Below are 105,000 nucleotides of genomic sequence, written 5' to 3'. Positions count from 1 at the left end.
ATGGTAGTCGTAGTAGTTCATGTCATATCAGGGCACTGCAGGGCATTACAGGATGTAGCATGGCCCAGCAGAGCATGGATGGACGTAGCAGGAAGCAGCGGGGTTCAGCAGGAAGCAGCAGGGTTCAGCAGGAAGCAGCAGGGTTCAGCAGGAAGCAGCAGGAAGCAGCAGGAAGCAGCAGGGTTCAGCAGGAAGCAGCAGGGTTCAGCAGGAAGCAGCAGGAAACAGCAGGAAGCAGCAGGAAGCAGCAGGGTTCAGCAGGGTTCAGCAGGAAGCAACAAGGTTCAGCAGGAAGCAGCAGGGTTCAGCAGGAAGCAGCAGGGTTCAGCAGGAAGCAGCAGGAAGCAGCAGGGTTCAGCAGGAAGCAGCAGGAAGCAGCAGGGTTCAGCAGGAAGCAGCAGGAAGCAGCAGGGTTCAGCAGGAAGCAGCAGGGTTCAGCAGGAAGCAGCAGGAAGCAGCAGGGTTCAGCAGGAAGCAGCAGGGTTCAGCAGGAAGCAGCAGGGTTCAGCAGGAAGGTAGCAGGGTTCAGCAGGAAGCAGCAGGGTTCAGCAGGAAGCAGCAGGGTTCAGCAGGAAGCTGCAGGGTTCAGCAGGAAGCAGCAGGGTTCAGCAGGAAGCAGCAGGGTTCAGCAGGAAGCAGCAGGGTTCAGCAGGAAGCAGGAAGCAGGGGTTCAGCAGGAAGCAGCAGGGTTCAGCAGGAAGCAGCAGGAAGCAGCAGTAAGCAGCAGGGTTCAGCAGGAAGCTGCAGGGTTCAGCAGGACGTAACAGGAAGCAGCAGGATTCAGCAGGAAGCAGCAGGGTTCAGCAGGAAGCTGCAGGGTTCAGCAGGAAGCAGCAGGTTTCAGCAGGAAGCAGCAGGAAGCAGCAGGAAGCAGCAGGGTTCAGCAGGAAGCAGCAGGAAGCAGTAGGGTTCAGCAGGACGTAACAGGAAGCAGCAGGGTTCAGCAGGAAGCAGCAGGATTCAGCAGGACGTAACAGGAAGCAGCAGGGTTCAGCAGGAAGCAGCAGGGTTCAGCAGGAAGCTGCAAGGTTCAGCAGGAAGCTGCAGGGTTCAGCAGGAAGCAGCAGGGTTCAGCAGGAAGCAGCAGGGTTCAGCAGGAAGCAGCAGGGTTCAGCAGGAAGCTGCAGGGTTCAGCAGGAAGCAGCAGGGTTCAGCAGGGTTCAGCAGGAAGCTGCAGGGTTCAGCAGGAAGCTGCAGGGTTCAGCAGGAAGCAGCAGGGTTCAGCAGGAAGCAGCAGGGTTCAGCAGGGAGCTGCAGGGTTCAGCAGGAAGCAGCAGGGTTCAGCAGGAAGCAGCAGGGTTCAGCAGGAAGCTGCAGGGTTCAGCAGGAAGCAGCAGGGTTCAGCAGGGTTCAGCAGGAAGCTGCAGGGTTCAGCAGGAAGCTGCAGGGTTCAGCAGGAAGCTGCAGGGTTCAGCAGGAAGCAGCATGACATTGCAGGGCACCGCTGAGCTCAGCAGGGAGTGCAGCAGGACCACGGCGACCGCTGGAACCAGGATCTTGGTGCCAACGTTCTCCAAGGAAATACGCTGGGTGAAAAACATAAGGACTCCGGGGAGTAAACTCCCCAGAAGTATACATCGCATTTTATAAGAAAACGCGCCGCATAATCAAGGATTTTTGCCCCGCATGTTGTATAATCATATTGTGATTATACAACAAAATAAGTGACCAATCTGTATTCATATTGTGGAGCAATTCGCTCTTGAAATACAAAAAACAGACTATTTATAATCCCTCCCTGTTTAGTAAACCAGCCAATTTACTGTGGGATTTATCAAACTGAATAAATCCCGCCTGCACATAAAGACAAAACTGCTTTGCTTGCTCCATTGTGTTGTAAGTAAGACATCTGCTGAAAAAGTTATTGTATTCATTAGCATGATTGCCGTACTGTTTAGTTCAAAAACATCCAAACACCAAAGGAAGACGAGCCGACCAAACGCGAGCTTTTATTTTGAAAAGTCGAAGCTCGAGCACGGCACCAGCCTCCCGGCTGAGACGGGAGCAGAGACTGTATATTACTAATATATTATATTATGTTATTAATAAGGGCATGAGACAGGAGTTCTCTTTTTACTATGCAGCCATATCCGACTCTAATAAAAAGGCAGAAAAGGTGTCATAAATCCAGCTGATCAGCTGTTCCCTCTAAAGGTCTGGAGAACTTCCGTTGTGGAATCTGGATGCAGCGTTTTTTTGTTGCATTTGTTTTCAGGGTTTGTGTGCTTTTCTTTTTGCATCGTTTTTTATTTGCATCACGTTTATGTATTTGGTTGTGTTGTGTGTATTTGCATCGCGTTTGCTGAATGCTGCGCATGTGTTGTCAAATTAATGAAGTTGTTTTTCTTTTTGCATTGCTTCTTTTTTCAGGGTTTGCTTTTCTTTTTGCATCGTTTTTTAATTGCAGCGCGTTTGAATATTTGGTTGTGTTGTGTATATGCAGCGCGTTTGCTGTTGTCAAATTAATTTAACTTAAAGTTGTTTTCTTAATTTGCTTGTGTTTTGTCTATTTGCATGTGTTTTCTTGAAGTTGCAGGGCGTTTGCCCCTGTCGGCCACCGTAGTAACTTACACAATCATGCAGCAAATACATTGTATACTAATATATTACATCAACATTTCACCTATACCCTAACCATAACCTTGGCGGCCATATAAAAACAGCCATGCATCCACAGACAATACATTACTACAACACAAACAGACTCAGTGGTTAGGCTACATGTTTGGTTATCTCTCAGCCCGTATTTCACCATTCTGTTAAATGTTTTCAGTTCAGTTTGTGTTTTTATTTCAGTTGGTAAATCATTCCAAAAATGGGTCCCTATCACTGAAAAACTTGACTGGCCGAAAGTGGTATTGGACCCCTCTGCTGTGCAGTTGAAATGAGGCACCACACGCCTGCCACAACAACGGGATGGGCCGCCACTCGCGGGACGCGATCTCCGGGCGCAGGGACACACAAAGCAATGGTGGAAATGAAACACCACAACAACGGGACGGTTGTGGTTAGGAAGAGAATAACGAGGAAAGGAACTGCAAAACGCGGGACCAGATCCCCTGTCTCCGTGGTGAAAGTCCCGTGCTGTTTGACCCATCCACCCCCCTGAACCAGCCTCCCTGCACGGACTTTCGCCTTATCAATACTACTCGCTAGTGATGGTCAAATGAAGCTTCGTGAACCAGTGTCTTTACTCTCTGAGCTCACTAGATGGCGCTCTCTGTTCAACAAAGGGTTTGAAAACACACTGAATTGCCATTCCTTTCACCTTTTTCTTTGAACAGAGAGCGCCATCTAGTGAGCTCAGAGTAAAGACAGTGGTTCGCCAAGCTTCATTTGACCATCACTACTACTCGCTACCATCTTTGTTCTGTGATCACGGTGGCTCAGTGGTTAGCACTTCTGCCTCACAGCAAGAAGGTTCTAGGTTCGAGTCCAGGTTGTTCCGGGCCTTTCTGTGTGGAGTTTGCATGTTCTCACCATGTTTGCGTGTGTGCTCTGGTTTCTTCCCACCATAAAGACGTGTACTAGGACTACACTTGAAAATTAGCTGACTGGCTAACACTGGTGCATTTACAGAAATGTTGATTAATGTGCATTGTCCTAATCAAATAGACTTACTTACAATATGCTTCCCATTGAAATACATTAGTTTAAAAGTCGTAATCACCACATGAAAAAAACGACATTTACGCGTCCTGACTCAATAGATTCAATAACACGAACTGCCATGAGACCGGGCTGGCATGGACTGCTTTAATGCCTTTGTCATCATCTGTGCTTGGTTGTTTGTGTGCCACTTCTTTGTATGTCTCATCCCTTGTGTTGTCTAAACTAGAGTCTGGATCGGGCCGAATTTTTCTGTCCGAGCCTGGCCCGTGTCCGACAGAGACGTGTCCGAACCCGGCAGTTAAAATCTAATTTGTTTTCCCTCATACTAATGACACATGTAGGCTACGTTTGTGGAAAGCTTTTATTAAGCAACTGTAGGAAGGCATTCGGAAACGTCAACAGATGAGCGCGTCAGCGCACACAAGGCAACAAGGGCACGTTAATCAGCTGTTAAAATGTTCAACGGGTTAACCTCTCCTGATCGCTTCGTTTCCGACCGTGATCAGAAAACCAGGGGAGACTCGTTACCTCCAGGGCCGACGTTATAACACAAATAACCACCAACTCTGCTCCGGTTGCATGATCTACAACACGCATGCTTCCTCTTTCTCTATCTCTCTCTTCTGCCCACTTACCACACACACACACACACACACACACACACACACACACACACACACACACACACACGCACTGAGCTCTCTTAAAGGAGCTGCAGCACCATTTTACAACAGATGCCTTATCACGCTGATGTGTCCGAGCCCAACCCGACCCCGACCATAATTTCTAAATATCTGTCCGAACCTGGCCCGTCGGGTACCTCCGGGACCCGTCGGCCTCGGGTCAGGTATCCATGCCTTAGTCTAAACGTCAAACTCACCTGATACACCACTAAAATGAACTTATTGCCTCTAGTTTTACACTTTTTTGGGGGAGAATTCATGGTCAATGAACCTCATTTATATGAAATGAAAGCCTACCTCATTTTATTTTGTTGAAAAAAGCTGAAATTATCAGTTATTATGTGCCACTTCTTTGTATGTCTTATTCCTTGTGTTGTCTGCACGTTGAACATGCAACTTGTTATTCTCCTGAGCAAATGTACTCTTATTTAGACCCTTTTCAAAATTATTTTTTTTTAGGTTTTTTTACACTTTTTTTCACTACCACCTGATACAACACTAAAATGAACTTATTGCCTCTAGTTTTACACTTTTTTGGGGGAGAATTCATCGTCAATAAAGTTCATTTATATGAAATGAAAGCCTACCTCATTTTATTTTGTTGAAAAAAGCTTTAGTCAGGATACTGTTTTTTTTTTCAAATGCTATCAAATTTAAGAAAACATCAAAAATTCAATGAAAGTAGAGATCTGAGCCTTAATTTTACTAAATTAACTAAATTCTGACTTTCAAAACGGGTCACATTTGACCCGAGGACAACAGGAGTATTGTTTAGGCCTGCTGTCATTATTTTTGTAATGTAACTGATTTTAATATGTTAACTATTGTATTTTAGGATGCCTATTGTCAGCTGGCCGGGGACTACAGCTGGAAATTAACTGTTGATGCTAAAGCTGCTCCTTTTACTGTACTGTGTGTGTGTGTGTGTGTGTGGTGATATAATGTATGTATGTACAGTTATGTATGAAAAAGCAGCAAAAATGTTGAAAGGAAAGTCCAAGCGTCAAAAAATCCTGTCTCTTTCAGTTGTTTTAGCCACGTCTACTTTATGAACCTGTCACAGGGCATTAAAAACAGACCCAAGTGTAAACTGTTAGATGAGTTTTATTCAACAGGAGACACAAGTTACACTGATTCATCTTCTTTACAGTAACCAGGGTTACGATCTTCATCACATCAGGTTACAGTCCTCCTGTTTCTCACATTACAGTTAACATTTTTAAACTTGCTAGGCTGAAAATAATGCAAAAATGTCGACAAAAGTGACAAAAACCTCAATAGAAATGTACAGTATGAAGTGTCAAAAAAGTGGCTTCAGCATCAAATCATACTGTTTGTTGTTATAACATCTACTTTATCAATGATTGCACACAGACAGTTATTACAAACTAAGCAGAAGAAATCTTCAGAGAATTTTTACTTTGAAATTCCTACAAAGTGAACAGGATCACCGCCTTCACATGTGATTATAATCTTTTTAGTGTGAGATTCACCTCGGTACCTGCAGTTGTTAGCCACGCCACCAGGGTATGTCTGTATGCATTCAACTACATCAAAGGGTGCAATGCTGTACCGATTTGGACCAGTGGGTTTTCCTCCAGTCCCACAGACTTCTCTGACGGCTTCCCAAGTGGCTCGGATGAAGGTATTGGACGCCTTGCAGGGAGTGCCTTTTGTATTAATTTTTCTCTTTTTTATCTGGCCGTTACAACCATCAGTTTTCATCGTCAGGAAGACATGCTGAGTTTTAAACTTCTCTACTCTTGGATCTTCGTCCACAGAGAGCACGGCAGCAGAGAGCAGCAGAACACCGGCAAAGATAGATACCTTCATGTTGATCTGGAGAAGACAGAGTTATAAAAGCTGTTAGAGACTTTACTCTGACATATCTAACGTCTCTTTATATTATCATATAAAAGCTGTTAGAGACTTTACTCTGACATATCTAACGTCTCTTTATATTATCATATAAAAGCTATTAGAGACACTCAATCACTAACACACAGTTAACAGTAAATCAGGGATCAGAGAGTATGACACCACGTTCAGCCCCAACAACACGTTTATTTAAACTGAAATGGGGGTCTGCCTTTTTAGAACCATGGGTTTACAGACACGTCTCTGCTGATTGGCTGTCAGCTGTGATACAGCAAATAAACCAGAGACAACCAAATTCAAAGCTGTTTTACACCATTCAGAGGAAACATGTCCATGAGCCAGCAGAGCAGCAGAAAGCAGCAGCACACCCAGCAAAAGATAGAAATCTCTTTTTATTTATAAGCGGAAACTTAATTTTACTGTTAAACAATGACATGATTTATAATTGATTATCGAAAACAGAACAAGTCTTAAGAAAAAGCATTGAAAAGAGTCTGAAAGGCATCCCAAAAGAGTTCAAATACCGCCCCGAAAACACTTCATTAATAAAGCCGAAAAAAGAATAAATATTTAAAATCTCTTTTATTAGCAATTTAAAATAACCATCATTAATAAATGATAAACCGATAGTTCATTAAGTTTGTGTGTGTCTGTGTGTGAGTGTTTGTGTGAGTGTGTGTGTGTAAACTTAATGAAATAATGACTTAAGCGCCGAAAGTGGAAAAAAACATCAAAACTTCAGGGAAAAAGCAACAAAAATGCCAAAAGCAAAGTTACAAAAACGCTTTTGAGAAAATAACACAAAACATAAAATAAATGCCAAAAATGTAAACAAACAAATTGACAAAAACGCTGTAAACAGGGTCTACAAGTGCAAAATACTAGTCCTGAATAAAAGAGAGTCAGAAGGGTAAAAAAATAATCTAAAAAAAAACTTCAGCATCAAAAACTTCTTAAAATTCAAATGCTTTTAAACTTCTTTCTGAATGTTCAATGTGCAGAATTATCATAAAGTTTCTTTTCATTTAAAATAAAAAATCTATGGACTTCTTATGTAAAATATGTTTTTAGTTTGATAAATGTCTCATTTCTTTGAGTTCTGCAGAGCTCATAAACTCCCCAAAACATTATATTACCAATATAGTGTGTACAGCATACAATACCGGCACACAGGATTAAATACATTTCATATACAGGTTCAGCAGATTTCTTTCTTTAGAAGAAATCCATAAAGTCCTGATGCAGCGAGATGAAGTTAGACAGACAAACTAAACAATAAAGTGAAAATATAAACAAACTTTTGCTTGAGTTTTCATCCTCGCAGCTGAAACCAATCAGAGAAGATTAAATGTGTTAAAGACAAAATAATAATATAAAGTATATTTACCTGAATGACAGGAGAGAGATGAGTTCTTGAGTCAGCAGCAGGAGAGATACCTGGAATATCACATGACAACAAACACACTACATTACACCACAGTTAACTAAAAAAGTAGTGAAAAAACTGTCAAAAAGCAGCGAGACAAAGTGTCAAAAACGTCAAAAAGTGCCAAAACAAATGGGTAAAAATACCCACGAAAAAGTGTCAAGAAGGTCAAAAAAGTGGTGAAATATGGGTAAAAATAGCCCTGAAAAAAGTATAAAAAGGGTCAAGAATAGAATATAATTCTATGTGATATGAATATTTACATCACATTTAACTTCAAGGTTCTTTAGAAAGGGGCAACAAATTGTCAAAAATGCAACAAACTGTCCAAGAAAAACGTCGTCAAACCTTGAAAAATCCGTCAGAAAATGTCGCAAAAATGTCGACAATTGTTTTTCAAATAAGTCACTGAAGAGTCAACAAAAAAGTTGACAAAAACATTGAAAACTAAATGTGACAAAAACTAATGTCAGGAGCCAGAGTCTTTAGTTTTCTCTTACCGTAGAGTTGGTGGAGAAAGCTCAGGTGTGAAGGTGCTGCTGTCCTTTGGTCGAATTGTTTTCAGTAAAAAGGATTGAATGTTAAAAGCTAAACTGCACAAAGTCTGAAGAAGATTAAGACGAAAAAGAGCAGAACTCTGACACGATGCAAATCTGAAGAATGTTCAGACAGAGAAATGAAATAATCTGCAGTCTTATATCCTCCCACAGAGAGGGGTTGTCTCTGAAACAAACAGCTGAATATCATCTCCATATACGGTAAACATTCGGCTACAGGTTCAGACATCCCACCCACTGGTCCTAATTTAAATACACACGTTACTGATGGTCAAAGACGAACGCGGAACACCAAAAAGAGGAAGTTAAGATGTTGTTTTCACACTTTGCTCTGATGCAGCTTACTGTAAATGATGACCTACAAAAATAGAGAAACATTAACTTTGAAAAATACTTTTTTAAATAAAAAAAATACTAATTCTATAGCAGATATAGCGTTAGCTTTCACTAGCAGCTAGCACAGACTTTTACATCAGGATTTATTTTGCTTAAAGTGCTTTACATTAGAAACAGCAAACACATTAAAACAAAGCAGAACTAGAAATAGGAATACACAACAAGAACAAACAAGACATGCAAGTGCAACTATACACACACAAACACACACACACACACACACACACACACACACACACACACTCACACACACACACACTCACTCACTCACTCACACACACACACACACACACACACACACACACACTCACACACACACACACACACAAACACACACACACACACACACACACACACACACACACACACACACACACACACACACACACACACACACACTCACACACACACACACTCACACACACACACACACACACACACACACACACACATACACTCCCTCACACACACACACATACAAACAAACACACACACACACACACACACATGCACACACTCACTAACTCACACACACACACATGCACACACTCACTAACTCACACACACACACACACACTCCCACCCACACACACACACACACACACAGACACACACATACACACACATACAGATACTCACACACACACACACACTACCCACACAAAAACACAGATACTCACACACACACACACACTACCCACACAAAACACACACACACACACACGCGCACACACACACACACACACACACACACACACACACACACACACACACACACACTCACACACGCACACACACACACAAGTTAAGTTGTTGTTTTCACACTTTAAGATGTTTTCACACTTTGTTTGTTCCGATGCAGCTTACTGTAAGTAATGATCTACACAAATATTTTTTTATTATTTATATCAAACACAATACTGAGGCAGTTTCTATAGCAGATATAGCGTTAGCTTTCACTAGCAGATAGCACAGACTTTTACATAAGGATTTATTTTGCTTAAAGTGCTTTACATTAAAAACAGCAAACACATTAAAACAAAGCAGAACTAGAAATAGGAATACACAACAAGAACAAACAAGACATGCAAGTACAACTATACACACACACACGCATACACACGCACACACACACTAACATATGTACTGTTTTTATTACATCGTGAGGACCAGTGACAGGAAGCAGCATGATTGGATCCACCCTTTCTAAAGGGTCTATAGACATGATTTTCACTGCTAAAATTATTACAAGTTTATGTGAACACAAAAATGACTTTAAACATCAAAACTTATTAAACTTCATCGCACGTTCACGCCTCGCCAACGTCCATTACAGTTTTTTCCAACTGCTTACACACGTTTTCAAAACTATGTCTCCTTTTTTCAAAACTCTACACACAATTCCTAAAACTGCACACAAAATGCAAAATGCCTCACATCTCCTTCAAAATGAAACACTGCATTCAAAATACCATAAACACATCTCAAAATGAAGCTTTTGCATCAAATGGCAAACACTGTTTTCATAATAGCAAATTTTTGGATATACCGTGTACACACTGTTGTTCTAAATCTAAAGGTCTTCTGTCTTTCATAGGCTTATAGCTACATTTACAATGTTCTAGAGAGAAAGTCATCTGCTGAGAGTGGTTGAAAAGTGCACTGTTAAAAAACAATCTAATGTTACAGTAAATAAGAAAATATTTATTGGGCAAAACATCACGTTAGTAAGAATAGCTCAGTGTTGTTTACAGTACAATGAAACAAGAAAATACAAGTACAAACATATGTAAACCAAAGGTATCATTTTTAGAATAAAGAATATGTGTATGTGTATGTGTGTGTGTGTGTGTGTGTGTGTGTTGTGTGTGTGTGTGTGTGTGTGTGTGTGTTGTGAGTGTTTGTCCATGCTTGTGTGTCGGGGCGGGGGTGTGTGTGTGTGTGTGTGTGAGGGGTGATTGTATGCACTTTGTGCAAAACAAAGTCTGATTGATTAGTAATGTTGAAATAGTCATTAGATAGTTGCTGCAGTATGGACACCACTATAAAGCTACTCAGGATGGGCTTCTCTCCCTGATCTCATCAGAGATGACTCTCCTTCTTCCTCTTCTTGCCTCCTTCTCTTCCTCATTGTTATCCCCTGTCTCTTCCTCCTCCTCCGCTTACTCTCTGTCTATTGTTGGCATCCATTGTTCCAAACAGGTAATCTGACCTTTGACCTTTGTATAGGCCTATACTAAAGCAATGATTGGTTAGTGTTCAGTTATGACATAATGTGTTTGCAAATGTGAGGAGTGTGTGTGCCCTGGTAAATAAGTTTAGCATTTTGATTGGTTGTGTTTAGAAATGGATAGCAAGTCACTTCCTGTTAGATTTTTGTGTCTTAGGTAGAGAATTGTGTGTAATGTTTTGAAAAAAGTGTTTTATGCAATTGAAAACTGAGTGAAAGGCTGAGAAATGGCTTATGGTTTTGGAGATTTGCTGGGTAGTTTATCACTTTGAGTGAGAGATTTCAAAAATCGTGTGACATGAAAAGATTTTGTGTGTAAGCAGTTGGAAAGAACTGTAATACCTGAGAATGGACTCCTCGTCTGGAATTAACCCTTACATACATACAACAGTTCATGTTTTCATCACTCAGACACTCAGCTTCGTACTGAAATGTCTGAAAGTTCATTATTATCATGATGTTGAAATGTCTTGTGTAACATCTTCAGAACAAGATTTATTATATACTTTAGTTCCAGTGTGACGCTTAGTTTCTGTTCATCTATTACATCTTTCGCCTCGTTAGATCTTTGGGGATTGTTTCAGTATGTTTGTTCTTTCGACACTTTTATATATTGCGGCTGAACTAAAAACTGATGTAAGATTTGATCGTGCTGCTGCTTTAAAACCATCAGAGATGATCAGAGACTGAAGTCACACGGGACGTTCAACCTGAGCTTACACAGTGTTACTGGACGTTTAAGAGTCTGTCCCCCCTATAAAACTCCCCCATCAGTGGTTTGTTCCAGCATCATTCTGACCTATATTTAGGTTTCTAGTGGTGGTGCCCCCTAGTGGCCATAGTAGGGAACAACAGAGCAGGGGGAATGAGAGGGGGAAACCCCAAAGCAAGGGGAATGATAGGGGGAAATTTAACCTGAGCGTACACAGCGACAAGCTGTCGTCAGACTGAGTGAAACATCCGTGTTTGTTTGTGAATGAACTTGTTTCTCCTGTCAGCTGATGTGTTGAAAGCTCCGGTGGCTAGTGATGGTCAAATGAAGCTTCGTGAACCACTGTCTTTACTCTCTGAGCTCGCTAGATGGCGCTCTCTGTTCAACAAAGGGTTTGAAAACACACTGAATTGCCATTCCTTTAACCTTTTCTTTCAACAGAGAGCGCCATCTAGTGAGCTCAGAGAGTAAAGACACTGGTTCGCAAAGCTTCATTTGACCATCACTACCGGTGGCCTCTGACCCCCCAGGGAGGAGAGGAGTGTTAGATCTTCTCCACGTAATATCCGGGGAATATCCCCTCTCTGTCCCCCAACCGCCCGGACCACCAACCAGACGGATCTGCAGAAACAACAGCTGTGATTGGAGCAATTCATGGTTTTGTTAGCCTATATTTAATAGTTAAATAACGATTTATTTTGAAGCAGTTTTTTTTTTATTATACAGCTGAATACATTTCATAAGAGCATCAGTATCTTTATTAGTATCGGTAAGTGCTTTTATTTTGAAGGAACAGTGCAGCCTGAGCCTCCAGTTTACATATCTGTGTGAGCAGGGAGACAGCCGGGAAGCTTATGGTTTTTACCAAACTAACTGAACTTATCTACGTTCATAATAAACCAAACTTTTATGAAAATCGCTTCAGAATTAATTACGATAGTTACAGTCAATATTGTAGACCAGCGGACATTTTCGCGTATTGTATCGCGTCGGTCAGTAACTATATGGTCTAAGTTCTGTAAGATTGGATCATATATATATATATATATATATATATATATATATATATACATACATATATAGTACTAGAAGTAGTTATAACTGTAGTAGTTTTAGCAATACCTTCAGTGAGAATGTGAATGATATCGTCGGCATTGAAGCTGAGTTCGTTGGTGTCCTGGGCGTCGTAGGCGTACAGCGCTCTGCACTGAGCTGGTTTGGCTCGGCCGGCTCTAGGAGGAGGCTTTCCCTCCTTCGACAGCCGCCGCCGACACCTGAAGGATCATAGAGAGACTAATGAGAACAACAATCTTTAGAATCTGGTCCAGTATTAATCAGTCAGAGTCCACTAAAAGTTCTGTTTTTGCTGCTGACAGACTCAGATTATTATTCTAAGTGTCTGACAACATTATGGGATGGATCCCTACAGAGATAGACCTTTTAGTTAAAGAGTAAGATCCTTTTAGTTTTACATGAAACAGCCCCAAAATCACCATCACCAAACTCCACCAGACTCCATGTAAATAACTTTGTGGAGAGAACCATCTGGAAGAGCTTTGAAACTTAACATTCAAAATATACTTATTTCTTTCTACATTTCTGTTTCTGCTAGCCATCCACAACGTTACTGCTGAGCACCCATAGGCCCAAATAACAGAACACGTGTTGTTAATCGCACGTCAAAAGATTTAGTGCTGTAATGGGAATTTGCATTGACTTGTTATTATCACATTCATTTTGACAGCCATACTTTATATTTTAAAGCAATTGCACTGGGTTACAGATGCACAAAGTTTCAGTGCAAAGGATAATAAATATAGTCTGGCTAGCATTAGTCCGGGGAGTCTGCTCTGTATTTTCTACTGCAGAAGAACTAACAGGCATAGTTAAAATGACTCTGTACGCAATTGGATAGTCCTTCAACCAATCAGATGATGTAGCAGCGACAGCGGCATCAATGGGTTGCTACGCTTCGGTGGGCGCTTTGTTGAATGTACACAAAAAGCTGCTTGGTCACTTCTCTATCGTCATTGTGTTAAACCCACCATTAGCGGACCAGGTGGATAAGCCAGTTTGTGATTGGTCCCCGCAAAATTGTAACGGAAGCAGGATAGATACACATACAGGTTTCCAGCCTGAGCAGCAGGGAGACATCAACTCGCCGGCAGATCGGGCTGGTTTTACCCAGTCTATAATAAATATGGAATGATTAACATAAACTTAGCTGTATAAAGAAGACAAAGAGACACAATTTATTAAACTACCTTTTGATAATGCAGACGACCAGAATAACAGCGAAGAGAACCAGCAGGACCCCGACCACCAGACCAATGATCAGAAGCAGATTTCCCCCTCCTCCTGCAGAACACATCAGACATTATCAGGAGACAATGGTGTAACTACAGTCAGAGGGAACCACTTTAACCTTGATGCATCGAACGTCATGTGTCTCTGTAACAATCTGACATGTTAGCTTCAGCTGCTTTATAAGAGGAGAATATGTCAGATGTTCACAGACTGTTCTGCTGCAAAACAAGCCGACAAATAGACCAATCTCTGCAGGTCTAAAGCTTAAGTGCGTATCTTTGTGATATTAATGAACGTCTCTTACATTCAAGCCAAATGAGTTGCTACAAAGCTAATTAAGACTATCAACTCCAAACATAAATCTCTGTATTTCTCAGTATGTTCAGAAGATTGTGGCGTCCGGTGACTTTCCCGCACAGAAACTAGAGTGAAGGTAATGACCTCTTCTGAAGCGTCCATCATGATTTTTAATCCTACGTGTTCTCCTTGGTTACCAGTAACTGTGTAGAGAGGGGGGGTGCGTGATCACAGAAGGTTTGTATCATATGGACATGCTGACAGTTTTGTTGTCATTACTTAGAATTCCTCATGGGGGCGACAGAAACTACGTACTACAGCTTTAAGGTGGTTTAGATTCTGTTTGTAGTTTCTATAGACAGACTTGTTGAGTTTGGATCTGGTCTGAAAATGTTTTCAGATAAAAACTGATCAAACTAACCTTCCTCGTCAGCCTCCACATGCAGGCTGTACGGCTCTGAGAGGGTGAGGTTCTTCTTCAAACCACAGGTGTAGTTCCCAGAATCCTTTGCAGTCAGATCGCTGAGATGGAGAGCGGGGCCAGTCTCTGAGAGGGCGGAGCCATCTCTGAACCAGCTGACCTCCAGTTGGTGGAAAGTGCAGCTTGCAGTAGAACAGTTCAGTGTGACTTCTTCTCCTCTTTTAAACTCTCGGTTATCTCTGGAGCTTCTTATCTCCATCTGAGCACCATCTGAAATACATTTACAGTGTTAGTTTTTAATACATGATATTAGATTATGACTTGTTGGAACTGATGATCCCCGTTCCTCATGTTGTTACAGACCAAGATAACTATACAACTAAAGGTAAAGACAGCCCTAAATCTTTTAGGCCGACTTTACTGTCTTTTAGAGGCTGTAACAGGTTCTGTTCCAAAGGTAGAACAATACATTGGTATCAAAGTAAAGTAGACAACCTAAGGAACCCATGCTGTGCTAGCTTGTTGGGAAGGAAGCTAAACATTGCTCCAAACTTAAGCTAAAGTTTGGAGAGGGAAAAACTGGCACAGCCTTTTTCAAAGGTGTCCGTTAACCTCTGACCTCCAGATATCTGAATGAAAATGGGTTCTGTACATACCCACGAGTCTCCCCTTTACAGACATGCACACTTTATTATAATCTCATGCAGTATACGTGTGTTATTGTTGCCTATTTTAAAATGGTGTGTGTGAATGTTTCTGCAGACTGGGGTCCCTAAATAGTCTCAGAGTTGCATAAATTCTCTGCCTGTAAAGAATCTTGGGGATTCAATAAATTGAATTGGGATATAAATCTCACCGGTGGAGCATGCCCCCTAGACCCCCCAGTCTCACAGGTTTGGGCAGAGACCCCCCGCCCCTGTTGTTTGATACATTTATTCAGCAGTAATATTGTAAAATCAGATAAAAACCAGATGAGATTTAAGACAAAGATACTCAATGGGAGATTACAGATGTGTTTAGTGACATTTTCTGAAAAGAACTCCAAACAATGTCCCAGAAACCAGTTCCCTTTCTACATATAGACCACCACAGGAGATTGTCCAGATTACATTACTGTCTTTTAGCTGTTTCCTAATTTGGTTATAAACAACTGAGTCTCTTCCTGTTCCTTGAGATGCTCTTACCTTCGACTCTGACTCTCACTCCTGATTGGCCAGCAAAATGTGCTCTGCTGTCATTAGCTTCCATTCTGAAGCGAAAAGTTGCGTTGTCTTCCTCCTGTAGATCTGAGATCTGTAAAGTGCAGTCTTCCTTCTTGTCCCCCAGGTATCTGTAACGAGGGTCGTTGTTGTTTGAGCTGCTGTCATACACAGACGACGGAGTCGATCCCTTACAGAATAAATGGTTATTGCACCAGACGACTCTGATGATGTAGACAGACTTCACTGGTGTGAAGGAGCAGGGGAGGGTGACAGTCGATCCTTTTATACCACAAACAGGATCTGGATAGTTCACATCTTGACCCAGAGCTCCTGACAAACACAAGAAGAAGAAGAAGAAGAAGAAGAAGAAGAAGAAGAAGAACATAATTGTAATAAATGAATATCAGAATTCAGTGTCTCTGATTCTCTTCTTCTTTATAAACTAATGTCTGATCGTAAAAACAAACATTTCTCACCTGTGATGTCATCTCCTATTAGACGGTATTTATATTTGAGGGATTTTGAGAAACAACCCTGAAAATATCACAATGCAAACGGCAACTCTCACGTGTTCTTGTACCAAATAAATAATCCTAATACCTAAATTATAATCCAATAACATAAAAATAACAAGACTCTGAGCCCATTGTGCCAAAAAAGTACATTAATGTTTTGTGTTTAGAGTTATAATCAGCTTCAGTCTGCATGTTTATGCATCACAGAAAGTACACAGAAATATCTTCCAGCTTCTTTATTCTGAACCAAACTAGCAGAACAGAGCCGAGAAACACGTCTCTGACTGTACTCCAGTACTGTACTTCAATCCAAATGTTGAGGTACTTGTACATTACTGGAGTCGTTTCTTTTCATGCCACTTTCTACTTCTACTCCACTACATTTCAGACTGTGTGTGTGTGTGTTCATCCAAATTGAAGCCAGACGTTTAGCATCATCTTAAAAAAATCTACAATTATATCATTATATTCTAAATCTTTCAAACATTCTGGGTATTATTATTATTACTATTAATTAAATCCATTCCCACTTTTCCAACTCTTCTCACTACTTCACCTTCTTCTTCCACAATCCAAGCGTCAGCCTTTCACCACAGAGTAAAGGATCTGAAAACTCGTCCCCCCACTGACTGGGTCCATGTTGGGACTCTGATCTTACCTGTCAGGACCACCATGACGGCCCAGAGAATCTTTTTGTCCCAAACTGCCATCCTTACTTCAGTCTCTTCAGGTTGGGACTCCTGACAGAAGAGTGAGCCGAGCACTAACTGACTGACGGACACACAAGTTGTCACATATGTCAAGAAACATGTTTTGCCACTAGTGTGGTCTAGACCTACTCTATCTGTAAATGTAATCTGTTAAACGTAGTCTGTTGTTATGATTTGATCCTATAAATAAAATTGTCACATACATCATATTTAACTACATTACATCACATTTAACCCTTGTGTTGTCTTCCCGTCAACCTTGTTTTTGCTTTTTCCAACATTTAAAATTTTTCTTCTACACAATTTCAGCGCTTATTTCTACGTCCCATATTTTATGATATAAAACAAAAATTGAAAACGGGTCAATTTGACGCAAAGTCAACACAAGGGTTAAATTCAAGGTCAACAAAAATGCAATAAAAATGTCGAAGAGTGACAAACATCACAATAAATGAAAAACCTTGAAAAATACATCAGAAAAAGTGGCAAAAATGTTGATATTTTTTTACAAAAAAGTGACTGAAAAGTCAACAAACAAGTTCACAAAAACATGGAAGTGACAGAGACTAACGTTAGGAGCCAGAGTCTTGAGTTTTCTCTTACCGTAGAGTTGGTGGAGAAAGCTCAGGTGTGAAGGAGCTGCTGTCCTTTGGTCGACTTGTTTTCAGTAAAAATGAAATTTTTTTTCATTTTAAAATGAATGTTAAAAGCTAAACTGCACAAAGTCTGAAGAAGATGAAGACGAAAAAGAGCAGAACTCTGACACGATGCAAATCTGAAGAATGTTCAGACAGAGAAATGAAATAATCTGCAGTCTTATATCCTCCCACAGAGAGGGGTTGTCTCTGGAACAAACAGCTGAATATCATCTCCATATACGGTAAACATTCAGCTACCGGTTCAGACATCCCACCCACTGGTCCTAATTTAAAGACATGCGTTACTGTTGAACGCGGAAAAAACAAAAACAGGAAGTTAAGATGTTAATGTTTTAACACTTTCAGATGTTAACACTTTCAGATGTTTTCACACGTTTTTTGCTGCTTACTGTAAATGATGATCTACACAAAAAGAGAAACATTAACTTTGCGAAATACTTTTTTAAATTAAAAAAATATACTTTTCTTTATTATGAAACACAATACTGAGGTAGTTTCTATAGCACATATAGCGTTAGCTTTCACTAACAGCTAGCAGAGACTTTTACATCAGGATTTATTTTGCTTAATGTCGAAGTCAAAAAAGCATACACATTAAAACAAAGTAGAAATAGAAATAGGAATACACAACAAGATAATCAACAAGAAGAAACAAGACAGACAAGTGCAACTATACACACAAACATTTACACACTCTCTCTCTCTCACTCACACACACACACATTCACACTCACTCACACACACATATACACACACATACACACACTCACACATACGCACCCACACACACTCATACACATACAAACACACACACTCATAAACACATAGACAGAAATACACATACATACACACACTCATACATACACACACACACACTCACACACACAGACACACACACACGCACACACACACAAACACTCAAGTTTAGATGTTGTTTTCACACTTTAAGATGTTTTCACACTTTCTTCCAATGCAGCTAACTGTTAATGATGATCTACAAAAAAGAGAAACATTAACTTTGAGAAATACTATTTTAAATTAAAAATATACTTTTTTAAATTATGAAACACAATACTGAGGCAGTTTCTATAGCAGTTATAGTGTTAGCTTTCACTAACTGCTAGCACAGACTTTTACATCAGGATTTATTTTGCTTGATGTCAAAGTCAATGTTTTTGTGCTTATAGTGCTTTACCTTAAAAACAGCATACACAATAAAACAAAACAGAACTAGAAATAGGTATACACAGCAAGAAAAAAAACAAGATATAGAAGTGCAACTATACACACAAATGTTCACACACACACACACACACACACACACACACACACACATTACATTACATTACATGTCATTTTAGCTGACCCTTTTATCCAAAGTGACTTACAATTGCTATATATGTCAGAGGTCGCACGCCTCTAGAGCAGCCATGGGTTAAGTGTCTTGCTCAGGGACACATTGGTTGATGTAGGTGTTAACCCTTTAGCCGTCAGGTTTTATTTTTAAAAATACTAGATTTTGACACCTACATTTCAGAAGGCTCTGGCTTGAAAGTGGTTTGAGATAGAGACAAAGTGTAAATGAAACAAATATTGAGTATGACCTAACGTTTATCTAGGGAGTACATTTTCCCATCTAATTTGCATATTATGACGTCATATGGCGGCGGCCATATTGGATTATGTAATTTCCATTGTATTTATTATTATTTCATCAGATTTACCCCCCTCCATCCATTTGTTATGTTGTCCACATATCACATGAACAGGGAAAAAGTAAATTGTAAGCCAACAGTCAAAAACTAGAATTATTATTACACCAAAAAACTCATGTAAACAGTAGGCGGGTTTTTTTTTTTTTTTGTGAGGGCTTTTGGACGGGGGAGGGGCTCACGGCAGCACCCGCTGCTTGTTGAGCACAGTAATTGTAGAGTGTCCCAGTAAGATATTTCAGTGAGCCAGCATTCACAATACCAGGGCCTCTTCTAATTGGAATGCAGCCATCATTAATGGTTTAATACCAGGACCTCTCCTAAGTGGAATGCAGCCATCATTAATGGTTTAATACCAGGGTCTCTCCTAAGTGGAATGCAGCCATCATTAATGGTTTAATACCAGGGTCTCTCCTAAGTGGAATGCAGCCATCATTAATGGTTTAATACCAGGGTCTCTCCTAAGTGGAATGCAGACACACACACACACACACACACACACACACACACACACACACACACACACTAACACAGACAACACACACACAGACACACACAGACAGACACACACAACACACACACACACACACAGACAACACACACACACACACACACACACACACACACACACACTAACACAGACAACAACACACACACACACACACACTAACACAGAAAACACACACACACACACAACACACACACAGACACAAACACACACCACACACACAAACACACAATACAAACACACACACACACACACACACACACACACACACACACACACAGAGTCTGATAACTTTAGACAACATTGGGACAACATTCCACTTAGGAGAGACCCTGGTATTGTCATTGCTGACTCACTAAAATAGCTTACTGGGACACTTGATGGAATTGAACCATCGTTAAGGTTATCAATTTCAGCTGTGCTTTTCCTACCATGAAAAGTCAAAAATGTCTGCTGTGAAAAAGATCCATTGGTCTGTGTATTTCTACACCCCTCTGTTCCTTTGTCTCTTGTTGGTTCGTCTCTCTCTGTTTGTTCCTGTGAGAGTCCTGTTCGGTTGTAGGTTTGTAGTTGTGAGTTTGTAAGTTGTAGAGTCGAAATAAAGTATGTTTGTTCTGCCTGAAAGAGTCTTGCATTTGGGTCTTCCTGCTGAAACCGTGACAGTGAATGCCAGTGAAAGTGTGTAACGTAACGTAGAGTGTAAGCAGCTCCTCCCTCACTCCTCCCTCTCATCTAAAATCGTCACATCTGCAACCAGGATGGCTGCGCCTGTAATGGCAAACTTGACGACTCATAGCAGATCTCCACAAACCAATGGGCGACGTCACACATGCTCTTTCCACTAATTTACAGTCTATGGTCTAGACCACACTTTGATTTACAAAGACCAAACAATTCCTCTCCCAAGAGCACACAGGACACAGAAAAACAGAAATGCAGATATACACTCACCTAAAGGATTATAAGAAACACCTGTTAAATTTCACGTTGACATTATCTAATCAACCAATCACATGGAAGCTGCATCAATTCATTTAGGGGTGTGGTCCAGGTCTAGACTATCTCCTGAACTCCAAACTGAATGTCAGAATGGGAAAGAAAGGTGATCTAAGCCACTTTGAGCGTGGCATGGTTGTTGGTGCCAGACGGGCTGGTCTGAGTATTTCACGATCTGCTCAGTTACTGGGATTTTCACGTACAACCATTTACAAAGAATGGTCTGAAAAAGAAAAAAACATCCAGTATGCTGCAGTCCTGGGGGGGCGAAAATGCCTTGTTGATGCTAGAGGTCAGAGGAGAATGGGCCGACTGATTCCAGCTGATAGAAGATCAGCTTTGACTCAAATAACCACTCGTTACTACCAAGGTATGCAGCAAAGCATTTGTGAAGCCACAACACAAACAACCTTAAGGCGGATGGGCTACACCAGCAGAAGACCACACCGGGTACCACTCATCTCCACTAACAATAGGAACATGAGGCTACAATTTGCATGAGCTCACCAAAATTGGACAGTTGAAGACTGTAAAAATGTTGCCTGGTCTGATGAGTCTCGATTTCTGTTGAGACATTCAGATGGTAAAGTCAGAATTTTAGCATAAACAGAATGAGAACATGGATCGGTCATGCCTTGTTACCACTGGGCAGGCTGGTGGTGGTGGTGTAATGGTGGGTGGGTGGGGGGGGGGGGGTATCCCTTCCTCCTTAAGAACTGCTTTAATTCTTTGTGTCATTGATTCAACAAGGTGCTGGAAGCATTCTTTAGAAATGTTGGCCCATATTGATAGGATAGGGTCTAACACGGTATTAGTACGGTGTTCCTAATAATCCTTTAGGTGAGTACTTGTGTTACATTTGGAACCAATGATGGAATTTCCAATTTTCCAAAATCACATCCGATTACAATTCTCCTGTTGCCACTAGAGCCACGGCAGCCACAGTTGGGAAACCTGAGGTTGACATTGCATTCGCAATTAACAACTCTGAACTTGTCATGGCTGATTCTCAGATTACCACCAGTACCGTAGGGACTTCCTCTGTCCCTACAGACGGGTTTGACGGCAGCATACGTAGCACTGATGAAGGTGTTTACGTCCTTACACTTATTGCTGTTGGTTTGACTGATTTTTTTTCTGGGTTATTACGGCGTCACAGCGGTTAGGAGCCATGTTCTGGTTGATATGCTGATTTATAAACTTCTGAACTCTTGGATCTAGTCCATCCACAGAGAGCATGGCAACAGAGAGCAGCAGAACACCAGCAAAGATAGAGATCTTCATGTTTATCTGGAGAACACAGAGTTATACAAGCTGTTAGAGACTTTACTCTGACATATCTAACATCTCTTTATATTATCATATAAAACATGTTAGAGACACTCAATCACTGACACACAGTCAACAGCCTATCAGTGATCAGAGAACACTCCGACTATCATACCACGTTCAGCCCGACAACACATAGCAAAACATTTATTTAAACTGAAACGGGGGGTTGTTGAACACCCTGCTGTGAGCCCTCTGCCTTCTTATTACCATGAGTTTACAGACACGTCTCTGCCGATTGGCTGTCAGCTTGGACACAGACAATAAACCAGAGAAAACCAAATTCAAAGCTGTTTCACACCGTTCAGAGGAAACATGTCAATGAGCCAACAATATGTTAGTTGTGCAATATCTCATTATGTAAGGGCTGTGTTACACTTAATGCGGAGAATGCAGCTGACAGGGTTGTTCAATTAAAAAATGCCAATGAAAGGAGGAGTTAATGTGCTTACTATAAATGTACGACAGTTACATGTATATATGAATATGAGAGCATTACTATATAGGGACATGTCTAATGTATATGAGAGTATTACTATATAGGGACCTGTCTAATGTATATGAGAGTATTACTATATAGGGACATGTCTAATGTATATGAGAGTATTACTATATAGGGACCTGTCTAATGTATATGAGAGTATTACTATATAGGGACCTGTCTAATGTATTTTAGAGCATTACTATATAGGTAGCTGTCTAATGTATATGAGAGTATTTCTATATAGGGACCTGTCTAATGTATATGAGAGCATTACTATATAGGGACCTGTCTAATGTATATGAGAGTATTACTATATAGGGACCTGTCTAATGTATTTTAGAGCATTACTATATAGGTAGCTGTCTAATGTATATGAGAGTATTACTATATAGGGACCTGCCTGTGTGACATTTAAGGCGCACGTTAGGGAGCGCTATGGAGCCCAGAGTTTTCCAGCATGCTAAGCCCCTCAAAAATGCAAGCGATGTGGCGGAATAATAATAATCTGAGCAAAAATAATAGGTCCCTTGCAGTTTCACTGCTCGGGCTCTAATAATTATCGATTTTCAAATATTGCACCTGTCAATACAGAACGAAATATTCTGGATCCTATTTTGCCGTCTATACTGCCGATGTTGTCTTTGCTGTAATCAGATCAGTATATATTTATGTTTATGTTTATGGGAAACATACATGTGTACAGACAACGCTAGCAGCAGCAGCAGCACCGCGTCAGACATGTTTTTGGTGTGTAAAGACAGAAAACGCCACGCAGCTGCCATGCAACAGAAACACCACGCTGACACCACGCAGCCAGTGTGCAGGAGCTGTTAGAGACAGAAAAAGCATTTCTTTCTGTGATGCATGTCGTCCCCCCATTCAGATTTCCTGTCTAAAGATGTCACAATAAAAAATAATCTTTAAAAACATGTGTCTAAAAACATTAAAAATTGTTTTTCCAAATGCTTTTAAACTTCTTTTAGTTTGATAAATGTCTTGTTTCTTTGGACATCGGCAGAGCTCATAAACTCCCAAAAAGATTATATTTATTACCAATATAGTGTGCACACAATACAATACCTGCATACAGGATTAAATACATTTCATATACAGGTTCAGCAGATTTCTTTCTGCAGAAGAAATCCATGAAGTCCTATTGCAGCGAGATGAAGTTAGACAGACAAAGCAAACTTTTGAGTTCTTGTCATCGGGGCTGAAACAGAATCAGAGAAGTTTAAATGTGTTAAAGACAGAATAATAATATAAAGTCTATCTTCCTGAATGACAGGAGAGAGATGAGTTCTAGAGTCAAATGCAGGAGGAATACCTTGAATATCACATGATAACAAACACACATTATATCACATTTAACCACATTATATCATATTTAACTTCAAGGTTATTTAGAAAACAATCAAAAAAAGGACCAAAAAAGGGACAAAATGTCAGAAAATGACTTTAAATTGTATTTTTGTTCATGTTTGTAATCCTAACGACAAAAAATTGTCCAAAAAACGAAAAAAAAACAACAACAAAGAAGTTGAAAAAAAGTGCCCAAAACATTAAAAAAGTGAAAAAAAATTTAAGGGGAAAAAATCATCAAAAACAATTGTCCAAAAACCAACAAGAAAAGTTGAAAAAAATTTTTTAGAATGCAACCAAAACGTTAAATAAGTGACAAAAATGTTGGAAAAAAGACCAACAATCATCAAAAAACATCAGAAAAACGTTGAAGAAGGTGATAAAAAAAATTAAAGTTGGACTCTGGAAGAGTCAGAGTCCGTCTTACCGAAGACTTGGTGGAGAAAGTTTCAGGTACAAAGGTCCAAAAATGTAGAAATGTAAAATCTAAAAGTCTGAAGATGTAGAAGAAGAGCAGAACTCTGACACGATGCAAATCTGAAGAATGTTCAGACACAGAAATGTAATAATCTGCAGTCTTATATCCTCCCACAGAGAGGGGTTGTCTCTGAAACAAACAGCTGAATATCATCTCCATATACGGTAAACATTCAGCAACAGGTTCAGACATCCCACCCACTGATCCTAATTTAAAGACACACGTTACTGACGGTCAAAGACAAACGTGGAAAACCAAAAAGAGGAAGTTAAGATGTTGTTTTCACACTTTGTTCTGCTGCAGCTTACTGTAAATGATGATCTACAAAAATAGAGAAACATTAACTTAGAAAAATACTTTTTTAATTTAAAAATATACTTTCTTATATGATGAAACACAATACTGTAACACACACACACACACACACACACATGCACATGTACACACACACACACACATGCACATGTACACACACAGACACACACACACACACACATGCACATGTACACACACACACACACACATACACACACACACACATGCACACACACAATAATACACACATCGTGTACTAGGTGGTTAAATTGTTGTTCTTGTCAAAGGAGTCTTGTGTAAGCTTTCAATAAATTTGGGTAAAACCAGTGTTGAAACTAAGAAGCTGTTAAAACATACGTACGTAGAAAGTCTGAAAATGTTTTTCATAGAAATGTCTCATATTGAGGAACTGCTTCTTTGAGTTCCTGTTTCTCAGAATAAGGCTGGTTCCCTTTTCTGAAAACAATCATGTTTGATCGTTTAGTTTGTTAATCACACATTTTTAACTATTATAAATGTCTCTTCATTTCTTTTCATTTGATTATTTTTTCTAATGCCTGAACCGAAATATATATATATATAAAAGGAGCACCTTGTTCAATTGTATTTGTCTGTTCTGTATGTTCAAAAATATAAAACAATAAAAAGTTGATCTAAAAAAAAACCTTTAGGCCACCACTTTTAAAGAAGAGGGCTTACAACAAAGGGAGTCCTGAGGCAGGCAGGCTAAAGGAGTCCCACAAATACAAAACAGAAATCTGAATACTAGGGAATCAAAACACAAGGAGCAGAGAGACGTAGGGAGCAACAGACAAAGATCTGACACCAGACAAAGGATGCACAGAAACTAAATAAAAAACCATGGGACAGGTGACATGAGGGCTGGTGAATCTGATGAATGAACAAGCAGGAAATATTAAAAACAGCAGCATCATAAACATCAAACATTTAGAGATCAGAGGTGAAGGTGAACAAATTATTTCAGTTAGTGCTCCACTTGTGTTCAGTGTGTTCTTGTTTCTGACAGAATCTAAACTGTGGAAGAGAGTCAGGGCTCCATCTGGTGGAACAATCCTCAACTCATCCTCACACACACATTTATCTCTCTTCATTGTTCCCTTTTTTCAACAAGAAGTGTGTGTGTGTGTGTGTGTGTGTGTGTGTGTGTGTGTGTGTGTGTGTGTGTGTGTGTGTGTGTGTGTGTGTGTGTGTGTGTGTGTGTGTGTGTGTGTGTGTGTGTGTGTGTGTGTGTGTGTGTGTGTGTGTGTGTGTGTCTGCATGCATACATATACACACACACTCATACTCATACACTCTTTAACTGCATTTGGGTCCAAGCTTCGCATACATATGCCTCCCCCGTGACAGAATAATCTGACCAGTATGGACCCAGCAGTTTTTGAGCCTTACTGTCACTCATTGGACTCTGATGGGAAATTCATGATAACATTTTTTCGCGGTCGGTATGAGGAGGACCCTGCCCTTGCTAGGCACCTTATGGAAGTGCGCTGGCAGGCTACTCAACAGGAATTTTGCCTCCCCGTCTCCAAGCCTGTACTGTCCAGCGATCCAGAGCCCGTGCTGATGTGCAGCAGTCCAGAAAAGTGGTCAAGAACCCCAGCTGACATGCAGCCTTCCAGAGTCTCATCAGATGACCAATTCACCCACAGCCTCAGCTGGTTGTCCGGCACTTCAGAGACTTTGCCGTTCCCCGGCATACTGACTTTTTTGTGACTTTTGTCAACATACTATATTATGACTTTTTTGTGACTTTTGTCAACATACTATATTATGACTTCATATGACATTTTTTGACATACTATACTATGACTGTTTTTCAACAACTATAATATGACTTTTTTATCACTTTTTCAACATACTATACTATGACCTTTTGTGACTTATTTCGACATACAATACTATGAATTTTTATGACTTTTTTCGAAATATACTATAAAATTACTTTTTCATATTTTTTCGACATAGTATACTATGACTTTTTTATCACTTTTTTGAACATGCTATACTATGACTTTTTGTGATTTTTTTCAACATACTATACAAGACTTTTCATGATTTTTTTTGACATACTATACTGCGCCTTTTTTCGTCATTGTTCGACATACTATAACATGACTTTTTTGACTTTTTTGGGCATACTATATTATGAGTTGTTTTTGACGTGCCATACTATGACTTTTTATCACTTTTTTCAACATACTATACTATGACTTTTTATGACATTTTTTGTGACTTTTTTCGACATACTACACTATTACTGTGTTGAGACTTTTTTAGTATACTATGACTTTTTTCGAGATACTATACTATAATATGACTATGCTATGACTTTTTATGACTCTTTTCGACATAGTATACTATGACTTTTTATCACTTTTTTTCGACATACTATACTATGACTTTTTATGACTTATTTCCACATACTACATTATGATTCTTTATGACATTTTTTGTGACTTTTTTCCACATACTATAATAACTTTTTTGTGACTTTTATCAACATAAAATACTATGACTTTTTTATGACTTATTTCGACATACTATACTACGACTTTTTTTCCACATACTATACTATGACTTTTTTGTGACTTTTATCGACATACTATACTGTTTCTTTTTCAAAGAAGAAACACTTAAAAAAGCTTTATTTCAGACCTCACCTACTATCCATTAGAATTTCTACCACAAACTTGGTGTCAGAAGTACAATGGCGTGAGGGATTTGGGTCTGGAGGCCGGTTCAACTGTGACTGATGATCCTGGGGGAGAACGTCCCCAGCCTGTACCTTGTGGATGTTTCAGAGATGAGAGGACTGACTGACCATCATCATCTCAAGAGATTCGGAGCACATTGTCTTAAGCAGTGTGAAATCTGAAATAATTCAACTTGGACTGATTTAACTATGACCACTCTGTAAGGTTTGGGGTTTTGCTCTGTTCTCCCACTGCCTTTTGTGGTCCTGGCATTAAGGGCCAAGTATTACATCTGTCGTAGAAACACTAGAACTAAGTAATTACTATGTTCAGGACAACGCAACATTCTGGGAACGCAGGTGGAAAGGAATTAGTGGAATTACTGTAGTGTACCCCCAGTTTTGATACCTTTGGCCATGTGTGTTTAAAGTCTCCCAAACTTAGTTGCTGGTTTGCCACCAGCCTAGTTATCAATAGTTATTATTCACATATTCATCATAAATGTTGATTTTTGCCCTCACATTTCACATAAATTTCTTTAAAGTTCAAGAAATATGTCACTGTTTATCAACTGTTCAATGTCTTTATTAAAGTTGGCATATGAAGGTAATTATGAGTAAAATATTCAAACCAAACTTCATGTTTTTATTGCTAAGCCATTCCATCAAAAGATATTCTTGATGAGTTCTCCATCATTTTAGACACACGTCCCCCAAAAGTATGTTTGCACCAAAATTCAAATAAGTATAAGATCATACCAGTAGAAAATGTAACTACAGATGTGACTGTCCATCAAAATTAAACTGATATGATGCATGACTTACATCTAAGACAGCTATGTTGCTGCTTTCTCTCAAGATGTAGGAATTTTTTTAAACATCTACAGTATAGGCCTCTTAGCTATATGATGTTGTTTCTCTCTGTATGCTTAGCTTGCATTGCCCAAAAATGATACTCATTTGAAAAGACAGCCAAGCAAGTCTGGACAATCAGACAATGAGGAAAAAAACAAACACGCACAGATTAGCTTTAAAAGTAATGTTTATTTTGCAAGTATATTTAAGTACAGTAGATAGAAACAAGCCCAAGAAAAATTACAACAAACACAATGCAGTCAGTGCACAGTATATTATTTCTAACCCGTTGCTTTGATTTTCCCACAGATCAGTTTAATAATGCACAGTGTTGGGAAGGATACTTTCAAAACGTATTTGGTTACAGAATACAGAATACATGCCCACAAATGTAATTTGTAACATATTCCGTTACATTACTCAATCTGAGTAACGTATTCTGAATACTTGGATTACTTCAAGATTACTTCCACATTGAATTGCGTTTTATAAGTGTAGGAATGCGACCATCACATCCAGCTTACTAAACAGGCCTATAATGGTGTGTTCTTTTTATTCCAACTAGCTGAATGTGTAACTGAACAAGCAGATAGATTATTGTATTGGTAGTCCCGAACTGCATACTACAAAAATCTAACCGCGGTCTAAGCTACCACAAGCTAATTTTAGCTAACGTTAGTTAGCATGTCAAACGGGTCTAGTCAGTCTTTAAACAGCTCTGGAGCTAGTAAATCAGAACGTATACGTATAGGAGAATGTAAAGTCCCACGTCAATGTTAAAATAGCAAGGTGACCAGTAAAACTACAGCAGACGACTACCCTCGGCTAATTAAAAAAATAACTTACTTTAAGATGCTTCTTCAGGTTGGATTGGAGTAATTTGGAGCTGAAAGGAGGCTGGTTGTTGGCAAGCAGAGGCTGCACGGCACAGTTAGCTGTATTTCATTCTCCCTGTTCGTTCTTTAATGTGAAATGCTGTTTGAATTTCCAAGATAGAAACTTATTGCTGCCCTGGCTCTGTCGTGCCGGTTCCGACTCCATTGTGACTGATCACGCAAATAGCTATTTTTTTCTATTTCATATCGGGGCATCTGGAAAATGCATTAAGTTGCCTTAATTTATTCAGAGTGAATAAACTCGTGAAACAGAGAAGTATCGTCATGTAATCCACTGGTTTCAACAATGTAACTGTATTCTAAATACCAACAATTTAAATTGTAACTGTAACGGAATACAGTTACTCATAATTTGTATTCTGAATACGTAACGCCGTTACATGTATTCCGTTACTCCACAACACTGATAATGCATCCCTCAACACATTCATGGCACAGAATAGTAGGTATAATCAGTTACTAGAGCTGGATCTCTTTTGTTCACTATTTAAGTATTTTAATTCAAATCTGCTCTGTGTGTGAATCAAAAACACACCAAATACACAAACCTGCATAGATTAGCGATAGAATTAAGTGAACATAAAGAAATTATTTTAGAATCAGTTTCCTATGATACTGTCCCAGTGACTTCCACTTCGCACAGTGTCAGGTATTCTCGTCTTCCCGGAATCACGATGTTGATATAACGACCTTCCATTCCATTACACACAAAGGTTTGGGAGGACCCAGCTGCCATAGACGAGATAACAGCACATCTGAAGAAAAATAAACTATGAGTAAAACTGGCTTACCACACAGACTATGAATAAATCTTACCACTAGTTGTACTTAAATTCTGATCATGCTATTTCTGTGAAAAATATGGCTTTCTATTAGGGAAGTATGTAGATCTCCAGTGCACTAATCTGCTGTAATTTACACAACCAATTTGTAAATATTCAAGCATCCCCATGGCAAGTCGCCCTGATGCGGAAGCGAAACCCAAAGTGTGAGTGTGTAAATTACAATTGCAAATGTCCCATTCACATTTATTGAATTATAGGCCTAAACGGGTTTAGCCTGATCATAGCCTAAGGGCCGATCTTCACCTAATTTGGTACAGAGCCTCAGAGTGGAATGTCAAACATGAATGACTTAACGTTTGTGTTGGTAGCATTTACTTTGAGCTATGCTAACGTTCCATGTTTGATAGCTAGCTACAAAATAGTGTTAATTCGTAGTTTACGCATATTTTAACGTAGTACAATTTTTTTTATAACTTTTGGTCAGGTCTGTCTGGAGAAACTTTTCCAAGTTTTGTACAGATTAGACCCACGACCTAGGAGGAGTTTGAAAAAGTAGCTTTTGGATTTTTTTGCAATTTCCCGATGGGTGTGGTCTATATCATCTGATTCAGCTGAATTCAAGGAACGTGTGCATATGAATGTTTTGAATGTACGATGCATGGTTTGGGAGTTATGGGGCAAAACCCATTCTTATTTTATAGCACCCTCTGCTGGTGGATATGTGTAATTTTTCCTTTTCAAGATATGAGTCACACTCTGCACCATCCCAGAAAGTTTAGATTGCATAACTTGTAAGGTTTAGGCTGCAGAACCCCTTTTAATGCCGAAAAAACAAAAAAATCCTTAGAGATACAATAGAGTTCCCAGCTCCGCTGGTCCTGGGAACTGTGTTGCATGCATATGGGTTCCCAGCCCCCTCGGGCTTGGACCCCTAATAAGACAGAAAGTGCAGTTACCTGGGGTTATCGTTGCCATTGTCATAGACGGAATTTCCAATGCGGATCTCAGCACCATTGATTCTCTCGGGGCAACAATCTCCTCTGTTGGTGATGGTGACAGTGTTGATCTGATATGTCTTCAGGAGGTCCAGTCTCTACCATGGTTTTAAATCTGGTAGTGTGACGCTACAGGATCCCTGTACCAGGTTGCTAGCACGATTTCCATCAATGGCCCTTTCAGGGACCTCTTTCTCATAAAAGGAAGTCTGTATCACGTTTCCAACTCTAGCAATATTAGGATCTAGACAAGGTTACAAAATGTTTCATTAATGACAGGTACAAACAGACAGTCAGTATATTTGATTAAATTAAGAATGTGACTGTCTGCTCTATATCCGACGCCCACATTGAAAAACAACGCAAAAGGTACACCTCTTTCGTTGGAACTTGACGCCAGGGGTCCTTGACGATGCGTCAGACATTTGATGAGTAGGGAGTGAGACTGTGTTGAATCTTTTGGTGTTTGTTTACATCTATTTATTGTACCCACCTTATGTCTTTTCTAAGTGATGCCCTGAACATTGTAGGAATTTGGTCCAAGTTCTTTGAAGCCTAAGGATGAGGGCAGAACCTCAAAGCAGTCACCCTGAAACAGTTGTCCTCTCTCCGGACAGCTTTTTCTCAGAAAGTCCTGGTTGAGGTATTTGGCCACCTGAGAGTTGGATACTATCTTCTGCGATTTCTCTCAGCTGGGCTGAAGTTTAGCTGCAATGCCGGATATTCTAAAAGATTAAGACTTTCTGTCTTTTTACGACTGTCTCATGTGTGCGTGTGTGTGTGTGTGTGTGTGTGTTTAGACAGGCTCTGTGCCGTATGTGCAGCTCCACTGTCTTCACACCCTTTATTGTTCATGCCAAACTTGATCTGGCTCACCTGTCTCATTACTCTGCCTCAGGCTTTGATTGATGGCCCACGATTGGCCAAGATGTTGCCCAAATGGATGGATGCAGTAGCAGAGATAGCGTGGGTGCGGCCGCCCCAGGGCCCCGTGCCAATTAGGGGCCCCTCAAACGCCGCAGATCTTGCGTCGCTTGACAAGAACGGGGCTCTCGACTGGCAAACTGTTTTCTTTGTTCGTCAATACAAACTTGTCAAAACTTGTGTTTTATTTGACATTTAGGCTTACTTGGCTCAACAAGTGACACATTATAACATGCAGTCATCATTTAATTTACCTTTTTCAATTTTAAAATGACTTGGTAGCAGAGGGCCCCGTGATGAAACTCTGCCCCCACTGTACTGAGAGTCTAGCTCCGCCCCCAGATGGATGTGAAACGTGTGCTGGTCCACAAAAGATTAGATTGGTGGAATGAAATCCCAATTATATTTATACCTCATTTGGTCCATCCAATTTCATTACTGCAATAATCTCTCCCCACCAATCATAAACAGTGAAAACTAATTTATCTCTGACTATTTTAACCATATGTGTCTGATCTGTGCAAGGTTTTATAAATTATCGTCTGACAGTCCAGAGGCCATAGTTTGTTAGTTTTCTTATTTTCTTTCATTTCACAGAAGTTTTGCAACAGCTAAAAGAGCCAAAAACATCACATAATAAGACAGAATTGTTCCAGCTGCACACAAAAAAGATTAAAAGAAATTAATAATACATGTGACTGATACATGTCCTCATGTATATGTTCAGCAAATATGATTCAAATTTACAAACAAATTTTAGCCATTTTCAAGCATTTGGAACTTATGGAGTGCATGTGAACTGTCATTGGGTTTACTTAGTTTGTAAAAAATAGATTTTTTTTTTGTGAATTCAATAAATGTATTGTTAATCCTCCAGCAGGTATCACAAAAGGGCCCTGGCTTGTCTTGTCTCCAGATTCAGTAGATCGCCAGGCACAGCCACTGTAAGAGGAAACAAAATTATACAGCAAGCTGTCTAAACTAGAAGTGCTGACAAATCAGCAGCTTATGTTATCGTCTTACACACCTGTTGCATATCCAGCTCAATCTTCCCTGTGTCAGCTCTCTCCAGAGCCTTAAACATTTCTGGTAGAGAGACAGAAAAAAAGGTTCTGGTAATGTAAACATGCCACCGCTCTCAGAGTCTACAAATTAATATTAGATATACTGAATGGATAGAGCTCGTGGATTGGTTATATTTTGTGAACACTTACTGAAGAGCATTTCCAGTTTAATGAGACAACCCACAAAACTGTCAAAGTCTATGGCATACTGAGCGTCGGAATAATGGCTGACAATGGCCTGCAGCACAGCATTGTTGACCTGGAAACCTGTTGAAGAAAAATAGCCATCAGTTAGCATGATGTTCTAAAAGATGTCAGATAATAACAGGTGCCTGTGGGGCTCAGTGGTAAAATACACTACAAAAATAATCATCATAGGTAAAGTACTGTATTTCCAAAGCTGTATTTTTACATTTTCATGTCATATTTTGAATATGTCTCATAACTTGGTATATATGTGTGTAAACTATAGTGGCATACTCTGTTCAAAAATAACTAAAGTATGCAGGTAACATATCTAAATAGCTAATTTGGATTCTTGTCAGGAAAGCAAATATTATCCCTGAATTTCAAGCGATAAAATGTAAACTTGCAGAAATTTTTTTGCAGCAAAGCAGTAAGGTTATGATAAATATTGTAAAACAAGAAGCTTTCAAACTATATAATATTAGTGTATGAGATTCCTCAGGTGATAATGTTTGTTACCTGCTTCAGTGGCGGCGCCTCTCATCTCGTGGGAGTTCATCGTGCCAGAGCTGTCTGTGTCATATTTCTTGAAGATCGCCTATATGACCCAGGCACCCATGTGTTGTGTTAACAGATACAACCAGGTATAACAACCAAAACTCATTTCACTCATTACACTTACTTATTTCAAATTGCATAAATGACAACTTACCAGGTATTTCTGGATTTTGCTCCAAAGCAAGTGGAATTCCATCAGCCCCAATTTGCCACTTTCATCTTTCTGAGGAATGTTAAGGTTCATAAAAAGCTCATCCTGAATGATGAATTTAATTGATTGTTCACATATCTTAATTCCACACAGTATTTACAATGCACCCAAATGTCAACAGTAAAGTTTCAAAACATCAACTTTGGGAGGACAACTTATTTCTTAAAGAGGATACATCTAGCAGACTGACAATAAGGCGACCTGTCTCAATGCTGAAACCATCTGTCTTGATATCAGACCCTGCAAGAAAGTGACACAACAAAGCTAGCTCTAACTCTTACAGTAAGTCAATGAAAATAAAAAGACTACTTGTTCATGTGTGTAAGAGTTTAAATTTACTCACGGTGAGAGACAACTTTGTTCAAAATTTCAACCAGTTTAAAGGCCGAAACCTCCATGTCCTGTTTGAAAAATGCACATTGTAAGTTGTTTTACTGCTGGATTTGTAATCCAGATTTAGAGCTGTTGATGCATTTCTTATCCAATAGTTCTCATGTTGACATACATTGCCAGCACTCTGCTTGAAGAGCTCCTTGAAATGAGGATCCACATCACTCTCAGATAGCTCCTCCTCCTGTGAGACGGAGACAGTATGTTACTCATGTCAAATAGGAGAAGCACTGGCTCTTCAAATTTGATTCATTTTTTGAATATTGTTAAATTTAACACAACATATGTTAAACATTAAGCAATAATCATTTCAAATGGAATGTGACATGCTATTTCATTTAATCTCAATACTAAGGTGGAAAGAAAAGAATGCCTAACTAATGCAAGAGCAGCTAAATCATTCTGTGGATGTTCTTACCTCCTCTATTTGAATGTCAATGTGCGGCTCCAGTGGACTGAAAAAAAATAGACATCGATAGCTTGAACACACTCTGTTGGTGTGTAAATTTTGACTGTGAATGTAAGATTTTTCTGTGACCAAAGAAGGAGCTGGCCTCTGAGCTTTGTCCACTAGATGGCTGTATTACAGCAAAGCTCTGAGGTCTACATTAGCCTGCAGACATCAATCAGTCTCTATGTTACTGTAACACAATACCTGGCTGCAGCCGGTTTCTCAGAGAACACCCTGAGAAGGAAGCTGCCATTCTTGTTCGGCTGGAAGGTCGAGGGAACAATGACATATTCTCCTGGAGGAAGTTTAAAGCGGTTGCACACTTCCCGTGTGGGGACGAAGCAGCTGCTCGTGGCCACAGGTCTCTGTCTCAGCAGGACATCTGGACCCAGGTGAACATTGCGTTGGCCTTTGTACTGAAGAGTAACAGGAGAAAAGGTCTTTTGTAAATGAAACGTCAAGAAGCCACCCAGAAAATCACAATGCAATCAAGCAATACTTGTGACACTTGTGATGTCTATTTTGCATTTCAAATTTCAGAGAAATTTATATATAACAGTTTAACTACAGACCTGATCTGGGACCTGTAAAAAGGAAAGAAACGGAAGAAGTAATTTAAAAAGAAATCAGTCAAATACAGAGCTCTGATTTCATGATAATGAAACATCAAATTATTCTGAGGCACCTTATAAATGGCAAAGCCAATGCACTCAAGGTTGCGGCCGAGTCTCTTCTGCTGTCGCCCATCCTTTTGCATGAGCCCAACCAGAAAGGTACATCCATGCTTCCCATCCAGGGGATCATCATCCACATCCTCCAGGCGCACCACAAACTGAGGGTTGGACGAGAATGTGTCTGGAAGAGACAAAGGGTAATTCTTTATATGAAGTGTAACAGAACTTCTTGCTCAGAGATACATATGGTTTCTCTGTTACCTGAGAAATTGCGGCAGCCACCTGCAGTAGAGCCCACCCTCCACATCCCTTCATACTGGTAATGCTTCCAGCGGGCCACTTTATTACTCAGCAGCGTGTCTGGGGTCAAGTTACAGATCTCCAGCCTGGAGAACTGCTTGATGAAGTCTGAATAGGACATCCTGACGAGAGAAACACATTTCTCAACAAAGAACATTGTGTCCATCACTTTTTGTAGTCTGAGCCTAAATAGTTCATTTGGTGATGGTGAAAATATGTAAAATATTACATTTATAATCCTGTAAATGAAAGGTTAAAGCCAATAGATTTACCAGAATTCTCCATCATCAGCCGCATGGTTCAACTTTGATTTCTCATCTTTGCTGACATTGTTCCATTCACTGGACCTAATTGTGATTTAAAAAAAATTAAATCGTGCTTTTAGGATAATCCTGGAAATAACTAACGGTAGCTGATACTTAAAGGATCTAGAACGTAATTATTTACTTATCACTCCAAGGCCCAGTCCACTCCACCTGACCCCATGGGTTCCTGATGCGAAGCAGCTGAACCGGCTTACCTTGGAAATGAACCTGGGAGAGAGCAACAGCAGGCAATGTAATTTGCATGCAGTTGAAAAAAACAGCATAATATCTACAGTATAGATAATCATATACCTCCTCTGCACCAGTGACTGAGTATGCATGTCCCTTGACAAGTTTGAGATCTGTAACTGCCTCTGTCTCGGCATTGGTCTTCTGAAAACACCAAGAACAACACTTCACTGTTGGTGTGTTGGCTTGCAGGTAAGCATGTGAATCTGTATGAAAATAAGCAAATTTGTATGAAAATAAGACCTACTTTATTAATAGAGCAACCAAGCAGTGAACCCAGGCTCAGGGCCTTCTGCATGATTTGGAAGAGCGTCGGTGGAGCTTTGTCTAAGGTGTAAACTTCTGCAATCCCTCCTGTGAAATCCTCAAACCCCTCAGTAGTGTTTCCTCCTTTCAGGGCCTCATAGCTGCCATACAACCTGTCAGACACAGAGGGATGTGATCAGATTTACCAACTATATATTATAAATTTTCACTGGATTAACATTTCGATTAAGCAAAAAAATAACGATCCATACTTGGCGTAGGCCTTCTCCAGCAGTGCGCTCCAAAACTCTAAGCCCTCCGCTGAGTGAACAAACAGCAGCTTTCCATTTCTTGTTGGTAAACGGTCATCGATTACCACATCCACCCACTCACCAAACTGCCAGATCTGAGAAGAAAATATTACCATCAGTAAACTCAACGTCAAATACTTTTATTACTCATGAGCAAGACAATTGTGTGATCCTTGCATAATATGTTCTATACTCTGCATGTCACAGCATGGCAATATAGGTCAACTTATATAACTTAGTACCAAACACAAAGTACACTATTTCATTGCTTTTGAGCCATCATTTTATGGTCAGTTAGAAGTCAGATAAGAAGGGCATTTGTCTGACCTGGAAGTGAAATATCCCGGCGTAGCCTTCAGTAAAACTCTGTTCCTGGGGCACCACGCGAGGTAGGATGTCCTGGTCTAGAGTCAGACTGGCTATTGCAGCCAGAAGCCAACAGTCACCTACACAGTAAAATCAAAGACATGCTCTGAGATTGAGGAATATGCGGCATTCACCGCACTGTAGCAGATGCTTTAAACAGCATGTGACCACAAACCACCACAAGCTTAATGGCAGAATGGGTGGAGGGGTATGGACCAGGGATGTTTGTGGTTCCCTTTGAAAATCCAACAGACCCCATCATCCATCCATCCATCCATTCTTTCCCTCACTTACCCAGAGCTCCTTGGCAAATGTCCATTCTTGTGGCTCCATCAACAATGAACTTTGGGTTTGAGCACAGCTCCTATATAGAGAACCAAACAATCAAACAGTTGAACATTTGAGAGCAGTCTTGAGAAATCATTCATGGATTGTCCGGTATCACACTACTGAGACAATAGGAGGAAATACAGTTCAATGATTTAGATCTGATGACTACGTTGAAAGTAAAGAAAACCCATATGAAAATAATTCACAAACACATGATTCAACACATTTAGGTAAATTACTATTACTATGGCGAATAGTAATACAGTATGAGGCTTAGGTTTAAACTTCTGTGGCTTTCAAGTGTTCTGATCGCGATGCAGAAAGTAACGAGGTACAGCTTCTCTTTTTTTATATACTGTATATTGTTTTTTACTTCTGCTTTTTAAAGTCTTAGTTTAAAAGATTAAATATTCATAATTCAGTAAATGAAAGAAATACAATACTTAATGTCAAGTCAGTGACAAGCTCACCAACCATAGGATCATTTAAAAAACAGTGTTCTTTTTTTGTTTGGTTAGTTGTCATTGCTTTGTGTGTTTTCTTGGAGGCTTTCTACCTTTGGCCTTTTCCAAACAACCCCCTTGGTTTTGGATGAGTCTGGTCCCAGCTCATTGTAACCCAGTGATGTGGGCTCAGCTGGAAAGCAGTTGTCCTCAAACAGGCGTCCACTCTTCAAACACTGCTTGCGCAGAGTCTCATAATCCTGCTGGGAGAACTTCACTGTTTTCTCGTTTGTGCCAATGCCTTGTTCCCTGTCCTGCTGACGGGCCAGTCGATCTGCCGTGGATGTCATCCTCACCTTGTAAGTGTATATAGCCCTCCTCTCTGTGAGCTGAGTTGGGTTGATGTCTGCTGCCTTTGTCCCAGCCTCCTATATAGCTGTCAAGGGAAATTAAGCGTTAAATTGTCTGCCAGGTCCAGTCGGTTTTGGAGCATATGCATTATGCTCTTGTATCATCTTATATCTTTATTGTGTAAATGCTGATTCAGCAGCATTCCAACTATTGTTATCCTGTTCTTTATTATTTTCCCCTCTTCCGTACATATTTTGGTCGACAGTTAACTTCGGCATACGTTCAGGTATAAAAACTAGCCTAGCCCTGACGAACTTCCGGCAAATTTGAGATTTGCTCTGCAAGTCCGTCTGTCCAAGAGCCCATTCAAACCCATTTCCAATGTCCCCAAAATCGAGGCACCAATCACTACCGTTGAGGCGGGCTTTACACCAATCACAACCGTTGAGGAGGGCTTTACGCGACGACGATAGCGCAGCGACAGCGAGCAGCTTTTTGTTTACATTCAACACAACGACTACCGAAGCGCAGCGTCACCCGGATCGTTGGTCTGATTGGTTGAAGAACTATCCAATGAGCCCAGAGGCATTTGAGCGGCGTCCGTTGGTGACGCCCCCTTTGGAAATGAACTGTCAATGAACCTTTCCCAGACCCCCTCTCAGTTACAACTGAGAAGGGTCGGGTGTCAGCCAGGCTTTATAAAAACCATTCAACTATTAAAATGTCCAGCTCTTTCAGCACATGATGGGACTTCTTCAACTTTTGTTCTACTATTTATAAACATTTTATTTTAACATTAAAGTCAATGTCAATCCTTCAAATCCTTTTCTGCTTTAAAATGTATCTCCTCCTACATTCGTTCACCTACAGACCTGATTCAAACTTTAAACTATTCACAAAATATTCAGCTATCAGGCTATATCTCATCAGTTTTTTTGAAAAAGCTCTTTGTTTATTGTAAATTTCAGGAAATTTCATTGATTATAATGGGTGTGTATTGCGTCAGCTAGAGTGAGTGATGACGTCACTACAGTGGGAAGCTTCGAAAACACCATCTTAGTTCCTTCTCTATAACTCATAGAGTTATATAACTCAACTATAGCTCCCACGCCAACAGTTTTTACTTGTCATACATGATTTATTATGTAAGTATTCTTATTTTAGATTCATCCAATGTGCTCATTTATCTGGTATGAGTATATATTTTTTCCACATCTTTTATACATTCGTAATGTTATTCAACTTCAATGAAATTCAAGTTAATTAAAACCATTCATACTTTTCCAACTATGCTCAGTACTTAAACTTCTTACAGATTTAACCTATTCATCCAGTTTAGATTTAGCAATTTAGCTTTTCAGTATTCACACCCATTTTCTGCTGGAAATGCATTTTCTAGTATCATATAAAAGCTGTTAGAGACTTTACTCTGACATATCTAACATGTCTTTATATTATCATATAAAAGCTGTTAGAGACTTTACTCGGACATATCTAACATCTCTTTATATTATCATATTAAAGCTGTTAGAGACTTTACTCTGACATATCTAACATCTCTTTATATTATCATATAAAAGCTGTTAGAGACTTTACTCTGACATATCTACCATCTCTTTATATTATCATATAAAAGCTGTTAGAGACTTTAATCTGACATATCTAACATCTCTTTATATTATCATATAAAAGCTGTTAGAGACTTTACTCTGACATATCTAACATCTCTTTATATTATCATATAAAACCTGTTAGAGACTTTACTCTGACATATCTAACATCTCTTTATATTATCATATAAAAGCTGTTAGAGACTTTACTCTGACATATCTAACATCTCTTCCCTTCCTAACGTAGCGTGTCTTTTAGTTTTATAAATGTCTCCTGTCTGATGATGTAAGAACTTGTTAAGCAAACACAAAAAATGAAACAGAAACATTATTAAAGTGTCAAAAACATTAAAAAACGTCTAAAGCTTCTTAAAGTTTCTTTCTCACAGCTGAAACTGAATCTAAACCAATCAGAGAAGTTTTAATGTCTCAAAGACAGAAAATAAAGTAGTTATGTCATAAAATGTATATTTACCTGAATGACAGGAGAGAGAGATAGAAAATTCTGAGAACTCCTTGATCTTTATACTGTAAAATATTATAATATCTCATTATACACACCTTTAATACACGCCCACTTTATCTTTCATAGGGTCAGCAGCAGATAACATATTATAATATATTATAATATAGTGACTCATCATCCCTACAGGAGGAGATTAGAGGTTTAATTTCTCTTAGCTTTTATTAAAGTTTAGACATTCATTTAATGTTTACTTTCAGTCATTTAGTGTCTACTTTCAGACATTTAGTGTTTACTTTCAAACATTTGGTGTCTACTTTCAAACATTTAGTTTCTACTTTCAGACATTTAGTGTCTACTTTCAGACATTTAGTGTCTACTTTCAGACATTTTGTGTCTACTTTCAGTCATTTAGTTTCTACTTTCAGTCATTTAGTGTCTACTTTCAGACATTTAGTGTCTACTTTCAGACATTTAGTGTCTACTTTCAAACATTTAGTTTCTACTTTCAGACATTTAGTGTCTACTTTCAGACATTTAGTGTCTACTTTCAAACATTTAGTTTCTACTTTCAGACATTTAGTGTTTACTTTCAGACATGTTGTGTCTACTTTCAATCATTTAGCGTCTTCTTTCAGTCCCATTAAAAGTGCTGCTGTAAATGTTGAAAGCAGTCTCAGACGTGATGTTAAAATGTGTTTGAACCTGTTGGACCTGGTTCTGAGTCTGGCTGCGGCGTTTTTTAATCAGCTGAAGTTTGTTGTTGTGAGGCATGAGAAGAGAGCTCTGCAGCAATCTAAACGCCATGAAATTAACCGATGAATTACTCTTTCTAAGGCCGTTCTGATATCATCTCTTCCCTCACAAACTCTCTCTGTTGTTCTTCATTAGTTATTCAAACTGGAAGCTAAACCATGAGAGCTTGGTTTGCATGGATGACTTTGGTGATAAAGCACAAAACCGGTTTTGTGTAAGGCGAGAGATAACGTGTGAGGGCACGTGTCAGACAGCGTCTCCCTCTGAGCCTTTAACTCTCCTAAGCTTACAGATATGGCTTTTACAACACATCTAAAGTCCTGACAAGCTGCAAAGATTCCAACCACAATGGGTGCTCTATAAAGCCCTAAAAACGCTCCTTAGCCATGGTAGAACTTAACAAAAAAGAAAAACTGACTGACAGCAACTCTGTCACAGCCTAAATATGAAACTTTTCTTCTGGGGGAATTCCTGAGTCTCAAAGTTGGTGAAAATTAACTTTTGGTTTCTTGTTGCTCTGTAGTCAGGGTGGGGGTCTCTAATATCTCTGTGCTGACGTTTGGGATGCTTTTTTTCGCAGTTTATTTGTTGTTTGTTTTTCTTCAAATGACCACAAAATGTTACAAAACAACCAAACCAATGCAAACTGCATCGACTGAAAGAGTTTTGGTGTGTTGTTGGACAGTGTGGGGGATTCTCTGACTTTGAGACTTAACCTTCACTGCCATCCGTACTTGGATTACTTCAGGATTACTTCCACATTGAATTGCGTTTTATAAGTGTAGGAATGCGGCCATCACATCCAGCTTACTAAACAGGCATATTATGGTGTGTTCTTTTTATTCCAACTAGCTGAATGTGTACCTGAACAAGCAGATAGATTATTGTATTGGTATTCCCGAACTGCATACTACAAAAATCTAACTGCAGTCTAAGCTACCACAAGCTAATTTTAGCTAACGTTAGTTATCATGTCAAACAGGGCTGTCAGTCTTTAAACGGCTCTGGAGCTAGTAAATCAGCACCTAGGAGAATGTAAAGTCCCACGTTAATGTTAAAATAGCAAGGTGACCAGTAAAACTACAGCAGACGACTACCCTTGGCTAATTAAAAAAATAACTTACTTTAAGATGCTTCTTCAGGTTGGAGGTGGAGTAATTTGGAGCTGAAAGGAGGTTGGTTGCTGGCAAGCAGAGGCTGCACGGCACAGTTAGCTGTATTTCATTCTCCCTGTTCGTTCTTTAATGTGAAATGCTGTTTGAATTTCCAAGATAGAAACTTATTGCTGCCCTGGCTCTGTTGTGCCGGTTCCGAATCCATTGTGACTGATCACGGAGCTAACTTTTTCGATTTCATATCGGGGCTTCTGGGAAATGTATAGAGTTGCCTTAATTTATTCAGAGAGTGAATAAACTCGTGAAACAGAGAAGTATCGTCATGTAATCCATTGGTTTCAACAATGTAACTGTATTCTAAATGCCAACTATAGTGTGTATAGTTAGTGTTTTTGTGTATTTTGTATTTGCATGTACTGTATGTGTGGTTGTACTGCTGCCTGCCTTGGCCAGGACACTCTTGAAAAAGTGATTTTTAATCTCAACGAGTTTCTTCCTGGTTAAATAAAGGTTAAATAAATAAAAATAAATAAATAAATAATTTGTATTCTGAATATGTAACGCCGTTACATGTATTACGTTACTTCCCAACACTGACTGCGAGTAGTACAATCATATGGATATGGTTCAGAATTCCTTTAAGACTATCTAACCCTACCACCAACAAAGTCTCTCCAGATCTGATCCAGACATCTCTTTTCCCTACTCTTTTATTGTCCCCCTCTCTTGACCCAAAGATTTGTCTGTTACTTTAAGATATTTCATTAAGTGCATTATGACCCAAATGTTTATCAGGAGAATTTTTGCTCCAGTAAATTTGAACACGTCTTATCTTACACATGCCAGACAAGAGGAGGGAGCGAGGCCAACCCAGGCTACAGGACATTGTTATTCCTACACAATATATTATTCTACGGTACTATACTACAGATTTTTATGATTTATTTCGACATACTATTGTGGAACAATGTGACAGTTATCGAGGCATAGTATCGCTTTTTCTTTTAAAGCCAACCCCCCTTCTTCCCCCCGATAACCCTCGCCCTCTAAGCCCTCTTCAGCCGTACAGCCGTTACAGATACTGTCAGCGGGGCGGATGGTTAAGCCTATATTAGAGGAGTTGTTTCAGATACTTCCCTATGGTTAATACCGTAGGTATTGAAACATTATAGGTTAAAATACTATAAATAGTGTATTATAAATATTAATAGGTTCAAAGGAATTAGCTGAAATACTTCCCTATGGTTTAGATTATTTTTAGAGAGACACACACACCCCCGCATTCACGGGTTCTCGCTACAGTGGAAACCCGATGACGAGACAAGAGGCTTTTGATTGACAACCTAGATGTCCCCCGTATGTGAAATACACAGCACACAGAAGATTTTTATAACCACACAATTACAATTGATTACTCACACTCGGAGAGCTGTCTCTGCCGTGGTCACAGAGGTTTCCTCTCAGCTGGAGAATCAAAGGTCTGCTGGTCAGGTCGGTCCCCGGGGTGGCTGCAAACCACATGGTTAAAGAGGAGGCCCCCACTTCCACTTTAGGGTGTCCCCGCTCACATGGGTAAGGTGGAGAAAAAGAAGAAAGAGGAAAAAAAGGAAAAAAGTCTTCTAAAAGAGCAAAAAAAGACTCAAAAGGTTTTTTGGGTCACCTTGCTCAAGACGAGCACAGGTGGTTTTATTAAAAAGTTAACAAGAAAACAAAATAAATGATAAAATGAACAAAGTTCAATTACTCAAAAATGCTCTAAGACATAGGAGGTCCCTACAGCAAGGGTATTGGTCAAGTGAGCAGAAAACGAGCCCAAGGGGACCGCTTTTTGGCAAAGCACCCATTTTTATATGTACATTTCTTGGGGTTCAACCCCCCATCACAGCGAGGTGTGTTTTATCACATTTGTTTCACCTTACATGGTAATACAGTCTTAAAGCAAGCATCAGGTTGGATATACGTAGAAATATCTCATATGCAGAGGTGTCAAGTAACGAAGTACAAATACTTTGTTACCTTACTTAAGTATAAATTTTGGGTATCTATACTTTACTGGAGTAATTATTTTACAGCATACTTTTTACTTCTACTCCTTACATTTTCACGCAATTATCTGTACTTTCTACTCCCTACATTTTAAAAATAGCCTCGTTACTCATATTTCAGTTTGGCTTGTTTTCATTCCAGCTCGTCCGTCATCGTTCAAAAAAACACACACACATAAAAAACCCATCCAAATCGCTCCATCCGGAGAGAGTGAATGTGATTGTGGTTGGATGAGAAGTATAAACATAGCTATTCCGACACCCTATTGGTTTGTACGCGATCCATAACACCTGTACAGACCCGGTGCTAATACGCCACCGGTGCCTTAACGACCGTTATCTACCGGACCGAATAGCAACACGGATTTCGGTGCCTTAGGTGCCTGCGCGATGCTCCGAAAACGGACGTTAGAGGGAACTGAACATCGCCGCCGCGGGGACGCTAGTCAACACTACAGTTGGAAGCAGGTTAGCCTAGCGTTAGCTAGAAGATGGAGTAAACATGATAAAATGCTGAGAGCTAAACGGTGTAAAAGTGTGTCTATATTTCACTGGAGAGGAGTCTGACACCAGACTGTAGCTGCCGTTGTCTGAAAAACACAGAAGAGATGTAGCCTACGTGTCACCTTTTTCAGCCCTTCTGAGTTTGCAGGTATGATTTTAATATAACATTATTATAGTCATATGATTTTGTCCCCGCGTTTTAGAGTTAAGCTGTTGTCTTTAATGGCATTTCCCCCCCCTTACATCAGGGGTCTTGAACGTTTTTTAAGCCAAGGACCCCTTAACTTAAAGTGAGATGTAGCAGGGACCCCCTACATATTGTATGAAATTAAGTTGCATATTAAACTGGGCCTACAATAACTGCTAGGGTAACCTAAAGCCTTCTTACGTACGTTTTTTCATAAGCTATTAAAATATTAATTGTTGGCATGATTTTATAAATCATATTTTAATGTTACATATGTGGCACAGTAAATCTAGGATTAACTGTATCTGTGGGCTGATATCTCAGTGACTACCTTACCTATAGGCCAGTAAGCCTATCATCAGTGGGAATTTATATTTGCTAATAATATGTTGGAATTATGTTAAGGCATTTTATTTTTATTTTTTTTAAAGACTCAAAAATGTACAATAATTTGGAGGCCCCCCTGCAATGACTCTGAGGACCCCCTGTTGAAGATCTCTGCCTTACATTACTTTTACTTTTATTCTTTAAGTAGTTTTGAAACCAGTACTTTTACACTTTTACTTAAGTAAAAAGCTTGAGTTGATACTTCAACTTCTACAAAAGTCTTTTCAAACCCTAGTATCTATACTTCTACTTGAGTAATGAATGTGAATACTTTTGACACCTCTGCTCATATGACGATATTTCCTATATGCATATGCATTTTGCTATCTAACATAGAATCTAATGGCTTAGTTCATCACTAGGTCAATGCAGTAACCTTTTTCTCCCCTATGTGCACAGAGGGCCTAACCCGCAAGTGCATGTATACAGAGCCCCAACAGGACTTCCTCTTTTTAACTGTGCAGGTTCAGACAGACAGTTACACAAAGCAATTAATGCGTCTGAAGCCTCTTGCAGACACTTCCTCTACACGACTGCAGGGTCAGACAGGCAGCTTTACACAGTAACTCACACTAAAATGTCTCTAAGCATGTTTATAGTAATATCAGTAACACAAAGGCTTAGCATGATTATATTTCTAAGCAATCATATAATTCTAAAGGCACATCAGCACTCACAAACCAAAATCAAACGCAGTATTATAGTTTCAAGAGCAGAAATATATTTTAGCTGTTTTTGGGTTAACTCATGTCAAAAGCAGAAGCACAGTCTCCACTGTTCTTGAGCTGATACATTTCAAAAGCAGTATAGTTTTAGCTGTTTTTTGGATTAATACAAATACATTTCAAAAAGCAAATATATTTTCAAAAGAGGAGTATAGTTTTAGTTGTTTTTTTGGAATTTCACATTTTCTCGTTCAATACTATACTATTATTTGTATGTATGGTACTTTCACTTTCAATTGATTGTTTGAAAACTTTTTATGGGATGTTCTGAACTAAAATTGCACAATATACCTTTCTAAGGGTCTTAAATGTAATGTGTGACATGTTTAATGTTGTTATTACAGGTTTATACATTTGCATAGATTTTTCTTCAATTAAAAACAAAATAGCTTTGCGTGTATGACCCCTTGTCCTTTTTTCACTATTTTGGAAACAGTTTTTTTAATGTAACTACGTAACTTTTACTTAAAGTACATTTTAAATGAACTACTAATTATTTTTTCAGATAGGTATTTTTACTTGTATTTGAGTAATATTTCATCAAAGTATTGGTACTTTTACTTGAGTACAATATTTTAATACTTTTCTCACCTCTGCTTTTTTTAACATACTATAATATGACTTTTATGACTTTTTAACACTTTTTTTTTACATTTGAATTAAATTAAATTAAATGTTATTCATAGTATCAAATCATACAAAACAAGAGTTATCTCGAGACACATTACATATAGAGTAGGTCTAGACCACACTCTATAATTTATAAAGTCCCAACAATTCCAGTAAAAAACTGGGGCTGCCATTGTCAACCCCCAGTTTTAATATCTTAGGTCATGTGTGTTTAAAGTATGTCTGCTAAACTTAGTTGCTGGTTTGCCTCGTTATCAATAGTTATTATTCACATTTTCATCATAAGCCCTGATTTTACCCTCACATTTCACCTATGTCATTGTTCATCAACTGTTCAAGCTCTTTATTAAAGTTGGCATATGAAGGTAATTATGAGTAAAATATTAAAATCAAATTTCATGTGCTACACCATTCCATCAAAAGGAAATATTCTTGATGAGTTCTCCATCATTTTAGACACATGTCCCCCAAAAGTATGTTCGCCTCACCAAATTTCAAATAAGTATAAGATCATACCAGTAGAAAATGTAACTGATATGATGCGTGACTTTTGCGTGGAAAAAATGCTGTTGTTTCTGTATGCTTTGCTTGCATTACCCAAAAATGATACTCATTTGAAAAGACAGCCAAGCAAGTCTGGACAAACAGACAATGAGGAAAAACACAAACACACACAGCGTTAAAAGTAATGTTTATTTTGCAAGTATATAAGTACAGTAGATAGAATCAAGCCCCAGAATAATTACAACAAATACAATGCAGTCAGTGCACTCTATCATTTCTCACCTGTTGCTTTCATTTTCCCACAGTTCTTTTTAATAATGCATCTCTCGCCGCTTTCATGGCAGAGAATAGTAAGTATAATCAGTTACTAGAGCTGTATCTCTTTTTTTCGCTATTTAAATTTGAACAATCGCCTTTATTTTATGTTAGCTAATGTATAAAACAACCATCTGTATCAGTTTTACATAAAACTTCAGCATACAATTGTCCTGACCTTATGATATGTAATACCAAGTGTCTTACTTAAAATATCTGTGTGCGAAGCAAAAACACACTAAATTGGCAAACTTGCATAGACTAGCGTTAGAATAAGTGAACATAAACTAAGAAATTAGGGTTTTAGGGTTAGAATCAATTTCAAATTATACTGTCCCAGTGACTTCCACCTCGCACAGTGTCAGGTATTCTTGTCTTAAAATACAGTTTATGGAATGCACAGACATATTACATGTGTTGATCTGACCAAACTTTCCACCAAAGAACAGGCAGTCAGTATATTTGATTGAACTTTGAATGTGACTGTCTGGTCAACGTCATCTATTGGTCACATTAAATAAGTATAAATCACCAGTTGGAGCAGTGTTTCCTGAAGCCAGACCAGTGACTTCCACCTCGCACAGTGTCAGGTATTCTTGTCTTCCAGGAATCACAATGTTGACATAACGACCTTCCATTCCATTACACACAAAGGTTTGGGAGGACCCAGCTGCGATAGATAAAATAACAGCACATCTGAAGAAAAAAACAAAAAAACAGAAATATGAGTAAAACTGGGTTACCACACAGACTGTGAATAAATCTTACTATGGTATGGTATCATGCTATGGCTGTGAAAACTATGGCTTTCAATTAGGGAAGTATTTAGATATCCAGTGCACTAATCTCCTGTAATTTACACTAGAGCTGTAATCGGGCCTTAAAATTTAGGCCCGACAAGGCCCGAGCCCGACAAGTACATTTTGATTGACAGCTTTTTAAAAGCCCGAACCCATTTAAAGCCCGATATTATTTAAATGTTTACATTATATATATATATATATATATTCTCAGATTGAAGAGAAACAACGTGGATTCCGTCCTGGTCGTGGAACAACGGACCAGCTCTTTACTCCCGCAAGGATCCTGGAGGGAGCCTGGGAGTATGCCCAACCGGTCTACATGTGTTTTGTGGATCTGGAAAAGGTGTATGACCGGGTCCCCCGGGAGATACTGTGGGAGGTGCTGCAGGAGTATGGGGTGAGGGGGTCTCTACTCAGGGCCATCCAATCTCTGTACGACCAAAGTGAGAGCTGTGTCCGGGTTCTCGGCAGTAAGTCAGATGTATCGGCTACTTAACCCTTGTGTTGTCCTCCCAGGTCAAAAATGAAAATAAAATTTTTTGAAAACATTTTTCGATGCTTTTTTCAACATTTTTGTCACTGTTTAAAACGTTGTTAGTGCCTTTAGTCATTTTTTTGTCAATGGTTTTGGCGCTTTTGTCACTTTTGTCATTTTGGTCGACATTCTTTGACGGTTTTCTAAACATTTTAAATGCGAAGAACGCTGCATTGAACCATCCGTGTTATTTTAGACTACTTTATGAATGAGTGAACATGACAATATTAAAACAGACCCAGAGTTAAACTGTCAGATGTGTTTTATTCAACAGGAGACACAAGTTACTCTGATTCATCAGGTAGTAATAGATTACTCTGATTCATCAGGTAGTACACATTACTCTAATAAATCAGGTAGTAACAGATTACTCTGATTCATCAGGTAGTAACAGATTACTCGTATTCATCAGGTGATAATTACTAAGGAATAACTCCTACAAAGTGATTAGGATTGCCGCGGTTGTCACAACTGACTTGAATTCTCCCGTAGCGAGTCGCACCAGTATAAGTACACGGAGGGCTGGTTTGTCTAGTGGAGCAGTCAACAACATTGAAAGGGCCTCTGGTTGTTCCTCCAGTCTTACAGGCGGCTCTGATGACATTGTAATCACCTCTGATGAAGCTATTGAAGGGCTTACAGTCGTATCTTTTACTGTTAATTCTGCGATTCATCACATCGGTACATTGGTTCAGTCATCTTTGAGTTGATGTGCTGAGTACGAAACGTGAGAGCTGCATCTGCAGGTTCTGGTCCCAGGACCATGAGAGCAGCAGAGATCAGCAGAACACCAGCAAAGATAGACATTTTCATGTTGATCTGGAGAACACAGAGTTATAAAAGCTGTTAGAGACTTTACTCTGACATATCTACCATCTCTTTATATTATCATATAAAAGATGTTAGAGACTTTACTCTGACATATCTACCATCTCTTTATATTATCATATAAAAGCTGTTAGAGACTTTACTCTGACATATCTACCATCTATTTATATGATCATATAAAAGCTGTTAGAGACTTTACTCTGACATATCTACCATCTCTTTATATTATCATATAAAAGCTGTTAGAGACTTTACTCTGACATATCTAACATCTCTTTATATTATCATATAAAAGCTGTTAGAGACTTTACTCTGACATATCTAACATCTCTTTATATTATCATATAAAAGCTGTTAGAGACTTTACTATGACATATCTACCATCTCTTTATATTATCATATAAAAGCTGTTAGAGACTTTACTCTGACATATCTACCATCTATTTATATGATCATATAAAAGCTGTTAGAGACTTTACTCTGACATATCTACCATCTCTTTATATTATCATATAAAAGCTGTTAGAGACTTTACTCTGACATATCTAACATCTCTTTATATTATCATATAAAAGCTGTTAGAGACTTTACTCTGACATATCTACCATCTCTTTATATTATCATATAAAACATGTTAGAGACACTCAATCACTGACACACAGTCAACAGCCAATCAGTGATCAGAGAACACGGCGACTATCATACCACGTTCAGCCCCGACAACACAAAGCAAAACATTCATTCAAACTGAAACGGGGGTGTGTTGAACACTGCTGTGAGCCCTCTGCCTTTTTATTACCATGAATTTACAGACACGTCTCTGCTGATTGGCTGTCAGCTTGGACACGCCCACCAAACCAGAGACAACCGAATTCAAAGCTGTTTCACACCGTTCAGAGGAAACATGTCCATGAGCCAACAATATGTTAGTTGTGCAATACGTAGGCTATTGGGGTTGTGCAATATGTTAGTTGTGCAATATGTCATTGTGCAAGGGCTGTGCTACACTTATTGTGGAGAATGCAGCCGACAGGGTTGTTCAATTAAAGAATGCCAATGAAAGGAGGAGTTAATGTGCTTACTGTATACGTACCTGCCTAAAGAATATGAAAGTATTACTATATAGGTACCTGTCTAATATATATATGAGAGGATGTTTTGTGTTGCATGAGAGTATGTGTATGAGAGATGCTTATTTTCTGTATTTTGTGTTTTCTTTGTAAAGCTGTGGAACGGACAGAGTCCAAAACTAATTACCCTTCGGAGACAACTAAGTATATCTTATCTTATCTAATCAGCAGAGCGGCAGAAAGCAGCAGCACATCCGGCAAAAGATATTTTATAAGCGAGCGCCGGAAGCGAGAAAAGAAAACGTCAAAACTTCAGGGGAAAAAGCAGCAAGAACGGCGAAAACAGAGTTACAAAAACAGTTTGGAAAAATGACAGAAAACATAACATAACGTCTAAAGGGACGCAAAAGGGTAAAAAAAAAAGTCTTGAAAAAAGTTGAGAGAAAGCATCAAAAAGTTCTCAAAAGCATCAACAATTTCTAAAAAGCATCGTCCTCAAAGCTGAAACAGAATCTAAATCAAGCAGAGAAGTTTGAATGTCTTAGAGACAGAACACACACACACACACACACACACACACACAAACACAGAAACACACAGATACACACACACACACACACACAGACACACACACATACACACACACACACACACACACACACAGATACACACACACACACACAAAGATACACACACAAAAACACACAGACAGACACACACAGATACACACACACAGACACTCACACAGACATAAACACACACACACAGATACACACACACACACACACACACACACACACACACACACAAAAGATACACACACAAATACACACACAAAAACACACAGACACACAAACACACACACACACACACAGACAGACACACACACACAACGGGACGGTTAAAGAGGAAAGCGAATTCAAGAAAGGTGAAAGCCCTGTGTTTGACCCATCCACCCCCCCGACCAACCTCCCTACGTGGATTTTCAGCATTACATACTTCTCTCTAAACCCCGTGGAGCTGCTGCTGTCCCCGCTACGTTCTACAAACACGCTGAAGGGCGCTTTTTGCTGTACTTCAGCGGCTGATAGCCACTGTCCAAACGTCCGTATGTTACCGGGGAGTGGTCCAGAAACTTGACAACATTAAATTATATTATTCTACTGTATATCTAAGAACTAAAATTCAAACGCATGAATACAAACAAGTCATTCGAATCATCAGGCATCAAGTAAAGTCATGTCTCGAGCCTCCGAGTCGCCAAAAAATTAATGTTAAAAAAAAATTAAAAGTATAGGAGAGCTGAGGGGAAGAGAGGTTTCAACAGATTTGGGTAAACAGAGACGATCCTGTTTGGAACTAAGAAGAAACTGTCGAGAACAAAATCGAAAAATTTAAAGTCTGTTTTTCAGGAAAGTGTATTAATAAATATTGATTAACTGTTACTTCCAGTTCCGGTTTCTCAGAACAAGACGTTTGACTTTTGTGTTTTTCTGTCGTGTCAGCAGCACTGGTACCGTTTAATTTAGACTCAGCATGTTCAGCTCAGAGACTTTAATCTATCAGCTTTATCTTTTCTTTAGGCAAGGCAAGGCAAGGCAGCTTTATTTGTATAGCACATTTCAGCAACAGGGCAATTCAAAGTGCTTTACATAAAACATTAAAGAGCAGTTAGAAAACAATTAAAAAACAATAATAAACAAATTAAAAACATTAAAAGACAAGAATAAAATTGATAGTGCAGTATAAGAATAAAAGTTACAGTGCAGTATAAGAAATTAAAGTTAATAAAATACATTATTTAAAGAAAAGCAACATCAAAAAGATAGGTCTTTAGCTTAGATTTAAAAGAACTGAGAGTTGCAGCGGACCTACAGGTTTCTGGGAGTTTGTTCCAGATATGTGGAGCATAAAAACTGAACGCTGCTTCCCCCTGTTTAGTTCTGACTCTGGGGACAACAAGTAGACCTGTCCCAGACCACCTGAGAGGTCTGGGTGGGTCATTATGTAGTAGACCTGTCCCAGACCACCTGAGAGGTCTGGGTGGATCATAATGGAGTAACAGATCAGAAATGTATTTTGGCCCTAAACCGTTTAGTGATTTATAAGTCAGTAAAAGTATTTTGAAATCAATTCTTTGAGGCACTGGAAGCCAGTGTAGAGACTTCAGTACTGGAGTGATGTGTTCCACTTTCTTGGTTTTAGTGAGGACGCGAGCAGCAGCGTTTTGAATCAGCTGCAGCTGTCTGATTGATTTTTTAGGGAGACCTGTAAAGACACCGTTACAGTAGTCAAGTCTACTGAAGATAAAAGCATTGACAAGTTTTTCCAGATCCTGCTGAGACATAAGTCCTTTAACCGTTGATATATTTTTAAGGTGACAATAGGCTGATTTTTTAATTATGTTAATGTGGCTTTTAAAATTTAGGTCTGAGTCCATGACTACACCAAGATTTCTGGCTTTGTCTGTTGTTTTTAATATTGTCGTTTGAAGCTGAGCGCTGACTTTCAATCGTTCCTCTTTTGCTCCAAAAACAACCACCTCCGTTTTTTCTTCATTTAATTTAAGAAAGTTCTGGCACATCCAATCATTAATCTGTTCAATGCACAAATTTAATTGTTGTATTGGGCTATAGTTCCCTGGCGATAAGGTTATGTCAATTTGTGTGTCATCCGCATAACTATGGTAACTTATTTTGTTGTTTTCCATAATCTGAGCCAGTGGAAGCATGTAGATGTTGAACAGAAGAGGCCCCAGAACTGAGCCTTGGGGAACTCCGCACGTCATATTTGTATGCTCAGATGTATAATTACCTATAGACACAAAGTAGTCCCTATTCTTTAAATAGGATTCAAACCAGTTTAGTACTGAGCCAGAAAGACCAACCCAGTTTTCCAATCGGTCAAGCAATATGTCAAGAGCTGTCTCAGTGCTGTGGTGTGGTCGAAAACCTGACTGGAAGGCATCAAAACTGTTGTTTAGCGATAAGAAAAGGTTGAGTTGTTGAAAAAACACTTTTTCTATGATTTTACTTAAAAATGGAAGGTCTGATATTGGCCTATAGTTGCTCATTAGTGTCATGTCTAGATTGTTCTTTTTTAGGAGTGGCTTGATGACTGCAGTTTTCAGGGCCTGTGGGAAGATACCTGAGAGCAGAGATGTGTTTACAATCTGTAGAAGATCAGAAGCCAAACAATTCGAAACATTTTTGAAAACACCCGTTGGTAGAATATCAAGGCAACAGGAGGAGGTTTTCAGATGTTGTATTATGTCCTCCAGGTTTTTAAGGTTGATCGTATGAAATTGTGTCATGTTGGAATTTGTTTTGCGTGCACACTGTGACAACACATGTCCTGTACTTGATATGGAAGCACTAACTGTTTGTCTAATTTTCAGAATTTTGTCTGTGAAGAAGGAGGCAAAGTCATTGCAAGCCTTGGTAGACAACAGTTCAGATGCTATTGGTACTGGAGGATTTGTTAATCTATCAACAGTAGCAAACAAAGCACGTGAATTATTATTGTTTCTGGCAATAATGTCAGAAAAAAAGGACCGCCTTGCATTCCTTAGTTCCAGATTATAAATGCGAAGTCTCTCTTTATAAGTGTTATAATGGACCTGGAGATTAGATTTTCGCCAACTGCATTCAGCTTTTCGACACTCTTTTTTCTGTTCTCACAACTATAAAATTTCTCCATGGAGATCTTTCCTTACCAGAGACAGCTTTGACTTTAGTGGGAGCAATAGCATCAATAACATTCGTAATTTTACAGTTGAAATTATCTACAAGCTCAGTGACCCCAGAGGCCCCAGTGAGGGCGGGTGTAGAGGAGAAAAGCTGAATGAATGATTCACTGGTGTTTTCAGTGATATACCGTTTTCTGATTAACTTTGTTTGAACACTTTTGGGCAGAGAGATAGTGCCGTTAAAGAAAACACAGGAATGATCAGAGAGAGCAACATCAGTCACCACAACCTTGGAAATGTTCAGACCCTTGGAGATAATCAAGTCCAGAGTGTGCCCCTTATTGTGCGTGGGCTGTGTCACATGCTGAGTCAGTCCATAGCTCTCAAAAACACAACACAGTTCTTTGGTCCCTCGGTCCTGGGGGTTGTCAACATGAATGTTGAAATCACCAGCAATAATTACACGGTCAAAGTTAATACAGATTATAGACAACAGTTCAGTAAAGTCGTCAAAGAAGGATGCACAGTATTTAGGTGGCCTGTAGATATTTAGAAGTAGAGCTTGAGGGGAGGATCTTAGCTGAAGAGCCACATATTCAAAAGAAGCAAAATTTCCGTAAGATATTCGCGTACATTGGAATGAGACATTAAACAAAATGGCGACTCCACCTCCTTTCTTATTCACTCTATTCTCACTCATAAAACTGAAGTTAGGGGGGGCTGACTCAATGAGAACAGCAGCACTGTTATTATGGTCCAACCAGGTTTCAGTTAAAAACATAAAATCAAGATTGTGGTTGATAATAAAATCATTGATTAAAAATGATTTTCCCGCCAAAGACCTAACGTTTAGTAGTGCTAGTGTTAGTGTGTTTTCATTTTTTGGGACAGACTGTGGCTTACGAGGAATGGATGCTAAATTTGCAAAGTTTGCAGTTCCGTGCTTATTCACCATTCTTTTTCTATTACCTATCACAACATAAATTGTGGAAGAATCTAATACGCAGGGCCCAGGCTTGTCTTGGAAAAAGTCATGAGTGCTACAAGGCATGCAGCCTGGACCCGGCCCATATCAGTTAATGCTTACTGCATTTTGCACACAAGCATCCTTATCAGTTTGGGGAGAAGGAATTAACTGCCGTCCTTGAGGGGGCGGAGGTGCCTGGCGTTTTTACGATGGGAGAAGGAAGGGGGGGGGCATACTTGGTTCCAGCATTTACCAGCTGCTTCATCTGGTCAGTGAACTCCAACATGGGGATGGGGGAAAGAGGGGAGAGCGACGTATCCTTAAATAGGTCCTCAAAGCTTTTGTGGTTGTCAAAGGGGTTTGAGGAGTGTTGGACGGGTGAGAAGGGGGGTTGAGATTTCTCATCTCCGCTCTTTGGTCTCCCATGGTCAAATCTTTGCTCAGGTGGGGGCTGTGGTGGCTCACTGCCGCACTTTGTTGTGTCTTCCTCTTGTTTTGGTTCATCTTGTCTCGTGTCCTTGGCAAAGGGAGCAGATGTGTGGTGCAGAAAGTAAAGTAGGCTAGAGGTGAACAGCTTTACTCCTGGCTTGTTAAGGAATAGTCCATCTGCTTTAAAAAGATGTCTGCAGCCACAGAAAATGTTAAAATTGTCAATGAACTGCATAGAATGGTTGTTGGTACATGCAGTTGATAGCCATCTGTTCAGTGCCAACAGTCTGCCGAAACTCTCAGCTCCTCCTCTGACTGGCGGTATAGGGCCACTGACAAACACCTTTGCGTTTAGGGAGCTAACTGTGTTCAGCAGATTCATAAAGTCACGATTCAGCACTTCAGACTGTTGCTTTACAACATCATTTGACCCTATATGCAGTATAATGTTCTTCACAGTTGGGTGTGCTGCTACGATGTCTGGGATTCTTTGGGCCAAGTCAGACACCATGTCTTTGGGAAAACAGAGTATTTTGGTGTTTTTACTGCTTTTTATATCTTTCACAGCAGAGTCACCCACAATCAGAGTTTGGGGCCCAGTCATTAGCTTTCCCTGTAGCTTTTTACTTTTAGAATTGCTCTCAGTCCTTACCCTGCTGTGTGACGATGAGACGTAATCCGGGTCATGTCCAGGGTCCTGCAGCAAAGGAGCAAATCTGTTCTTCACCTGCACACTCAGTTGTTGGGGAGGCATTTTGTTGGTGGTTTTCCCTTTTGCAGCTGTCCAAGGCTGTGTCCTACTAAGTACAGGGGTTGAAGAGGCGCTCTGCCTGGATGATAATGCAGGCCAGCCGGTCGTATCACAAATCTCAGGGCGCTGTGTCCTGCCCGTTAGTCGTCCTCCCATTTCCCAGGAAAATTATTTACTCTTAGGCTTTGCACCAAAAGAGTTCCAGGGAGGACTACCACTTGTTGATTTATTATCCGTTCCACAGCTCTCCTGTTTCTTTGTGGTCTTGCTGGTGCTAGTTAGCCGTGTGTTAGCATGCTTTTGTCCATTGTTTTGGGTCACTGGTAAAGTGGTGTCATTTCCACATGATCCGTTCACTTCCATATTTACTTCTAACTGGTAAATTTTGGTTTCCAGAACTGCAATCTTCTGAAGGAGTTTGTAGTAGTCCTCTATGGAGAAGGGTGGCATCTTGCTGCTAATTAGCTTTAGCTACAGTCACTTTAGGACAGGCTAGAGCTATTGGTAGGCCACGCTCACGCAGAAAAATGTTCAAATATGACAATAGCCTACTATGTCTACAAAAAATGTATAGTCCAGTGATTTATAAGTATCCAAGAGCCGCTGCTCATAGTTTCTCTCAGAGGAAAAGCAAGATTATCAGCAGAAATATGCAAGCAGAAGCAGGAGCAAGCAATAGAGCGTCTGCACTGTAAGAGCGTCTAGAGAAACTTTACTTTAGACTTTTAGATTTCATTTCACTTTACTTTGAGTCAGTTTTCAGAGTGTTTGTTAGTTTAGTTTCAGTTTTCTTCAGCCTGCGAATTACTGAAGCACGCGTGCAACATACGTGTGTGTGGGTGTGTGTGTCTGTGTGTGTGTTTCTGTGTGTGTATTTCTGTGTGTCTGTGTGTGTATTTGTGTGTATGTCTGTGTGTGTATTTGTGTGTGTGTGTGTGTCTGTGTCTGTGTGTTTTCAGACAGTTTTCATTTTGAGATGGATGAAACACATCAAACTGAGACCATTGAGTAAAATAAATCTAAATATTGCCTCTCATTGATGATATGAAGAATTTACAAAGCCATTCTTACAATTAATATCCTACACAAACTGCTGTTTGATCGATCAACATTAATCAAGATACTATCCTAAATTCTAATCATGGAATGACATCATGGAATGTCACAGAGACAACATGCCATCACACAATGGTGACATCATAGAACCCTATGATGTCACTAGACATAGAACCCTATGACGTCACTGTTGACTGAACCAAGGTTTTTCTTGCAAAGGATTTGTGACATCATCAGTGACATCACAGAACGTTGTCTTGAGAGTTTATGAATAGGACCCGTTACTCCCATCAGGTTGTTTGTTGACAATGCCACGCAGACGCAGACACGCCGCTCGCCCCGTTCGTAGACGTAGGAGGACTCGCAGGTCCTCCCGCGTCCACAGACGGAGGAGAGTTGTCCCACGCAGACGCTAGGCAACGCTAATAAACATGCATCTTTATGGTCCTATCAAGTGTAATGATCTCATTCTTTTTTAAAGGTGTATGAGACCAAAACCACTCTGTGTTCAATTATTAAACACTAATTATCATCATCATTATGAGTCATCATAGGAAGTGGTGACATTGATAGTGGGAAATGGTGTGTGTGTGTGTGTGTCTGTGTGTGTCAGGGTGCCATCTGGTGGCAGAATCCTCAACTGCTCCTCAAAGAAACACATTCTTCTTTGACTCTTCATTAAGAGAGAAAACACAAGACTTTCACCCAGGAAACCGGTGTTCATGTCCTGAAGGAGTTAACATCTCTCTTTAATCCCTCATTTTCTGCTCCATCAGCTAGCTCATTCCCTTCTACCCTCACATGGGCCCCCACAGGAACCCCATTAACTCTCCCGTCTGCTCCAACCTTTCCCTCCCCCAGTGTCATCAGACCTTATGTAGAGTGTGAGTACATCATTGCTCTCCCTGTTTCACCTCCTCTACCACTGCAGCCCAGTTGTATGTACTGAACCCCTGTTCAGTCTCTTGTGAACATGCAAACCCTGACTTCCCAGTTTTCAGGTCTTGATCCCCTTTTCGATAAATTTGGAGTTATTGGCAGACAGTAGTCCATGCATACTGTACATACATTAGATATAAAACAATAATGTCTAAACCAGGGGGGTCAAACTCAACTTCACTGAGGGCCAACACTGGGAACTGAGAATCACATCCAGAGACAGACATGTAGACTTTAACATGCTTTTATTTTTAAAAAGTCAAATATATTTGACTGTACTTCATGTCTGGTATAGTCTTTTCACTTAGTTTGGTCGACATTAGCAAACAAAGGACTTTTTCAAAGTAACCTGTTTCACCGCCTGAGTATCAAACTCTGTTTCTCAAAGTCAGCAAATCTGCTCTGTGTCGTGTAGTTGCAGTTTGAAAAACAGTTTGTAGTCTTTTTGTTTGGTTGCACAACTAGACTGGCCAAAACTGATTCTGCCGGGATCGGACCACAGTCCTCGAGTTTAACACATGTGGTCTAAACTAGGGGTCTTCAACATTCTGCACTGACTCTGGGGACCCTCTAAGGGGCCCCAGACCCCCTTCAGTGACTCTGTGGACTTTTTGTGAAACACAAGTCACAAATGAATGCAGAGCGATTTGTATCCGCAAATACGTATCTGTGTGCTATTGGGGGACAACTCAGAAATGTTGGGAGACTTCAAAGAGGACGACCAGTCCGATGAATTCAAATCAAATGCAGCTTTATTTACACAGTGGACAAACACTCATGACAATGAGACAACCATGAGCATACAGACGTGTCTGCTCAAGTGTGACCAACCTGTATATCAAAATGGATCCCTTTTAAGCCGTTTGTGCTCACACAGCCCAAGATATGTTTCAGTGAAACAGTTTACTCTTAACATACACCTTTAATGGCCAATGCTCCTAATAGATTCCAACAGTCCAGGCTCCAGTTCCTGTGACAATTGTACCTAAACTCAGTTTTACACACATTCTAAACTAGGTTTTACTGTTAGACCATGTCACCTTAAAACTTGTCCCTAGAAACTCCTTAGAATAGATAAGATACATTCAAACATCTGCATGAAAAAAAATACCAAACCTCTCATTGTGTTCATAATTCATTTCATCATTTGTAAATTATCGTAGTATTTTTCTGCAGAAAACATCTCAAAAGTACCCACTCAAGTAGGAGATGTATACATGCATTTACTTTGAGAAATACCAAGTTAATTTACAAATGAAATAAGGGTTACAAATTAGACAGATAAGCATATGCGGATACATATGGCTCAGCTTTCATTTGTGAAATGAGTTGCAAATACCAGTCTTAAAAAAAAAAAAAAAAAAAAAGATAGTCTCAGTTGTCACTTTATTTTCATCTTATCTTTATAAATCAGTTAACATGACAGCATCAAAAACAGACCCAGAGTTAAACGGTCACATTTTTAGAAGACACAAGTTACCGATTCAGATAGTAATAGATTACTCTGATCCATCAGGTATTAACAGTTTAGTCTCATTCAGGGAGGTAATGTACAGACCTTCTTCATAGTGAACTGGATTATCGTTGTTATCACAAGCGATTACAATTCTCAGGTTGGGACGAGAGCCTTTGCAGCCACAGTTGGGAGGCCTCATGTTGTCTTTGCATTTGCAATTAACAACTCTGAACGAGTTAAGGCTGATTCTCAGATTTCTATCATTTGGATATGGCTCTCCTTCCTTCTCACAGACCTTTTTAACCTCGCCATAACTCGCACTGATGAAGGTGTTCTCCTTCTTACAAAAAGCCCTATTGTTTTGATGGATTTTTCTCTCCTTTATCACAGCGTCACAGCGTTTAGGATCCATGTCCTTGTTGATATGCTGTCGCTTGAACTTTTCAGCTGGAGTTTCTCCGTCCACCGAGATCATGACAGCAGAGATCAGCAGAACACAGGCAAAGATAGAGATCTTCATGTTGATCTGGAGAAGACAGTTATAAAACCTGTTAGAGAACTTCGTCTCAGATCCTTTTTCCTTTAACATGAATTCCCCGTCACCAAACCCAGACTTCATATAAATAATCAGGACTTCTAGCATATATAGAGCCAGCATAGATACATTTTCTGAAAAAAAAAAAAAAAAAAAAAAAAAAAAAAAAAGTTTGAGAAAGTGATAAAATAATTAAAGTTGGAGAGTCGGAGTCTTACCGCAGAGTTGAAGAAGAAAGTTTCCGGTACAAAAGTCCAAAAATGTAGAAAGGTAAAAATCTAAAATGCAAAAAGTCTGAAGATGAAGAGCAGAACTCTAATATCCTCCAACAGACAGAGGGAGGGAGGGAGATGGATGGAGGATCTGTGGACACAAAGAGTAAGTTAATGGGTTTCTATTTCAGGACTTCCAGAATCTGTGATGTCTGAGGCTACATTTACATTGCTACGTTTGGGTTTAAAAAGGAATATCCTTTGCCATGTTTCCCCCTCTCACAGACAGACATTTCATGGGTCCATCTTAGTTAGTTTGTAATGTCATGGAGAGGTTCAGAGTCTGACCCTAAAGCACATCAGGTGAGGACAAGGAAGCAGTTGGTATGAAGGAGTTCAATAAAGAACACAAAGAGAACTAACATACATGTAAGCTGATGACTGTCCAATCACAGGGAAGAGACCTGGAACACAGGAACAGCTGGTACAGGGACAGACTTCTTGACAAAAGTATGACGACAAACTAACAGCAGCAGAAAGCAGAGACTAAATCCATGAGGTAACGAGGGGAGAAACGAGGGACAGGTGACATGAGGGCTGATGAACAGGTGAGACACATCAGGGCAGAGCAGCCAATCACAGAGGAAGGAAAACACACAAGGCAGGAAGTAGAACAAGACATGACACAAGAACAACAGACACTACAAAGTAAAAGAGGAAACTGAAGCATGAAACACACACACAAGGATAAAAGTAAAACTAGACAGAGAACACAGAAAATAGGTAACACACAATCATGAAAGAGCAGGAGACATTAAAAACATCATAAACAAAACATTTAGAGATCAGAGCTGAAGGTGAACAGATTATTTTAGTTAGTGCTCCACTTGTGTTCAGTGTGTTCTTGTTTCTGACAGAATCTAAACTGTGTAAGAGAGTCAGGGCTCCATCTGGTGGAACAATCCTCAACTCATCCTCACACACACACATTCATCTCTCTTCATTGGTCCTTTTTTCAATGAGAAGTGCGTGTGTGTCTTTGTTTGTGTGTTTGTCTGTGTGTGTGTGTGTCTGTGTTTGTGTGTGTGTGTGTGTGTGTTTCTATGTGTGTGTGTCTATGTGTGTGTTTGTGTGTGTGTGTGTGTATATGTGTGTGTCTATGTGTGTGTGTGTCTATGTGTGTGTTTAAGTGTGTGTGTGTGTCTATGTGTGTGTTTATGTGTGTTTGTGTGTGTCTATGTGTGTGTGTGTGTGTGTGTGTGTGTGTGTGTGTGTGTGTGTGTGTGTGTGTGTGTGTGTGTGTGTGTGTGTGTGTGTGTGTGTGTGTGTGTGTGCGTGTGTGTCTGTGTTTGTTTGTGTGTGTGTGTCTGTGTGTGTGTCTATAACGTTTTTTCTTAGGTAAAAATGTTACTTTTTATTACATTGTATTTTTTAAATATTGTCCTGATATTAATTCTCAATACATCCAAACAACTTATTTTACAATCACTGTCTTGTAATCCAAAGGAAAAAATGTCATAACTGTAATGCTTTGTTACAACTGTCCCTGGAACAAGGGTAAATTTGTATTTTTATAACCTTAAGGCCTAATATAATACATTAGATAGACAAATAGTTGAATTCAATTGAATTAATATTTAAAATAAATACATAAAGGCCTTCATATCAGTGTTGTAGTGGAGTCACCATTACCTGAGTCTTAACACCACAAAATGTCTCATTTTATTTATTCATTCACGTATTTTTACTACTAGTCCATTACTCTGATTATTTCAGTCATTTCCCTCTGAGATGTAGTGGAGTAGAAGTAGAAAGGAGCAGAACATGGAAATACTCAAGGAAAGTACAAGTACCCCTAAATGTATCAGCTACTTAACTCTTGTGTTTTCCTCCCGGGTCAAAACTGAAAATCACATTTTTTCGACACATTTTTTGATGCTTTTTTCAACATTTTTGACGTTTTTGTCGCTTTTTAAAGCATTGTTAGTGACTTTAGTATTTTTTTTTCAATGGTTTTGTCGCTTTTGTCAGTTTTATGTAATTTTATTCGACATTCTTTGACGTTTGTTTAAACAACATCCGTGTTATTTTTGTGCAATTTTGTTGAAAGAAAACCATATTTCTGATATAGAAAGCGTATAAAAGAGGTCAAGAGGAGGGTTAACTTACAGGAAAGTTACTTGTTTTTTTTTTGTATAATTGAGTCTTTTCTTTTCATAACACTTTCTACTTTTACTCCACTTCACAAAGTCTCTTTGTTGTTACATAGCCGGACTACTTTATGAATGAGTGAACATGACGACATTAAAAACAGACCCAGACTTAAACTGTCACATGTTTTATTCAACAGGTAGTAATAGATTACTCTGGTTCATCAGGTAGTAACAGATTACTCTGATTCATCAGGTAGTAACAGATTACTCTGATTCATCAGGTAGTTACAGATTACTCTGATTCATCAGGTAGTAACAGATTACTCTGATTCATCAGGTAGTTACAGATTACTCTGATTCATCAGGTAGTAACAGACTACTCTGATTCATCAGGTAGTAACAGATTACTCTGGTTCATCAGGTAGTAACAGATTATTCTGATTCATCAGGTAGTAACAGATTACTCTGATTCATCAGGTAGTAACAGACTACTCTGATTAATCAGGTAGTAACAGATTACTCTGATTCATCAGGTAGTAACAGATTACTCTGGTTCATCAGGTAGTTACAGATTACTCTGATTCATCAGGTAGTAACAGATTACTCTAATTCATCAGGTAGTAACAGATTACTCTGATTCATCAGGTAGTAACAGATTACTCTGGTTCATCAGGTAGTAACAGATTACTCTGATTAATCAGGTAGTAACAGATTACTCTGGTTCATCAGGTAGTAACAGATTACTCTGATTCATCAGGTAGTAACAGATTACTCTGGTTCATCAGGTAGTAACAGATTACTCTGATTCATCAGGTAGTAACAGATTACTCTGGTTCATCAGGTAGTAACAGATTACTCTGATTCATCAGGTAGTAATAGATTACTCTGGTTCATCAGGTAGTAACAGATTACTCTGATTCATCAGGTAGTAATAGATCACGAACTGTTTGAAGGTTCACCGTTCTCACATCTGATTATAATCTTTCTCTTACGAGCTACACCGATGTACCGACAGTTGTAGGGAACAGCAGGTGGATGCTGATTCACTAGGGTACAGTTAACAATTGGGAAACTAGCTTTGCTAATTGTCATATCGTTGTTGCCATATGGCCTTCCTCCTCCTCCATGACAGACAGCTTGGACGGTATTCACATTCCCTGTGATGAAGATATTGAAACCTTTGCAGCTGTTTCTTTGGTTCACTTGTGTGGGTGGGGTCACGATTCCTCTGACTCTCATCACCTGAGTACATTGGCCAGCCTTCATCCCATCATTGATATGGTTATATTGAAACTGAGCCCAATATTGTCCATCCACAGAGAGCACGGCAGCAGAGAGCAGCAGAACACCAGCAAAGATGTAAAGCAAAGTGAGATCTTCATGTTGATCTGGAGAACACAGAGTTAGAAAACCTGTTAGAGACTTTACTCTGACATATCTAACATCTCTTTATATTATCATATAAAAGCTGTTAGAGACTTTACTCTGACATATCTAACATCTCTTTATATTATCATATAAAAGCTGTTAGAGACTTTACTCTGACATATCTAACATCTCTTTATATTATCATATAAAAGCTGTTAGAGACTTTACTCTGACATATCTAACATCTCTTTATATTATCATATAAAAGCTGTTAGAGACTTTACTCTGACATATCTAACATCTCTTTATATTATCATATAAAAGCTGTTAGAGACTTTACTCTGACATATCTAACATATCTTTACATTATCATATAAAAGCTGTTAGAGACTTTACTCTGACATATCTAACATCTCTTTATATTATCATATAAAAGCTGTTAGAGACTTTACTCTGACGTATCTAACATCTCTTTAGTAACACTTGACAATAACCATCATTGATAAATGATAAACAGATCAGTTCATTATACTTTATATTTATTTTACTGTAAACAAACAATTAACTGATAACTAAAAGTGAGTGAATGTTGAAGAAGAGAGGGTTAAAATTGTAAAAAGTGAGAAAAGCTTAAAAGAAAACCTGTACAAGAAGGGGCAATAAGGTCTAAACATGAGATCAGAGAAGTGCTGTAGATTCATACTATGTTTGTGAGTGAGTGAGTGAGTGAGTGAGTGAGTGAGTGAGTGAGTGAGTGTGTGTGGCTCTGTGTGTGTGTGTGTGTGTGTGTGTGTCTGCGTCTGTGTGTGTGTGTGTGTGTGTGTGTGCTTTATGGTTATCTGCAGAACACAGATTTACAATAACCATCATTAATAAATGGTAAACATTTAGTTCATTATACTTTATACTTATTTTTCTGTTAACAATCAATGAAATGGTGATTTATAGGCCAGCGTTGAGAACATAGCAAGGCATCAAAAAGATCCAAAAAGCATTGAAAGAGTGAATGTATTAACTATCCATGTTGATGGATCAACTCTTGGATTTCCTCCAGCAGCAGAAAGCAGCAGCACACCAGCAAACATAGAGATCTTCATGATAGTCTAGGAACACAGAGTTATAATTATCTGAGATCAGATGAGATTATTAATAGTCAGCAGTTTAATGAAGAGTGGTTGCAGAAAGCTTCAGTCTGTCCTTCACTCAGCTGAGTAAACTCTGACACGATGCAAATCTGAAGAGTCTGCAGACAGAAAAATGAAATCATCTTGTGTCTTATATCGTCCGACAGAGAGAGGTTGTCTCTGAAGTTTATCACCATATGGTCACCAATCAGCTCCAGGTTCAGGTCTTACACCCACAGATCAGCAATAAATACACACTTCACTGATGGTCAAAGACAACCACAGGAAATCAAGAAGGAAAGTTAAGATGTGGTTTTCACACTTTGTTCTGATGCAGACGCTAATTAAAGTAGGTACTAGGTAACTGATGACCTACAAGAACAGACAAACATTAAAAATACTTTTGTTAATATCACAAAGTAGTCAGTTTAGTCAGTTAGGATGTACTGATGTATGCTTGCACTTTTGAGTGTGTGTGTGTGTGTGTGTGTGTGTGTGTGTGTGTGTGTGTGTGTGTGTGTGTGTGAGTGTGAGTGCGTGTGTGTGTCTCCGTCTGGCCTGAACTAAGAAGTCTTGTGATGGTGAAACTAGAACCCCAGACTGGTCTAGAAAAAGCTGATAAAGATCTCCACGCTGCAGCTCTGACCATGTTCACAGGAGAGACTGAGGTCAGAGCAGAGGCCAGCCTGAGACAGGAAGCTCCATGGGACGCCACCCATATGACCCTGAGGTGTTCTTCAGATAGGACACTAAAGGACACTGGGCCAGAGACTGTCTACAACAACAGACCAGCAGCCATCAGGCTGACTGAAACGAGGAGGGGGGGTGACCACAGGCTGCTCTGACTCATCTGACGCCTGTGGAGGACGGTACTACACCTACAGCACACACACATTCTGATAACACACACATACACTATTAGGAGAAGCTAACCTACTAGATCAATATATTTATTACCTCCAAAACAAGTATAAGCATCACTTGCACCCATTCTAGAAAATGCCTCAATGTTGATTCAGTTGCACATTCAGCACAGATTCAGTAATCAAGTCTTTGTATTTCCTGATACAGCTTCTCTCAAAGTTAGTGACGACTATGTTCATTTCATTGGTGTGTCAGAAAGAACTTAAAGAACAGAAGAAACATGTCATTGTTTTTATACATACATGTTCGTGCACCAACAACACAGGCAACTTGTTGAAACACGCATTTCTCCATCAGTCAGTAATGTCAATCTAGGGATGTGATCTCATGTTAACATTAGGAATCGGATTCTAAAATTCGTAAAGTGATAGGATTTGATAAATATGACTCTGATCATTTATTGTATGTCTGTCAGTGACCGACTTTTGGAAGAAGCCAGGAAATGCACTTCTGCTTTTAAAACACAAGACGTGCAGAAGGACTCCCTACACTGAACATCACTCGTGTCATTAGGGTCAGACAAAGTGTATGAAAAACAATGTTACAGGGACAGCAAACATGAATGTGTAACGATCACACAAATATTTGGGTCAGATAACACGTGTGTTGCAGTATTTCATTAGATCCTGAAGAACAGAACATGTTGACAGTGTATCATTCATCCCTTCATGTCTCCCTCTCTGAGCATACAGAAAGATTTGGGAGTATTTATGTCAAATGTCAAGTTTACTTTAGCTCAATTACCAATGACATATACATCATTTATGGTTCATATTTGCCATTTACCCCTGTGAGATCACATTTATGATCATATGATCATTTTCGTTTTTCGGGTTAACTCTTGTGCAAGGCACTGTATATGTGTCACATTCTCATTAGGGGCTGAGTCCCCCTAAAGATCTGATTCTAGAATCACCCCTGTTGAAAACTGTGAAATGTTTTGTAAAATAATGATTAATGAATAATCAAAAGGTGGAAATGTATTAATCTGTTATACTGTTGCTTAATCTTTCTTATAAATCTGCAGTTTCTACTTGAATACAAATGTCTAGTCAGGTTGTAGTGATGTATGCATGCTCTTTTGACCACACAGTTTGTTTCTCTATGATAACCACAGTCCCCCCCCCCCCAACTAGGCCTTTTCCTGCCCAGCAACAGAAGTACAAAAGTACCGTCTGCTTTCTCCTTCCTTTGTTCATTCTCTCAGATTATTCTGAGATGTACTGAACCTTCATTGCAGAAAGAATAAAGACTAAAAAGACTTTGTTGACAGAAGCATTATTTCAGATCTCACCTTCTACGTATTAGAATTTCCACCACACTCATTAGCAAGCAAGGGAACAATATATACACTGTTATACTCCATAATACCTCAAAATATGAAGCTGAGTGCATATTCTTTCAGGACGACTTCTTAAACATAATCACTTCTCACTCCCCTGAATGGATCAGCTGTAGAGGTGTTCACTTTAGTCTTAACCAATCAGAAGCGGCCATGAAAATCACGAGCCAATCACTGCACGACATCCCTGTTTTAAACCTGTCTCTCTCTGCTGCTCAGTTGTCATTTCAGGATATGCGCACCGCCCTCCTCCTCCCCTGCTCCTCCTGGGTCCTCTTCCGGTGGGCCTCTTCCGGTGGGCCTCTCCCGGCGGCCTTCGGTGTTGGTCTCCGGCTCACGCCACCATCAGTGTCTAGGCTCCATCGGGGGTTCATATTTCGGCTCTACCCCTTTTAAAAGTTACTCAGAATTTTTTAAATGATGGTGGAGTCTAATCTCCAAAAGACTGTACTGTAAATTTCACGCACATGTACAATAAATCATCACATATCTGAAATGAAGTCTCCTGATTGAAATACTGTATATTGGGACATGTGTACAGGGTACAAACCTACCTGTCACCCAGGTGGGTGCTACACATTGGTGGTGGTAGAGAGTAGTCCCAGATCTGATCTGTGGGAGATCCAGGTTTGATTCCCATTGCGATACATCAACCCCAATGTGTCCCTGAGCAAGACACTTAACCCCTAGTTGCTCCAGAGGCGTGCGACCTCTGATATATAGCAATTGTAAGTCGCTTTGGACAAAAGCATCAGCTAAATGACATGTAATGTAATTTTATTCAAAGTGACTTACAATTTATATATATATATATATATATATATATATATATATATATATATATATATATATATATATATATATATATATATATGTCAAAGGCCACACGCCTCTGGAGCAACTAGGGGTTAAGTGTCTTGCTCAGGGACAAATTGGTTGATGTATCAGCTTGGGAACTGAACCCAAGTCTCCCTCATCAAAGGCATGTATCATATCTACTGGGCCATCACCACCACCTTCGGTTACTGATAGTCTATATCTGCAACATTTCAAGCGATGTCCCTGGGTTGACAGTAGCACAGGAAGTGACTGCCTGCTGAACATTTCTGCTTGCCGCACATCCGACGGTGCCATTGCGGGTAGCTGCAGGGTTATCAGTCGGGAGCCAACCATCATCGATGTTTTGTTCCATTAATCCCGGAACATCTAACAGTGGTGGAGCAATCTGCGCTCCCTGGCTGTTTCCGCCCTGCGTACCTCCAGGACCTCCGGCAGCTTCCGCAGGACTCGGTAATGGCGCCACCTGTACTGACCCTGGGTCATTGCTGTTTTGCAGCTTGACATGATGTGCTGCAGGCTTGGATTTGGGACATTGCAGAGTTGGCAGCTCTCTTCTGAGCCATACCACAGACAGAGGTTGCTGGGGCTTGAGAGGTTGTCATGGTTGGACCTTATGAGGAAACTCAGCCTGGCTTGGGGGATCTTCCACATGTCGGCCCAACCTACAGTCCTGCTTATTACTCCTTCCCAGGTTGTCCAGTGTCCTTGCTGGCATTGGCTAAGGGCTTAACTGACTGCATATGTTGAGGAAACAACATGAATTGTGTTAATGGGATGGCCTGAACAGACCGATGTTGGGCTAGTTGTGTTATTGTGTGAAAATGTGACTACAGATTGGAAAGAATGATGTTATTGATTGTGATGAACTGTAAACTTTTAAAGATATGAATTGGAAAATTCAAGCATTTTGATCACACTACTGGTGAAGAGTTTAAAACATTTTAACTAACAGATATCAGCATCAAACCTCTCTGATTAATGACATTAAGACTAGTATTTTCTGTCAAACAGACAAAGTGTAGTGACATGAATGTTTTCTGAAAGATGATGTTTCTGTCTGTTAGTGTCTCTCCTTAAAAACAGCAGCATCATAACCATCAAACATTTAGAGATCAGAGCTGAAGTTGAACAGATTATTTTAGTTAGTGCTCCACTTGTGTTCAGTCTGTTCTCGTCAGCAGGACATGTTTCAGCTGTGTGTGTGTGTGTGTGTGTGTGTGAGTGTTTGAGGGTGTGGTGTGTGTCTGTGTCTGTGTGTGTGTGTGTGTGTGTATGTGTGTGTGTGTGTGTGTGTGTGTGTGTGTGTGTGTGTGTGTGTGCGTGTCTATGTGTCTGTGTGTGTGTGTGAGTGTGTGTGAATATGACTCATATCAAGAAAAACATAATGTTGGGGAAACTGCAGATATTTTATAAGAATAACTAACTAAATGAATAATAACTAACTAAATGTTACTAAACATAAAGTAAATAAACTTGAATGGGTAAACTCATCCTTGAAGAGATTCTAATCAGCGACGGTGTTTAACAATAAAAACTACAACTCCCATAATTCCTCGTCAGCAGTTTTCAGGCTTCTTGTCTTCAGAGAATCAGATGGTTTATTACAGTTAAAACTACCAAAAGTTGTTATTGTTATCGTTATTATATTGATCTGTAGTTTTACCCACATGTACTTTATAAATGAGTCAACGTGACGACATTTAAAACAGACCCAGAGTTAAACTGTCACATGTGTTTTATTCAACAAGAGACACAAGTTACTCTGATTCATCAGGTAGTAACTGATTACTCTACAAAGTGATAAGGATTGTGGTAGTTGTCACGAAGGACTTGAATTGGCCCAAATTGATGCACACCAGTATAAGTACACGGAGGCAAGGGTTGGTTACTGGTGCAGACAACAAGATTGAAATAGCCTCTTCCTCCATTGGTCCTACAGGCGGTTCTGATGTCATCAAGCGTCCCTATGATGAAGGTATTGATGTGCTTACAGTTGTTGTTGTTGTGTCTGTTAATTCTGCGATACATCACATTGGTACATGAGCCAGCAGTCATCCTAGGGTTGATATGCTTATATTCAAACAAGTTTGCATTCACAAACTGAGCATCTGCAGACTGAGAGCAGCAGAGATCAGCAGAACACCAGCAAAGATAGAGATCTTCATGTTGATCTGGAGAACACAGAGTTATAAAAGCTGTTAGAGAACTTACTCTGACATATCTACCATCTCTTTATATTATCATATAAAAGCTGTTAGAGAACTTACTCTGACATATCTAACATCTCTTTACATTATCATATAAAAGCTGTTAGAGAACTTACTCTGACATATCTAACATCTCTTTATATTATCATATAAAAGCTGTTAGAGACTTTACTCTGACATATCTAACATGTCTTCCCTTCCTAACGTAGCGTATGTCTTTAGTTTTAAAAAAGTCTCCTGACTGTCTGATGATATAATAACTTGTTAAGTGACATCATGAGTTTCTACAGCGCAGAATAACTGCACACAGGATTATTAATCTAAATCTTTCTGCAGGAGAAATCCATAAAGTCCTGATGCAACCAGAATAAGTTCTGAATGATTGTAGATATAAACATACAGAGTTTAAATGTGTTATAGACTAGAATAATAATCCACAGTATATTTACCTGAATGACAGGAGAGACAGATAGAAAAGTCCTAATCTTAATGCTGTAAAGTATTATAATATCATATTATAATACACACTTTATCTTTCATAAGGTCAGCAGCAGATAACATATTATAAAATTATAATATTCAACACGCCCACTCAGAGCTGCCCAGGTGACCCATCATCCCTACAGCAGATCAGAGCTTTAACTTCTAGTAGCTTTATCTTTAGTTTAGACTTTTCAATTTTATTTAAGTTTAGTTTGAGTTAGTTTTCAGCATGTTTGTTATTTTAACCCTGTCCTTGGGTCAAATTTGACCCGTTTTCAAAGTTCCTACATCAGAAACATGGCTCTTCAACCAAATTTCCCAAAAATAACATGTTTCCATACGCCATTAATGATCACTACTTTTATGTTCTACCCGGGTGAAGATTTGTGATCATCCATAAACACATAGTTCCCCGACTTTGAGTTTTAGTCAAGACAAGTCCTAACTTTGTCAGGGTTTTGGTATTTTGTTCCGTGTTCTGTCTTATTGTGGTAGTCTTGTTTTTCTGTTTTGCTCTGTTCCCTGTTTTATTTTGAAGGTCTTGTTTTCTGTCTTGTCTGGTTTTACCTCCTGTCTTTTGGTTTTCCCGCCTTTGTGATTGTCTGATGTGTTTCACCTGTTTCCCAGCCCTTGTGTCACCTGTCCCTCGTTAGTCCTCGGTAACCTCTGTATTTAGTCTCTCTGTTTCCCTTGTCTGTTGTCGGATTGTCTCGTCTTGTTTGCTGTTTGTTCTGTTTTGTTTCTGCATTACCTGTAGTGGATTTCCTTGATTTATGGATTAGTGTTGCATGTCATTATTAAAAGTCTTTAATCTGCATTTGGGTCCCAACCTTGCCTGCCTTTGCACCAGTCCTGACAAACTTCTCCTAATGTTACTCAAAAATTACCGGTAATTTAATGTAAATAATGTTTATTCACCCCAAAGGCTAAGGAATAGTTCGGAAACTGCTCCTAAAATTAAATGTATTCATTGCTTAATTTTTGTTAATATGTATTTAATAATTATGGTTCACTTAAAGCAACATTATGTAACTTTTAGCTGAAGCTGACGTTCCAATGAGACAACCTGTAGGGCTACTGAAGCCGTCTTGTGGGTAAAAGTCCTGTGGAGTTCGGCCAATCCTCCACCCCGACCATACCCACTAAAATTGGCATACGGAAGTACATGCCACTTAAAAATCTAACTCCCTCTCTACTACTGAGTAAACTTTTGGGAAGTAGTGAATAAGACTACCTTTACACATGGTCGTAGGGAGTTGGGTTGGGAACTGGAGGGTCGCTGGTTCAAGTCCTCGTACGAACCGAAATACGGAGGTGGACTGGTAGCTGGGGAGATGCCAGTTCACCTCCTGGGCGCTGCCAAGGTGCCCTTGAGCTAGGCACCAACACCCCCCCGAACTGCTGAACGGCACCTGTTCAGCAGGTGCAGCCCCCTCACTCTGACATAACTCCATTTTATTTTACCTTTATTTAACCAGGAAAGTCCCATTGAGATTAAAATCCTCTTTTTCAAGGGAGTCCTGGCTTTACATGCATTAGTGCATGTAAATGTGTGTAGTGTGTAATAACAATAGAGTGTAAATTGTAATTTCCCAATAGGGTATAAATTATTAATTATTAATTATAGGTGGCAGTGTAACGAGAAACATTAAGTTCCCATTAGCCAATCAGAATCCAGAATCTCTTTCAACGAATCACTTCCTCTCTCTTCTCTTCCTCCCTTCCTCGACTGCCTAAACCTCCGTTTGTCTCAAGCCCACAGGATGAGTGCCGTGTCTTAAAGCCACCATGGGCTTAACGGATAACGGTGGAAGTGCACCCTCTGGCCCAGAAAGAATTTTATCATAGACTTTGTAGGGACGAAAAAAACTTCTGTATTTCAGCGGATAATAATTTCTTTTGGGATACATCAACTTACCAGCCCAAACACTTAAAGGGTCCTTGTTTAAAATGTCATCTTTTTAACATTTTTAAAATTCATGAGTAGCCGAATCCAGAGTAATTAAATTAGGTATGATGAACATGCATAATGGCAGCGAGCAGAAAAATGAGACAGTGCCCACCCGCTCCCGATTGTTGGTCCTGTAGGACGTAGGAGAGTGGTCTGATGCTGACAATCTTGATAAATGTAGCGTTATAGTTTTAAAAATATCAACAACAAAGCAATCCAGCATCCCTGGCAATAAGACCAAAATAATAACAACAACAACGTTAAATACATATTAACCATATTATAATCTAGTGATTAAATGTTAATTTAAAACAGCGGTCATAGGGCTAAAAATAATTAGTTTTAAAAAAGTGCTGATATCACGAAAAAAACTAAAACATGTCGAGTACACAAATCAATTGATTCAATTACGTGAACATTTCACGAACTGCCATGAGGCTGGGTATTCACTGTAAAAGCTGCTATCTACTTTAGCTAATTCAGAAAGCTAGTCAACAGTTCCTTCATCTGGGCAACGTTATCTCTGACAACTTTGTTTTTGTCTGAGGCTGACAGAGGTTTTTCTGACGCTGAGGCAGTTTGGGTTGAAGCAGTTTTAGCTGAGGGAGACATGACGCTTTTTGGTCTGACACTTCACTTTCATAGACTTGACAGAGAGTTTTCTGAGACTGACTTTTGGTCCGAGGCTGTTTTTTCCAAGACCTAATGCTGTTTAGTATGAAGATGACATAAGGTTTTTCTGAGACTGAGTGACTTTTAGGCTACTCCGATGCCGATTCGCCTGTGACCTGATGCCTTTTCTTTTGAGTCTGACACCTGTGTCTGAGATCTGAGGATGTCCTAAGATGAAGCCCTAAACATTTCTGGTAGAGAGACAGAAAAGAATGTGCACTGAAACTCCAGTGGACTGAAAATAGAAATGCATAGTTTGAACATACTCTGTTGGCGTGCAAGAAAATAACATTAACAGTAAGTTTTGACTGTGAATTTAAGACTTTTCTTTGACCAGAGAAGGAGCTGGCCTCTGAGCTTTGTCCACTAGATGGCTGTATTACAGCAAAGCTCTGAGGTCTACATTAGCCTGCAGACATCAATCAGTCTCTATGTTACTGTAACACAATACCTGGCTGCAGCATGTTTCTCAGAGAACACCCTGAGAAGGAAGCTGCCATTCTTGTCAGGCTCGAAGGTCGAGGGAACAATGGCATATTCTCCTGGAGGAAGTTTAAAGCGGTTGCACACTTCCCGTGTAGGGACGAAAGAGCACTTGGCCACAGGTCTCTGTCGCAGCAGGACATCTGGACCCAGGTGAACATTGCTTTGGCCTTTGTACTGAAGATTAACAGGAGAAAAGGCCTTTTATAAATGAAATGTCAAGAAGCCACAATGCAATTAAACAATACTCGTGACACTTGTGTTTTGCATTTCAAATTTCAGAGAAAGTAAGAGATATAACAAAGACAGACCTGGTCTGGGACCTGTAAAAAGGAAACAGACAGAATCATTATTTTGTTTAAAATCAGTAAAATACAAGTCTCTGATTTCATGATAATGAAACATCAAATTATTCTGTGGCACCTTATAAATGGCAAAGCCAATGCTCTCAAGTTTGCGGCCGAGCTTCTTCTGTTGTCGCCCATCCTTTTGCATGAGCCCAACCAGAAAGGTACATCCATCCTTCCCATCCAGGGGATCATCATCCAAATCCTCCAGGTGCACCACAAACTGAGGGTTGGACGAGAATGTGTCTGGAACAAACAAAAGTGTAATTCTTTATATGAAGTGTAACAGAACTTCTTGCTCAGACATACATGTGGCTTCTCTGTTACCTGAGAACTTGCTGCAGCCGCCTGCAGTAGAGCCCACCCTCCATGTCCCTTCAAACTGGTAATGCTTCCAGTGGGCCACATCACCACTCATGAGCGTGTCTGGGGTCAAGTTACAGATCTCCAGCCTGGAGAACTGCTTGATAAAGTCTGAATAGGACATCCTGAGGAGAGAAACACATTTCTCAACAAAGAACAGTGGAACCTCATTTATGAAACGTGCGTACGAACTTAAACAGGCGTAGGACGGGCGTACGCCGATTTCTACGCAAAGCTCTGCATTTATCAATTTGAACATGAGCGTAGGCTGCGAAAAAATCTCACGTCTGGTCTGAACTCGTGTACGCAAGTTTTGGAGTCAGTGTGGACTTGCGGTGCAGCATATAATCAGTTTAACAGGAGAAGGAGAAGTCATCAGTTGATCTCTTATCAGTAATGGCAGATCTGGCTCTTTTAGAAGACCTCTATGCGCCTGCAACATTGTTTTAGCCTGTGGGGTTCTGTACAACATCGCACAGGAAAACACGGTGCCATAAATGTAGCGATGGAGCCAGATGACCCGATGCCTGGAGAGCAGTGTCCAGAACAGCCCCAACTGGGGGCTATACGAATGAGACAGGATATTATTCCTCGCTTTTAAAAGGTAGCCTATAGTGTTATGTTTGGCAATGATATTCAATACAGGAAACATGATGATGCACAACCTTTTTATTTATTCTTCAGGTTTTTGTTTCTCTTTCAAGTGAAGGATTTATTTCTGCCATTGACAGAGTTATTTCGGCTTGTTTTTCCAGCCCCTCTGCTGTCAGCACGGGGGGGTGGAGGATGCACGCTCTCCCTCAGATGTTGCCCCGTTCTGACTCATGAAAACAAAACACAAGTAAAATAAAAGACACTGCATAAACTCCAGACGGCTACCGTGTGTTTATTTAAATATAAGTACACCTACATGTAGGCCTAAGAGATTGCAATAGAAGCCTATAATTAGGACTATAGAATATATATGTCAAGCACGTATAAATGAAATAAACTTCACATGGAGTCCGATTTACTACGGCAACACTGTTGACCACATCAGTGATCTCTTTTCATCCCACATTCTTTCTAAAGCCTTTAATAACAGTTTTCAGGCTGCCAAATAGTACACACGTTAGTGCAAATGAACCGGAGATATCAGGGTTTCAATCTTCACCTCTGAAAAGTGCCGCGTCTCGGCCGGATTACGTCTCGCCACGTCGTGAATTGCAGGGGCGACGCCTCAAAAACGAGAATATATTGGGGCGTGATATTTAAATGACGATCGTTTCCAGCCGCTGCATTTATCAATGTACGACCATTCTTACGCTCTGATTGGTGTGATACGAACGTTTCATGAATCACACGTGAAGCCTGTCGTAAGAGGATTTCTGCGCTCATATCTGCGCTGGTTTCTACGTTAGGTTGATAAATGAGGGCCATTGTGTCCATCACTTTTTCTAGTCTGAGCCTAAATAGTTGCTTTGGTGATGTGGAAAATATGTAAAATATTACATTTATTCTCATGGAAATGAAAGGTTAAAGCCAATAGATTTACCAGAATTCTCCATCATCAGCTGCATGGTTCAACTTTGATTTCTCATCTTTGCTGACATTGTTCCATTCACTGGACCTAATTGTGATTTAAAAAAATAAATCATGCTTTTAGGATAATCCTGGAAATAACTAATGGTAGCTGATGGTTAAAGGATCTGGAACGTAATTATTTACCCATCACTCCAAGGCCCAGTCCACTCCTTGTTACCCCATGGGTTCCTGATGCGAAGCAGCTGAACCGGCTCGCCTTGGAAATGAACCTGGGAGAGAGCAACAGCAGGCAATGTAATTTGCATGCAGTTGAAAAAAAGCATAATGTTGACAGTTTAGATAATCATATACCTCCTCTGCACCAGTGACTGAGTATGCATGTCCCTTGAAAAGATTGAGAGGTGTAACTGCCTCTGTCTCGGCATCGGTTTTCTGAAAACACCAAGAACAACAATTTGATGACATAGTACTTTACTTCTGTTGGTGTGTTGGCTTGCAGGTAAGCATGCAAATCTGTATGAAAATAAGCAAATTATTATGAAAATAAGACCTACTTTATCAATAGAGCAACCAAGCAGTGAACCCAGGCTCAGGGCCTTCTGCATGAGTTGGAAGAGCTTCGGTGGAGCTTTGTCTAAGTAGTATACTTCTGCAATCCCTCCTGTGAAATCCTGAAACCCCTCAGTAGTGTTTCCTCCTTTCAGGGCCTCATAGCTGCCATACAACCTGTCAGACACAGAGGGATGTGATCAGATTTACCAACTATATATTGTAAATGTTCACTGGATTAACATTTCGATAAAGCAAAAAAAGAACGATCCATACTTGGCGTAGGCCTTCTCCAGCAGTGCGCTCCAAAACTCTAAGCCCACCGCTGAGTGAACGAACAGCAGCTTTCCATTTCTTGTTGGTAAACGGTCATCGATCACCACATCCACCCACTCACCAAACTGCCAGATCTGAGAAGAAAATATTCCCATCAGTAAACTCAACGTCAAATACTTTTATTACTCATGAGCAAGACAATTGTGTGATCCTTGAATAATATGTTCTATACTCTGCATGTCACATCATGGCAATATAGGTCAACTTATATAACTTAGAACCAAACACAAAGTGTTTTCATTGTTTTTTTTTTACCCTATTACCATGAGCCATCATTTTATGGTTGGACATGTCAGGAAAAAAGTTAGAAGTCAGATAAGAAGGGCATTTGTCTGACCTGGAAGTGAAATATCCCAGCGTAACCTTTAGTAAAACTCTGTTCCTGGGGCACCACGCGAGCCAGGATGTCCTGGTCTAGAGTCAGACTGGCTATTGCAGCCAGAAGCCAACAGTCACCTACACAGTAAAATCAGAGATGCTCTGAGATTGAGGAATATGCGGCATTCACCGCAGTGCAGCAGATGCTTTAAACAGCATATGACCACAAACCACCACAAGCTTAATGGCAGAATGGGTGGAGGGGTATAGACCAGGGATGTTTGTGGTTCCCTTCGAAAATCATCCCATCATCCATCCATCCATCCATCCATCAATCCCTCCACCCATCAACCCGTCCATCTATCCGTCCATCCATCCATTCTTTCCCTCACTTACCCAGAGATCCTTGGCAAATGTCCATCCTTGTGGCTCCATCATCAATGAACTTTGGGTTTGAGCACAGCTCCTATATAGAGAACCAAGCAATCAAAAAGTTGAACATTTTAGAGCAGTTTTTAGAAATCTTTCCTTGGATTGTCCGGTATCACACTACTGAGACAATAGGAGGAAATACAGTTCAATGATTTAGATCTGATGACTGCGTTGAAAGTAAAGAAAACCCATATGAAAATAATTCACAAACACATAATTCAACACATTTAGGTAAATTCTCTTCCAGAGATTATTACTATGGCGAATAGTAATACAGTATGAGGCTTAAGTTTAAACTTCTGTGGCTTTCACGTGTTCTGATCGCAATGCAAAAAGTAACGAGGTACAGCTAAACTTTTTATATATATATATATATATATATATATATATATATATATATATATATATATATATATATATATATATATATATATATTTTTTTTTTTTTAAGTCTATACTTAATGTCAAGTCAGTGACAAGCTCACCAACCATATTTGTTTGGTTAGTTTTCATTACTGTGTTTTTTCTTAGAGGCTTCCTACCTTTGGCCTTTTCCAAACAACCCCCTTGGTTTTGGATGAGTTTGGTCCCAGCTCATTGTAGCCCAGTGATGTGGGCTCAGCTGGGAAGCAGTTGTCCTCAAACAGGCGTCCACTCTTCAAACACTGCTGGCGCAGAGTCTCATAATCCTGCTGGGAGAACTTCACTGTTTTCTCGTTTGTGCCAATGCCTTGTTCCCTGTCCTGCTGACGGGCCAGCTGATCTGCCGTGGATGTCATCCTCACCTTGTAAGTGTATATAGCCCTCCTCTCTGTGAGCTGAGTTGGGTTGATGTCTGCTGCCTTTGTTCCAGCCTCCTTTATAGCTGCCAAAGGTGAGGGGAGGATAGGTTGGGATCACAGACAGAGACGGGTCTTTATATTATCATATAATAGCTTTTAGAGACTTTACTCTGACATATCTAACATCTCTTTACATTATCATATAAAAGCTGTTAGAGACTTTACTCTGACATATCTGACATCTCTTTATATTATCATATAATAGCTGTTAGAGACTTTACTCTGACATATCTACCATCTCTTAATATTATCATATAAAAGCTGTTAGAGACTTTACTCTGACATATCTAACATCTCTTTATATTATCATATAATAGCTGTTAGAGACTTTACTCTGACATATCTAACATGTCTTTATATTATCATATAATAGCTGTTAGAGACTTTACTCTGACATATCTAACATCTCTTTATATTATCATATAAAAGCTGTTAGAGACTTTACTCTGACATATCTAACATCTCTTTATATTATCATATAAAAGCTGTTAGAGACTTTACTCTGACATATCTAACATCTCTTTATATTATCATATAATAGCTGTTAGAGACTTTACTCTGACATATCTAACATGTCTTTATATTATCATATAATAGCTGTTAGAGACTTTACTCTGACATATCTAACATCTCTTTATATTGTCTAACCCGGTCTCACGCCAGTTCGTGAAATACTCACGTTATTTTGTATTCAGGGCCTGTGCTGTGCAGCTGACTGAGAGTTGGACTGACATATTCAATCTGTCACTAGCCCAGGCAGCTGTCCCTGCGTGCTTTAAAGCCATCTCCATCGTGCCGGTGCCAAAACACTCCACTGCAACAAGCATAAATGACTTCCGTCCAGTTGCACTCACCGCCATCATAATGAAGTTCTTTGAGAGGCTGGTCCTGGCCCATCTCAAGACCTGCTTATCACCTTCACTGGACCCCCCTTCCAATTCGCCTACTGTCTGAACAGGAGCACATAAGATGCCATCTCTACGGCACTCTGCTGTTCATTGACTTTAGTTCAGCATTCAACACCATCATCCCCTCCAAACTGATCACCAAACTCTGAACTGGGCATCAATACCTCCCTCTGTGACTGGATTCTGGACTTCCTAACCAACAGACCTCAGTCTGTTAGGTTAGATAATCACACCTCCTCAATCATCACCCTGAACACTGGCATACCACAGAGATGTGTGCTGAGCCCTCTCCTTTACTCAGTCTTCACCTACGACTGCACACCTTTACATGACTTTAACACCATTGTAAAGTTTGCAGACGACACTACGGTGATTGGTCTCATCAGCAACAGCGATAAGACGGCTTACAGGGAGGAGATCCAGCACCTATCATCGTGGTGCACTGACAAGAACCTGGCTCTCAACACTAAGAAGACCAAATAGCTCATTGTGGTCTTCAGGAAGTCTGAAGCTGGCAAACACATCCACATCCTCATCAACGGGACTGAGGTGGAGCGTGTCACCAGCTTCTAGTTTGTGGGTGTTCACATCTCTGAGGACCTCTCTTGGACCCCTAACACCTCACATCCTGGTGAACTTCTACTGCTGCACCATCGAGAGAATCTTCACCAACTGTGTCACAGTCTGGTATGGCAACTGCTCTGCCCATGACTGGAAAGCTCTGCAGACGGTGGTGAAAACTGCCCAACACATCCTCGGTTCCTCACTCCCCGCCACGAGACTATACAGAGCAAGCGATGCTTGCGTAAGGCGTGCAGCATCATCAAAGACTGTTCTCACCCCAACCACAGACTATTCACCCCACTCCCGTCCAGGAGGCGTCTCAGGTCTCCCCGCACCCGCACCAGCAGGTTAAGAGGAAGCTTGTTTCCTGCGGCTGTCCCCCTAGGCAGCTTTATTTATATTTATATAGCACATTTCAGCAACAGGGCAATTCAACTGAACTCTAACTCTGCATCCCGGTGATAATTAACCTACTAAGCCGCCCCAACCAATCGGACAATTTGCACTACCCTACCCCTCCCATACTGTTCGATTTATTTATTCACAGATGTACATACTGTAGTTACACCTAAACATAGCCATATTCTACCGCTCTTCATACTAATCATCCTGCACATACTTATTCTTACTATTCTTATGTTACCACACTGCACATAGCTTTACATACTGTACATATCTGTCTATATGGTTCATTCAGTATATCCATATCTATTCATTATTTCTTATTATATATTCTGTTAATACAATGCATATATCTATATTATTATAATGTCACTGCTACCACATTGCACATATCTGTTGTTCATATTGTTCATATTACATAGCCAATTTTTATTCTTCTCTTATTATACTGCAATATATGTATTGTCCTGCCTTTGCACCACCTGTTTTTACTTTGTATATGACATTGCACTTTTCCGCTTCTTATTGCACTTCTGGTTGGATGCCAACTGCATTTTGCTGTCTTTGTACTTGTACACTGCATAATGATGATGAAGTTGAATCTAATCTAATAAAACCTGTTAGAGACTTTACTCTGACATATCTAACATCTCTTCCCTTCCTAACGTAGCATATGTCTTTAGTTTTGTGAATGTCTCCTAACTGTCTGATGATGTAATTTAATTTATTTACAGTTTTTTTGGATTGCTTACACACTAAAATTAAAAGTAGTACACTATTAGCAAAACCTTACACTCAAGAAGCAAAACATCAGCCCGTATTTGCACAACTATAAGCACATTGTCAACCTCACACTTGTTGCAAAACTCTACACACAGTGATTTGCAAAACACTAAACACACTTAACATACATTACACACAAAAATCTATCACAAAGTCACTTCCTTGCAATACCAAAGCACTGACTGTCAAATTACCGCACCGTCCAACCAATTGGTTCAACACAGTCAGCAGCAGGTGAGTTCATCGGTTTTCAAGCACAATGGAAAGAGTCAGAGAAAGAGTAAGACGGGGAGGAGAACGAGGAGAACGAGGAGGAAGACAAGGAGGAGGAAGAAGGGGAGGAAGAAGGGGAGGAAGAGGAATCAACAGAGGAGGAATCAACAGAGGAAGAGGAAGAGATGGAGGCCATGCTGGAGGTAGAGGTAGAGGAAGAGGAAGAGGAAGACAAGAAGGTGCTCAAAGAGGACCGAATCTGACCAATGAGATCCGCGCAACACTGGTTGACCACGTTGTCAACCACGGCCTGACGCTGAGGGAGGCTGGACTGCGAGTACAGCCAAATCTAAGCTGATACACAGTGGCAAGTGTGATAAGAACATTTTGACTGGAAAATAGGTATTGTAAAAATATCATCATATCAAACACATCTGCACGGTTTCAGTAACTGCTTACAGTACTGTATTCTATGCACTATCAGCACTTCTGTTACCTTTTCCTGTGACATTACTGTACTATTGTATACTATTTTTTTTTTTCGGCATAGGATTGAGGGTCAGGAACGACAAGGGGGAAGGTCTCCTATGTTTACAGAACAGCAAGAGAGGGAGATAGTAAACGTGGTTTTGGCCAACAATCAGCCAAAACTGAGAGTAGTTTCAACGATATCCATCAGGTCTCAACATCAAAACTGGCACGCATCCTAAAAAAAAAACATATTCAAATGAAGCAAATTTATCGAGTGCCTTTCGAGCACAATTCCGAAAGGGTGAAACGACTGCGGCATGATTATGCAGAGGTATGTATTCACTTTAGCAGTGTGATCTTGCATACTGTCTCATAATCTTTTACTGTACTGTAATATGTATACTACATCTACACTGAACTACACCATTTTGCCTGACACTGTTCTTCAGAGAGTTTTACGAATGGATGGAGAGGAGATCCAGCATGAGTTCATATACGTAGATGAGGCTGGGGTCAACCTGACGAGAGCACGAAGGAGGGGAAGAAACATCGTTGGCCACAGGGCTATAGTCGATGTCCCAGGGCAACGTGGGGGTAATATAACACAGAATGGGGTCCTCCACCGCCATGCCCATATGGGCCCTTACAACACAGCACTCATACTTACATTCTTGGACCAATTGCACAACATAACCGCAGCAAATCAAATCGATCATATGCAATACATTGTTGTCTGGGACAGTGTGTCTTTCCACCGCTCTGCTCTGGTTCAGAACTGGTTTCAGCAACATCCACATTTCACCGTCCTATATCTTCCACCATACTCTTTTAGTTTTTCTCGGCATGGCGGTGGAAGGTATATGATCTCCGTCTCCAGGCTGAGGTAGCCCTCATCCAAGCCATGGAGGAGGCCTGTGACCAGATGGAGGTAGCAGCAATGCAAGGATGGATTCGTCATTCAAGACGTTTCTTTCCAAGGTGTCTTGCTAATGACAACATTGCCTGCGATGTTGATGAAATTCTCTGGCCAGATCCAGCTAGGCCAAGAGACAATGTCTAGTTTTGTTGTGTTTGGTTTTTTTACAGTAAACCTACAGTACAATACGTAAAGTGACATTTTGTTACAGTATTATGAATCTCCATGTCAACATTTTGGGCATGTTGAGAAATAAATGAGTTTCTTCAGTCTGCAACATTGGTCTTGTGTAGTGTTTGGTGAATTGACATTATATTTGTACTTTGTTGATGGTAGCCTACTCTAATCATAGGGAAGTAGAAGTGCTAAAAGTGTTTTAGGTTTATCACAGAAGAGTGTAACTCGTGCAAACAGAGTATAGTAATGTGAAACGTGTGTGTTTCATATGGTAACAAAGTGTGGTTTTTAAACAAAAGTGTATAGTTTTTACAAGAGTGTTTAATTATGCAAAGGATCTGTAGTGTTTTGCTAATTGGGTGTGTGGTTTTGCTAATTGTGTGTAGTGTTTTGAAAACACGGGCCCTGTTTTGAAAATCGTGCTTAAGCAATCCAAAAAAACTGTAAAAGGCACAATGTACATCAATCGACATTTTTTGTTTACACTCAAAATGTAAATGCGCTAGAGTTAGCAGAACTGGGCGAGCTTCAGGTAAAAGTAAAGTTCCTTTCAGAATACAGAAATGCCCGTCTCCTTACCTTGACAGAGACGTGGCTTAACGATCGGGATCCACTCTCTGATTTTGAGTTGGACTGTTTTGGGGAGCCTGTCCGTCTTGACAGAATAACTGTACACCAGGGTGGTCCCTGTGTAATTTTAATCAATATGTCACTTGTGAAACACGACGGACCAAAAAGCTGGACCTCTGTTATGGATCCGTCAAAGGTGCTTATAAATCCTACAGTAGATCTCCACTCGGCATGTCTGATCACAACTCTGTTTATTTGGTTCCGTCTTACAAATCAGTCCTGAAGACAAACATGTCTCAACACGTGAGAGTGAATAGCATCTTATTCGATGTTCTCTTTTCCTCCACTGGTTCCCCCCAGGGTTGCGTCCTCTCAGGAACAAAGTGTGTAGTGTCTGAACAGTTTGTCTTGGGGAACAAACTGTTAAGTTGCAGTAAAGAATAATAACTGCAAGGCAACAAAATCCAAGAGAAACATCTACAGAAATGTCTAAAAAATAAGAGATAAAAATGTGAAAGAAACTTTGAAGTGACAAAAAGCTTTGTCCTCACAGCTGAAACAGAATCAGAAGTTTAAATGTGCTAAAGACAGAATGATAATCTAAAGCATATTTACCTGAATGACAGGAGAGAGAGATAGAAAAGTCTGAGAACTTCTTGATCTTTATACTGTAAAATATTATAATATAATAAACTATCTTTCATAGGGTCAGTCTGGGTTACCCCCAGGTAACATAATATAGTGAGACATCATCCCTACAGGAGTAGATTAGAGGTTTAACTTCTCTTAGCTTTTATTCTAGTTTAGACATTGGGATTTTACTTTAGTTTGAGTTAGTTTTCATTCATTTAGTGTCTACTTTCAGACATTTAGTGTCTACTCTCAGACATTTAGTGTCTACTCTCAGACATTTAGTGTCTACTCTCAGACATTTAGTGTCTACTTTCAGTCATTTAATATCTAATTTCAGTCATATAGTGTCTACTTCCAACATTTAGTGTCTAGAGCTCTGCAGCAATCCAACCGCAATGAAATGAACCAATGAATTACTCTTTCTAGGCCGTTCTGACATCATCTAATCCCTCACAAACTCTCTCTGTTGTTCTCACCCAGTTATTCAAACTGGAAGCTAAACTCTGAGAGCTTGGTATGCATGGATGACTTTGGTGATAAAGCACCAAACCGGTTTTGTGTAAAGCGAGAGATAACGTGTGAGGGCACGTACCAGACAGCGTCTCCCTCTGAGCCTTTAACTTTCCTATGCTTACAGATATGGCTTTTACAACACCCAATGGGTGCCCTATAAAGCCCTAAAAACGTTCCTTAGCCGTGGTAGAATTTAGCAAAACAAGGATAACGTTTTAAAAAACTGACTGACAGCAACTCTGCCACAGCCTAAATATGAAACTCTGCTTTTGAGTCTCAAAATGGGTGTTTTTATTTTCAAGTTTAAATAATGTTCTTCAACAGTGGCTGGGTCTCTCTCTCTCTCTCTCTCTGTGTGTGTGTCTCTCTCCCTCTCTGTCTCACCTCTCTCTCCCTCCCCCCTCTCTCTCCCTCTGTCTCTCTCGCTCTCTCTGTATGTGTCTCTCTCTCTCTCACTCTCTCTGTATGTGTCTCTCTCTCTCTCTCTCCCTCTCTCCCTCTCTCTCTCTCTCTCTCTCTCTCTCTCGTTATTTATATGTTTTGTATTTTGTTATAAAACGAAAAATATAATGTGCTGTTAATAACAAAAAATTTGACTAAATGGGTCGAACCAGAAATACTTAGGTGCCAGGACTATGTGAAAATGCATTCAGTGGAGATTACATTACAACAGGAAATGTTTTTGAAAGAGACAGTTTATCTCAGAGAATAACAACAGGTCTCAACTGTCAAATAGAAAAATAAAAGTTGTGAGATTTCCTCGTACCTGAGGAGGGGACATATGTGCAGTATCTGTTGTCCCAACACAAACAAAGACACGTGTGTGTGGCATTTAATTATGAAAAAAGCATAAAAAGCTAAATAATGACTGTCGTCTGAAAATGCACTGTAACAGAATCTGAAAGGACATTTAAACGTAAAAAAAAGGATTCAAACAATCAACTTACAGTTTCTTCAAACCATCCAGTGTTAACTCGACGCCTGGAGAGAAAGGTAACTGGTTTTCTGGTTAAATGACAGACACACCTTGAGGAAGCAGGTAGGAAGAGCTGCAGCTGGAGCAGATTTTCACAATAAGACGACATTTTGGTTTGTTAACAACACTTGTTAACACACGCTGACCATGCCGCTATGAAGGTCCCATGGCATGAACATTTCACTTTATGAGTTTTTTCAACATTAAAAGGTGCTCTAAGCGATGTTGGATGACGTTACTTCTTGTTGACGTTCAAAGTATTTTAAAACAAAATGAAACTATCTCATCCCTCCCTCCTCCTCATCCCGTCCCCTCCCTCTGCCTTCCGTTCTTCAGCGCACTATCCTATACTCTAGATAAAAAAAACTTTTTCTTATCATCATTGCAAAATCTTGGAGAAATACAACTTACTGACTTTTGATAATTTTTGTCAATTTTCCTCAATATGCTTAATTTATAAAGTACTACATGGCTTGGCGCCACCCCCATTGCAAGAGTTTATTAAATACAGACCGACTCGGATTACTAGAGCCGTTGTAAACAGGGACTGTGAGGATCCTTTTAGAAAAACTTCTTTTAGCCATAATTCACTATCTATTAAAGGTAGTGCATTATGGAACACACTACCCCCAACTATAAGGGAATGTCCCACTCTGGCCACCTTTAAAAGCCAGGTAAAGATGTGGCTTAGAGCTAACCAAACGTGCAATCACCTCTGACTGTATGCTGTACCGTATTAGCTCAGTGGAGCATATGTATGTTGTGTCTCTGTTTTAACATTTACTAATGAATTGTCCTGTTTTTCTTTTCTTTTGTCCTGCTCTACTCTGTTTTATATAGCAAATGTTACTAGTGTATATCTTTTGTCCTTTTTATTGTAATTTCTACCTGCCAAATGGACTACAGATGGAAATCAGCCTTTGGTCTACAATCTGGCACTTTTATGTGTACTGCTGTACATGTTGATCATATGTGTATTGTCCTGAAATAATAAAATAAAAAATAAATCCCCCCACCTCCCAGTGGCTAGAAATGGTGATAGGTGTAAACCGAGCCCTGGGTATCCTGCTCTGCCTTTGAGAAAATGAAAGCTCAGATGGGCAGATCTGGAATCTTCTCCTTATGAGGTCATACACTGATTCATCAGCTGGTTAATAAGACAGAAATCTCCTTTAAAATCACATGCGACTACAATGTACCTTTTATAATCTGCACCATCATACTCACAAGGATTGGCAGTAACATCCGTCAGTCTGCAGACAACAATGTTAACGCGAGCTCTGCTTTTTCTGATATTACGAACACCAGGTTTCTTGTTATTAAAGTATTTCTGTCCTCCAGTCCCACAGATGTCTGACGGTTCTGATAGGCGCTCTGATAAAGGTAATCTTCAGCTTACAGTTTCCGTTGTAGTCTGTGATTCCTCTGTCACTCATCATGTTGGTGCAGCCATTACTGTTCATCTCCTCAATGATATCCTGCTTAAACTTTGCAGCCAGACTTTCTTCATCTTCTCTCACAAAGTCCAGAGAGAGCATGACAGCAGAAAGCAGCAGCACAATGGCAAAGGTAGAGATCTTCATGGTTATCTGGGGAACACAAAGTGGGCAAAACCTTGTAACAACACATTAGGTTATAATATGTCACAATGTAATAACGTCACAATGTAATACATGTTTACTTCATTATGCAGCCTATTCTCACGAACCATTCGTTCAAAAAGCTATGAAAAGTTTAGCACTGCAATTTGTAAGTATTCTTTTTTTTTATATAACCTTTATTTTTACAGGCAAATCATTAGGAACAGGTTCTTATTTACAATGGTGGCCTGACAAGTGGCATAGCCACTTTGGGGATGGGAAGAAGGGTTAGATAATAAATACATTAGAAATACTTAGAGTACAGGCCAAAAGTTTGGACACACCTTCTCATTCAATGCGTTTTTATTTTCATGACTATTTACATTGTAGATTCTCACTGAAGGCATCAAAATTATGAATGAACACATATGGAATTATGTACTTAACAAAAAAGAGAGAAATAACTGAAAACATGTCTTCATCAAAGTAGCCACCCTTTGCTTTTTGATAGCGCTGCAAACCGTTGGTGTTCTCTCAATGAGCTTCATGAGGTAGTCACCTGAAATGGTTTTACCTTCACAGGTGTGCCTTGTCAGGGTTAAGTAGTGGAATTTTTTCCCTTATTAATGGGGTTGGGACCATCAGTTGTGTTGTGCAGAAGTCAGTTTGATACACAGCCGACAGCCCTATTGGACAACTGTTAGAATTCCTATTATGGCAAGAACCAATCAGCTAAGTAAAGAGAAACGAGTGGCCATCATTACTTTAACAAATGAAGGTCAGTCAGTCCGGAAAATTGCGAAAACTTTGAATGTGTCCCCAAGTGCAGTCGCAAAAACCATCAAGCGCTACAACGAAACTGGCTCACATGAGGAGCACCCCAGGAAAGGAAGACCAAGAGTCACCTCTGCTGCTGATGATAAGTTCATCCGAGTCACCAGCCTCAGAAATCACAAGTTAACAGCAGCTCAGATTAGAGACCAGATGAATGCCACACAGAGTTCTAGCAGCAGACACATCTCTAGAACAACTGTTAAGAGGAGACTGAATCAGGCCTTCATGGTCAAGTAGCTGCTAGGAAACAATGCTAAGGAGAGGCAACAAGCAGAAGAGATTTATTTGGGCCAAGAAACACAAGGAATGGACATTAGACCAGTGGAAATCTGTGCTTTGGTCTGATGAGTCCAAATTTGTGTGTCTTTGTGCGACGTAGAAAAGGTGAACGGATGGATTCTACATGCCTGGTTCCCACCGTGAAGCATGGAGGAGGAGGTGTGATGGTGTGGGGGGGCTTTCATGCCTGGTTCCCACCGTGAAGCATGGAGGAGGAGGTGTGATGGTGTGGGGGGGCTTTGCTGGTGACACTGTTGGGGATTTATTCAAAATTGAAGGCATACTGAACCAGCATGGCTACCACAGCATCCTGCAGCGACATGCCATCCCATCCAGTTTGCGTTTAGTTGGACCATCATTTACTTTTCAACAGGACAATGACCCCAAACACACCTCCAGGCTGTGTAAGGGCTATTTGACCAAGAAGGAGAGTGATGGAGTGCTGCACCAGATGACCTGGCCTCCACAGTCACCGGACCTGAACCCAATCGAGATGGTTTGGGGTGAGCTGGACCGCAGAGTGAAGGCAAAAGGGCCAACAAGTGCTAAACATCTCTGGGAACTCCTTCAAGACTGTTGGAAAACCATTTCAGGTGACTACCTCTTGAAGCTCATCAAGAGAATGCCAAGAGTGTGCAAAGCAGTAATCAGAGCAAAGGGTGGCTACTTTGAAGAAACTAGAATATAAGACATGTTTTCAGTTATTTCACACTTTTTTGTAAAGTATATAATTCCACATGTGTTCATTATTAGTTTTGATGCCTTCAGTGAGAATCTACAATGTAAATAGTCACGAAAATAAAGAAACACATTGAATGAGAAGGTGTGTCCAAACTTTTGGCCTGCACTGTACATAAAATACAATTTGAAATACTACACAGAAAACAAACACTTATAACGAGATAAGTGCATAGGTACAAGGGTGAGTAAGAGAGGGAGAAACCATTCAAATATTTAGCTGGAAAAATGATTATGTAGAGAAGCAACTGCATATGTCTGTGAACCAGAATGATATGATGGTTTTGAATGATGAAATGGAAATAAGTAAGTCCAAAAGAAGTTTTTTTGCTGTTTTACAACACTGCTAAACACATCTAACGACTGATATGAGCGAGCTGTGATAGAGCAGTAGAAAGCTCCGTAGCCAATGTCTGAAACACTGAACGCAGTATGTAATATATTTCCCTGCATTTTGTAATACTTTATTTCAAAATGTGTGTAAGATAAGATGACACATAAGCAGATAAAATATGTTGTGGTGAAACAGGCTTCATCACATTGTGTTCAGGGTTTTTATTAAAAGCGTGCAACGAGAGTGTCAAGGGATTCTGGAAAAAAAGTTGAGAGCTGCAGATTCAAATAAACTTAAAACAAAAAGTAAGGAAAATTGTGTTTGGTAGATTATTTTTCTCTGTTAATGCTTTTTGGCAATAAATGTTATACCGTTGGGAAGCCTGTTAAGCCTGTTGTGTGTGTGTGTGTGTGTGTGTGTGTGTGTGTGTGTGTGTGTGTGTGTGTGTGTGTGTGTGTGTGTGTGTTCAACATTATGCTTAGCTATTGTTACATCACAGAACAAGACTGTTATTAATGTGTATTCTCGAAGTTAAAGGAAGTACAGTTCAACATTATGCTATTGTGCATTAATGGCACAATAGCATAACAATGATGGGCTCAAATATGTAGGAGTCATTTCCTCTTTTAGAAAGTTATTGAGAGTGCTGGCATCTCCACAACACACCACAATAGTTAATTTTTGAATCTCCGGTTAGACCATTTAAAATACATACCTTGTGATTTTGATTAATCTTGACAAGTCTGCCGTGAACTAAGGCAGGGATTCCCAGCTCACTGCAGACCCACAATGCCTTGTTCTTTACAGGGCATCTTGTACAGGAACGTGCCCACGGTGTCCTGTAAAGGGACTTGTTTGGTTTTGTTCTGTGGAATAAAATACATGTGTAAAAATCAATTACATATTTGAATTACTTTCTTACATTAAGTATTTTTGTTAAAAACACTATAATCATTAGTGTACTTAAACAACTTGAAGCTCAGCATTCTGTAGAAAAATCAAAAAAGGAAGATATTAGGGTTACATCATACATATTCTTACTGAATATACTGGTTAAAGGTACTATATGCAACATTTCTGCATTAAAACCAGGGACGTTATTTGGCCTATTTTAGGGTGGCTGACACTACACGAAAATTTTCCTAAGCCCCCCCAAATAAGGAAAGTGCACTCTGCATCACTCACTACTTTGAATCAATCTTCCTTCACCATTCATCTGTTGGTGTCATCATGCATAGCAATCTGTCTGTTTGATCTATACTAGTACAGAGCCTGTTCACAATGGGCCTGTTTGGAATGGGCTGATAGCTTGCCCTGTGGTAATGCTGCTTGTAGAATTCTCCAAAACCAAACTGTACCCCAAAATGACTAACAGAAGGACCCCAAACCACTTAACCCTTGTGTCTTCTCATTGACCAACTTTGGTTTTTTCTGGCATGTGAAAGCTGCCCCACATTGATCACAGCTGTACGGCTTCTCTCCAGTGTGAACTCTGATGAATCCCTAAAGAGGTTGAAGTTGTGAAGGATTTGTCACAGTGCTGACAGCGGTGACATTTGACTCCTCTTCCTCTCTGCTTCTATCAACAGAAAAACAGAGAGAGTTAGTGAGGTACCATGCTGTACCGATCTGAAACAACATTTAGAGCATGTCTGTGGAACATAGTTTGACTGATGCAATACCTTTAATTATCTGCAGACATTCCCATTATAGAGTTGCATTATGGGAAATGTAAGATCCAGTATTGGTTAATTTGTGATAAACTACTTTTGATTAATATGTGTGGCCTCCCTTTTTGTTGCTAGCCTTTAGCCAGGTGGTAATAAATGGAGGATCATTTGGGATTATTAGTGCTGGCAACTTTTTTTTTTTCAAGAATATTGTTTTGGGGCATTTTTAGGCCTTTATTTGACAAGACAGCTGAATGAAGGGGAGAGAGAGAGGGGAAATGACATGTAGCAAAGGGCCGCAAGTCGGAGTCAAATCCGCGGCCGCTGTGTTGAGTACAACGGTATATATGAGCTATATCGTCAGAGGAAGACTAACCCTTGTGTTGTCTTCCCATCGACCCCTTTGTCAATTTTTTTTCAGCAATTTTTGGGGATTTGTCGACCCTAAATCAGAACAGGTGAGGACAAGGCAGCAGTTGGTATGAAGGAGTTCAATAAAGAACACAAAGAGAACTAACATACATGTAAGCTGATGACTGTCCAATCACAGGGAAGAGACCTGGAGCACAGGAACAGACTTCTTGACAAAATTATGACGACAAAGTTTAACAGCAGCAGAAAGCAGAGACTAAATCCATGAGGTAACGAGGGGAGAAACGAGGGACAGGTGACATGAGGGCTGATGAACAGGTGAGACACATGAGGGCAGAGCAGCCAATCACAGAGGAGGGAAAACACACAAGACAGGAAGTAGAACAAGACATGAGTAGTAATAGGATGGCGTCTTTGCGCGTGCATGTGTGACGTCATCACACGCACGCGCAAACCCGCCATGTAATCTGGTCATATGAGCGTGCATGTAACGTCGCGGGTGCCCGTTGGTACTCGCTGTCGCCATCTAGTGGCCGAATGTGGTATTGCATCTAATCGTTGCTGGTACTCGCGGGCGCCATCTAGTGTCCGAATATGGTAGTGCATCTAATCGTCGAAACTGCGCACGCATCTAGCGGATGTGATGACGTCGCGGTCGAACGTCGGCACACCGCGAGTGCCATCTAGCGGCCGAATATGGGAGCGCATCCCGCCGTCGATGCTGCGTGCGCCTCTAGCGGATGTGATGACGCAGCGGTCGAATGTCGGAACACCCGCGATAGCCATCTAGTGGTCGAATATGGGAGTGCATTTCGCGAACGTGGTGACGTATGTAGTGTGGGCGGCCGCTTCACCACTACAGGGGTCTGGTGCACTTGAGCGGAGGCGTATTCTCACAGATTTCATTGTACATGTGGTACCCTTTTTACCACGTTGCGTTTTTCCGCAACAAAAGGCCATCTGGCGTTTGTCTTATGTTTTGGTGAAAAACAACTAGGGATCGTTTCTCAACAGTGCCCTCTTTAGCCTTTTGTTTACTGCTATTTAGCTCTTTTTTAGATGTTTTTTTAGCTAGTCTGGTAACTAGCTTGTTTCCACGTTTTTTTCCACATCAAAAAGCCCTCTGGAGTTTCACTTTTTAATTCTTTTTTCATCGCTACCTACAAGTGGTAAGTAAAGCTTGTGTTTAAGAATGTTCAAAGCTATTTAATTCATTCAGTCATTCATGAATTAGCTAAAACTTTGATCGTGTGTTCGTAATGCTGGTGGGTTGTACCACATGACGCTAGTGTTAAAAAAAAAAAAGAAAAGTTGTGTTAGACCAGTAGCTAGCTTGTAAATGTGGGGTCTTTTGTTGTGAGTGTTAAATCGTCATAAAGGGGTTTGGTTTGTGGTGTTTAAAACCCCTTGTTTCAAGACGGGGTCTGCTCACTTTTTTACCTGCATTTTGTAGCTACGTGGCTAGCTAAAACTTTCCCTCGTTTTCTCAACAAAGTCCTCTGAAGAAAGAGGATTCGGTTCTACAGCAATGGCTGCATTTGGTGAGTATATTTAAAAAAAAAAAGCTTATTGTAAGGTATTTAATTCATTCAGACATTTGTGATTTAAAAACGTTTTTTTTTTTTTTGTGTGTTATAATGTAGTTTGCATCATTAGGTGATCGTGCAAAGAGCTGGGATAACGTGGCTGTGTTAGTTGACGAAACTATTAAACCATAAGGTAAAAAACTTATAAATATATTATACACTACAGCATTAATTGATTTAGTACTGTGTTTTCATTCATTTTGTTTTTGTTTTTTTTAAAAAGCTCCGTGTAGCCCATTCCTACAGACCCCAACACGCCAGAACATTAAACCAAAGGCCACTCTAATAAGGAATAAGAACACAGCAAACAGGTATTTACGGTTTATTTATCTCTTTCAGTATGTAATATTTATTACTGTTTAATTTATCACTGTGTTTGTAGCCATCTAATATATATATATATATATATTTTTTCTTTGTCTAGACAATCAGCCCCTGAACAAAAAGGATCCGCAAGGGCGAGGGCTACTCGCTCTCCCATGTGGCTGAAATCAATCCTGTTGAAAGACCATGTGCTTCGATGCCCCTCTCTGTGGCTGCTACGCCTAACGTTCGCCATCGTAAGCCTAAGAAGCAATTTATTGAGGTGAGTTTAAAAGGAAAGCAGTAAAATAGCGTGTTGTATTTAAAAAAAAAAAAAGATTTTTTTCTAATCTAATGCTAATTCCAGCCTGTGAAGCCATACACGACCGGTCTCCCGCCCAAAAGTAGCCCCCCTTCCTTTGTTCCGGTCTCGTCTTACCCGACCACTGTATCTTATGATAGTAACACAGCAGCTGAGGTGAGAAAACCTTTTGTAGCTAACAGAATATATTTACATAGTGTTGTAAAAGCTTTTTAAATAAAATGTATATATTTTTAAAAAGGCTTTTTTCCTTTCTTTTTAGCAACTAAAGGCGACGGAAGACTTAGTTACATTGTATTTGACGCCTGAGGACGATTTCACACAGTCACCCCCATGGAGCAGATACGTATGTCCACACAAGCCTAAGAAGAGATCTAGGAAGAGATCTATTGAGGTGAGTTTAAAAGGAAAGCAGTAAAATAGCGTGTTGTATTTAAAAAAAAAAAAAGATTATTTTCTAATCTAATGCTGATTTCAGCCTGTGAAGCCATACACGGACTGTTTCCCGCCCAAAAGAAGAAGCCCTTCCTTTGTTCCAGACACGCCTTACCCAGACACTGTATCGGGTGTTCCTAACACCACTGCAGAGGTGAGAAACGCATTTGTAGCTAGCAGAATATATTTACATTGTGTTATAAAAGATTTTTAAATAAAATGTATATATTGTTAAAAAGGCTTTTTCCTTTGTTTTAGCAGCTAACGGCACGCAAAGACTTGGAGTCCTTGCATCGGTCGTCGTCTAGTACACCAACGCCCTACCAGCCACCAAGTGTCTCCATTGAGAGGGAACAAAAGACATCTGATGAGGTGTGTGTGTGCTTGTGTGTGTGTGTGTGTGCTTGTGTGTGTCTTTATTTAACCAAAAATATTTTGTTATACCTCTAGACAATCCATGCCATAGAAGTAGGCGAAGTATCCGAAGACACCGGACTAACAGCGACAGCCCCTACATCACGCCAAACAAATCGTGAAGCTACAGGCGAAGGGTCTGAAGACACAGAGCTAACAGCACCCGTCCCTACATCACGTCAGACAAATCGGGGAGCTACGGGAGAAGAGTCTGAAGACACTGGACCAACAGCAACACAGCTTACACCCCACCAACTGTGTCAGGCTGCTTTGCAGGAGGACCCTGAATATAATGTAGGTGAATACCTCTTTAACTGTATCTATAGCACCGAGGAAGGCACCGATTATGTCAGCTGTATACCACACACCTCTGTTATAACTGTGGCAGATAAAAAGTGTAACAGCGCTAATACCGCCATAACCACTCCTGTAAATGTATTAGAGGTTAACGTTCCATTCCTTGATAAGCAAACAGTACCTAATTATATTACTAACAATCGGTTTGAACAAGGTGGGGCACTAGGAGGTCCTGAGCAGTTAACATTACTTCAGAGTGCAGAGTTTTTTGAGTATTGTGTTAACACATCCCCTCAACAACCTGCAGTCGCTGACCCTTATAAACAAATACAATCAGAATTAGCCGAATTACGAAAACAAAACAATGGTCTTATGAATAAATTAGATGTCTTGCAAACAGCTAACACACAATTGACCGGTTTGGTCACAGACTTTGGAGCTGCGCTAGCCATTCAGGCCAGTGCTAACACGCATTTGGTTGATATGGTCACAGGCTTTGGCACAGCTATTGCCTCTCATGTCAGCTCTCTCAATTCAATGCTTGATCCTATGATAGTATGCCTTAAAAACACAATGAATATGACCCCGCAGTAAAAAAGTGTTAAAACAGTCTATAGTTTGTGCAAAATAAAAAAAAGAAATAAAAAAAAAAAATGTCATCCCCACCCAAAAAAACAAAAAAATCTGAACCCCTAGGGGAGTGTGATGCTCGTATTGATGAGGAACTAGAATGGCCGTGCAAGGACGATTACACAAGAGCAGTAAACAATCCTCAGGATTTTGCACGATTGTGTGCAATGCATGCAAAAATATTCGAAGCATGGGCCCGATCTATGCCTCGCTCTAGACCTAGTGAAAGCAACAGTGAAAAAAAACACACACATCAGATAGACCTGCTCCTGCGCAGTTGTCACATAATGGTCCTTCAAGCGTATATTCCAGCAATACACAGGCCAATACAGACTCTATACAATCATCAAATACAGACCCCACAGGCATAGAGCCGAGTAATAAGAGACCTGCATGTTTTCCGAGTGTTCAGCCGTCGAAACGATCCTGTACAGATGAGCAGACAGGTCCCCAACCGTCCACAAGCGCTTATAGACCCCCTCCATCACCCTCAGAAAATCCTCAGGGTAGTGTGCAGTGTGGTGCGGGGCGGGTTTCTAAGGTAACATCTGAAATAGCATCCAGACAGATACCCCTTTTTAATGCTGCTGAATTTCGTCAAGATGTTGACTTGCGAAATATTGATTTGACGGATATTGGTAGTGTTCCTGAAAGGGTGTATAGCACCCTAACAGGTTTAATAGAGAGGGCGTTGGGTAATGCAACACAGGACAGTGTTTTAAATGTTGAGTTAAGGGGTCCCGCCGTAGATGTCCCTATCCAAACAATGTTGAATTCAAGCGATGGCTATAACACAGACACATTTCTGGAGCAAGTAGCACAGGCGATGCAGAGTAACGATAATTCACTGACCGAAGACTCTTTAGAATTAATTGTGACAATAGCGCGCAATATGTCGGGAGGGAATGGTGGGGGACGTCGAAAACTAGGAAGCATTGGTTACGATCAAATATTGTCAGAAAAAGGTAATGCTTTGTATAATCCCAAGAATAACGCTGGTAACGACAATCTCTGCTTTTCTCTCTGCCTGGCACATTATGTAAACAGCAGATTGTCGCATGATGAGAAGATGAATTATGCCAAGCAGCTGCATAGTGATTTGGGTTTTGACTACACACATAAAGTTTCGTTCTCTGATGTTGACAGATTTCAGAAACATTTGAAAATGAAAATTGTGATATTCCATCATGTAGCTGGATGTAAAAACCCACAATCTTCAAAACATACGACAAACCCGATGTGAAAACAGCGTGGTTGTATTTGCATAACGAGCATTATTATCTCATCGTAAATAAAACGGCTTTTTTTGGGCGTCTTCGTTTGCGAGGGTGTTACAAGACCTACCAGAACCCTCTGGGACATCATTGTAGTTGGGATTGTAATGTGTGTTACACTGCTTGTATACCTGACAAGACCATTAAATGCAGAGACTGTAGACGCATATGCAAATCGCAACAGTGTTTTGAAAACCATAAAAACCCGATGGGAAACACGGGCTTATACCGTGCAATACAAACAAATATTGCGAGTCCTGTCACGCAACATATCGTGTGTCGAAAAATCCACACAGCTGTAAAAACCTAAATGCCTACATTGTAGAGAGCCTTTAGGTGCTACTAAGCACTCTTGCTATATACAACCCGTAGAACATAAAGAAAGTAGTGATAAGTATCTCTTTTTACGATTTGAAACACGTTATCAATGTGGGCGTCATGAAGCTAATTTTGTCTGCATTATGGATATGGACGGGCAAAAAAACTGCTACGAAACAACAAATTAAATCGCATCATTCATTCAGAACTACAGACAGGAGAAATACAAAGGCTATACTTTTATAGCACACAATGCTTCAGGTTTTGACAGTTATATAGTTTTAGAGTATCTGGTGAGTCAGAAACTTTGTCCAACTATTACTATCTTGCGGTTCAAGGGTGCTTCTGATGATCGATTCTACTTTCAATCAGCGTTGGATCGATTCGTTCAGTTTTATCCCTATGGCTCTGTCTAAAACTCCGGCAGCAATGGGGTTCTCTGATCTTCTCAAAGGATTCTTCCCCATGAATTTAACAAGCGAGAGAATGAGAATTATATTGGACCGTATCCTGCACCAGCTCTATATGGTTATGATGCTATGGTGACACCTCTAAGAAAACGTTCATGGAGTGGTGCGATACGGTCCATGACACGCCTTTGACTTTCGAAAAGAGATGCACAGCTATTGTGTTAACGATGTAACGGTTTTGATTAAAGCATGCAAAATATACAGAGGGCCTTCCACGGTGTACAGGCCTAGACCCGTTGCATCGCTACATTGGCTTCCTCGTGTATGGGTGTATTTAAAAACGCTGTTCCTTCCCAAAGACACTGTTGCTCTGACATACGAAGGTGCCTACATTAGGCAAAACAAGACATGTTCTGATGTTTCAATACAGTGGCTTGGTATGTTTGCAGACAGAGAGGGCCTTGACATACAACACGCTCTGAACAGAGGTGAAAAGTCATTCGGTCAGTTCTTTGTAGATGGCTATTGTGAAGACACACACACGTGTTATGAATTTAATGGCTGCTTCTTTCACGGCTGTGATAAGTGCTATCGCCAGGTGAAGTCAATCCTCTCGCAAAAAAAAAAAAAAAAAAACACAGGGTGAGCTGCGCTCGGGTTCCATAACAGAGTGGCTGCTCTAAAAAATAAGCATCAGCTGAAAGTTGTGGTGATGTGGGAATGTGATTGGAGACAGGCTGTGGACACTAACCCTGGCGTTAAGGAGTTCATGTTAACATATGAAAAACCAGGGCGTCTCAATCCACGAGAATCCCTCTTTGGAGGCCGCTTTAAATGCAATGAAGCTGTACCACAAGGTAGAAAATGATGAAAAGATCAGATACTATGATTTCACAAGTTTGTACCCAACTGTTCAGTCAAAAAGAGATTATCAATAGGACACCCCAAATAATACACAAGGTTTTGATGACATAAACGCATACTTTGGCATTGTGAAATGTACAGTAGCACCCCCAGAGGCCTGTATCACCCTGTGTTGCCCTACCACTGTAACGGTAAACTGATGTTCACCCTATGTGCAGCGTGTGCTGTTCAGATGAATCAAACAACACCTTGCACACATAGCGATCAAGAGCGGTTGTTGTCTGGCGTTTGGGTGACGTTTGAATTACAAGCCGTAGAGAAAGGGTACAAGATTGTTTCCATTGCTGAAGTTTGGCATTTCCCAGAAAAACTGATCAGCTTTTTAAAGCCTATGTTAAAACATTTCTTAACGTAAGCATTAAAAAGCTTCAGGATACCCTGGACATATCAAGACGGAAGCAATGGAAACAAAAGTACATAGATGACTTGCTGTGCAAACGAAGGCAAACGTCTTGATATTATTTGGGGTGTCCTATTGATAATCTCTTTGGACTGAACAGTTGGGTACAAACTTGTGAAATCATAGTATCTGATCTTTTCATCATTTTCACCTTGTGGTACAGCTTCATTGCATTTGTGCGGCCCCAAAGAGGGATTCTCGTGGATTGAGACGCCTGGTTTTTCATATGTTAACATGAACTCCTTAACGCCAGGGTTAGTGTCCACAGCCTGTCTCCAATCACATTCCCACATCACCACAACTTTCAGCTGATGCTTATTTTTAGAACAGCCACCTGTTATGGAACTCCGAGCGCAGCTCACCCTGTGTTTTTTTTTTTTTTGTTTTTGGCGAGAGGATTGACTTCACCTGGCGATAGCACTTATCACAGCCGTGAAAGAAGCAGCTATTAAATTCATAACACGGTGCGTGTCTTCACAATAGCCATCTACAAAGAACTGACCGAATGACTTTTCACCTCTGTTCAGAGCGTGTTGTATGTCAAGGCCCTCTGTCTGCAACATACCAAGCCACTGTATTGAAACATCAGAACATGTCTTGTTTTGCCTAATGTAGGCGCCCTTCGTATGTCAGAGCAACAGAGTCTTTGGGAAGGAACAGCGCTTAAATACACCCATACACGAGGAAGCCAATGTAGCGTATGTAAACGTGGTCTAGGCCTGTGCACCGTGGAAGGCCTCTGTATATTTTGCATGCTTTAATCAAACCGCTACATCGCTAACACAATAGCTGTGCATCTCTTTCGAAAAGTCAAAAAGTTACAGTCGCTGGACCGTATCGCATCACCCATGAACGCTTAGAGGTGTCACCATAGCATCATAACCATATAGAGCTGGTGCAGGATACGGGTCCAATATAATTCTCATTCTCTCGCTTGTTAAATTCATGGGGAAGAACTTTGAGAAGATCAGAGAACCCCATTGCTGCCGGAGTTTTAGACAGAGCCATAGGGATAAAACTGAACGAATCGATCCAACGCTGATTGAAAGTAGAATCGATCATCAGAAGCACCCTTGAACCGCGACATAGTAATAGTTGGACAAAGTTTCTGACTCACCAGATACTCTAAAACTATATAACTGTCAAAACCTGAAGCATTGTGTGCTATAAAAGTATAGCCTTTTGTATTTCTCCTGTCTGTAGTTCTGAATGAATGATGCGACGCAATTTGTTGTTTCAGAGCAGTTTTTTTTTTTTTGCCCGCCCATATCCATACGCAGACAAAATTAGCTTCATGACGCCCACATTGATAACGTGTTTCAAATCGTAAAAGAGATACTTATCACTACTTTCTTTGCCTCACGGGTTGTATATAGCAAGAGTGTTTAGTAGCACCTAAAGGCTCTCACAATGTAGGCATTTAGGTTTTTTACAGCTGTGTGGATTTTTCGACACACGATATGTTGCGTGACAGGACCTCGCAATATTTTGTTTGTATTGCACGGTATAAGCCCGTGTTTCCCATCGGGTTTTTTATGGTTTTCAAAACACTGTTGCGATTTGCATAAGCCTCACAGTCTCTGCATTTAATGGTCTTGTCAGGTATACAAGCAGTGTAACACACATTACAATCCCAACTACAATGATGTCCCAGAGGGTTCTGGTAGGTCTTGTAACACCCCAAACGAAGACGCCCCAAAAAAAGCCGCTTTATTTACGATGAGATAATAATGCTCATTATGCAAATACAACCACGCTGTTTTCACATCGGGTTTGTCGTGGCGTTGAAGATTGTGGGTTTTTTACATCCAGCTACATGATGGAATATCACAATTTTCATTTTCAAATGTTTCTGAAATCTGTCAACATCAGAGAACGAAACTTTATGTGTGTAGTCAAACCCAAATCACTATGCAGCTGCTTTGGCATAATTCATCTTCATCATGCGACAATCTGCTGTTTACATAATGTGCCAGGCAGAGAGAAAAGCAGAGATTGTCGTTACCTTTATTCTTGGGATTATACAAAGCATTACCTTTTTCTGACAATATTTGATCGTAAATCAATGCTTCCTAGTTTTCGACGTCTCCCCACCATTCCTCCCGATATATTGCGCTTATTGTCACAATTAATTCTAAAGAGTCTTCGTCAGAATTATCGTTACTCTGCATCGCCTGTGCTACTTGCTCCAGAAATGTGTCTGTGTTATAGCCATCGCTGAATTCAACATTGTTTGATAGGGACATTCACGGCGGGACCCTAACTCAACATTTAAAACACTGTCCTGTGTTGCATTACCCAACGCCCCTCTATTAAACCTGTTAGGGCGCCATACACCTTTCAGGAACACTACCAATATCCGTCAAATCAATATTTCGCAAGTCAACATCTTGACGTAAATTCAGCAGCATTAAAAAGGGGTATCTGTCTGGATGCTATTTCAGATGTTACCTTAGAAACCCTTCCGCACTACACTGCACACTACCCCTGAGGATTTTCTGAGGGTGATGGAGGGGGTCTATAAGCGCTTTTGGACGGTTGGGGACCAGTCTGCTCATCTGTACAAGATCGCTTTGAGGGCTGAAACACTCGGAAAACATGATGGTCTCTATTACTCTGATCTATGCCTGTGGGGTCTGTATTTGATGATTGTATAGAGTCTGTATTGGCCTGTGTATTGCTGGAATATACGCTGAAGGACCATTATGTGACAACTGCGAGGAGCAGGGTCTATCTGATGTGTGTGTTTTTTTTTTCACTGTTGCTTACTAGGTCTAGAGCGAGGCATAGATCGGGCCCATGCTTCAATATTTTTTGCATGTATTGTACAAATCGCAAAAACTTGAGGATTGTTTACTGCTTTGTGTAATCGTCCTTGCACGGCCATTCTAGTTCCTCATCAATACGGTAGCATCACACCCCTAGGGGTTCAGATTTTTTGTTTTTGGGTGGGGATGACATTTTTTTTTATTTCTTTTTTTTTTTTGCAAACTTCATAGACTGTTTTAACACTTTTTACCGCGGGGTCATATTCATTGTGTTTTTAAGGCATACTATCATAGGACAAGGCATTGAATTGAGAGAGCTGACATGAGAGGCAATAGCTGTGCTAAAGCCTGCACTATATCAACCAAATGCGTGTTAGCTCTGGCCTGAATGGCTGAAGTAGTTCCAAAGTCTGCACCAAACCGTCAATTGTGTGTTAGCTGTTTGCAAGACATCTAATTTATTCATAAGACCATTGTTTTGTTTTCGTAATTCGCCAATTCTGATTGTATTGTTTATAAGGGTCAGCGTATCGCAGGTTGTTGGGGATGTTAACACAATACTCAAAAATCCTGGTGAATTTCGAAGTACGTGTTAACTGCTCAGGACCTCCACCCCATCCATTCAAACCGATTGTTAGTAATATAATTAGGTACTGTTTGCTTATCAAGGAATGAACGCAACCTCTAATACATTTACAGGGAGGGTTGGGCGGTATTAGCGCTGTTACACTTTTTTATCCGCTACAGTTATAACAGAGGTGTGTGGTACAGCCGATATAATCGGTTCTCGTGCTATAGACAGTAGTTAAAGAGGTATTCACCTACATTATATTCAGGGTCCCTCCTGCAAAAGCAGCCTGACACAGTTGGTGGGGTGTAAGTTGTGTTGCTGTTGGTCCAGTGTCTTCAGACTTTCTCCCGTAGCCCCCGGGACGTCTGACGTGATGGTGGGACGGGTGCTGTTAGCTCTGTGTCTTCAGACCCTTCGCCTGTAGCTTCAATGATTTGTTTGGCGTGATGTAGGGGTTGTCGCTGTTAGTCCGTGTCTTCGGATATCACTTACTTCTATGGCATGGATTGTCTAGGAGGTATAACAAAAAATATTTTTGGTTAAATAAAGACACACACACACACACACACACACACAAGCACACACACACACAAGCACACACACACCTCATCAGATGTCTTTTGTTCCCTCCAATGGAGACACTTGGTGGCTGGTAGGGCGTTGGTGTACTAGACTACCACCGATGCAAGGACCCAAGTCTTTTATGCGTCGCTAGTCTGCTAAAACAAAGGAAAAGTTTTTTAACAATATATACATTTTATTTAAAAATTTTATAACACAATGTAAATATATTCTGCTAGCTACAAATGCGTTTCTCACCTCTGCAGTGGTGTTAGGAACACCCGATACAGTGTCTGGGGTGGCATGGTCTGGAATAAAGGAAGGGCTTTTCTTTGGGCGGAGACCGGGTCGTGTATGGCTTTCACAGGGCTGAAATTAGCATTAGATTAGAAAATAATCTTTTTTTTTTTTTTTTAAATACAACACGCTATTTTACTGCTTTCCTTTAAATCACCTCAATAGATCCTTCCTAGATCTCTTTCTAGGCTTGTGACATAATGATTCGCTCCATGGGGGTGACTGTGTGAAATTCGCCCCTCAGGGGCCAAATACAATGTAACTAGTCTTCCGTCGCTTTAGTTGCTAAAGAAGGAAAAAGCCTTTTAAAAAATATATACATTTTATTTAAAAAAGCTTTTACAACACTATGTAAATATATTCTGTTAGCTACAAAAGGTTTTCTACCTCAGCTGCTGTGTTACTATCATAAAGATACAGTGGTCGGGTAAGACGAGACCGGAACAAAGGAAAGGGTGCTACTTTTTACGGGAGACCGTCGTATGGCTCACAGGCTGAATTATATTAGATTAGAAAAATTTTTTTTTTTTAAATACAACACGCTTATTTTACCGCTTTCCCTTTTAAACTCACCTAATAAATTGTTTTAGGCTTACGATGGCGAACGTTAGGGCGAGTGCAGCTTCACAGAGAGGGGCATCAAGCACATGGTCTTTCAACAGGATTGATTTCAGCCACATGGGAGAGAGTAGCCCTCGCTTCATGGATCCTTTTTGTTTAGGGGCTTGATTGTTCAGACAAAGAAAAATATATATATATATATATATATTTAGATGGCTACAAACACAGTGATAAATTAAACAGTAATAAATATTATATACTGAAAGAGATAAATAAACCGTAAATACCTGTTTGCTGTGTTCTTATTCCTTATTAGAGAGGCCTTTGGTTTAATGTTCATGTTGGGGTCTGTAGGAATGGGCTACACGGAGCTTTTTAAAAACAAAAACAAAATGAATGAAAACACAGTACTAAATCAATTAATGCTGTAGTGTATAATATATTTATAAGTTTTTACCTTGTGGTTTAATAGTTTCGCCAACTAACACAGCCACGTTATCCCAGCTCTTGCACGATCACCTAATGATGCAAACTACATTATAACACACAAAAAACGCTTTTTAAGTCACAAATGTCTGAATGAATTAAATACCTTACAATAAGCTTTTTTTTAAATATACTCACCAAATGCAGCCATTGCTGTAGAACCGAATCTTCTTCAGAGGACTTTGTTGAGAAAACGAGGGAAAGTTTTAGCTAGCCACGAGCTACAAAATGCAGGTAAAAAGTGAGCAGACCCTCGTTTTGAAACAAGGGTTTTAAACACCACAAACCAAAACCCTTTATGACGATTTAACACTACACAAAAGACCCCACATTTACAAGCTAGCTACTGG

General features: G+C 39.9%; 4 protein-coding genes and 1 long non-coding RNA gene across 6 annotated transcripts; 1 reads left to right on the top strand and 4 right to left on the bottom strand.

Moving 5' to 3' along the window:
* Nucleotides 1-11,451: 11,451 nt before the first annotated feature.
* Nucleotides 11,452-17,666, bottom strand: LOC114556746 (sialoadhesin-like). Its single transcript, XM_028579780.1, has 7 exons — nt 17,550-17,666; nt 16,895-17,003; nt 15,704-16,051; nt 14,520-14,789; nt 13,759-13,852; nt 12,617-12,768; nt 11,452-11,468 (listed from the first exon to the last, which is right to left on the bottom strand). Exons 2-7 carry the CDS (start codon nt 16,944-16,946, stop codon nt 11,452-11,454), a joined length of 933 nt encoding a protein of 310 aa, XP_028435581.1. The 5' UTR covers nt 16,947-17,003; nt 17,550-17,666.
* A 14,870-nt stretch (nt 17,667-32,536) lies between these two features.
* LOC114557979 (calpain-2 catalytic subunit) lies at nt 32,537-38,391 on the bottom strand. The gene is made up of 21 exons (XM_028581756.1): nt 38,155-38,391; nt 37,563-37,632; nt 37,230-37,348; nt 36,864-36,997; nt 36,593-36,764; nt 36,409-36,489; nt 36,239-36,324; nt 36,064-36,138; nt 35,753-35,913; nt 35,503-35,672; nt 35,390-35,401; nt 35,022-35,233; nt 34,785-34,821; nt 34,482-34,550; nt 34,320-34,377; nt 34,152-34,216; nt 33,920-33,988; nt 33,727-33,805; nt 33,172-33,288; nt 32,985-33,043; nt 32,537-32,899 (listed from the first exon to the last, which is right to left on the bottom strand). Exons 1-21 carry the CDS (start codon nt 38,389-38,391, stop codon nt 32,876-32,878), a joined length of 2,106 nt encoding a protein of 701 aa, XP_028437557.1. The 3' UTR covers nt 32,537-32,875.
* Nucleotides 38,392-60,068: 21,677 nt separating this feature from the next.
* On the bottom strand, nt 60,069-61,439 carry LOC114557981 (uncharacterized). The gene is made up of 3 exons (XR_003692877.1): nt 61,330-61,439; nt 60,909-61,053; nt 60,069-60,681 (listed from the first exon to the last, which is right to left on the bottom strand). It is a non-coding gene; the product is annotated as an uncharacterized LOC114557981 (long non-coding RNA).
* Nucleotides 61,440-70,370: 8,931 nt separating this feature from the next.
* On the bottom strand, nt 70,371-79,282 carry LOC114557980 (calpain-2 catalytic subunit-like). Of its 2 annotated transcripts, XM_028581759.1 has the most exons (13): nt 78,861-79,282; nt 78,283-78,352; nt 77,906-78,024; nt 77,509-77,642; nt 77,238-77,409; nt 77,035-77,115; nt 76,867-76,952; nt 76,694-76,768; nt 75,124-75,284; nt 74,873-75,042; nt 74,761-74,772; nt 74,418-74,626; nt 70,371-70,824 (listed from the first exon to the last, which is right to left on the bottom strand). In XM_028581759.1, the coding sequence occupies exons 1-13, from the start codon at nt 79,095-79,097 to the stop codon at nt 70,815-70,817; spliced, it is 1,536 nt and encodes a 511-aa protein (XP_028437560.1). In that variant the 5' UTR covers nt 79,098-79,282; the 3' UTR covers nt 70,371-70,814. The 2 variants fall into 2 exon arrangements, with proteins under 2 accessions (XP_028437560.1, XP_028437558.1); XM_028581757.1 differs by lacking the exon at nt 70,371-70,824 and having other exon boundaries at nt 74,325-74,626.
* A 14,917-nt stretch (nt 79,283-94,199) lies between these two features.
* On the top strand, nt 94,200-96,072 carry LOC114556745 (uncharacterized). The gene is made up of 5 exons (XM_028579779.1): nt 94,200-94,265; nt 94,350-94,460; nt 94,567-94,698; nt 95,001-95,111; nt 95,190-96,072. Exons 1-5 carry the CDS (start codon nt 94,200-94,202, stop codon nt 96,042-96,044), a joined length of 1,275 nt encoding a protein of 424 aa, XP_028435580.1. The 3' UTR covers nt 96,045-96,072.
* Nucleotides 96,073-105,000: the final 8,928 nt, after the last annotated feature.

Source organism: Perca flavescens, chromosome 6 (genome assembly GCF_004354835.1).
Source record: "Perca flavescens isolate YP-PL-M2 chromosome 6, PFLA_1.0, whole genome shotgun sequence".
NCBI lineage: Eukaryota > Metazoa > Chordata > Actinopteri > Perciformes > Percidae > Perca > Perca flavescens.
The sequence above is the reverse complement of the archived record's forward strand: the minus strand, read 5'-3'. Positions and strand labels throughout refer to the sequence as shown.

Bases quoted from the DNA above. Each gene is read 5' to 3' on its own strand.
- LOC114556746 (XM_028579780.1), bottom strand. From the start codon at position 16,946: ATGGCAGTTTGGGACAAAAAGATTCTCTGGGCCGTCATGGTGGTCCTG. The intron at 14,790-15,703 runs GTAAGAGCATCT...AATGTATTTCAG, and splicing joins AGTGAGAGTCAGAGTCGAAG to ATGGTGCTCAGATGGAGATA. The intron at 13,853-14,519 runs GTTAGTTTGATC...TGTGTTCTGCAG, and splicing joins TGTGGAGGCTGACGAGGAAG to GAGGAGGGGGAAATCTGCTT.
- LOC114557979 (XM_028581756.1), bottom strand. From the start codon at position 38,391: ATGACATCCACGGCAGATCGACTGGCCCGTCAGCAGGACAGGGAACAA. The intron at 33,044-33,171 runs GTAAGTGTTCAC...TCTCTCTACCAG, and splicing joins TAAACTGGAAATGCTCTTCA to AAATGTTTAAGGCTCTGGAG. The intron at 32,900-32,984 runs GTGTGTAAGACG...TTCCTCTTACAG, and splicing joins TTGAGCTGGATATGCAACAG to TGGCTGTGCCTGGCGATCTA.
- LOC114557980 (XM_028581757.1), bottom strand. From the start codon at position 79,097: ATGACATCCACGGCAGATCAGCTGGCCCGTCAGCAGGACAGGGAACAA. The intron at 78,025-78,282 runs GTAAGTGAGGGA...TTTACTGTGTAG, and splicing joins CATTTGCCAAGGATCTCTGG to GTGACTGTTGGCTTCTGGCT. The intron at 77,410-77,508 runs GTATGGATCGTT...TGTGTCTGACAG, and splicing joins CTGGAGAAGGCCTACGCCAA to GTTGTATGGCAGCTATGAGG.
- LOC114556745 (XM_028579779.1), top strand. From the start codon at position 94,200: ATGCCCCTCTCTGTGGCTGCTACGCCTAACGTTCGCCATCGTAAGCCT. The intron at 94,699-95,000 runs GTGAGTTTAAAA...TTGTTTTAGCAG, and splicing joins CTAGGAAGAGATCTATTGAG to CTAACGGCACGCAAAGACTT. The intron at 95,112-95,189 runs GTGTGTGTGTGC...TTATACCTCTAG, and splicing joins AACAAAAGACATCTGATGAG to ACAATCCATGCCATAGAAGT.